Source organism: Camelus ferus, chromosome 31, assembly GCF_009834535.1.
Source record: "Camelus ferus isolate YT-003-E chromosome 31, BCGSAC_Cfer_1.0, whole genome shotgun sequence".
NCBI lineage: Eukaryota > Metazoa > Chordata > Mammalia > Artiodactyla > Camelidae > Camelus > Camelus ferus.
In genome coordinates, this window is record NC_045726.1 from 6,571,993 (window position 1) to 6,715,311 (window position 143,319).

Consider the following 143,319-nt stretch of genomic DNA (forward strand, 5'->3'; position numbering starts at 1 on the left):
GTATTGTCTGACGTCTGGGTGGAATAAGCCTCCAGCATCATTCTTTTTCTTCAGTATTGCTTTGGCAATTCTGGGTCTTTTGTGACTCAATATAAATGTTAGGATTATTTCTTCTAGTTCTGTGAAAAATGTCCTAGGTAATTTGATAGAGATCATACTAAATCTGTAGATTGCTTTGGGGAGTACGGCCATTTTTAACAATATTGATTCTTCCAATCCAAGACCATGGGATATCTTTCCATTTCTTTAAATCATCTTTAACTTTCTTAATCAATGTTTTATAGTTTTCAGCATAATAAGTCATCCCTAAGTAATTTTTTGATGCAATTTTAAAAGTTTTTTTTACTTTCCTTTTTCTGATGTTTCATTGTTAATGTAAAGAAATGTCAGAGATTAATTTGTTCATCATGTTTAGTAGTTTTTGTGTGGAGTCTTTAGGGTTTTCCATATAGAATATCATGTTATCTGCAAAAGTGACAATTTTACCTCTTCCCTTCCAATCTGGATCCCTTTTCTTTCTTTCTCTTGTCTGACTGCTATGGCTAGGACTTCCAAGACTATATTGAATGGAAGTGGGGACCGTGGGCATCCTTGCCTTCTTCCAGATTTTAGCAGGAAGGCTTTCGATTTGTCACTGTTGAGTATTATGCTGGCTGTGGGTTTGTCATAAAGAGCTTTTATTATGTTGAGCTATGTTCTCTTTATACCCACTTTGGTAAGAATTTTTAATCATTGATAGGTATTGAGTTTTATCAAATGCTTTTTCTGCATCTATTGAAATGATCATGTGGTTTTTGCGTTTTCTTTTGTGGATGTGGTATGTCACATTGATTATTTGCATGTGTCGAAGCACCCTTGCGTCCCAGGGATGAACCCAACGTGATTGTAGTGAATGATCTTTATGTGCTGTTGGATTTGGTTTGCTAATATTTTGTTAAGAAATTTTGCATCTATATTCACCAAAGATATTGGCTTGTAATTTTCTTTTTTGATATTTCTTTGTCTGGTTTTGATATCGGGGTGATGGTGGCTTCACAGAATGAGTTTGAGAGTGTTCCTTCCTCTTCAGTCTTTTGGAAGAGTTTGAGAAGGATCAGTATGAGTTCTTCTTTGTATGTTTGGTGGAATTCCCCAGTGAAGCCATCAGGCCCTGGACCTTCGTTTTCAGGGAGTTTTTTTTCAATTACTGATTCTATTTGACTTCTAGTACTTGGTCTGTTCAAATTCTCTGTTTCTTCTTGGTTCAGTTTTGGGGGACTGTATGTTTCTAGAAAATGGTTCATTTCTTCTAGATTGCCCAATTTGTTGGCACATAATTGTTCATAGTATTCTCTTATGGTTTTTTGTATTTCTGCAGCATTCGTTATAATTTATCCTATTTTATTTCTTATTTTATTTATTTGAGTCCTCTCTCCTTTCTTCTTGGTGAGCTTGGCCAGAGGTTTGTCAATTTTGTTTACTCTTTAAAAAAAACCGGCTCTTGGTTTCATTGATTTTTCTATTTTCTTAATCTCTATTTTATTTATTTCCTCCCTGGTCTTTATTATTTCTTCCCTTCTGTTCACTTTAGGTTCTGTTTGTTCTTTCTCTCATCCTTTTAGGTGGGAGGTTAGGTTGTTTGTGTTTGCCTTGCTTTCTGAGGAAGGCCTGTGTCCCTGTGCACCTCCCTCTTAGGACTCCTTGTGCCGCATCCCATAGATTTTGTGTGGTTGTTTTCACTGTCATTTGTCTCAAGATATTTTTTTAAATTTCCTTGTTGATCCATTGGTTAAGTAGCAAAACAATCTCCATGCAATCTTTTATTTTTTTCTCATTTCTTCTTCTGTAGTTGATTTCTAGTTTCATGCCACTGTGGTCAGAAAAGATGTTTGAAATAACTTCTGTCCTCTTACATTTGTTGAGGCTTGTTTTGTGTCATAGTATGTGGTCTATCTTAGGGAATGTTCCATGGGCACTCGTGAAGAATGTATATTCTGAGTTTTTTTGGCCGTAGTGTCCTGAGAACATCAAGTAACTGTTCTGTTGTGTCACTTGGGACCTCGGTTGCCTTGCTGATTTTCTGTCTGGAAGATCATACATGCTTTTGTCATTGAAATGGAACAATATCCCCAAGAAGAGTTGCTTAATCTTTTTAGTTCCCTGACCAGTTTAGCACATTAACTTATACAATTGATGAAAACAATTTTGCTATTTAAAAAGCTCAACTTTAGGCAATCTGGGAAAATAATTAAAATTTGAAATTTAGTTCAAATTATTAATAAGAAAAGTTTCTATGTGTGTTCTTTAATGTGCAGAAGTAACTTCCTATAGTGTCACTCTAGTTCTCTTTTGGTGACGTTTCCCTTACAGTGTTTTGTGGTGGGTATAATCACTCTGATGGGAACTTAACACACAATTAGTTCAAATTAGGGAAAATCTTGAGCAGATCACAAAAACTTTGAGGTATCTGAGGACATCATAAATGGCTTATTTAGCTTTCATACTGTGAGCATTTAGCTCTTTGGTTTTATGTCTCATTTCTTAACAAAATAAAAATTGTATCTTTTTCTCACAAAGGTGTAACAGTGATGCAAAGAGTTTACAGGGTTACAGTTCACTTGACTACAGATAGGTATCTCCATTTTGTGTCAACATGTCACTAAAAAGTGACAAATGTTATTAGCTACTGCTTCCACCAACCCACAGTCACCTCCTTAAAGCAAGCAATGCAGACTCTGGCTACGTCGGGCCAGGATGCGTATGACCGGTGCACAACATTGCTCTAAGGGGCAGCTGGTGTGGGGCTGGGCTTTGGGACCGGTGGTTATGCAAGGCCATGTTTATTGTGGATGGAGCCTAAAAACTGTGTGAAGCTGATCACAGAGTCACTCGCAAAGCAGACAAGCTGCCATGTAGAAACTGTCAGTCATCACCTATTCCTGCCAATTTTCCAGAGTTCCTATGCCAATCATCAGAGAGAAAATTACAGATACACTTTACGACTCCTGAGCCGACAGGAACTTGCTGCTGTGGAAATATTCACCGGGTTCTGTAACACATTGCGTAAGCCCAGAAGTAAAAGTATCTTTTAAAGGAAAAAAATGGCAAGTGATCAGTAAGGTGCCAACTTTGTGACCACCATTTTGACTTAATTTGGGGGCTGGGGGGGGTCTTGGGGCGTCCTTTCCACTATCCAAAGACTTCTCATTGCTAATTAGGAGGGTTTAGCCGTGAACTCAGAAGGCATAAGCTGGTTCAGAAAGATCCCTGTATGCTTGTCTTGAGTTTCATTCTGGTTGTTTTAATTGGTGGCTGGCTTCCCAGCAGTTTTCCAACGCAGTAATCTGTTTTCACTCCACTTAAGTTAAAAGACATCCATCCCTGTGTCTCTCACACACCTGCTGGATCTCTCTTCCTAACGCCCCTAAGGAGAAAGCACGGCGGGCCACTGCACCTCTGGCCTTAGTCCTCTGTGCTGTTACCTCTCTGCTCTTTCGTGCCATTGGCCCAGGCCTCATGAGAATCCCAAGAAGGCTGGATTTGGGAGACATTCGCTCCTTAAACCAGCATGTCCCACCCGTCTTTTATAGAAGCCTTGTCAGTGCTGATCCACCCTGGAACAATAATATTAGCCCCTTCTTCCCGCTGCCTTCCCCTCCACCACCCCTGCATCTTCTCCTGGGACCTAAGAGTGTGTTTCCCAATTGCTGTAACAATAATAGGCCATACTTACTGAGCTCTGTGAAGCACCTACCAGGAATTCAGGAACTTTACCCGAGCAGGCTGAGCTGCCAACACGTCTGCTGTCCCCTCTGGGCCGTCACTCCCGTGCTGCTGGGGACTGGGGCCCCAAGCTCCAAGTTCTCCTGGGGTAGAACTGCTAATGGCCAGATTTGGCCACTAGAAATAGAGAAATCCGAGTTACATTTGAATTTCAGATAGACAATGGGGAAAAAATTAGTACAAGCATGTCCCAGATATCACATGAGAGGTACTTACATAACCTTGCCTTCCCCAACCAGGTCGCTGGCTCCATCTACTTCTTGAGCTTTCTGTGAAAACTTGCACCCAAAACGTGGAGAAGTGGGTCTTCAAAAACCTCTCCTAGGAATAAATTATATAAAAATCCCTTGACTGCATAACTCCACGATCCTCAGTAAGCCCACGTGCAGGCTTCGGGTGGAGACAGCGTAATACTGCAGCAAGTGCGCAGGCTTCAGAGCAAAATGATCTGTGCTGAATGACAGCACCCCCCCCCACGGCCCCCGGCACTCTGTGTAAGGCCTTTCATCTTCCTAAACCTCAGGCCCTTCATTTATAAAGAGACTGACTTAGAATGGACTTATTAAAAAGTCCACAAAAGATAAATGCTGGAGAGGGTGTGGAGAACAGGGAGCCCTCCTACACTGCTGATGGGAATGTAGTTTGGTGCAGCCACTATGGAGGACAGTATGGAGGTTCCTTAAAAAATGGAAAATAGACTTACCATATGATCCGGCAATCCACTCCTGGGCATCCTCAGAGGGAACTCTAATTCGAAAAGATACATGGACCCCAATGTTCATAGCAGCACTATATGCAATAGTCAAGACATGGAAGCAATTTAAATGTCCATCGACAGATGACTGGATAAAGAAGTTGTGGTGTATATATACAATGGAATACTACTCAGCTATAAAAAAATAACAAAGCAATGCCATTTGCAGCAACATGGATGGACGTAGAGATCATCACTCTAAGTGAAGTAAGCCAGAAAGAGAAAGAAAAATATCATATGATATCACTCATATGTGGAATCTAAAAAAGAAAATGAAAAAAAGAGGACACTAATAAACTCATCTACAAAACAGAAACAGACTCACAGACATAGTAAAAATTCTTACGGTTACAAGGGGAAAAGGGGAATGAGAAACGATAAATTTGGGAGTTCGAGATTTGCAAATGATAGCCATTATATGTAAAAATAGATAAAGAACAAATTTATTCTCTATAGCACAGGGAACTATATTCAATATCCTGTAGTAACCTTTAATGAAAAAGAATGTAAAAACGAATATATGTGTGTATATGTCTGACTGAAACACGATGCTGAACACCAGAAATTGACACATTGTAACTGACTGTACTTCAATAAAAAGAGAGAGACTGACTTAAATTGTAAGTCTGTGCATTCATTTTCTAGAACTGCCATAACAAAGTACCGCGGACCGGGCGCCTTCAACAACAGAAATGTGTTGTCTCACCATCTGGAGGCTGGATGCTTGAGTTCAAGTTGTCAGCAGGGCTGGTTCCTTCTGAGGGCAGTGAGGGGAGGGTTTGCTCCAGGCCACTCCCCATGGATGGTAGATGGCTGTCTTTATAGTCACCTGGTATCTTTCCTGTTTGGGTCTCTGGGTCCAAATTTCCTCTTTTTATAAGGATACCAGACTGGATTAGGGTCCACCCTCCTACCCCACCTTAACCTAACCACCTCTGTAAAGACCTCTCCACACGAGGTCCCACCTTGAGGTACTGGGAGCTAGGACTCCAGTGTATCTTTTTACAGGGGGAACAGAATTCAACTCCTAACTGGTTGGTAAAAGAATTAAATATGGTAACTTGTATAAAGCACCTAACAGAAACCCTGGGTTATAAGAAATACTAAACAACAGTGGGTATGGTTACTATTGACAGTTTTGTGTTCTGTTCTTGTGTCATGGTCTTTTGAATACACAGTTACTCTCTGGGATGAATGGACACATAGACAGAGGATCTAAGTGGGGAACGGATGTGAATGTCTAGCCCACGTTAGACGTAAGAATCAATCACTGAGATTAAAAGGCTTCATGTTTCTCTATGTGTTCGGGGTGGAGAGGAGAGAAAGAACAGGGACCCAGGACAGATGGTGAACAGAGGTGGTAGAATTTAACTATCCAGACTGACTGGTGTTGAACGGATTAACACTCCATTTTACTTCACTTTGAAAACAGAGTTGAAGAGAGAGAATCAAAATTTCCCCTGGACAACATCATTTGTGCCAGACAGAATCATTGTGTACTTGAACAGCAAGGGTCATGAGAGAATCAGTCACTTGATTCTGACGCCAGAAAAACTCAGATTGTAATTACCCTACAAACAGCATTACTTGGAAAATGTTTACGAGAGCAACATTTCCAAGTCTCTGTGGGATTTAAAGTGGTACATTTTCTGTGGCACCTTTGGTTTCAGCATATTCTTTGAAGAGAAATTCTCACTGCTGGTAAAACTAGAAAGGAGAAAATTGTACTTGTTAGCTTATGAAGAGATCGCTCTTTTGATCTCGAGTGTTTCCCTTCAGGACATCCTCATGGTGCTGGGTGACTAAGACGATGCAGTGGAACGTGTGGCTGGGAGGGCGGGTCTCCAGTAACACACAGGGTGACTGTTCAAGAGTCTGGTCTCCATTAGGAGGAGAGTGACAGGAAATATGTTTGATTTGCAGAAGGAAGAATTTAGGCTAGATCCAAATACTCTCTGTATTGCTAATCAGTAAAGTAGATGCTCAAGAGAGGCTGCATAGTGCTGTTCCTAAGAAGATCTGTAAAATTACGATAGAAATTACATTGTTCATAGTTTTTGAAAATCGTAAGGCCTTGTGAATGTTGTGTTCAGCATAAGACTTCCATTACCCCACCCAGTTTTTCAGTATCACTCTTACTCTTTTCTAAATAATCCTCTGATAACTATTACTATTACTCAATTCAACAAAGTAGTATATATTTTTCAATGAATAGTTGAGTTTGATTAAATTGAAAGTCAATTTTGGTGTTATAAAGGCATGGTCTTATAATTTTCCCAGATAGTTCCATTAAAGTCAAGCTGTTAGAGCAGGCAGAGAGCTAGATGTGAGCAGAGAAGGGGGAGCACGGGGCAGGTGGCAGGAAACCACACATCTTGTGAACAGCCTCAGGCCCTTGGGCAGACAAAGAAAAGCAGGAACCTCTGGACTGTAAGAAACCGCACATTTTGGGATGACAAGTGTCCTGGAGGATGAAAAAGAAAGATGGGAAAAGGCAAGACTCTCCAGTGTCAGAATGTAACCTTTTGCTCATTATAATAAAATCAGCCTTGCAGATTAGAAGTACCCATCATGCACTGAGACTATGACACTTTAGATCCAGACTAAATAAGGACAAAAATCCCTCCTTCCTTTGGGAAGGTGGAGCTGGGATGAAAATCAGGGAATATGACCCCAAACCCCTGCCTCCCCCATGAATAATCCGCCCATTCATTTCTACACCCTGTGTAACCACCTTGCCAAAGAAACTCAGCGCAGCCGCTCACCTGAGTCTGCCCGCTCCCCCCTTGAGAACCTCCTATCACTCAATGAATGCTCACTTTACTTTTCTCTCACTTCTGAATTCTTTCTGCAATGAGACAAGAACTTACTCTCCAGGGGAAAAAAAAAAAGCCAAAGGGAAAATAGAAAAGGGAGAGCTTTAAACATCGCATTTGATGCCTACATCCTGATTTTCCCAGGGGAAGCCTAGATTTCTTTGAGGATGGGGCTGTTTTCTTTTCTTCTTTTTTTTCCATAGCTAATTCCAGGGACCTTGCTCAGAAGGAGGCATTCACATTCTGTTTAGTTTTGGAAAAGACCAGAAAACTTTTAAACTATGTGAAAGCTGAGTGGAAGGGGGCACTGGACCCTCCATGTCGATTGAAGCTGGCAGATACTTGCCCAGATCTTCTTTTCATGCTGCCTAAGAAGGTGTTTTCAGTGGAAGTCTATACGGGACCAAAAGGGGTTATCAAGCAAGTTCACTTTCAGAAGTGACTTTATACAAAGGAATCTTGACCAACTATAAGGGCAGAAGTGGGGGAGGGTACAGCTCAAGTGGCAGAGCGCATGCTTAGCATGCATGAGGTCCTGGGTTCAATCCCCAGTACCGCCATTAAAACATAAATAAATAAACCTAATTACCTACCACCTAGGGGAAAAAAATTAAAAAGGACAGAAGTGTTCAAAGTATAAATATATGGAAAAATAACACAGGACTTTTTATTTCTAGCGATATTGCTGGTTAGATAATCTGAAAGCCTCTTACTACAAATCACTCAGATACACTGGATAAAAATGTAACAAACACGGTTTTAAGTGCTAATAAGAAAGTAAAGGAAATAACCCAGACACTGACATTTTGACTGTTCTGGGTTTATTTATTCATTTATTTTGCCAGTCTGGTTAACAATAGGTTTGAGTTTTAAAGGCTATGAAAGTATAGGAGACACATTTTGGGGTCCACAAAGGGCAGGAATTTGGACCTAACACCCTGTAATAAAGAACACTTGAAGGACCACATCTGTGAAGCCATTTATCCCCTCCCTAAGGGAGACTTAGAAGAAACTCTTCTGGGTAGCCTGACCTGTCGGGGAGAGTCTATGCGAACTAAAACCCTGAGAATCTAAAAAGCCTGAGCGCTTCAGGCTGCCCTCCCTCAGCTTTAGGGTTTGAATTCCTACTGTCTGGAGGGCCTAGATTCTCCAACAAAATAGTTTAAAATTCAGTCTTAGGCTGAAAATAACACTGGAGCCTTCAATAAAAGTAATTAAAAGGCCTCTCTAGAAAGGCATACTTTCAGCTGTGCACAGGATTCCTAAGCATGAACTCACAATTCTAAATTACAAAACACGTGGAAAAAAAAAAAATCGAGAATCATCAGCAACAACCACCAGCATAATTAGAGCCTAAGAATTTCAGGGGAAATTATAAGGACATTCAAAACTGGAAAAGAGAAGAAGCAGACATTGTGGAAATATTTCCTGGGAGCAGGTTTTCAGGCCTCAGAGTAGCTCATTTGTATCCTATCTCGTGGGTGGCTTTACTTATGAAGTAACTCAGGGCCAGAGGACACTCCATGTTATCCTGAGACCACCCGTCCCACACACACTGGAGTTCGGTGAGCAGAACTAAGCCTGGGAATGGGAGAAGCTGCCGGCCGTCAGTGGTGGGCCACTGAGCAAAGGCAGATTTAAGTCTGTATTTCAGCTGAAGTCAAGTTTGGAAAGCAGACTGATTAATTCCAACAGGGTGGGAAGAGTGGGAACTAAACGAAAGGGAGGCAAGACAGAGCTAGCAAACTGAGGAGGTGAAGGAGGTGGTGTTCGTTCAGGCAAAAGGATACAGTGGGAGAAAGGTCACCTTGAGGTCACCATCAGAGGAGGCTGTGGTTGAGAGCTGGCTTGAGGAATATTCAGAAGTGTTGTTTTGACTGTGAAGTGAGCCAGACCCAGTGAAAGAAATCTAATTTCAGAAAGAGACTGTGTCTGCAAGGGTGTTAATGGGAGCTTTTCATCCCTGGAACTGTACACATTGGGCTGGGCTTGGTTCCTCCTGCCCCGGCCCCAGGAATGTGTGTCCTTTGCTCTGTGGGTGTTGGAGACAAAACTACCAGAGACTCTGTCTTGACCGATCAGCTTCCAGATGAATGGGACAGAAGTGGTTCTCAGAACTGCAATGGGGACTTTATGTTTTAATATGAACTTAGCGCCATGTCAACACATCATGACGGAAGGAAATAGGAAGTCATGTGATGGCTACTTTCAGCCACATTTAAGTGTTTAGAACTTTTTTGTACCTGTTTTTAGGGTGCAGAATAAACAAAATCAAACTCCTTTTGCTTAAGAAATTTTGAGGTTTTTGGAGAGGAAAGAGCTGTCTTCACAAACGAAAATCTAACTCAAAGGTAAAAGCCAGATTAGTGTAACTTGATGGAGATACTACTGTTAGTTAGAAACATTCTAGCTAAATAGGAATAACTCAGAGCTAGTTTCCAAGGGACCTAAAAAATCATCGAGCAGTTGTTTTTCCTTCCTTCTCCCCCTCCCCCTCCTCTCCCCCCTCCCCACGCCCTCCCAACTCCAGCACAGGGAACGATGGTCAGTACCTTGTAGTAACCTATAATGAAAAAGAAGGTGAAAAAGAACATATGTATATACACATAAAACTGAATCACTGTGCTGTACACCAGAAACTAACCCAACATTGTAAAGCAAATACACTTCAGTTTAAAAAATTTGGTTTTAAAATATAACTAAACAAGTCTAGTTCTCAAATATGGCTGGTCATTAGAATCATCTAGGGAAGCATCAAAATTACAGATTTGCTGAAATTGACCCCAGGGCCAGGACTCAGACTCTCCTGGCTTGGGACCCCAGAACTGGTATGTTTTGTGTGTGTGTGTGTGTGTGTACACATCTTTATCCAGGCATCTGTTGGCAGGCATTTAGGCTGCTTCCACGTCTTGGCCGTTGTAAATAGTGCTGCTATGAACACTGGGGTGCAGGCGTCTTTTCGAATTAGAGTTTTCCTCTTTTCTAGATCTATGCCCAGGAGTAGTTATGCTGGATCATATGGTAACTCTCTTCAGTTTTTTAAGGAACCTCAATACTGTTCTGCATACTCATTGCACCAAATTACATTCACACAAAACTAGTATTTTTTTTTAAACTTTATGTGATCGAGGGATTCTGATAATCAATAGCTTTAGGATCTATTATATAGAATTTTAAATTTTTCTAATTTTTAATACTTAGATTCAAAATCCAGTCTTTTGAGCTTTTTCCATTAGAAGTCTGAGCTTGGAGCCGCCCTGACATTTTCTGTCCTGGGAGGGCGGTGGGGAAACACGGGGCTGGAAGAGACAGGACACAAGGGAGCGCCCCCTGCAGACTGGCTTTTGAAGGGCTTTGATCATCCCTGCCCAGTGTCAGAGCCAGTCAGGGGGTCAGAGCCCAGGCAGCTGGGGCGGGCTCAGTTTCCATGGCGACACCGCCTCTGTCAGGAAGCAGGGATTCCCTCCTGTGGGCCTCTCCCCATCAGTGTGGAGCTTTTCCCAGCTGTGGGATCCTAAGGGTGACCAGGCACCTGGCTTCTTCAAGCAACAGCTGCCAGTGTCCACAGATCCTGCTGGGAGCTTATCAAGCGGATGGAAAAGGAAACGAATGAAAGAACACAGCCCGGGTCAGCAGCAAGAAACAGCCTCACTTACCTGTAGCTGGGTCAGTCTTCTTGCTTTGTGACTCCAGGACGTGTGGGCCCTCCTCTCTCCCTGCTGCCTCCTTGCCACCTGCCGCAAAGCTCACGGAGCGGAGAACCTCCTGCTCGCAGCCAGGGGAAAGATCTGTTAAAAGCAAGAAAAGTGAGATGATGTGAAGCTGAAAGTTGGAAAGAGCAGCTCCCTTTCCACGGTGGCCGTCCCAGACCAAGGGGAGGCAGAGAGGTGCGGCGGCCCTACCCCGGGCTCCCAGGGAAGGAGCCGAGCCACCAGTCCCGCTGACTGAACTGTATTAAAAATTTAAAAATTCAAACAAACAAAACAAACTCCTTTTAAAGGAGTGAAAAGGCTCCTTGTTTTCTGAGCCGGCCGGTGACCTGTGATGCCCAGTGCGGAGGAGCGGGTCCTGGATTCGGTCAGGAAATTGACCAGGCGTGTGGCTTCTCGGCGGCGGAATCTGTTGACACGAGCAATCCTCAGCATGCTGGGTGATTCGAGTGCACTCTCGTAATTCGCTCAATTTACCCCCTCGCCACTTCCAGGTGCCACAAGCCTGCCCCGCCCCCCGCTGAGTTATGTGCTGCGGAGGATGGATGCTCTCGTACCTCCCACTCGGGCAGGGCAGCTCCAGCTCCGGGAACTCACAGAACCTATTGTTCGTCCCTTTCTTCCCCGGCGCTGTCACTGCAGCCCTGAGCTCCAGCCCCGCAGGGAGGGCAGGAAACGACTCCCAGGAGAGCCATCCATCATGGTACTAAAGGCTCGGTGTTTTACTAAGTTCCATCAAAGTTCACGTACACACTGAGCAAAACAATCCTTCTTTATGAGTTCTTTTTTTCCCCCTCAGCATAGATGCTGCTCACAGACGTACATAAAATATTCGCATGTGTGTGATGGGTGTGCTTGAAGCTGTGTGCCTGCCTGTCCGTGCAATGCTGGGCGTGCTCATTGGGCCACATGCCAGGGCACGTGGGACCCCCAACCCTGGGCCTGGCCACCACCTTCACAGGCTGCAGTCGAGGCCGAGCCACTCCTTTGCTTGCATTTTCATGGATTTCTCCTCTCCACTCTTCTTCCCAGGATCCCGTTTGTTTTAATTGCCTCACTCACTTAAGCATCTCCAAAGACTAGTCATTAGTGAGCAGGCCCGGCCCACGGCTGGAGAGCCCTCCCCATTCTGCCCACACCCCCAGAGTCACCGGAAACGGCCTTGCTCAGTAATGAGGTCAGGACTCCTCTCTGTGGAGTCCAGGAAGACATAAAGGCAGCCTGTCTCTGTGTCAACAGCAGCTCGGGCTTTCAACCTCCTCTTTCTGCTATAAGCTCTCTGCGGATTTACTTTAGAAAAGAAGAACATTGTTAAGAACAAAAGTCCGTGTACCTGACACACAGTGAGGCCAAACAATACTGAAACGTGGGAGGTGGGAGCAGAGAAAGGTCTACTGCTGGGCCGAGCAAGGAAAACGTGAGGCTCGTATCAAAAAGATCCTGAACTCTTGGAAGGATCTGAGCATCTTTAAAGGCCACGTGAGGGAGGGCGTCTCCGGGTCTGTGATCAGCTGCACACAGTTCTGATTGGTTGATGATGATCAATCCTTAGGCCCCAGAAGGTCTGGGGGCCACGTGCTCATGATCATCAAGTAGTTAATTTCTTCCATTTGGTGGTGGATTTTTAGCATCTGAAAAACTCAGGAAATCTGCATGAGGTACTATCATCTGTGTCCTTCAGAGAGGGGCTGCAGCACAGGGTCTGGGGAGGGATCTGTCCTGGGAAGGACCCCCGGGTTCTGCTGGGTTATAATTCCCTCCTTTTCTTTGGTGCTCCTCAGTCTTCAGGAGAACAGGGGTTGGACAAGAAGGGGACTGTTTTGGACAGAAAGGTTGATCATAAACTCGCAGAGGAACTTGGTTTCATCCTCAAGCCCTGTCTTATCCCACCCCAGATCCTTCAGGGCCTGGGGTAACAGCTGCTCTGGCTGCTTCCTGCCGAAAAGGGCGTAGGGCTACCTCCTTCTGGGGAACGGACAGCAAGTTGGAAATATTCCCAAGTTCCAAGTCCTGGGTCCCAGTCTCGCATAATTAAAATCTCATTCCTTGAGGAATTCAGGAGAAGCAGCCTGAAAACCAGCCTGGACCTGGCTCTCTGGGGGAGGCCTGCAGCCAGATAGCCGGTCGTCTACTTTCACCTGAGTGGGTTTTAACATTTGATGTGGTGTTAACATGTGCACGACACGAGCTTCTGGCCACTTCACGTGTCCCCTTTTTTCTAGCATCTGATCTACAACAATTTTATTGTCTAAAAACTTAATAGTTATAAGAGGAGACCTTGAGGGCACAAGGTTGCAGCGGCCACCTGGCACTGCCTCAGGAGTGGCTGGTGGTCTCCCAAGTGTGACACAGCTCAGAAAGTTTGAGCTCTCAATGATTCAAGAGCGTGTCTAAAATCACACCCCCAGTAGCCACGAAGGTTTACCTTGGGTGTCTGAACCGCAGCTGCTCCACTCTGACTTTCAAATGCACTCCCCTCCTCAAGGCCAAGGCAGATGGACAGCACGTGTCCAACAGGCCATAAACAGGCTGCTTCGGTCAGTGAAGTGTAAGTCAAACCACGTATGAGCCAGAATGCCTTCCCCACACCTCAGTATGTGCAGATTTCCCCCTCATCTCCCCTTTTGATTGCAAGTGTTTCAATAGAAAACACTGATGATCAAAATTTCTGCCCCTGGTGCTGGGGTGGTGGCTCCTGCCCCAGGTTCCGACCACGCCCCTTGGTGCTGGGCCTCCTTTCTATTTGCCTCGTTAGCCACGTGGGGGAAACTTAATCAGATGTCATGAACAGGCGCAGAGCTGTGCTAGTGGGAAAACACATTATAGGCCATACATGTTATCACTTACACCCAATTGTTGCACAAGCGTCATATGTGTGCTTTTAACAAGAGACTTAGACCAAACATTGCTGTACATCACAAGCAGTTATCCTCTGTGACAACTCCGTTAGAGACTTCTCCTTCTACCCTAAACACCGGGGGCAACAGTGTGGTTGGAAGTAAAACAATAACTCTTCATATTGATAGGGAGACAAGCATCTGATAAACAATTCAATTGGAAAGTGTAGATTAGGGTTTTTAGGGCAATGAAGTTATTCTGTATGATACTATAGGGGTGACTACATGTCATTATGCATTTGTCAAAGCCCATAGAATTTACAACATCAAGAGTGACCCCCTAATGTAAACTAGGGACTTTGGTTGATAATGTGTCCATGATGGATCATCGATTGTACCAAATATGCCACACTGATGAGGGATGTTGAGGGTAGGGGAGCTTATATGTGTGGGTGGGGAAGGCTGTGTGCAAACTCTGTTATTTTCTGCTCAGTTCTGTTGTGAACCTGAAACAGCTCTGAAAGAATAAAGTCTATTAAAAAAAAAAGATAGTGTAGATTAAAAGCCAGTAATATTTCAGACAAACCAAAAAATTATAACCATATTCACCAGTTTACTCAATCCTAAGTAATTAATTCTTTTTACTAACAGTTTTACAAAATTTTTCATTAGACCTTTTGAACATCTTACCCAGTTCAGCAGTATGATTTAAGAGAAACCTGTACTTGTCACAAAGCCCTTTTAAGAGATGAAGCAGTTTTGCAAAGCATCGGCTTAACTGTCTATAAAAGACAAAAGACTTTCAAAAGGCAAGGTTAAAGATCTGGTCATAACGTTCTTGACAAAGAAGCTTCATCAAGCTGCCGTGGCAGACAGCATTTTAAGATAACAACTGGACCAGCAGTAGAGTTATGACTGATAGCATCATACCAGGACAAAGCTAAATTTTAGGAACCTTATGTAATTTCCAGAAATCATTCTATGTTAATAACATTTATCAGTATCATGTAATCTGAGGACGCTTATCACTCATCCAACAATGCCGTGTAATTTAACGTATCAGCCAATCCTAGCTAGTTTAATATTTGTCTCTGAGATGTCTCGGGGTCCTCTGAAGCCTCCCACAGTCAGATGAAATCAAAAGAACTTTGATTAGAATTTGATAAGAAGTTTGTCAGCAACATCAAAAAGTCTCACACAGTGTGTTATCAGAAGCAACTGTTATCACAACCAAGTAAACTTGTTCTCTTAGCAGAGAGGAAGCCAGTCTAGTCTGGCACCAGCCTTCTTTTAATAGCAAGATCCATTTACTTAATCTCATCTCAGCCCAACCATGCACAGAACTCCTTTCTTAAAGAGCTCTTTCTACAAATTTTGTCCTTTAACAAAATGCAATTCCATTCCTCATAGTTTTTACTCAAAACATACATCCTACTTTCCTACTTGTACACCAAAATGTTTCCTTTATTATTTTTAGTAGCTTTTATGACATTTAAATTAGAATCCTCAACTCTTAAAAACCTTAATTTCTAGTGAAAACCAGGAAGTAAGCAATTATGAGCTTTTACGTTAGCATTCTGTAGACTGGCAAACATTAATGCCAATAATAATTTAAAAACGTGTGCTTTTTATAGAAAATATCTCAGTGTGGCACCAAATGTATTTAATAATAGTCCCAAACACCTTTAGTTTGTCTGTAAAGTGCAGCCACTGGTCAGTAAATAATGTTCCAGGATCTTATTTTGTTTGGGAATGACCCAGCTATTCAACAGACTTCCATCATTTAAAACATTTAGTACAACTCTAAAATTTCAAGTTACCAAATATCTGGGGAAATCATTAAGCAGACATTCCTAAAACAGAATTATTTCAAAAGCGTTCACCCAAAAGCTCTTATGCTATTTGCATTTAATTTACTTATAAGAATTCTATCATATCAGATTAATTGAGTTTTTTTTTCTTCTTTCTGACGAACTCCGCAACAGACACAGTGTGAACCTACTGGCCTTCAGTAAACCTCGGTACAAGAAAAGACGTCTCTGTGTTGGTTATACCGACAAGCTTAAGATAGATTTAACATCAGATATCAACTTAATATTGAATGTTTCCTAGGTCACATGCACCTGGAATTTGTTGTTCTGTTTCTTTATCCTTAGGATTTAATTTGTAAGTGCCCGCTTTTAAGTCAATTAAATAGAGCTCTTTTACATGTTAATTTTACGTGAAGACAGAACCAGAGATATCAGTTTTTCTGCCCGAGTTTGAAAAAAAAAGCCTTTTCCTTGAGATCCCAGGTCACAATAACAGTGTGCTAGAAATAACACTAACAGACAGTAATGCATATGTCATTCACTCACAGTCAGATGGCTCACTTCCAGCAAAACTAGGAAGAGAGACTAGGATTTGGACTCAGGTACCGAGACACTCAAACACACACACACACACACACACACACACACACCAAGATAAAAGCCAAACTACGAAAGGCCCACTGTGACAACAGCAGAGCCATCAGGGCCACTGTTCTGCAGCTCTCAGGAAGCACTGAGCCCACACAGCGCTGCAATAAGAAAAATCATTTCCTTTCATTTACAGGAGCTTAGCTGAAGATCTCCCAGTTTTGCAAAAGTATACTCTGGGGGACTATGAGATGGAACAGAGCTCTGATCGTCCACATTTAATTGTTCACGGCTGGTGTTATCAAATATCAAGCAAACAATTCAAAATGGTCGCTTAAAACACTTCCCCAGCCCCTAAAAGGGGGGTTCCCAGCCAGCGCCCCATCAGAGATGAAGCTGAGTGAGTGACCAAGGCTGGGGAGAGAGTCCCAGCCAGGGCTCCGGCACAGGCGGAGCAGCGCAGCAGGAAGGACACTGGCGTCCTCACACTCGACCCCGCTGTTCACCAAAGACGTCCCAGCCGGCGCCTGCAAGTACTGATACTCACACACGAACGACTAACGTGGTCCCACATGCAGAGGATGACAAGAGGTGTGGTCCCCAAATTCCACTTCCTCTCCCAGATGGAGGCTTCCCGAGTGGCCTGGCTCCTGAAAGAGAACAGACCCGGAGGGGCTCCCACTGAGCCCAGAGTGGCTCACTTCCCACGAGGCGATGAGCCCCGGTGGAGCGGGTGGAATCTTCCATCCTGTGCAAACCGGAGAGGCTCGCCCCAAAACGATACAAACCAAGACCCAACAACAGATAAGCTGCGGCCGCACAATCAGAGGTGTCGTCTAAAATTTCCACCTCCACTCCCAGACGGAGGCCTCCCCGCAGGCGGGCCCAGCTCCCCAAGAGAACAGACGCAGAGCGGCTCCCTTCCTGGAGGGAAGGGGCCCAGATGGATGGAGAGGACACGCGGCCTGTGCGAGCTGGGGCCACTCACCACCAGCGACACCGACTGTGGATGCAGCTCTGGATGGTTCTCGGTTCCAAACAGCCTGGTGCTGGGGCAGCCACGCTGTCAGCAAGAGTCCCTCCTGGTTCCAGGAGCCAAGTGAGCTCCCGGCACTGCGGGGACCCAGGGGATGGGCTGGCCGGGCACAGCCTGCCACGGGCAAAGACTCCTAGGCTGGCTTCCCCCAAATTGTTGCAAGCTCGTGTGCCTGAGGCACAGCGAGGCCAAAAAATACCAAAATGTTGGAGGTTGGAGCAGAGAAAGGTTTACTGCTGGGCTGAGCGAGGATAACACGTGACTTGTGCCCAAAATCTCCAAACTCCTTCTTAGAAGGATTTGAGATGAGCATCTTCAAAGGCCACGTGAGGGAGGGGCGTCCTGGGGTCTGCGATCAGCTGCGCACAGTTCTGATTGGTTGATGGTGATTAATCCTTAGGCCCAGAAGGTCTGGGGGCCACATGCTCATGATCATCAAGTAGTTAATTTCTTCCATTTGCTGGTGGGTGTTTAGCATCTGGAAAACTCAGGAAATCTGCATGAGGTACTATCATCTGGGTCCTTCAGACAGGGGCTGCAGCACAGGGTCTGGGGAGGGGTCTGTCCCGGGAAGGCCCCCCAGGTCCTGCTCAGTTACAGCATTCCCTGAGCTTCCCTGTTATCGAATAACCTTCAAACAGTTTCCAGTGTAAGACACCCGGAGCGAGGCATCCACACGAGTGTGCGCATGCGCGCGCGGTACGTGCCAGAACCAAACACGTTGGCATCCTCTCCTTGTTTTCAATCTATGGCTTCTTCACCTAGATTCCATCTCAGGAAACTCATGAGAAATCTGAAGTCCTCACCTCAACCTCAGACTTGGTGACCTGAGGGGTCCTGTAGGGCAGATGGGACGGGAACTTGAAGGCCATTTCTCCACATTCTTGATCCTTTCAAGAAGACTTTTCCAGCCTGATGCTTGGTGCACATGTGAAGCGTCAGGTTAGGGAAGCACCTAAAAGCGGCAGTTTTGAGGAGAACCAGAAGATGCCACGATTCCTTTCTCACTTAGCCCAAGGGTTTTCTAATCTCCTTCAATGTAAATCCTCTTGACTGAAGTGAGGCTTCTAGTCTTCCGATGAGACATCCTAATAGTTGAGAGCAAGAGAGAATTACCACAGATCAGAAGAGACAGGACTTCTCTCAGCAAAGTTGGAGAACACGATAAAATTCCACATTTTTATCTAGAATCGGCCCTGGCACCCCTGGATGATTCTGGCTCAGGAGACATGTGGGAGGCCCGGGCAGGTCCCGTCACAGCCTGTGATGATGGCTCCCAGACCCAGCGACACGTGCTTCGCCGGGACCCAGGGAGGCGGGAGCGGACGGGTTGGTGGCGCATCCTCAGACATCTAGGGGAGAATTTTGTCCTTGGAAGTTGTCTTGCTTTGCGTTTGCTGGTGACTTTCCCCTCTGGACTCTCAGCCCTGGTAGCCTTCTTTGCATAGCTGGTACATTCCGAGAAGTGTGGTGATGCCCCATGAGCATCCTCTCTGCATTTCGAGGACAGAGAGCTTGTTTTTGGAGCTGCGCTGTCTGGAGCCTCACCGGGGGAGACCTGTCCTCATCTCTCTGCACTCAGGGTCAGCAAATATTTTCTGTCAAGGCCCAGGGTGTTTGGTTTGAATGTCTGCATCTCCCCCAAATTCAGATGTTGAAACCTGATGCCCGAGTGATGCTATTTGGAGATGAGGACTCTGGGAGGTGACTGGGTCTCGAGGCAGAGCCCTCACCAGTGGGCCTGGTGCCCTTGGACGAGAGGCCCCGGGAGGGCTCCCTTGCCCCTTCTGCCACGTGACGGAGGGAAAAGGTGGCCGTCTCTGAGCCAGGAAGTGGGTCCTCACTGGACACTGAGCCCACCAGCACCTTGATCTTGGACTTCTCAGCCCCCACAACTGTGAGAAGTGCCTGTCGTTAACCAGCCTCCCAGCTGATGGTATTTTGTTAAAGCAGCAAAACAGACTAAGACAGCCGGACAGGACACGTCTCAGGCTTCATGAGCCATGGGGTCTCTGCTGTAACAGCACTCCTCTGCGAGAAAGCAGCCAGAGACAAGCCACAGGTGAATGCGTGTGGCTGAGTTACAATAAAACTTTATTGACAAAACACGCTGGGGGCCAGATGTGGCCCTGGACCATAGTTTGAGGATTGCTGGTCTGAATAATGCTGGTCATCCCATTTCCCTGGTTAGTGGCCAGACCAGGCAGGCAGGCGTGTGTGTGTGACCTCCTCCTGGGCAGGTAGCAGGAGGGGACATCTGGTGCAGGCCTCTGGGAAAGGCTTCATTGATTCTAAGACTCTGTCCTGGTTTTCCTCTGGACCTTTCTGTCATCATGCTAGGGACCGTGATGGCTGAGGGCAGTCCAGCCCTGGCAGGAGGACCAGGCTGAGAGAATCTGAGAGGAGAGAGGCCCTGACACATCTTGCCCAGAGCCCACTCTGCTCCGGTTGCTGAACATTGCAAATTAATCAATGTCCATCTCCTGTTAGCTAGTCAGACCTTTTCCTGGCAAAGAGCAAACTAACTGATACCGTTATATTCTTGAAATGTTAAGATGATGTTAAACTGATGTAAGTTGAAATGGCTTCTCCTTGGGGAAAAATTATATACTTTACATTACATTTCTGATCAAGAACACAGTGCCCAACTTTTTACAGAAATGATAAAAAACGCCCTATTGAGTCAAACACACATGACGTATTTATGTAAAGGCATTTTGGCCATGCATGTAAACTGACGACTAGAACAGCGGAGGGTCAGTTGATCTGAATTCAAATTCACGTGAATATGTGTCACATGAAGTTCTTGTCTTACACTTCCGTAATTCCCACATGGTGCACACTCCTGCAGGTCACAGAATCCACTGGGAGTTTGAGGGGACACTTCATGAGACTCTTTGAGGAGACTTTCAAGGACACTTGGGCCCACTCAAGGTAAATTCTTGAGACATCACTCAAGCCTGCCTTCCCTTCCGGATTTTTTAATGGAGACACTTCTAGGCCCATTTATTTTTTCACTTTATTGACTAAAAAGTCATACAGGATTATTATTTTTTTAATGCTGAAGTAAAAATAATAGCCCTCCGTTCATGCCTCAGGGGACACAGGTGTTCATTCTCTTCTCTGTGTTACGCCATAGCCCATCTAAACACCGTATTTCAGAGGATCTGTGGGGCTCTGACAATGCCCAGACGTTGTCTGCCATTTTCACGGCTGACGCCAGGCACTGACAGTGAGCGGTCGTGGCGCTGTCCAATGCCACGCGCCCAGGGAACCAGAACAAAGCCCGTTTTCATGAGGCATGTTCCTGAGGAATTAGAGGAAATGATTACTTTTGTTCAGTTTCAACCCTGGGTCTGCATGCTTTTTAATATTCCATGAGACAAAGCGGGCCCCGCACATAAAGCACTCCGGCCGCAAGTGAAGTCCTCCTACAAGGGCCAGCGCGTGGGTCGTTGTCTGCGTTACAAGCTTAAGGAGCCTCCTTTTTCATTAAATGCTATTTTCACTTGAAAGACAGACTCTGGTTATTCAGACTGAGTTTTGGCAGACACTTTCTCTAAAATGACCCAAATGAGCCAGTTCCATGAAGGAATGTTGCCAGGGAAAAAAAGTGTGCTTTCAAGGGAAAATTTCAATTTTGAAAAATTTGTGTCTGCCACTGTGAACTTGATAGCTTCTAAATACTGGAGGCGTTTCTGATGAGTCGATGGTGTTACTAATCACTGTGAGTTTTAGGATAATGTACCATGAAATGGGTCTGCATTTGGGAGGAACAAAATCGTCCACTGCAGGGTTTTATTTATTTATTTATTTTTAACTGAAGTACAGTCAGTTACAATGTGTCAATTTCTGGTGTACAGCACAATGTCCCATATATTCATTTTCATATTCTTTTTCATTAAAGGTGATTACAAGATATTGAATATGGTTCCCTGTGCCATATAGCAGAAATTTATTAATTTATTTTTATATATAGTAGTTAATATTTACAAATCTCAAACTCCCAAATGTATCCCTTCCCACTACTTTCCCTCCTCCACCCCCCAGTAACCATAAAATTGTTTACTATGCGAGTCTGTTTCTGTTTTGTAGATGAGTTCATTAGTGTCTTTTTTCTTCTTTTAGATTCCACACAAGAGTGATATCATATGGTATTTTTCTTTCTCTTTCTGGCTTACTTAACTTAGAATGACAATCTCCTGGATCCATCCATGTTGCTGCAAATGAAATTATTTTATTCTTTTTTATGGCTGAGTAGTACTCCATTGTATAAATATACCACATCTTCTTTATCCAGTCATCTGTCATTGGACATTTAGGTTGTTTCCATGTCTTGACTATTGTAAACAGCGCTGCAGGGTTTTAGAATCACATGCCGTCACCTTGACGTGACGGCCACTTGTCTAGTCATGGCACAGAGCTGGAGTGGAAGACCTGCTGTGATCTGGGACAGCTGTCAAAATACTCCTCCCTTTTCTAAGGATATACCTAACTGAGGGTGGATTTTCTTCCCATATTTCACCCAAGTAACATATCATAATGGATTTATTGCACAAGAAGATATGAGAATCCAGCTGCCTTCCATGAAGTCAGGCATTAAGGAAATTTGCAAAAGTGTTAAAACAATACCACGCTTCTCTCTGATTTTTAAATATATATATAGTTATTTTTCATAAAGAATATTGTTAACATGAAGTGAATAGTAAGTATAGTTTTAAAATTTCTCCCTTTTAATTTCTAATATGGTTATTATCAGTAGATAAAACCAACATAAACAAAACCTCTTCTGATTACTCAGTAATTTTTGAGAATGTGAAGGGTTCCAGAACCACTGACTTGGAAGTATACACAGTAAAACATGAAAATACTGGAAATACAATGTCAAGGGGTAAAAAGCAGAATACTGAAATGGACACGCAGTGATTCCAACTATGGGAAAAATATATATACACAGAAAAAGAATGGGATGAAACACTACAAAGTAATAATAACTTATATAGTTCAAGTTTTATTTTCATAGAATCCCATGTCTTTTACAATAAGAGAGTTCTGCTTCTAAAATCAGGAAGAAGAAAATTTCAGTTCTGGCCACAGAGCATACATCTACCTTCTGAGCGGCGGTGGCCAGAGGAACGTCACGTTTTCCTTTTAATATCTGTGTGTGAGGATTTCATATGCCTGAGTGTAAGACAGTGAGATTTTTAAATAAAGAAACTTTTCAAAATCAAATGAATGTATTTCTTCCTGGTACTTCCCTTAGAAGGCTCTATGCTTAGTCGAAGGACATTCTTTGGGGTGCCCACTGAAGAACTGTCTACAAAGAGTCAGCCACAGAAGACATCAATCTCTTATCTCCCTAAAGATACAGCATTCTCTCTCCTCCCTCCTCTGCCAGCTGAAGCGAACAGTTTGTGTGGTTGTTGTCAGTGACCTTGAGAGCTGCTGGGGAGGGCGGTGGGGCCACCTGCATCTGGGAGCCCCGAGAGCTACCCCCTACCCACCATACCCCTGTCGCCATATAAAAGCAAGACTGTCTATGGATTGCAATATCCTTTAGGAACGGGCACAGATTTACTTGGCAAATTAAAAGAAAGTGAGGAATAAATTGCAGTTTCCTTTGTAGATCTACTCAGTGCCTAGCACAATGCTGAGTATGAAGCAAAGGTCCAGTTAACCGGTCTACGACATTCCACATCCTGTTGGTTGGGGACTGGATTGTCCATGTTGACTTATCATCCCACTAACGAGAAGCCGAGAATTACCAGCTTGTTTAGATTCATGGGTGATTCCGTTTTCCTAAACAGCCTAGAGCTCAGTCTCCTGCCAGGGTGACCAACTCATCCCATTTTGCCCAAGATGCTCCTCATTTTGGCACTAAAACTCACGCATCTCCGGAACCCCTGCAGACCCGGGCCAACTGGGGTGCTGTGTCACTGTCCACAAAGTAACCCAACTGTATAATAATGCAGCCCCCTTCGTTCTGGTTTGACCCGGCTTCTCCAGCCAAGCCGATCCACCCAAGGCCAAGCAAAGCTGGATGGATGCCTCTGTGGGCCCAGCCACCTGCCCTCGGCTGCGTGTTGTGGTCCTGCAGGTGAACAAGCCAGAACAAAGGGAATCACTGCACGGGGATGGGGCCCCGAACGCACAGCCCGGGGATGATTTTCCCTGTGAGCCTGGGTTGCCGGCTCACCCATCACTCCTCTCAAAGAGCAACTGCCTTTCACTTGAGTCATCACTTCTCTTTTGCCTACGACTTCTAGCAAGACAAACGGTCCAGCCCCACGTGACCCTCCACAGAACAAGGTTTCCCGCCAGGCTTTGACGTGCTGAGAAACTCATGTCCCTCAAAAAGAAACCTCAGCAAGCTGAAGACTTATTTTTATTGTTATTTATTTCTGCATCTGGAGAGGAAAGGCGATGTCATCTCTGTGCTGGACACATCTTAATTTATGGACTTTTTCTTACTTGGCTCTCTTAATTGGATGCAAGTAGGCTGGGGCTGATTTATGGATCTCTGGTGGTGCCTGGCATCCTTTCCAGCGTGCGCAGCTGCTCCGCGGTAGTTGGACTTGGCGGATAGCATGGAAGCCTGGGATTGTGTCATCTGTTTGTGCACGCATACAATAGCCTCCTTGTGCAGGGTCTTCAAAAATCCTTGCTGGCGGGTTGGGACTGGGCCTTTCAGGAATCCTCTGGAGTGATTTGTTACGTTGGAAGGCTTTCAGAGTTTCCAGAATTGAAGGATGAGATAGCATTTCGTGCCACTGATAAGTTCCCCCGGGAACCACGGTGACCGGCCGGAGCTGGGGGGGTAACAGAGCGAGAGGCCTCGAGCCCACGTCTGGGAGCGCATGTTTCCGGGATGGTTCGGGCGATGGAGGACAGGTCCCTGCTGACAACAGGCTCCCTCTCATTCTGACGAGTCACAGAGAAGAGGCAAAAAGAGGGGGCTGATTGAAGGCAAGTCACCACAGGCGTAAATAACTTGAGAAGCTCTGTCGACAATCGACAATGAAAATCTGGCAGCCGCAGAAGTTAACAAAGCTATCTTCGAATTCAAAGGGCCCTGAGCTGCGTCACTGCTGTCCCTTGTAGTCAAGGGTGACACTGCTGACACTGCGGTTATCCCTGGAGGCAAGCGTGGCTGGAAACACCCGAGGGGTAAGGCCTTCCTGCGGCGTGCACGTGGGGCGCCTGTGGCGGGGGTGTGTGTATGGGCCTCCCAGCTCACAGCTTGCCTTGCCACAAAGCCGTCGTGTCTCTGTCTTTAGCAGACCCAGCCCCCCAGGCTCCAGAGGTCCCCCAGCTGAAGGTTAGGAAGGATGGTGAAAGGGCCTCTTGATGGTGCCTTCACCTTAAAATCTCCTACAGGAGGAACTGCAAACTGTGTTGAACAGGGAAGCCTTGAGAATTTTATTGGCTACTTTACCGCTGAGTGACTCCTTATCAGATATTCTTGGAGAAGAGTCTGAACTGAGGGTGGCTGGTGCACAAGGAGGTTGTGGTGAGGAGGGCCGACAGATCAGTGCTGAGACCCACCGGGGTCCCTGGGCCTCCCCGGGAGGGAAAGACTTGACCCAGAACATCCATGAACGGGGAAGAGACACCAGGTGTCCAAGAAAGGGTACCAACGTGTGGACCACTGTTTGGGAACCACTGCACTTGGCAAAAGAGTGAGGCCCCTCTGGCCTGACTCAAATCCATCATTAAACTGTCCCCAGAAGTGAGCCTGGAAGTTTCCACAGCAGGGACCTGTGTCTGCCTTCAAGGAGAACTGAGGGCCAGTTGAGGGCTCACGCCGAGAGAAGCAGTCTGCCTCAAGTGAGAAAAGCCATCAAAGTGCCAAATTATTGATGGAAATGAGCACACCCGATGCCCCAGTGTGCTGTGTCTGACTGTGGGCACCGCACCTCAGGGCAGTATGAGCACCAGATGTGACACATCCCTGGAGGCGCAGTCAGACAAGTTGGTAAGGGGACAAAGGACCAGGATTCACATGGACAGGAGAAGAGAGCACGCTCGCTGTCCAAACACTCTGGAGGTTGTCGAAAGGAAGGTTTTCCGGGGGCAAGGGAGGCAGAAACCACAGGGAAAGGGTGCAGACCATGCAAACAGATTTAAGCTGAAAGGCGGTGGGGTGAGAAGGGAGTGCCTTCTAACATCTCCTAAGAAAGGACTGAGTTCTCTGTCACTGAGGACATTCCAGCCCTGACAGCGCAGCCGGGAAGAACACTGCAGGAAGACGCCAGCATCTGCGGACAGAAGCCTTTCGCCCGTAGGACTCTGTGATTCTGGGGATGCGGCTTTGATCCCAAAGCAGAGCATCCTCATAAACCTTCACAACTTCCGCTCACAACGTGCACTGAGCCGCAGCCTGCCTGGTGCTGGCGCTCACGTGGGTGAGCAGGTGACACCCCAAAGGACACATTTATAGACACACACTTACAGATACGTAGGTGGACCAGTTTAGTTTTGGTGAATCTGGAGGTCTGATTTGGCCTCAAAAAAATCACAGCACCCTCCGCGCTATCTCCCGGGAAGTGCCCCCTGCCAGCTGCCGTGCTCCGCTGGTCGTCTGCCTTTGCCTAGAACACACAGGCGTGTGCACACTCACGTGTAAATACTGCTGTCATTCACCTTGTGTGTTGCTTCATCACATTAAAGCAAACTCTTCGTGTTAACAGATGTCCACTCACTTGTAAGCTTCTCTCACGAAAGCTGCAGAGGTCACGGGTGGCAGCTCTGTGTCCCCAGGCCTAGCAGGTGTGTGTGAACAGCTAAGACTGCAGATGAAAGGAGACAGAAGGCAGAGGAAGTTGCTGTTGGGGATGCCCACTTCCCAGCGAGGTGTCCATCCTCCCACACGTGGGCCAGCAAGGCCTGCACTCAGGGCTATCAGATTGCCAGGAAGTCTCCAATTCCACATCCTTAACTCAGGTTTTACGGACAAGCCCTTGCCACGCACAGTATTTCAGACACACGTGCGATCAGAATCTTGCAGTTGCTAAGGACGCATGAGAGTCACACCTACACTACTGGACCGATCGATTCGTAGATCCTGCCCACCCTGTATTTGTGTCCCGCTGTCCCCCTGCTCCCCTTGCACCCCCCTCCAGGATCCGCTCCCTGTCTCCTTGGAAGAAACTTGTTCCCCAAGGGAAAGCGTTCCATTTGTATAGGTCTGTGTTTCTAAATCCAGGGGGCCGTGGGTGGCCCTGGCCGTGGAGTTACCTGCCAGGGCACAAGTGTCCTCTGCAGACAGGCCTTCACTGGGCTGAGAGTGGAATCCCCTCTGAGTTCTCTAAGTGGGAGCAGGGATTTCAGGGTCCCTCACTGCCCCGAGGACGGCCGGACTCACTGAGTTGACCTGAGCACAGAGTTGAAAGTGCACCTAGTAGGGCTATTAGGGGGCGGGGGTGTACGGGGGCGTGCGGCCCCCCGAGCCTGTTTCGGGGGAATTTAGGAGCATGACAGTCCAGTCAAGGGAAACAGAAGTTGGGTACTGTTTAGTCCTGTACTTGTCCCATGAAAATTTTAATGGAAGTCAGATATATAATTTTAAATGTCTTAGTAGCCTTAACAAAATTGTGAAAAAAAGGGTGAAATTAATTTTAATGTTATATTTAACCCAATATGCTGCTAACATTTCAGTATAACTGATACAAAATTATTCGTGAACTGTTTCCCATGTTCTGTGCTCATCTTCCCAGCGTGTGTGCGTTTTGCACGGGCAGCGTGTCTCAGCTCAGACAAACCACACTTCAAGTGCTCAGCAAGCTCAAGCTCACTATACGAGGCCAGTGGCTTCCACCCTAGACAGCAAGGGCTTAGTCCAAGACCCAGTCTGTCGGCTCTGTGGCCTCATCTCCTCAATAAAGTCGTAGTAATGATTTATGACCCCCTGCTGCCCAGGAGTCTGGACGTATTCCATCGCGAGTTGTCATCCAGCTAACACTGTTCCAGATCCTCGGCCCTCGGCCTCCCTGCCCTTCACGGACAAGGCCCCCCTCATGGGGAGTTTGCTCCGGTGTCTGCCCTGAGCAGTAGGTTTGTGGTCAAACAAGAACATGCAGTCACTGCTGCTGGTAAGAAGTGACACGAAGAGAAGAAAACAGGATGCTGAGTGGACGTGTCTGAATGCTGGGCAAGGCTGACCTTGCCCTTTGCCTTGACAGACTCTGCCCTCTGCTCCGAGGAAGGCGCGTGGACTAGCCCTGGGGTGCAAGGGCGGGCCGAGGCTCCTTCTGGAGCCTGAGAGTTCCCACAAACGTGTGCTCCTGGAACACAGCCTCCTACTGGCTGTGTCTGATGGCAATAATAGGGATGGTTTCATGCCCATGAACAGAGACACCTTGGACGAAAGGGAGCTGGTCTGAGACTCAGTGGACAGGACCGCACAGAATGACCTCCTGCTCATTAACTCCAAGCAAGCCCGTCAGCCTGTGTGGGCTTCCATTTCCTCCGCGCTCGCTAAGTTCTAACATTCTGTGATGCTGTGTTTACACTAATGGAGCTTTTTGGCTTGTCGACCCCGTGAGAGACCAGTGACAGTGGACCCTGAGGAGCCCAGAGAACAGGGAAGGGCGAGCCAAGTGGGCAGGGAGGACACGAGGTTAGCGTTTGACCAGCAGATTAAAAAAAAAAAAAAAGGCAAAAGAACAGAGCTGGTGGTATCGCACACAAGAGGCAGCAGGGCCAGAATTAAAAGGGCGGAGTGGAGAAAATGCTGACTCAGGCAACGTTTATGACCAGATTGTGGTCATAAATGTGGTCAAACAAATGGACAACTTTTTGAGAATCTTCCTTTTCGGTTGGGGGAAGGGGGCGCTGCTGGGGAATGGGGCTTCCAAGTGATCTTGTAATAATCGCAAACCTCTTCTCCATGCAGACTGCATCTGCACACACATCTAAACACTAGATGAGGAAAACTGAGCTGACCTGGATAATTAAACAAAAATCATCTGGGTCTCAACCATCTAGACGTTTTATGGAAAATATCTGAAGATGACCCAGTTCTCCTTCTATCATTAATATATATTTTACCATGATGTATATTTGTGTGTGTGATGTGTATGGTAGGTACACGTGGCACGTGTGTGCTGTGTGTGTGTGGTGTGAGTGCCTGGTACGTGAGTGCGATGTGTATGTGTGTGTGGGTGGGGGGGGTGGTGTCCGTGGTGTGCGTGTGTCATGTGTGGTGTGTGTGTTTGTAGTGTGTGTGTGCGGTTTATGCGTGGATGTGGGGGGGGAGGGGTCAGTGCGGTGTGAGTGTCGCGGTGTGTGTGTACACAGACAACACGCACAGCGCCCTGACCTTGCCTGCTGCGTGCGGGGTGAACTGTCTGTCCTCCTAGATGTGACAGGGGTGTGCTTTTCCTCAAGACCTCCTTTTGAACAGACAGGAAGGTCGGTGACAGGGGAGACCTGGCGCTAGCTTAGAGCCAGGCCCCTTTCCTCTTGTTTAAAGAACACTGATGGATGAAATTGCCAATCTGAAGTTAAAAAAAAAAGAGGTTGTGAGGAGACAGGTCAGAAAGAGAAGAGGAGGAGGAGGTGGAGGAGGAGGAGAAAACCTCGTGAAACTCAGCACGCCACGCTCGTGGTCAAACAGAACGGATTTCCTTTCACTTGGTGCGTGAACTAGCCCTACATGCTGTGCTCAGAGGGAACTTCCCAGGCAGCAGGGCTAAGCTGGGAGTCATTTATCAAGTTAATCATGGTCTATTTGCCTGCCTTGAACAGCGTCAGCTGGAATACATTACATTCCATCCTAGGAAGGGAATCCAAGGAGCATTTCCCAGCAACCGTGCAGTCCGGCAGAGAGAGGAACCTCCAAGCCCTTTCATTACTGTGCACGTTTTTCTGTGATCTTCCAGGTGGGGAGACAGAGTCAGATGGGGAACCAAGGATCGGAACTGTATACAGTTTCGGGAGCAGCTCAGAGCTGGTGTGAGGGCGGCCAGGACTCCAACCGGAAGGCAACGCGAGGTCTGGTGCAAGACACTCACTGAGGGAGAACGGAAAAAACCAATAAAGCAGGACAAGTGCTTAACTCAGTCCCCTCCCCCAGTACCTGAAATAGGGAATTCGTCTAGAAAGAAAATTTTAGCATTCATCCATGTAATATTTGACAAAATAATGGAATTAATATGCAAAACTATACAAATGTAGCAAATAGTATGCTGTGAATTATAAAAGTGAGTATCAATTTGACAACTACAGTAGATTTAAAATGTAGATTTTTATAATTCTGAAATGTTATTATGTTCATTTACTTCATTTAAGGCAAAATATGCCAATATTCTATTTGATTCACAAACTTGACATAGCCACCTTCACCACGAAGGTCACAGGAAAGAAAATGAACTTGGCTCTAAACTAGTTTCTCTAGTTTCTGAATGATATCAGCTATGAGTTCTCCCCCTTCTTCCAAGTCTGGGCCTGATATTAATACAACAGAGGACATACGTATCTATACATGAAAAGTAGAAAGCTGGGAATTTTCCAGATCGTTTGGATTAACAAAAAATGTCTCGTGGAATATACAATGAATTGAAGCAATATTTTTAAAGAAAATGCATCTTTCTTAATTATAATTTATCAAGTTAATTTCCTCCGTTCTCCTTTGTCTGGATGAGAGTAAATAGTCTCCTGACGAAAGATATTTTCCTATTGTACTAAGGAAACGCATCATCCAGTTTCGGGCATCGGTCGAGAATCTAGACATTTTTCTATTGTGCAAATAAAATCACGAGAATTCAAGCTAAATGACTACTTCAGACACAAGATTAACAGTCAGTGAATCCACCCTGGAGACAAGCGGGCCAGGTGCACAGCCGTGACCTTTGACTCGCCAACTGCTGCCTTTTGGGTTCGTGTGAATGTTGGGGGTGGGGGGTGGAAAAGACCAAATTTGTTGACAAAAATGGCTAGTCACCCAAGGCCAGATTGTTTGTCTTGGATTCTTTTGGGAGGACTTTGCCAACAATTTAGGAAAGATGATAACTTGGACATTTGCCCATAATTCTTGTAACCCCTCCAGGCTGGAGCTAAGTATCAGTATTCAAACATGCATATTAAAATGGTCCTCCAAGGTTCAGGATCTCTAGGCTGACTTAATCTGCTCCCTATTCCATTCCATCTGAATTCTAAAAGCTACACGTGTTCATCTGTTCCAGTGAAGCTGGGTCACATCAATTCGGCCAAGCCGGTAGGCCTTGGGAGTTCTTGGATGAGAACATTCTGAAAGCATCTAAAAAAGAACATGCTCTTTAATTATGAGTGTGGGGAGTGAAGAGATTTCTCACCGAGTAATTGGACCTAAAGACAAACAAGGCTTTGCAGAAATAGAATTATTGTAAAATAATAGTACAATGATGTCTAGATGGTAAATCAAAGTGTCTCCCTACATATTTTAGGTCAAAAGGCCCATAAAACCCACCCATTTATCCATGCACTGATGAAAGCCTTTACTGCACGTTTACTATGTGCCAAACACATGGCTGGGTGTGGACAACACCAGATGCTTGAGGGAGGTGAGAAGGGCCCCTGCCCTGCCTGAAGAGCTGGTCCCAGAGCTAGCTCCCACCAGAGGCGACAACTGCCTGGAGCCCTCTGGTCTCCCTGCAGCTGACGTCCTCACCACCCAAAAGGAGGCAGCATCTCAGGTCCTCAGAAGTATTTCAAGGCTCTGCCTTTTTCAATGGACAGGCATCAGGAAGAGATCTTGACAGTGGGCAGCCGAGCTCACCAATGACACAAAGCACGGCTTGTAAGTGAATGCCTCCGTGTTTTGAAGCCTACCGATGACCACAAACTTTTTGCAGATAAAATAATAGAGAAAGAACAGGAGGTAGTTGCCAGGGGTTCCTGGGTGGGATGGGGGGCCCACAGAGGGCAGTAGAGGCAGCTTTTGGATGGTTTGTTCTGTGTCCTGACTCTGCGCATTTCTCAAAATGTACACAAAGGCGCGCGCACAAGAAGCGAATGGCACAGTGTGCATGTTAACAGCAAACCCAGAAGTCACACGCACGGCACTGTCCTGCGTCAGGTGTGGGAACAGAGACCGTCCAACGGCCCTTCGGGAATATACAGCACTTTCCAGTTTAAAACTCCTCCATGCTGCGTCAAACTCTGACCTTTAAACGGTACCCCTCCACTTGTCTTGATTTTAAAAGATTAGGGAACACACTGATAGGAAGACAGACGCATCGGACAAGAACCAAACCCTGTCTCCTGAAACACAGCCACAACAGGAGGGCTCTGTGCCCCTGAGGCAGAGGGGGCAGGAGCCCCACAGTTCAGACCCCACTCCAACGAGGACCACTGGCGCGGGCACTGAGCCTGACCCACCTTTGGGTTTTCAGCCCCGTGTTTTGCTGAGAGTAGGTGCTCAAAATACCTTGCTTTATCCAAAGTGAAGCAAGCAGACGCCCCCCGTGTGGGTGCACACGCAGCAGAGGCTCGGACGTGTCCCCAGTGTGGTGATCCATGTAACTTGAAGTTACTCTTGCCACTGTGTGTACACAACGACGGCCCAAAGTATTTTCATTTCATTTACTTTGGAAGTCACTCAAGGCCAAGTTCAGAATTAAGAAACTGGATACTGTCTCGGATATTGGTGATGGGCCATGAAAAATAAATTAGGTCCTTTAAATAGTAAGCATTAAAAGACCCAGGAGTTAGCCAGAGAAAGAAAACAGCAAAGCAAATTTTAAAATAAACTTTTTTGTAATCAACTAAATCTTTTTAGAACTCAGACAATATAATGGACTCAGAATTGGTCATAAAAATAAATCTGCCAAAATAATAATATAAAATAAATGCAGAACACTTCATTTTTATGAATATGCTTTTTCAAAAGAAAATAGAGACTGCCAATTTATCCCTCAATAACCTTCCAACTGGGTGAAGCATTAAAATAATATGTGCTATTTAAAAATTATAAGGAATCCATTACGCTGGCAAGACCTCAGATTTCATGTATTGAGGATCTTGTTTTGATGGGAAGCAAATGCAATAAACTCCCTGCTGGAATTAGGTATTTTTAGATGTGAGCAGCAGTTGCCTTCTAACTGGAGGGAGAATGCTGTATAAATGAGAGTGAAGAATAACTTTTTATCTGTTGAATTGCTCTCTCAGCATCAGACACCCACGAGGCAAACCTGCAGGAAGGAGGGAAAAGTGGCCTCCCCTCCTGGATCCTCCGTTTTGGGGTTTACATGTACCGAGGGGAAGAGCAGCCCTCCAGCTCCCTCCGAGTTCACGGCTGCTGAGGTGGGCACGGGGGCTTGCATGGCTGCCTTTATTGTCTAAACAAGGCCACTGAGCAGATGAGTGGCAGATACTGTCACTCACGCTGCTTTGTTAAGTCACCCCAGGCTCTGTGCCTGCGTGCACGTCCCCAGCACACGAATGACAGGCGAGCCTGTGCCCCGGCCCAGGCAGAGAATCAGAGAGTTCAGAACAAAGGGTGCTGCTCATGTCAGTGGTCTGCCCCTTTCCTGTCTCTTCTTTTTCCCCTTTTTTGGAATAAATGTTTACCAGCTGGTATAAGCTGTCATAAGAGCAGAAGGTAACAAGGCTTTTAATTGGTACAGAAACGTACACTGAGCATCTCTCACGAGCATTCCACGATACAAGTCACGGGGAGATGCAAGGGCAGGGGGCCCAACCCCTCCCGCCCTCTTGGCGGTCACAGCCCAAAAGACTGAGGTCAACTCACAGGTGATTTGGTGTTTGAGTCATAATGATTTGTCAGGTAGACTCTGGTTGCTGAGTAAGTGATCAGACTGTAGAAAAAAGAAACAAACAAAAAGTAAAACAAAAAACAAATTACCTTTCCATCGAAATAAATTAAAAAACAAAGATCCAAACTGGATCACTTACTATTTTCTGTTTTAAATATGCTTCACATGAACAGTCACTTACTGAGATGAGGCTTTGTTTTACATTAAAGACGCTCTAGGACTCTTGTCTTTATTTCTTTTTAATAGATTTCAATGAAATTATCTGCAATTATCTGCATCTTGACTTGTCACTTTTTAGCATAGTGTGAACTTTTAGAAACAAACATAGCTTGTAACAATAGAATGCAAATTTTATTTAATAGTTTAAAAGTTAGATATGTTCTTGGTTTAGCACTAAAAGGTGACTAAAATGAACAAATCTCATGAAATATCGGTGGACTCTAGGAAATAAGACATTAGAAATAAATTCTCTGTGAACAAGACTTTAAACTCATTTTCCCTCAAAGATCAAAGGGCAAGATTAAGATAAAATAAAAAGTATCTGATAATTTTTAACCTTTGAAGGTTAAATACGTATGATGAAATAAAAGCTGAAAATGTGATACATATTTTGAAATTTAAAAGGAACACAGCGACTCGGTTCCTGTGATGAAATAATGCTGACTATGCCCAGGGCTCTTAAAGTCCACTCTTCCTGGGTGCCGAGGTTAGAAGCTCAGGAGAGATGGAGTCGCACAGTGTGTACACTGCACTGGGTGTTGTTAAGTCATTTGAGATGGTTTAAGGCATACTGGGGGTAGGTCATATGCAAAATGTGTAGGTTCTATGGCATTTTACATTCGGGACTTGAGAACTTGCGGATTTTGGTATCTGAAGAGGGCCCTAGAGCCAATCCCCTGGGAATAATGAGGAATGGCTATATACACCCATAAAACCATCACAAAAATCAAGATAACAAACATAAAACACATTTAAAAACCAAGATAATGAACATATACATCATCTCCAAAGTTCTCCCTGTATTCCTGTTGGCCCTTCTTTCTGGTCCCCCCATCTTCTCTGCCCATACAACTGATCCGCTTCCTAGTACAATAGATTTATCTGTGTTTTATAGTATTTTGTATAAATATTGCAAGAGTGGCTTAAAAAAAGAAATGCAGTATAGACTGAGTTAGAAAAAAGAAACCATCTGATTGATTTATGAGAATAAATTCCAAGTTTATTTGAAGGCAAAGAATTAAAATCACCCTCTATGATGTCAAACACATGGTAGGTTCTTAATAAACGTTGAATGCATCTGGGAGAAAACAGTGCATTTCCGGCTTGGAGGATTAGAATTCTTTTAGACTCTTCTCGAAGCCTCCTGGACTAGAGCCTCAGGGGGCGGAGGGACTTTGTTGGCAAGGGTCCCTGTGAGGAAGCTCTGGAATCAGCAGGCTAGGCCAGTGTCACCTATGACTCCACAGGGCATTGTTAGTCACTGTAAAAATTTTCTATTTTGCAAATTGAATTATTTTATAAATTCAACTCTTACATATTTTCTCGTAGACTAGTTGCTTGACTGTTGGGTTCGCTGCAATCCCCCGAGTGGGGAGGCATAGCTAATGCCTTTCCTCTCCATTGGAATGCAGCTTTTACTTTGTGTTTTTTCCTTTTAAGGGCATTATTTAATTAGTTACCACTTTTTAGGAATTGAAACTGCTGGGTAAGTCCAGAGATTTGTCAGGGAGGAGGCGGACTCAGAGAGGAAATCCCTTGGTTAGAACGTAGCCAGGTCTCTGACTTGAAAGCCTTTACCACTTAGGGGAGCAGACCATGTGGACATTAGAAAGTTTGGAAAATAAAACTTGAAAAGGTCCATAAAGTTTAAATGAAGAGGAACAGGAGTCAGAAATTCTTTACGTTTTCAGAACATCGAGCTTCTCCTCGTAATGATGTGTGAAGTCTCATGATTATTTACTGGTCACTGTCTACAATTACGCTGCCTTTAAGGGATGACACTTAATGATTATTTAACTGAAACCCCTTGGGGGCACCTGTGATTATAAGCCATCAAGAGAGTTGACAGGTCACAGCTGCATGTAGGCGACCTGTCTGTGGTTAGCTACAGCCACAAATGAGTCACTAGACCACTCTCACGCCCCAGAAAAGAGGCAGTGTGACATTGTGACTTATAAAAAGAAATACATATTTGGTCTTCCTTTACTATTCCTGGCACAAAGCTCCTAACACCCTTGTGGGTTTCTATGTAAGAGCCAGAGACACATCTTTTCTCCTGAGTTTCAGGCTTTCGTCATCAGTTCCTGAGAGAGCTCTCCAGCTTTTCTCCAGAAGATGAAATGGGTGTCTCGTTATCCAGAACAAGCCTCCTTCAACCCCACCTGAGTCTCTGTGATTGAGGCGACTCTAGGAACCACTCAGGATGTGGGCTGGTTGCTGGCGGGACCAACCTTAAGATTAGAAGTTTGGAACATTCAGTCCCGCCCCTGACCTCTGGGGAGGGGAGAGGGGCTGGAGGTCAAATTACCAGCGGTCAACGAATGATTTAATCAATCGTGCCTCTATAGTGAGGCCTCCATAAAACCCAGGAAGAGGGTATTGGGAGAGCTGTGGGGCGAGGGACACAGGGAGATGCGGTGAGTGGTTCTCCCTGAGCGGGATGGAGCCCCGCCCCTTTCCCTTCCCTTGGCCTGTGCGTCTCTTCCCTCTGGCTGTTCTGAGTTAAATTCTTCTATAACAAACCAGTGATCTAGTAAGTAAACTGTTTCTCTGAGTCCTGTGAGCCACTGTAGCAAATTAATTGAACTTAAGGAAGGGGTCGTGGGCACCTCCGATTTAAAGCTGGTTGGTCAGAAGCACAGGTGACAGACAACCTGGACTTACAACTGGCATCTGAAGTGGTGGGGGGCTGTCTTTAGGGAGGAGCCCTTGACCTGTGGGACTTGATGCTGTCTCCGGCTAGACAGCATCAGAACTGAGTTAAACTGTGGGGGCCCAGCCGGTATCGCAGAATTGCTTGCTGTGTGGAAAACCCAGCCATCTGGTGTCAGAAGTGACACAGGCAGTGCGACAGGGCGCGTGACAGTAAAGACGCCAGGAGTGCGTTTTCCTTTAGAGACAGGAGTGATATACATCACTGCATTCATTCTGTTAACACAGCTCATGGGCTTTTTTGAAGGACGTGTTGTACGCAAGCCGAAGTCTTCATATAAAAACATGATTTGGTCAAACAAGAAAATACAGATCACAAACACCTGTAGTTGCTCAAGAGCAGAAAGTGGACCAGATGAGGAATTCTTGTGCAGTGAGTCAATATTTTGAAATCTTAATCTCTCTCTCTCCCCTCCCTCCTCCTGCCCCTTCTGTTCAGTTAAACGAGGTCATTCTCTACTTACTGAATCAAGGAAAGGATGGGGCAGCAAGACAGGAAAGCCAGCCTCCTCCAGCATTCTGAGTTTCCAGAGACAAAGTGTGAAGGCATCAGACTGGGGGTTCTAACCCTGCAGCTTCTTCCCACCCGAGGGGCACACTGGAAGTGTGCTGTGTGCTCGTGTGGGGTGGGCCAGGTGTGTGTCACTACAACTGGGAACCATTATCCCATTATCTGCAAACCGCGGTGGGGGGGGGGGGGCAAAGATGCTCGACTTCCTCCCAGAGTGGGACAATCCTGCATAACAAGGAAGGGCAGAGCCCAAGGGCCACGAGCACCTCTGCTGGACTCACTGGCAGGCAAGGATCTGGAGAAACTGGGGCCCTTGTGCCTTCCTGGTGGAAAGATAAAGTGGTGCAGGTTCTGTGGGAAACAATATAGCAGATCCTCAAAAGTTAAACTCAGAATTGCCATACGACCCAGCAGTTGTACCTTTGGGTATATACCCTCTAACCAACTGAAAGCAGGGACCCTGGTACAACAGTGTTCACAGCAGAACTGTTCATGACAGCCAAAAAGTGGAAACAACCAAATGTCCATCTTCAGATGAATGCATAAACAAAATGTGGTCCAACCATACAATGTAATATTATTTAGCCTTAAAAAGGAAGGAAATTCTGACAAAAGCTCCAACAGATGGACCTTGGAGGCATCGTGTTAGGTGAAATAAGCCAGACACAAAAGGGCAAATACTGTACAATTCCACCTGTGCCAGGCACCTAGACTAGTCCAATTCAGAGACAGACGTAGAATGGGGGTTCCCAGGGGCGGAGAGGAGGGGAAATGGGGACGGCTGGTGTTTAATGGGGACAGAATTTCAGTTTCAGAAGATGAAAAAGTTCTGGAAGTGGACAATGGTGATGGTTGTAGAGCAATGAGAATGTACTTAATGCCACTTAAAACTGGTTCAAGCTGTCAACTTTATGTTCTGTATATTTTACCACAATTAAAACAAAACAAAACAAGTCACTCAGTGGCAGAGGAGACCTTGAAAGCAAGTCTTTTCTGCCCTTGGGGCTTAAAAAGGATTCTCAGGATGACACCTGCACCCCAATGTTCATAGCAGCACTATTTACAATAGCCAAAACATGGAAACAGCCTAAATGTCCATCAGCAGGTGACTGGATAAAGAAGATGTGGTATATTTATACAATGCAATACTACTCAGCCATAAAAACTGACAACATAACACCATTTGCAGCAACATGGATGCTCCTGGAGAATGTCATTCTAAGTGAAGTAAGCCAGAAAGAGAAAGAAAAATACCATATGAGATTGCTACTATGTGGAATCTAAAAAACAAAAACAAAAACAAAAACAAAAACAAACAAAAAACAAAGCGTAAATACAGGACAGAAATAGACTCATAGACATGGAATACAGACTTGTGGTTGCCAGGGGTGCAAAGGGTGGGAAGGGATAGACTGGGATTTCAAAACTGTAGAATAGATAAACAAGATTATACTGTATAGCACAGGGAAATATACACAAAATCTTACGGTAGCTCACAGAGAAAAAAATGTGACAATGAGTGTGTATATGTCCAGGTATGACTGAAAAATTGTGCTGAACACTGGAATTTGACACAACATTGTAAAATGATTATAAATCAATTAAAAAAAGTTAAAAAAAAAAAAAGGATTCTCAGGCAGGGAGGCCAGCACAGGAGGGAAGCCCGAGAGGCGGGCAGCGCAGGGCTCCTGAGAGAGGCCGCCCCCTGTCCCAGGGGGTGGACAAGACCTTCACTGCGCTGCAGACGGGGACGTGGACCTCACTTCCCGGTACAGCCGGACAACAGCAAGAACCGGGAAAGGGGCAAATGCGGCGACGTGTGTACCTTGGCGGCCCCAGGTCTTAGCCTCGCAAAGTCCCAGGCCCCAGTGGGCGCAGGAGCAGCGCAGGAAGTGCTGAGCGCCCGAGGGTGGCGGGGGCGCGGCGGGAAGAGGCCCGGCCCGCGGGTAGCGGGCAGAGCCGCCGCGGGCCCCCAGGGTTGAGCTGATGAGCCAGGACAGCCCAGGCCGGCGCGGGCCGGGGTGGGGGTACCCAGCGGGGTCTCCGGGCGCCCTGGCTCCGCGGAAACCTCCGCGGATTCGCATGTGACGCCAGAAACAGCGACGGGTCCTGAACGGACTGAACGGAGGCTGGAAACAGCTGTCGCGGCGGCCCGTCCGTCCGTCCGTCCGTCCCCGGCTCCCCGGGCGCGGCGCCCCGGGGCCGTCCTCTCCCCGCGTTGTGCGGGAGCTTCCGCCGTCAGTGACTTCAGTGACCGTCACTGGGTGATGCCTTCTCTGCCCACTTTATTTCACCTGGAACAGAGGGCGGGAACTGGCTGCTCAGCCTGTAAGAACCGAAGCTGAAAAGGGCAGCGTTGCCTGTCTGCTCAGTGAGCCGGGCGGGGGACAACGGGCGGCGGCGGCCTGGGTCCCCGCCCTGGGCTCCCCGGCCGCCCTCCCCAGCCGGAGGGGCGCTGCTGCCCCGTCTCGTCTGACCCGCCTTCTTGCTGCAGCTTCCGGGGTCAGAAGCGCCCTGCTGTCCCGGGCTGCTGAGCAAGTGCCAGCCGGGAACCCACGTGTGGCCTCAAAGTCGAGCTCTCTATAGTAACAGTGTGACACAGAGCTTTCTCAGAAAAAGGGGGACAGGACGTTCTGCTGCACGAGGAAAAGGAAGGCTCCCTCCCTACCATCTCTGCCCCTCAGGTAAGTGCTTCTCTTCTGTTGTTCACAAACCTTCCTGCACGGTGTCAGGTGGAGGTGCTTCGGTAGAGAGACTGAACTCCCGGCCTGAGATGTTCCCTGCATGGTCTTGTGTTTGTTTTTCTTCAAAGGAATGACGCTAAACCCCAGTGGCTCCCCCAAACACCTGCACTTCAGTGTCTGAAAATTTAAGCTAATTAGCAAAACGTAATCCCTACTTAACAGAACTTTCATCTGTGCACATCAGCTTAATATGATTATGCCCATAATTCCAGGTGTTACCTTCAAGTTCTATACCCAGTCTCCTGCAACAGGCGGCTCGCACAGACCCTGTCTCTTGGTCTCACTAATTCCACTGCAGATAAGTGTTCCCTTGGCTATTCAGGCAAATCCTTGTAATCCTGCGAATGTGCTCCTTAAGTAACGAACCTCTTTTTGGGGGAAAAAAAAACAGTCCTGGGCTTCATCACATTTCTATACTCTTCTGAGCCCAACTTTGGGCAGTTTCCAGTTTTCTTGTGTCTAGAGACTTCAGCTGCCCGTAAGACTTCTGAATTCTCTTGTTTTCCTGGCACGTCTGTTGCGGAGTGTCTCACAGTTTTAGTTTCTCTCTCTGCTTCCCTCTCTCACCCTTGGGAATTAAAGGTATGTGCTCCGCGTCTCAGTAACACGGGCTTTTAAGTGAGACCACAGTGCAAAATAATAAATGAGATTTTAAACAGTGTTTGAAGTGGGTGTGAGCCATGCCGTATGTTTCAAGACAGATTTTCTCGAAGAAGCCATCGTGGAAGATGACGAAAGGCAAATGAATCACAGATGAGGGTGAAACAAAAACAAAAGAAGAAAATGAACAGACACAGATTTTAGAAATGATTTTCTATTCCTAATTAGGCTTGATACCACCATGTTTGGTTACTGGTGTGTTTTCATTCACGTCTTTCGACCGTCTTAAAAAAGGAAACAAAGAAGTCACTTCAAGGGACCCACGTTTCAATCCCAGTGTGTGGCTCAATTTGTTTATGGCCAGAGTCTGGCGGGCATCGCACACCTGTGTAATGCCCGGCTTCTCGGTCACTGGGTGCTGCCTGGATCTCATTTCATTACTCGTGACAATGCGACATTCACAGCCACAGCATTCTAAGTGCCTCCACGTCTGAACGCGGGCTTGTAATAACCATAAAATAAAACGAAGGGACGAGGGGACTGCAACACACAGCTCTGGGGCCCCGCTTATGGCCAGTTTACAAGCCCAAGTATACACGAACGCAGAATGGCACCCACGATGACAAAGACAGGAGCGAGAGAATGAGTAACTACCTAATGGCTTAAATGCAGACATTGATTTGTTTTCATAATTTTAGGTTGAATACACCACCAGCTTGATGAAAGTTTTGAAAAACCAAGTATAACTCTATTAAAATAGAAAGCACAGTGAGTTATGCTTTTGAAAAAGACTAACTTTAGGGAACTGGTTATTTTCATGGTGCCAAGGTATCACCTTACTGATGACCTGATAACTGACAAAGGGGAAATGCATCTTACTAGTGAAGAGAGCTGGGGCTGCTGTCACCTTAACTTGGGGACCAAACCTGGCATCACAGAGCGGGGCAGCCAGGCCTGATGTACTGCTGGTGTCGTGCGCTGCCGGGCAGACGGTCCCCCTTGTGGAGTACTCTTCAAAATGTGTCACCAGAGTCTCACCGAGGGTATACAGAAGATGGAGGAACAAGTTAAACCGCCATTAAAAAAGACTCAGAAAAGTCCAGAATCTTCTAGGGCATTCTATAAAACAACACACATGGCCTCTTTGAAAAGTCAACAGCAGGGAAATGGTGTGTGTGCTTTTCTGGATCAAAAGAGACTGAAGATACAGTAACTGTATCATGTGCTCCTCAATTGGATTCTAAACTGGAAAAAAATCTATAAAACCAAGGTTATAATTTGAATATGGCCTGGGTGTTACATGACACCAGGGAATTAATTTATTGTGTGGGCTACACTGGAAACTGCTCATGTAAGAAGATGCCCTCATTTTCTGGAGATGTGTGCTGACATGCTTAGGGGTGACTGGCTTTTAAATGGTCCAACGACACCAACAAGAAACTACAGATAGACAGATGACACAAAGATGGCAAATGATAACAATTACGGATGAAAGGCATTGGGCTCTGGGTATTCATTGTAGTATTTTTTCTACTTCTCTTCATGTTTGAACATTTTTATGATTAAAAAGTTTAATAAAAACCTTGCCTTTATTAGTTAATAATTTCTAAAAATTGGATGTTTCAAAACTAATTAGTTTCTCTCCATCTACTTGGACCAGATCAACCTGCCAAATTCACCAAAAAATAAAATTAATGAATAAATATAATACTAATAATAAATAAAAATTTTAAGTAGAACCTGTAGCCTTCACATAAAAAGTCGTCCACTGGCAACAACAACAACAGCAAAAGAAGCAATAATTTAAACTAAACCACATCAACTTCCCTTTAATTGTCTTTATCTTATGAGGAAAAAAACAAAACCATGAACTGATAACAGTGCCTGGTTTTATGTAAATTAAAATCAATATAACTGTTAATTTGCTGTTCTTATTAATGAATGCATTTTAAGCAGATGGTTTAAAAATGAAAACAGTCTTGCAAATCATAAATTATATGGTGTAATCAACTTTTCAGCATGAGTTATTTGAAGCATAGAGTACCTGTCAGTAAAAAAAAAAAAAGTCAGACGTAGGGAACAGCCCGTAATTTGTAAATAGTTGTGCCAGTTTGCAATATTTTACCATACATATGTGAGTTAAATTGTTCCGATTTGGTAGTCAGATACTGACTTTTGAAATTGCTAAAATCTACTCTGCATAATAATGAGGTGAGCCTCAGGTGGGCCTAATGAAATCAGCAGTCAGTGACAGCCTGGACTTCCGTGCCTGTGTACTTAATCAATAGTGTTCAATGTCTTTGGACTTTAATTTTCTTATTTGAATAAGCCAATGGTTAGAACAGATTAAAGGCTTTAACTTGGGATGCAAGGGTCCGTGGATCCCCTGAAATTAAAGTAATTCATGTGCATCAGCATAGAAGCATTTCTCCGAGGACAGGTGTGGTCGGTTAGACCTAGGAGTTGTAACAACTTTCACCTAAGGGTGTCATCTGTCTCCCTGTCCCTTGATTGGGGGTGGCCTCGTGACTTGCCGTGACTAACAGGACAAGCAGAAGCGATGTCACGTGACTTCTGAGCCTTGACCTTGCAGCTTCTGCCCTCGTCCTCCTGGAGTGCTGCCCCACCACGGACACTAGGCCTGGTCCTCCTGCTGCGGGCCCGTGGCTCAGCTGGGCGCCAGCAACACCGCCAGACATGTGTCTGGGACCATCCAGCCTCAGTTAAGCCAAAGATGACTGAAGCCGCCCGAGTGATCTCAGACAAAACCAGCAGAGGAACCTCCCAACTGGCCCCAGGAAGACAAAGAATTGTGAACAAATTAATGGTAGCTGTTTTAAGCCACTAAGTTTTGGGGTGGCTTGTTACACTGTAGTATCTAACTATTCCAAGAATGCGTTTAGCTTTTATTGAATTCTCAAGGGCTATGAGCTTCTGAATTTGAATTCAGTTATTTAAAAGGTTATGACTCCTTATCTCTGCTCTCTTCATTAACCTACCTCATAGGTATAATTTAACTTGGCAAGTCTTGCATTCAAACTGCATTTTAAAGTAAATCCTAGACATTCTGAGCTGAAAAATCAGCAGGTTGAGTCTATAGTTCAAAGACTTTTTCTACTTTCCTCTTGGAAAATATGTGGAACGGTGCTTAGGCATATCTTACATTCTTCATATTTTTAAAGATGAAAGCAGTTTCATCTGAAAATTGTATTAATATTCTGGTTTGTTACTTCCAGACCAGTGTTTGGACTTATTTAGGACAGCCAGCATTTGCTCCTAAGTGGTCTTACTCAATTCCTTCTTACCAAACTTAGTCTCATCCTTTCTAGTCTAAAGTGTAAAACAGTCTGAGAGTGTGGTCGGTCACCCTCTATCTTCACCGCTGATGTGACATGAAACACCACCCTAGCCCTGCACGGATGCACACTTGTTTTTGTTTCAAACAGCCCCCTTCACCATCGAGAACGTTAGCCGCCTTCTGGATTTAGTCTTTCTGACTCTTTTCTCACATGTTCTTGGCAGACTTTTTTGTACACATGCTTGTTTTCTCTAAATGTGAAGATCATCTTTCACATTTTACATACACCATTGAAAACTATATCTGATCTCAACAGACAGCTTCCTGCACAAAGATAGTAAATCTTTCTGGCTACCTCCTTCCCTTTCCTTTCCTTCTTCTGTTTTCCCCCCATGCTTGGACCATTTTCAATCATAGCATCAGAATTTCATTCTGAGGACTCTCCTCTGCTTCTTTTTGGAATCTCAGACCAGGGGGTCAAAGTCAGGCTTTTATAATTCCTGAGATATTTTAAAACTCAAACTAACTGAGTGTGTGTCTGGCAGTGACCGCATCCCTCTGAAATTTTCTGATGGCCAGGTGGCCCTCTTCCAGGGTTTCTGTCACTTCTGACTTTACTTCTGACTTTCCATGCAGGCTTCTGAGTTGGCCGGAATTGGAAGCAGGGTGTTAATCCTCTTCATCACTTCCTTCCCTTTCTGAAGGATGAACTTATCATGTGGGTTAGTGATTCTTAACTTGGCTGCACATTTGAATCACTTGAGGGCACTTCAAACAAACAAACAAACAAACAAACAAACAAAAACAATGTCTGGGGCCTATCCTGAGAGGTTCTGCTTTAATTAGAATGGGTGGAGCCTGCCTATCCACTTTTAAAATTGTTTTTATTTTTTTTAATGGAGGTACTAGAGATTGCACTGAGGACCTTGGTCATGCTAAGCACGCACATTACTACTGAGCTACCCCCCGCTCCATTAAAAAAAAAAAAAATTCTCGGATTATTCTAACCTGTAGCCAGGGCTGAGAATACTAATTGAGGCACATCATGAATTTATCAGATGTTCTGAGTTTAGAAAATGGGACATCTGGCAGATGCCTGTATGGCCAAAGCCCCCGTCATTAGCGGTCTGAACGCCTCTCTTCCCGACTCCACCAGGTCTTCACACGGCAGTCTGGTTCTAGCATGGCTGGGCAGGATAATGACAACCAGAACCACAACAGCGCTTTCTGACTGTGGCTATTCGTCCCAACACAGCGCTAACATCTTTAAACAAGATGAAGCTAGGCTCTAAAAAGTCCTTCAAAAAGTTCAGAAGACAGCTGGGGACAGTGGCTTTGCTGTAATTCCAAATAAAGATGAACCACATTGCTCTTTATGCTTTTCCTCTGTTAAGAGAGTAATTTGACAAAGGAAGTATATTGAAAATGAAAAAATAAAACAAAAAGTTATTTTCTCCTTTGGTCTATTTTCAGGATGCTAATTCTGTGTCAGTCAAAATGCAATTGAGATGTCAAACACATTATGTTTTTTAAAAATTCTCTCACCATACATCACATACACCACATAGCTGGGCTTTAAATGTTTTAAAAATTCTAACTGTTAACTACCGTCACCAAGTGTGCAAATACAGCTTTCATGAGGCTATTATTCTCCCTTCATAATAGAAACAGCCTTGTTTCCAGTTAGTGGCAGAACTGAGTTTGGTGTCATTTGCAGAGGTCGCCAAGTGTCAGCCAGGCTGGGACCCTGAGGCGTAAGCAGCACATCAATGTTGAATGAGCATCTCTTCAAAGGACCTACTGGAGGCATGACGGCATCCTGGTGACCACAGCACACGCTGGGAACACACAAGTGTGGTCAGGTCATTTGATAGGTGGTGTTAGACAGCACAGACATGCAGGGCAGCCCAGCCTCCTGTGAAGTGGAGGTGACCACAGGGGAACCTGTGGCTGCGGTTTTGCTGAGTGCTTACTCAAGGAAGAGAAGGTGCAGAGTGTTCTAAAACTCTAGCTCTAATCTGTTCTGAGTTAGCTGTGTTGAAACTGCTATCTGGGGCCCACAGAAGTTCTGGGGTGTGCTCTGCAGGAATCTAAACACAGAAAGACAGCAGGAGGGATAGGCAACACTCTCATGCTGAAACACTGCAACTGCTTTCAATCAAGCAGCCCTTTTGGAATCATGTGAATTTTGTCGATAATTCAGTTTTGCAAATGTTTTGCAATATGGTGTCATCTGACACATTCTCAATAACATATTTTTCCTCTTTCTAAAGAAAGTACATGTAGAAAATGGTGTCAAATAACATGAAAGGGTGTGTTTTGAAACTGGGACACTGAGAAAACTAGAGTTGTTTTGACTCTAACTCATGCCATCTTGAGCTGGGATTACAGGAGGTGAACCCAATGCACAAGAAGACGGTGGAATGAAAAAGAAGGCTCGACAAAACAAGATGGAGCTAACAGCAGAGTGAAGACAAGTGACAGAGCATTTCCTAAAATTGGTGGACTGAACTCAGATGGAGAGTTATTTGAATGTCTCTTTCATTTTACTTAGATCTACCTGAATACACACAAATATTTCGTTATCCACCGCCAAATATCAACACTGGAAACAACATGTACTTTTGTTCTGTATCAGGGCAAGCGTTACAGATGCAAGCATAAGTGTTTACACAAGTGTTTTTAAAAAAAACAATCAACTGACATTTCTGCTCCTACCAAAACTGCACAGTCTTTCTAAACAGCTTTGTTGACCTCCCTGGAGAAAAGAGAAGCGTCTCACTGCTTCACACTAATGTCCACATACAAGCAAAGGAATTACTGGGTATGACCAGGGGAAGACAGATGAGGTGGAAGTTCCTTCAATTAGAAGTAAGTACATTCATTCTAGTTTGCCGTCGGAAAGCAGGCGCTGCAGATCTCAGGTGTGCATCTGTGGTTGCTTTTCCCACCTCTTTCCTTAGTACGACAGGAAAAACCTGCACTTAGTACCCTAATGTTTTGGTTTTGCAAGCAATACGATCAATTCTCCTGATCTCATCCTGAACCAGGAGGCATTCCTACTTTGGTACAGTTCAACCAGGACTGCACAAATGACTGGGATCAAAAGAAGGTATTCTGCCTCTTCACTTAAATGGAGTCAGTATGAATTAATTTAAAATGTCAAACTTGATTTCAATTAAATGGTCTTGAAAAACAATACTGTTTGGTTAAGAAAGAAGTTAACGAGGAAAATGTAATCCCCACTCGAATGCCGTTGGAATGCAAAGCCACATTTATTTGCATGTGTGGTATCTGTAAGAGGTCCAAGGAATTTTGTTTTTAGTGTTCTGAATTGTTTATAATGTAGTTTCTTTTTATTCCATCTACTAACAATTCCCAGAAATGATGGAAATCAAAAGAAGGAAAAATATAAATGCATTTGGGTTCTAAGAAAATTACCAGTTGCAACATCTGCTACAGCCACAGTTCATAAAGCAGGTGATTATGGAGACAGTAAAGAAAAATGTTATTAAGTCAGTAAAAAATCCCTCGAACCTTGCCAATTCTGTGATAGCGCCTAGAAGTCTGACACTCAAAATAGTCCATGCAAAATTTTCACTAATAATGATGGTCGTTTGCACAGATACTCTGGGCTGTGGGACAGGAAATGCACTGGGTAGTTTCTTTGACCTTGTTGTGTTTTATTAAATCATCTACCGAAGTGTCAAAGAAAACAAATATATTATTTAAAAATCAACCCTGGAGAGGTCACTGACATTTCAATAGACCAGTTTTTCATGGCACTTTTAGGTATTTTTCTGCACATTTCAGGGCCAGGAACTGCTTCATTAAGAGCCCTGAGTTTCAAAACAACCCCATTTCCCTGAGGACCTGGCAGCCAAAGCAGAGCACTGTGCTGGGAGCCACAGGCCATCAATTAACAAGAAGCCAGGCCCTCAGAGTGAGGGACGTCTTGGCAGAAAGTCCATCCTGTTAATATTCGGGCCACAGTCCATCTACTGTGGAGTTGCCGCTCTATTGGGTAGGATTACCGTCACTTAAAGTTTTATTTAATGCCTTGATCCATCACTTCAGTGGTCTCCCCAGGCTTTCAAATATGCAAGGAAAAAAATGAGACAAGAATTCACATTTTTATGGCCTCTTCTGATATTTCTATTTCTGGCGAATTCTTTCACATACGGAGACTGATACAATTCTACAGTAATGAATCCCTTTGGAAACCTTTTGTACCTCCCTACCCAAAGTCTTCAGGGGACAGGACCTGCCTTGGAGTAACTCCCTGAACCTCTTCCAGACCAACTGATCTGGTTGGTGCATTTGGAAGAAGCACCTGAGCAGCCCAGTCCGGCCCTTTTAGACCAAACCCCGGCTAGGGTGAGAGGTGCAATCTTTAGGCTTCTAAAATCCCAACCACTTCTCAGAAGTAAATTAACTAATACAGAATTAATATTTTTAAAAAGTTTTAGTCATTCCTGGGTTCCTGCAGCCGGCCCTGGTGGTGGTGTCACTTTGGGGCCACCTCCATCTGCATCGTTGCTGACATGTAGAGAGAGGGATTTAAGACCAAGGGCAGTCATTTCCACTCAGTGCTTAATTGGCTGGAGGCAGTCCACATGGTTCCACCTGAGCATGGCAGAATGGGGATGTCCCCTCCTGCGGGGAGGGGTACCACTAGCTTGGGGGCAGTGAGACAGTTACCAGAGCAACCAGGTCCTTTGGACAAAAATTAGTTAAGTGACATATACTCAGTCTTGTCTCTGTTCAGGAAGAACTGCTGAGCCAGACAGTCAGCTCCAGATGAACACCTGCAGGTTCACGGCAGTGAGGCGGGGCTTAGGCAGCAGCAGGGACTGAGGAGGCGGCCGTACTGTCCCCCTCTGCAGCCGGGATCGGCAGTGTCCGTCCGGCTCTCCGTTCACACTGAGCCAGGGCGACCTGCTCAAGTAACTTGTTGTTCAGCCCTAGGCTGGAAACTGAAAACTCACTATCTTCCCTTAATTAGGGTATAAACTCATTAGGGGGTAAATATCCAGAAATTAGAGCTCAGAACAGGACAATATTCAATCACGTATCAAAATGGGCAAGACAGTCACTGAGCCCTAGTGAAAATGTGCGCCTGAACCCTCCCCCAGACTGCTGGTTTTCTTGCTTTGCTGCGAACACCACAAAGGGAAGCCAGCGGAAGTGAGGTGAGAGGGGTGGAATGAGCTGGGGACGGTGTGCACACGCATCCCTCAAGCTCCTGACTTTCGGACAGCAGGCAAGCTCTTCCGGAAGCGCTCACCCCCGCCAAGAGTCCCCAGCCGAGGACAGTCATCTCACCCGCTGCAGGCTCTACACTACCCCATGTCCACGCTCCCCCGACCTCAGGCACCGAGCACTCAACAGCCCCTCCCCGTGTCAGTCAGGGTTCAATACAGGACACAGAAACCACTCTGGATCTCCCAAACGCAGAGGGATTTACTCCCAGTAACAAGTGGAGGCGCTGGAGGAGGAGCAGCCGTGAGAGCCCCACACCCTGCAGGCTGGGGACTCGGCAGCGGGCCGTGGGCCGCGGCCACTGCCCACGCTGGCGCCTCCAGAGCCTGCCTGTGCCCCTACACAGCTGAGGAAAGACAGCGTCCTCCTCTTTTCTGCCTTTCAAATCCTATATGACTGCATTTCGTTATCAGAACCTCCCCAATATCCTGACTCTGGCTGCAGAGGGGGCTGGGAAGCCTAGTTCTTGTCCCTCCAGGCCCCACGGGAGGAGGAGGGCTGCAGACAAGAGCATGCCCCTCCTACAGGGACCCTCCGGTCAGCCAGCCCTCAGTGGTGGGCTGAGAGTAGGCGCCCTGGAACCCAACTCCCCCTGAGTCCCCAGACTAGCCACTCAGCCCTGGGGTGACTGGGTCACCCTCCTCCGGACCCCATCCCCTGGCAGCCTTAAGTGTTGGGGACGGGCTTGGGGTAGGGAGCAGGGTTCATGGCCAAGACCTCCAGAGGGCTTTCATTCCCGCCAGTCACCTTCCCACCCCACACCCTTCTCAAGATCCTACAGAGACTGGTTCTCAAGGTCTGGTCTTGGGCCGGCAGCATCAGCACCACCTGGGAACTTGTTAGAAATGCACCCCAGCCCTGGAACATCAAAGGAGGGTGGAGCCCAGCAATCTGCCGCTCAGCAAGCCCTCCAGCCGAGTCCGCTGCACCTCAGAGTTTGAGGACCTCTGCTGCAGAGAATCGGACATTCCTGGAACAATTGAAAGTGGAAACAATGCCCACTTGATTGCTAGGGGTGAACATGGTGTACACCTCCGCAGAGCTCTGGTCAGCCCAAGACGGAGCCTGGGCCGGGTCCTTCTCCCCAAAGTCCAAATCTATGTTTCCTTTCCCTCTGGCTGACTGGGTGGGGCAGGGACAAAGCCACAACCAGCATGTTCTCAGGGGAAGAGAGAGAAGGAAGGGTCTGGCTCAGGTAACCAATCCTAGTACCTAGAGTGGGAAAAAGAGGCGCCTGGCTGACATCCCCGAGAGCAGGCTCCTAAAGCAGGAAACAGGAGAAAGAGCCAAAGGAAGACACTGACCTAACAGAGAAGACCTGCCCTCTCGTGAATATGGTTTAATCAGTGTCCTGAAGCTTCGACGATGATAGTGTCCGCTGCCCTTAGACACCCAGGCAGAGAGGAAGAGGGGGGACAGAAGCGTTCCTCATCCCCAGGGTCAACCCCTGAGCTCCTAAATTGGTTTAAGACTCTTCTACCTGCTCCTGCTGAGTAGGTTAAGCTGACGCCTCCCCGTTCCCAAGCTCGGGACCCCAGCCCCATGGCCCGCCCTCCCCCAGGCTGAATAAGCAGGCTGCTCTGGTCTTTGCTGCAGAGTTCCTGTTCCCAGCTTCCCACTGCCACCTTCCTCTCTGAGGCCTGAGGCTCCATGTCACTCTTTCGTGCCAGTCCTTTTCCAGGGGCCTGAGGCCTGACATGATCTCTTATCGAGTATTACTTTCATAACCAGGAAAGAACCTACTGTGTTGAGATTTTAAACACTGAATAACCACCTCGTGGTCTCATTTTCGCTGAGGGTCATGCTCAGTGTCAGGTCTGCAAGGGGGCACATAGGAGGGGGTCCCACAAGGGGGCACATACCCACTACAGCTCAGTGCAGAGCACCGGGGGCAGCAGGGGCCTCAGCCTAGCACCCCAAACCCCAAGAGCATAATGCTGATGGGAACTCTGCTGGAGAAACATGGATTTTTCCTACAACTATAGCTTTCAAATTTCTTTTTAGTGTAATCCATGATAGCAAATACACTTTGCACTGCAACTCAGTACACATGTATATACATGGGGACAAAGATTTGTAAAGGAACATTTATCTTTCCCATCCTTCTGATACTCTCTGTTCTTTTCTATGCCTTTCCAAAAAGCTAGTCCAATCCTGCATTATTAATTTCATGAGTTATTAGTGGTTGGCAGCCTTTGGCATGAAAAATACTACTCTGAAGCCCACACTACAATAAACACACCACCGGCACCACAGAAAAGCAGCCTTAACAGCACACTGTCATCATGACCAGCCCTGCTGAGAGCTCACTGTGTTTGTATATGTGTTACTGTCATTTCAATTAAAATCCTAAAATTGCTATAGGCCATTAATACCAACTCTGTGCTCCCAGGATTCCAGTGAATACAAAAAAATAATTTTATTGGATTCATCTTAACTTCAAATTTGGTGTTGATTTTAAACAGCACATGTTGGACGGCTCAGTTTTCATTCCTAGGTAAGTAGTTATTTTCTAAGTTTCAACAAACATTTTTGTTCAATGAAGTTTGGTTTAAATCAAGGAAATCGATATAACTGCATGATGGAGTTTCTCCTGTTAGTAACAGTAGTTCAAAGGCTGGAACCATTTCAAGGATAAAAAAAAAATGGGGTTTGAAAGCTGAAACGTGTGCCTTCCCTAATAGATCCAGACCCTCTGTTCTATGAGGGAAGCTCAAAGCCCTCCTTTCACAGCTGGGCGGCCTCCCGCCTCGTTACTCGGTGCACCTACCCCGTCGCTTAGGCGCAGGCAGGCCCTGCGCACGACCCCGGACTCGCTCCCGTGCCCGCGCGCACACCCAGGCCGCGCGGCATCTGCGGCGCAGACAGCGGACCCAGGATGCTGGAAGATTGCAGCCGGCCCGCGCCGCTCCCCGCTCTCCTTCCCCAAATCAAAACCCACCGTAAACACCGCGAAGAGCCAGGAAACCTCATGGCTTTAATCACTTCCATCCCCCAAGCTCCATGTGGCGCACAGGACACGTCGTTTCGTTTCCCCTTGGGCTCGCCATCGACCGACAGGGGTGCGGAGACTGCAGAGAAGGCACCAGCCCGGCCGCGGGGCGGACCCCAGCGCCTCCAGCTCGGCCGGGGCTGGGCGCTTGGCGCCACCTGGCTTTTTACAGCAGAACGAGTGGCGGGAGGTCAAGGAGGTGGGCGAGGGGCCGCGCACTCCCTTCCCTCTCGGGCTCCAAGGAGGGAGAGAAGCCCGGCAGCGCCTTCCACTTCAAAGTCCCAGGGGCAGCGGGCAGCTGGCAGCCGCGCGCGGCGGAAGGACAGGCAATTACCCTCCCGGGAATCGACCAGCCAGGAACCTCCCTCGCTACTGACGTTAGGAGAGCGGCTTCCACATGTAAGGCAAGTCCCAAGTGCAGAAGTGACTAGAAATAAGCACCGGTCAGTTTATGCACTGATCGGCCCTGGCTGGTTTTACCAGTCACTGTTCTGTGCAAACTTCCTACACCGATGTGGGAAAAGAAAGACGACAGGAGAAAGGGTACCCTAGGGCTCTGATCGCCACTCAGCTGCAGTTCTGGAAAGGGGACAGGTTGTTAAATGAACCCCTAGGCCTCGGTTTGTTCGCATGCAAAATGGGGAAATCGGGTTCAGTAACTGCTCCAAGCCACCGACGTGAAAACAAGAGGAAAGTAATTTCAACATTACCGCTTTAGTAGAAAAGATGCAATAGTCATGGTAAAAATTCTAATGGACTCTAATACCTGTTCGGCGCTCTATATAATGGGCACTGTTTGTGTTTGTGTGCATGGATGTAATGAGTTCACAGAAGGAGTGTTAACTGGACAACACTGCTACTAAAATGCTTTATTGAGAACCCAGACTAGTAACGGAAAGTAATTCTCTATCCACCTATTTCAGCAGGCCTTTTAAAGGGGAGGAGCTAAAGACAGGTATGTCTGGAAAGTGTTTTCCATGTAACCATGCAGGTGCACAAAGACTCAGATGCATGTAACATACACACGGCAGGTGCATGTATGGAAATGTGTACATGCACGGGAAACCCAGCTTTGCGTTATTGTAACAATGACTCACTACAGTTTACAGGAAATTCCTGCATTCACCTTTCACTTAATCCTCATGCCCTTAGGGGCTATCATCATTCCCCATTTTACAGCTGAGAAAACTGTGGCTCAGAAGAAATTACTTCCCTCAAATCTTGATGATAAGAAGTTATAAAACCAAAGCCATTTATTCTGATTCTGGGCCATTCTCATAGTCAGTAAACGTGTGATGGACACCCACTGTCTGCCAGGCCCTAAAGCACTGTGGCCAAGAGATTAAAGACGCATTCTACTGCCCTCAGGAACTCATACCTAGTGTGAAAGAGACAAATTACACTCTGGAAAATATAAACTCTGTAATCAGCCTGGGGCTTAGTGAAGGCTCCCCAAAAGGGGAGACATCCAGGCTGCATGTTGAAGCACAAGGAGAATGGCGTCTCCTTGGTGGAGGACGGAGGTGTGCACGCACAGATACACGAAGGCAAAAGCAGCGCAGGTGTTCAAAACAGTTCAGCAGAGCCGGGGGAGGGGGCTCAGCATGTGTGAAGGGAACGTGGTGAGAAAGATGTTACGCAAGGAGCGTTAAATGCTCAACATCTGGGTTCTCCTGAAGTCTATGGGGAGTGAATGAATCATGTAGAGTAAAAAATGACAGGATCCAACTGCATGACATGAAGACGACTCTGGCTGCTGTGAGGTCAGGCTGGAGAGCACACTGGACAAAATGGAAAGGACAGAATGATGCAGGCAAGCTCAATACCCGTCATTACTAAGGCAGGAGGTGGGGGCTGGAGAAGAGAAACTGCACTGGAAGGACATTCAGGAGGACCTGGTGACAGCTGCCCGGTTCCCGGCCCAGGCTCCTGGTTGGTGGTGGTGCCATGCACAGAGACCAGGGGAGCAGGCTGTGGGTGTGCAACACGGACTGGAAGTCAATTCCATTTTGAACATGGAGAGAGTTAAAAAGCTAAGCACATCTACTAAGGACGTGACAGTGCCCTCCAGCAGGGAGTTGGGTATTCAGGTCTAGTGCTCCAGGAAGAGGCCTGAGTTGTAGAGAAATGTCACCAGCCTCACCTGAAACCACAGAATGGTTAACAACAATAGCAGCAGCTAATGTGCATCTATATCCGGCACCGCAAAAAGTCGTTTTAGTAGAGTCTCTCCTTTAATTCTCATAACAAGCTCAGGAAGTAAGTATCATGATTAAGTACTGTTCAGAGAGAGGTTTCCATACAAGAAGAGAAAAGGTTTGGAACAGAGCCCTGAGGATAGGGTTAGGACTGGTAGGAGAGCGCTCTCTACTCTATGGCATGGCTGTAGTTGCAAAGAACAACTTACATAATCACCCAGACTCAAATGCAGAAGCTGAACATCCTTGCTCCAGTCCTGCCCAGGGGAGTGGCTGTCCTGGCTGGGCAGGCCAGTGCCACAGGCCCAAGGTCCCTGCTGAGGGAAACCCCTCAGGCCCCGTGCTATGTAGGGTGCTATAAGCCCCTAGGTTGTCCAGGAGCCTCAGCCTGCAGGTGATGGAGGAAAAGACTGGCTCAGTACAGAGAAACTGCCTTTTGCACTGCATACCATAGGAAACACATCGCAACTGTTCCTCCAAAAAACTCTGGATTCCAGCCAGGCAGCATCCATGAGGCTCACCAAGGTTGACCAGGGCCAGACAAGCAGGAGGGAGACAGTGCCCGGACTTCATGTCCAACATGGCAGACAGTTCCCCGAGTCACTCTCTCACATCAAGGAGGTGCTCCCAAAAAACACGCAAGAGCAGCTTTACTATCTTGTTACTAATAGTGGACAATTCCTTTGTTAGCTCTTCCACCCGCCTCCAATGTTAATAATTTGGGAGTTTGTTGTGCGAGGAGAATGGATCAGTTGAATATTATCCTGAACATTGACTTACAAATTTATTAATTTTTAGTTTGCCTCTTTATTAAGTTTGATCATGAATTTTTACTTCTCTTACATTGAATTCAAGACTCTAAAAACAAGTGAGATTTGCTGCTGTATCCTCACTAGAGGAAACATAACCTTGTCCCAAAGGTCCTTGTGGGCTCAGAGTCCACACAATAGGGTTGGTAGGTTTAAAGGAACACAGCACAGGTGACATGGTACTGACTTTGAGTTTTGCTTTAAATTTGCACTGCTGAACCCAAGAATATTATATTCTGGTCCAGTTACCAATATTTTGAATCAGAAAGTGGGGTGAGGGGTGCAGACGGTTGGGCAGCAGAAGGAGATATCCTAAAGACTCGATCCATGCTCACCTACACTCGATACAGAGACTGGTAGGTCCCATCTCTGCAGTTACAGTGGAGTACGGCACTGGGCAGGAAGCCATCCTGGGTTTTGCAGCTGGGCGACCTGGAGAGATCAGCTCTCTGGGCTCCAGTGTGCTCACCTGCAAGATGAAGAAAAGAAGGCAGCTCTAAAGCACTTTGCAAATTGTTTCACATTCTTTGAATACTTAATACAAGAGTAAGCAGGGTGCCAGAGTTGGCTCTGTTGCTTCTCCATCCAGTATGGGTAGGGGGCTCACTCCATGTGGATACATACAACAGCGTCAGAGAATGTAAGAAGAGACATTGGATTTATGAATGAACAGATCACCTAGGTTAAAAGTTAATAATATATCTACATGTGCATATATACACACAAATATAGAATACACACGTATAAATTAAGATTAAAATTTAAAAAATAGAGATATCCAGAGAAACTGGTCAAGATAGGCAGCAGACTGATGGCAAAGTCAGCTGTAAAGTCCGGATTTTCTAACCATCTGTCAGGTAATCTGCCCACTGATCTGAGTGTGTAAGTCACATAAGTCACCAGACACTGGAAAATTTGAGAAGATTCAGGTGTAACCAGCTCCAGGTGTGGTGTGTTTCCTTCCACCACCATCAATCGTGCATTAGGAAAAGCCAAGTTCTGGCGACAGCATGGACTTCTTTCACATGGGAGCCCCAAGACTGTACCACTGCCTTTAATACTAACCCTACATGTAAATCTGCTGAAGAAGACTATCCCAAGATCATGTCTCAGAGACAAACGATAGGAATGCATTTAATGGAAGCAGCTAAAAGAGAGGCAGTCACCCGGCTCATCCCTGCACGGAGGGTAGTGCTGTGCAGCACCAGCCTGGGACAGAGGGGGCTTCCCCAGCTCCACTGCCTTTTGGGGCCTCAGCTCGTCTTCAGGAAAACTCACAAGGTGAAACTCGTCTTCAGGGAAACTCACAAGGTGAAACTAGATCATGTTAATGACCCCTAACATTTTGGTGGGGGGAGGTAATTAGGTTCATTTATTTATTTATTCTTAGAGGAGGTACTGGGGATTGAACCCGGAACCTCATGCATGCTAAGCATGCCCTCTACCACTTGAACTATACTCTCCCCCCTCATCCCTAACATTTTGAGATTTTGTCTTGAGCAATTCCTCAAGAAAACTGCCTGAACTTTGGGCCAACTGTCTCCTGCTTCCCCCTGCTAGGTAATTTAAGAAACCGCGATAGTGGTCTAGATAATAATACAAATAGTAATAGAAAGAGTAATAATATAAATTAGCCATTAATGGGGAAGAGGCGCTTTGCATCTAAATCTTGTTTAGGCTTAAGTAACAAGCAAACTGAAGCCTAGCTTGCAGGACACTGCCTTCACTTCAGTTCAGTGTTCATTCTATGGATATTAAGGTACCCTGTATCTATGGAGCGATGCGCTAAGGCGTGGGGACTCCGCCAGTGCAACTCTACTACACCAAGGAAGCACCTACCAGCAGGAAAACGTGCTTTTGCAGGTAAACGCCAAAAGCGCCCTGGCGCCTCTGCTCTGGGTCCCCTTCCCAGGGGGCCTCGTGGATCCAACCCCGAAGCCGCCAACCGCCTCAAGCGGAGGCAGGACGTCTGGGTAACCCGAGCCCGCGACTCCCTCCCATTTAGGGAGAAAAAAAAAAAAAAAAAGAGGGGGGTAGGGAATGGGGGCGGGGATCGACAAAAAGGAGGAAAGTCCTGAGAAACGTGTTTTGGCAGGCCCGGGCCTCGGCGGCTGCCATATGTGCTCCACATTGCGCAGCCCCGGTCTTTGATGTTTCTCTCGAAAGTAAAGACATTATTCTTTCTCAAACTGCGCCGGAGCCAGCCCCGCAGTCAGGAAAACGGCGAGGCCAGGCGCGCCCGCCCCGACAGGCCGCCGAGCGCCACGTGGACGCCGGCGCTGCCCCGACGCCCGCGGCCCCGGGCCTCCGCGACGGCGGCGGTCAGGGGCGCGCGGAGCCGCCCCGCGCCTTGGCGGGGTTTCCGCGCTGACTGTTAAGTCCTCCTTCCCGCTGCCTCCCTCGAGGGCACGGCCGCCTTCCGAGGGCCCTCAGTCCACCCGGGCTCCTCCCGGGGATAGGGCGGCCCGGGCCGCCACCGGCCGCGGCCCCAGAGGCGGGAAAGTCCCCAGCGCGGACGCGGGCCCGGCTCTCGCGCGACGCGAGGCTTCGCCACCCTCGGCTCCTCTCAAGTGGGCGGGGCGGGCGCGCCCCCGAGAGCTGGGCCCCCGCGCTCCCGCCGCTTCCGGGTCTCGGCAAGCGCTTCCGGGGTGCGCGCCACGCGGACAGTGTCGGCGCCGGTGGATGGTTGCCAAGGGCTCGGGGAAGGTGAGCGCCCAAAGCGGCCGTCGCCACAGTAGCCGATGGTAACGCCCGGGCGGGCGACGCCAGGGCCCCTCCCGTTGGTCTTGACCAAGCCCTAGTGCTCAAGCACATGAATCTCTGCTCTCGGCTCCCCCAGAGAAGGGGGATCCGCGAAGCGGGGAACCCAGGCGCCGCCTCAGCGTCCCCGCCCCACCCGTGGTCGCGGGGACTCGGGCACAGTCTCTGCTGCTGGTTGTCTGGAGTGAGTCTGGCCTGAATGTGGAAGCAGTCGGGTGGGCTCAGCTCACCCTGACCCTCCAGGGTCGGCAGAGGACACAGTGATTCCCGATCTGTGTTAAGCGGGTCAGCTGGACGGGGCTCCCTCGTGTTTGCGCGTTGCGTTGAAAATGGGAAGCAGATCCGTCCCAGGCGACCTCCTATGTGAGCCTGAAATTAACTGAACGAGCACAGGATACACATACGTGCGCCTTTACTTAACAATTGCTCTCAAATAATGGCCCCCTTTCCTTTGGAGCATCCTTCTGTCAAGCAGGATCTATTGTCTCAGCGCCTACTTTGTGCTCAGATCTTGCCCCGGCCCTTTCGCGAGTACAAGGCCACAGAAGCCCAGGTTCCTGCCCCTGAACCTGGCTCAGGCCTGGGACTTGGTGCGTTAGGGGAAGAAAGGGAAGGCGCCCGTTAATAGTACTTCGTGTGCTGCACTTTTTCGTGCAGTGCTTTTCTCCCAAAGCACCGGGAGAAGGATATAGCATTGCACGCCCCGACTTCAGCTCGGCTTCCTTTTCCTGACTCTTCTTCAACCCGGCTTTCCCTCCTCAGGAGATTTGGAATTCCACCTACGTAGGGTGGGTGGGGAAAGCGCCAGTCCAGGTAAGTATGGGAGCCACATGGTTTCGAGAATGCAAAAAAGGAAATCATCTCCAAATGCAGCCAGGCAGGTGGGCGGAGATGGAAGCCAAAAGGGGATAGGAAATCTGAATAACCTCCAAGGCAGCCAGGGGACTCCGGACCCCGTAGTGAGGTGTGAGAAACAGTCAACATTTGGAGCCCTGGAGTCAGAAGATTTTTGGCAGCTGTTAGATAACTTCCTGATCTGCAATAAAGTTCATGTGACCAAGAGGATGTTTCTGCAACTCCGTTGCCTGGCTACCTTCCCCTCTCTCCGAGTCTGCAAGTTTAAGAGATTTTGCTGGGTCCCAGGTGAATGATGGTGCTGGCTGAATGTGGGCCCAGGAAGGAGTCCTAGAGTCAGACTGGAGCAGTCCCAGGATCACTGACCGCCCCAGGTCGCAACTGCAAGTCAACACAGAGGCTTCTGTTTTCAGACTGGGGGATCCAGATGGTCCCCCTTTCCAACTACCAGCTCATTGGTTCCAGACACTCCCCAAACGGCCCAAACTAAACATTTTTTCTATGTATGCATCGTTCAAAGGGGCACTCTCCTGCCACGTCAGCCGAGTATCTGGAACGAAAATTTCCAAAATTAGGGCCTGACCAGTATGGAAATATATGCAAGATGTTTACTTTCCTTCATGAAAAAAAAGTTACAAGGGCGCTGGCGTGCAATGCAGGATTCCCTGGGAAGCAGGGAGCAGCTAGAGCCCAGCACCCGCCAACTTTGAACCCTTCTCTGCCTGGTGAAGGCAGGGAGAGGGGTGAGGAACCCAGTCCTACGCGGCTCCCTATGGCCCAAATCCCTGGGTTCTTTGACCAGGGATCCCTGCATGGCCAGTGCAGGTGTCGCCTCTCGGTCCCCGTGGCCAGCTGCCCCTCGCATCGCTCCCACTCCCAGGGTCTCTAGTCATGCACATGCGGACTGGCCCGCCCGGCAGGTGGGCAGGAGACCATGCTCCACTGGCATCACCGGTCCGGGTTTTCGCGCCGGTTCTGGCCCGCTTTGAGGGAACATCCTCCAGGGCGGTGGAATTTGGGCTTCCCCGGGGTGCAGCGAGAGGATAATAGAACTGGCTGGAGAGCAAGTGAAAGAACGCGAGGATCCGGTCTCGCCCGCAGGGGCAGAGAATGAAAGCGGGGCAAGTTTGAGAAGGCGCTTTTGAGACCCAAGGTAAGGACTTGGCAACCCCAGAGTCACGGGTCGAAGGTCGGGGGAGGGAGGCGGTTGCTCAGGAAGCCACACCTCGCGGTGGGAAGCGGGGATGGCAGTTTCTAGTTAGAAAATGCGGGGATCTTCCCGAAGATGAATAAATACACAACGATGAGGATCTCCAGGGCTAGGAGCGGCACTTTCAAACCCTTACCGGGCATGTGTCCCCGTTTTTCAAATGCAAAGACAAACAGTGAAACCAAGATTCTGGCTCTAAATCGTGAAACCAGTAAATCCAGGAGCCAGGACGCAGCTCAGGTGTGCCTGGTCCTGAGATGCCCTGAGCACTTCATGGCTGAGCCTCTGGCGAGGAGCTCAAGCAAAATCGTGGCGATGCTCCTAATTCTACAAGAGTCGCCCATCTGTCCTAACTCTGGAAGGCTTTTGAGGGGAGTGTCATCCTTAGCAAAGGAGAGCCTTACCTTAAACCTGATGCTGGGAGGAAGCGGGGACGGGGTATATAAGTCCTTTTAAGTAGCCAAGAGTGTCTTCTATTTCCTCCCGCCATCAGCAGGGTGTAGTCTAATTGTTAAGTGCTTTCCAGCCCTGCACCACTGTGGACTCTGGAGCTCAGAGCCCACCCTCATGCACCACTTCGCTGGGCGCGGAGTGGGTGGTGAAGCCGCAGCCGTGGACCCTGTCAATCCTGCTGACCGCTGTGGCGAAGAGCCCAAGATGCACAGGTGGGCTCACATGGAGCCATTTCTTTTCGGTCTTGGCTAAAGACATCATCCTGGTCGTTAATAACTATAACATCACCCTGGCCAAGCCGTCCGGAATGGCGAGGAACCCAGAGGCTCCCCTGGGGTGGAGGGCGCAGCGCCCCTCGGATGCTGGGGAAGGGCCTGGACCGGACCTGTCCGCACCTCCGGGCCTTTCCCTCCAGCTTTGCTCCCACCACCAGTGAGTAGAGCCCTCCAGGAGACCAGCCTCGCTTCAAAGCAACCTTCCCACAGGAAGAACCCGAGATTCTGAGCAAGGAGACTGCGCTCCAGGGACCACTTGGACAAACCCAGTGAAGACAAACAAGCTTTAGCTTTAGCTTCCCTTGTTGGAAACAGGCAGAACTCCAAAGCCCTTCAAAATTCGGGCACGATTATTTTCCTTTTTTTCTTTCCCACTCTTCCTCCAGTTTCTTGTTCTTTTCATCTTCCTCTGGAATTTCTTGATGTTTAGCTTTCTTGATTTTTAGCATTTCCAGACGGCCGGAGTCCCTGAGAGGAGATTTCACTTCCGGTCGCAGCATCCCGATAGGAGGAGGGAAGGCCAAGTTCAGTTGAAATTGGCAACCAGATCCCAGTCACTTGTGCTCAATGTCTTGCACTTGGTGTTCCCAAAGCTGAGTGTGGCCCACCAGCCCCAAGTAGCGGTGGAAACTACGGCGGAGGATCATAGACGAGAGATACGGAGTGCACTGCGGCTTTCTAACCTGGTTTGTACTTGTCTGACAGCCGTGTTTGTCATCAGAGTCAGATAATCAATAATTGTTTGTAAAACAAAATGGCAGAGTAGAGGGGTTTACCAGTTGGCCTTCAGAAAATCACCATAGTCACTCCCTCCCCCACCACCCACCCCATGACCGTAAAATGAATTAATATACCCTGGTAGGGTTCAGAGATCCTATTAAAGGACCCCTCATTTAGCTGCCTCCAGGTTTGGAATAGTGCTCCAGGGGAAATTAGGGTCCAGAGTGCCTACATTAACCAGAAATCCAGGAACAGCCTGAGAACTTCCTGTCCATGCCCAAAGGGAAGAGACAGCTCCACAGGGATGACATGGCTTCAGGGACTCTTTAAAACACTTCGTCCTTAATGCCCACCTGGAGTCGGTACCCTGTGCAGCTGACTGCCTGAAAGAGAGGGACCTGGGCTCCTGCCCCCTAATTCTTGCCCAGGTGCAGCATCAGGAGAGTAAAGGAAAGAAGAAAAGAAACAGAGGGTGGAGAGGTTCTGGGCTGGGGCTGTCTTTGCAGGAGAGGAAGCAGAAAAAGTTTCCCTCAGCAACTTCGAAACCACAGCTGCCTCAGGCCTGCACCCTCCTTCCTTGCCCTCTGGCTTTGCCTGGTCTTCCTGCCCTCTCACCCTACCTTCTGCAAATGCCTCAAAGCCAAAGTCTAAGTCGTTTTCTGTAGCGTGGGCAGCAGACAGCTTCTCTGCTGTGAATCCTGTGAGGGTCCAGGACAGCATGAAGCAACTCCTGAACAAGCGCTGGGAGGCCGTGTCTGGGAGGAGGAGCGCCTGGGGCTTCCGCTGCCAAAAGTCAACACGAGGGCTTCCAGAGCCCTACACTCAGCCCGCCCCCAGCTTAGGGGTGGGTGGTCCCTCTTGCTCGCTGGACAGACTCTCAGCTCTGGCCCTGACAAGTGGAGAAAGGGATTGAAGTGGCCCTTGGGAGTTAGGAACCATGTCAGTCCCTTCCCGGGCCTCCTCAGGCTGAAAGGGAGCGCTCTGGGCTCAGGTTAGATGTTAGCCATAGAGCAGAAAGAAGTCCAGTGAATTTGAGTTTAAATCTTCTCAACCCAGGTGTGGTGGGGGCAAGAACAGTGACACGGAAGGACACATCTGGGGTGGACTCTGGGCTCCCCTGGGTGAGTAAGAGAGTCCGGTAACTGACTCTCATGGATATTTGAGGAACAGGTATAAAGGCACCACAGCTTGTGCAGTGCCCAAAGCTTCAAGTCCCTGCACCCAAATCGCCCATCACCTCAGTCACCCTTTAGGAGGGCATGTTTGAGGCTCATGGAAGGCAGCTCAACTCTCTCTCAAGGTCATCGGGAGACCCGGCCCAGGCTGCAGGACCCCTCAGTGTGTCGTCAATGCCAGGATGTTGCTATAGAGGCACAGAATGGTCGGGAGCTGTTGGCAGGCACAGATCCATGGCTCTGGCCCACTCCATCCTCTCTGCATCTGTTTCCTGGCAGGCGCACAGGGTTTGGAAATATTCCTCTTGAAATTTGTAAAGATTAAACATTATGCAGCCTGTGAAATGCTCCACACATAATAGGCTCTTTTACAAGTTAGTTTCCCTCACCATGCCTCCCATCCTGGAGGCAGGGGCAGGCAGATTTCATGAGTCCCCTTCTCTTGATGGAAGAACTGAGGTGGGGTCCTAGAGGAGCAGGAGGGAGAGGAGTGGGAGGGAAAGGATGGCCCTTAGCTTACCCTGACTTTTCAGATCAAAGCCACAGGGCCACCCGCCTCAGTCCTCTACAGTGGCAGACTAGGGTGGGGGGTGTCCCTCCCCACCCACCGCGGGCTCTAGGAGTGCAGGCCCATGCCCAGGGGACAGAGGGCCAGGACTTTGGTGACAACTGCTCCAGTCGCGGCTGGTGCATTGTAACTGGACTCTGAGAATCTGCCTGCTGCGTGTCTGAGGGGGAGTGACGCAAGTCCACGCAACCTCCAAAGAGCTAGCAGCTGGGTGAGAGCAGCGGTGGTTCCCTGCCAGCCTGACTGATGTCTCCTCTGCTCTTAAGCTCCCCCACCCAGACCCTTCCCCAGGTCCCTGGAGCAGCCCTGTTCTCAGAGCTGTGGGGCTCAGGCCACAAGGCAGGGCAGGGGCTTGCGCTCTGCTGCCTCCCAGTCCCTTAGTGCCCAGAGGCTCCCCCTTGAACCTGGTGTGCCTGGAGGGAAGGCAGGAGGCAGGCCTCACTGCACAGGCCAGGTCTGATACCTTGTCTTGCCCGAGGCCTGGAGCAAGGCCTTGTTCATTAAAAACTCACCCATCTAGCCGCACATAATTACCGAAAGCTGTAACAGTCCCCACAGCTTCCCCCTAACCCCCACCTCACAACCACCCCCTTCACCCTCAGGGCCAAGACCTCCACACCTGGACCCTCCACCCTGCGGCCACCTCCAGCACCACCTTCCGAGGGGCCAGAGATAGACCCTCTGAGAGGAGAGAAGGAAGCCGACCCGCCGCACGCCAAGAGAACCATCGTGTTCCCATCACCGGGAGAAGGCCGGCGAAGGCGGCGGTCGCGGCAGGACTGCCTCGGTGCATGGAAGTATTTAGCAGGTTCAGTGCTATTACTGCCTAACAGGGTGTGAAAAGTAGTATGAATGTGAAATACTGTGGGAAAATGGAGAGTTTCCAAAGCAGGCGGCAAGGCCCCTCCGCGGCCTGGCCTGCAAGGCCCTGAGTCTCCGCTGTCCCGTGAGTGGCGCCAGGAGGCGCTACTGTGGCCTGGGACCGCGGAGGGGACTGGCGGGGGAGGGACTAGGGACCGGAGAGGGGGTGGGGTGCTCTCCTGGCTGCCGAGGTTAACACCAGGCGGCTTAAGAACTTCACCACCTCTCTCCTAAATGTATAGAGAAAGACGCAGAGTTTAAAAAGAAAAAAAAGATAACCATCACGTGGTAGGTTAGGTTGAAAACAAGATTTTACTAATATTATGAGCCAACCTTTCGATCCACTGGGTAGAGACGACAGGAGGTATGCGGGTGCTTTCTGCAGGAGAGGGAAATGGGGGTGAAACGGCGAGGTTCTAGTTGATGCAAATTTCTGCAATCAATTCCAGATCAAAAACACACAAACCCGACAAGCATTCCCACACTGTGCCCTGCAGACAAGGACCCGGCCTCTCGATCTGACTATAAACCCCCCGACACGCAGAAGCCTTCGGATTCTCCCACCTCCTGGGCCTCCCTAATCCTGAAGTGTCAGACACAGGATCGACGACCGGCTTCAGGGGGAGCCAAGCCACAGGCCGCGGGCCCGCGCTGCGTTGGCTCCCAGGCCCCTTCTCCACGGACAAAGGCAGGGCCCTCCAGCAAGGCCTAGAGAAGGCCGGGGCCAGGGTCTCCCAGCACAGCGTAGAACTACCCTCCGCCCCAGACAGGTTACAGATCGTCGCCAGCTCTCTTCCGACGCGAACGCGCTCTGTAGCCACCAAGTGAGACGGGCAGCGGCTGGAGCAGCGCTCGCGACCCGGGAGGCGGGGGTGTGAAGGCCTCCCGTTGGATACGTGCCCTCGCCTCGTCGGGCGCTTCGTCAGGTTTGGAAACCTGTTCCACACGCTCACGTTTTCTGCTTTCGGAGCCTCGTGCTGGGCAGGACAGCCGGCCCCCCTCTGTAAACCCGGCTGCATCGGAACCGCGGGGCGACAGTGTGGTCGGTGGCAGATGGTACAGGTTTGGAAACAGACGCCGCAGCTTATTCTGAAGAACGAGTACTAAGCGTATTCCTGAGTGGGTGGCCGCGGTCACCCTGATTAGCTGATGCAAATAACAAGGTTTGGATCCTAAATCCGAGCCGCAGAACCTGGTGATTCCAGGGCAGCGGGTGCAAGCGGAGGGGAGGTCCGCGCGCGCGCGCAGGACAGCCCAGAGCGCGCTCCCGCGGCGGGAGGTGGGGCGACGCGGGCCCGGGCGCAGCGGCCGGAACCCGGCGCTCGCGAGCCCCCTGCCTCCGGTTTCCGTCCTCCAAGCCTGAGCCTCGCGGGTGGCGCCCGGCGCGCCTCCTACCGCGGCCGCGAGGAGCAGAGTGCGCGGCCGAGAGCGGCGAGTCGGGCCCCCTCGTGGGGGCGGGCGCGGGCGGCCGGCCGGGCTCGCGGCCCCTCCCCGGGCTCCGCCAGCCTCCGGGCGCCGTGGGCCTGCCTTCCCGGTGAGCTCACTTCCTCCCCGGCGTCCCCCGGAACCGCTCCCGGTAGGCGCGCGGGCCTGCCCCGCGCTCATGGGCCCTCCGCGGGCCGTCGTCCGCGGGCTGCGAGGCGTCCCGCCGGGAGGAGAGGGGAACCTCCTGCAAAGAGAGGGAACGGCTGCGCTCGCGGCCGGACTCCGAGCGCGGGCCGAGCGCCGGGAGCCCACCGCCCCGACTCGGCCCGGAGGCCTGTGTCTCTCCCCGTCCTGCTGCTCTTTTTCCTTCCTTTTCCCGCCACCCCGCCCCTGGTCCCCGCGTCTCTCCTTTAGTTTTAACTTATGTTTTAAAAATTCATATGTGAGCGCGTTTAAAACACAGTTTCAGATTTTGAAGTCGGCAACAGCGGAGGGAGAACTACAATTAGGCTCGAATTTAATCAGCTGGTAATTTTCCTCTCCTACCCTCTCAATTAAACAGAGATTCCAGAGGTGCTTCAGGGCCCACAAATGATTATTACTAGTATATTTCACATGTGCATCAAAATGCTGTCCCCGGGGTGTGATCCCGAGCCCGGGCTCCGTTGATTCGGATCTCAGACCTGAGAGCCCAGGCCAGAACCCGGCTCCCGCCCTGGGAGGATGGCCTGTGAGGGCTGTTCAGTTTCCTTGCTGATGTTGCATTTTGCCCGGTTCTGTTTCTAAGGAGTAAGGAAAGGCCAGCGATGGCTCCTGAGTCTCCTCTATCCGGACCAGACCGCCTTCAGCCTCAGAACCCACCGAGACCCGCGCCAAAATAATGAAAAAACTTTTTTTTAAGCGTGAATTTGTGCAAAACCAAGAGCCATTTCGATGGTTCCCCCACCCTACAGAGAGTGGCGCCCAAGCGGTGTCTTCAGCCCGGACAGTGGACCGTATCTGGCTGCCGGGCCGGTGGACTGTTTCCCAGTAGAGATTCAGAAGCCCCCTGTCGTGACCCCAGCATCTTTCTCCTCCCGCATTCTCTTCTCCCCCAGTGATCTACCAACCTCCCTCCCGCGATTCCCTGCAAATCGTCGCTAGTCCCCTGGCGGGGCCACCGCCTCTTAACGGACCAAGAAACGCAGCCGCCCCAGAACCCAGTCCCAAGCGCGCTCCCCTTGGGACCCCGCAGTCTGGTTGTCCCCAACCCGGCCTCCCCGCCGCCTGACATCTTCCAGGCTCTGAGCGAAGAGCGTGCCCGTGTTGTCACCAGGTCCACCAGGGCTTTTGATGAGAGCTGCTTCGCTTTTGGAAACACCATTCCTTCTTGCCAAGAGAGAAGAATCTGCTCTCCCCGCCTGGCTGAAACATGCACACGACAAAGTACCTGCGGTGTGAAAACAGCAGCCTCCAATAGCTGTCTTGGAGTCCAGTAAAGACTGTCAGGGAGTGTGAAGACAGGCCTCCAGGCACCCACCCCCAGATGATCAGTTCTCTGACTAGCTTTTCTCTTGCCTGGCCCTCAACATCATGTCTTTCTTCACAACTTTTCCTACCGCAGCCCCCTCATTCCTTATGCCTTCACCATCCTTAGACAAGAGACCCCTGGAAACAACTACCAAAGGAGAGGAGAGGAACCCATCACCTCCAGTTTCCCTCTTTAGTGGCCCGTGCTGGTCAGGTGCCCTGAGCATCTGTAAGCCTGCATCTTCTCATCTGTAAAGAAGGAGTTAGAACTCTGAAGACCCATTGCCACTCTTAAATTCTATACTGTTAAGATGAAGTTTTTTTCTCTGTATTTCTGAATGATTTAAGATACACACACACACACACACACACACACACACACATATATTCCAGTAACATTCTGTGCCAAGATGCAGATGAGGAGGACATTTTAAACTTCTGCTGGTGCTCTTTGGCTGGCTTCTCCCAGACCAGCCTTCCTCTCTAGGCACGAAAAGAGAGCCTCAGGGTGGAGAACATGAGGGGTAGGTCTCTTGAACACAGCTACCATCCAAGACCACTTATGGTCACATGATTCATTAGGACCCTTAATCCTCATCTGACCCTGCTGATTCAAGCACCGCCAGTGAAACCCCATAAAACCAACGCAGAGGCTGGCCAACATATGCACACATTAATTAGAGTTATGTGAGCCTTTGGCTCCCACTCTGATGAACAGCTCCAGGGCTGCAGGGAGCAGAGGGCTGGGGGTCCTTTTCACCTATTAATGCCCTTTGGTCCTATCAGGGCATCAGTTGAACTCAGTGGGTGATCTGAAGGCCTACCCCTTTTGGAAGGTGCTTAAGCACAGTAACTGAGGCTAAAACCTGGCGTGGGTCCCTAAGAGGCACAGGTAAGAATCTGGAGGAGGAAAAGATGGTCGTCAGTGAGCTTTAGTTGTTTTTATTGCATCTTACATGACTAAGAGAGGGGCAGGGAGGATCCCAAAGTGAAAGGACAGAAATTTTTGGCATTAATAGAAGGTATGGATACTTAGCAACTCTGTCCCCGAATACACACACACGGGCGCGCACACACACAGTAATTGCTATAGTCCATCAAGAAGGTGAAGATAACTCCAGCCCCACAGGCGTGGTGGATGAGGGGAGGGGTGGTTAGGAGGAGCATGGGCTTGAGTCAATTTTAGCAACTGCATTTCTGGCTGGGTACCAGGAAGTCACAGAACACCCTAGATAGCAGAACTGGCCCCATCCCTGGCAGGGGGCCCTGTGCTTGGCACTTTTCCTACAAGGCATGTCTTCTCCATCCACATCTGACTCCTAGATAGAGAAGGTCACTGTCAGGCAGCAAGACCCGCTAGCCTCTCTGAAGGCTGCAGGGATGTAACTGAAAGTGTCACCTGCTCTGTGCGGGGAGAGATCAGCTCTGGCTTTATTTTTGTCTCATGGAATTGTAAAGGAAAAACGCGCAAGGCCTATCAAGCCCACGTGGGCTAACTTACTACACTGCAGAATTTATTTCAGTTGTTTTAAAATTCATGCACATTTTTCAACCTGCCTCCCCTTCCACTTATAACCCATACAAACTATCTACAGGCTAGAACCTGGCAAAACCTCTGAGAGTAGAAGGAAGTTAATTTGTGATTTATCTGATGCATAGCAATTTAGTCCTTTTAAATTTCAGTATGGGGGGGGAGGGGCACACACCAAAAAACCGAAACAAAACAAAATCCAAAACAACAAAAACAAAAACTGAGGAGTCACATTTTCACAGTTCTAAATTTGACAACCTCACTCTTTCTGCTTGCTTTTCTTCCTTCCCTTCTTCCACCTTTCCTTCCTCTTTGAATCCAGCCACAGAGAAAAGGCAATCCAGTTTGGAGCCTTAGGGATCATTTGTTCCTCATGTGCCCTGTCTTCTCTTTCCCAGACATTAAAAAAAATTACAGTCAGGAGGCATCTCACACCGGGACCAGATTGTGTTTGGCATGAGTTCTTCAAAGCTTCCAGGGATCTGCCCCCATCCCCCAATCCCTCCTGATCAGCAGAACAGATACAAATGGAGTAACTTGTGCCCTTTTAGATCCCTAGAGATTATGTTCCTGTTTGCTTTTCTGTGCACTAGGAAGCTCTGGAGAACATGCAAGAAATGAATGATAATGGGAAAACAATTGGGCAGATATAGAAAGACATGCACATTTTGTATATTTTTGAACCATGACAATGTACTGCCTATTCATTAGAAAAAAACTTTTTGATGGGGGTACTGGGGATTGAACCCAGGAGCTCATGCATGTTAAGCACGTGCTCTACCACTAAGCTATACCCAACCCCAATAGGAGTTAATCTGATCAGGATATATACGAGATACTTGATGCAAAATATATTTAGACATAGTACCACATCTGGAGGAGGAGGGTCTAAAGGTCATCTACTGAGAACATGGGGTTGAAAAATATGTAATGGGGGAAGGGTATAAAAAACATGTAATAAACTTTCTGGTTTTGCTCAATGGGTAATAAGTTGGAAATCTGATGACAAAATAATATTTTATGCAGAAGCGTTAAACTCTAGGTGAGGCAAAATGTACACTACTCTTCTCAAATACCTTCCTGTTCCCAGATGGGAATATTTGCCAGCAGAAAGTCATTCACTCTTCCAGGTAAGTCAGGTCACTGGAAGCACTGCCTTGCAGGCCTGGCCGAACCCTCAGTCCTCGGTGGAAAGGCTAAGCTAGAACACAACTGAAAAAGGATTGACATTTTCTAATAGATGCTTGAAAATGGACAATTTCTTGTAGGAGGAGGACGAAACCCTACAAATGGCTGCCTTTCCATGCACTCCCCCTCTTACCCCTCAGGGTGGCTGAACACTTGGCCCTTGGACATCTGCCCCTTTCCCTAGGCTTTAACCAGCTTCCAAGTTTTTGTTAAGTGAATTCTACTTAGGAAGCCTAAATTAAAAAAAAAAAAAGAGAGAGAGAGTAGAAATTTCCTTGGTGATGTTAATTCAGAAACTCACAGATGGGTGAGTTGAATAATCATACCCACTCCACCCCCAGATCATTAAATGGCCCCTGGATGTCCAAAAGACCTTAAGTTACAACTGCTGCATGCTTTAAACAACACACAAATAAACAACTCCACCCCAGCCTGGGAGGCAGCCTGTCACTCACACTAGTTTACAGTGTCTGCAGCTTTCCCATGGCGTAGTCCCTGCTACCAAACAACTCAAATCATTCCCAGGGGAAAAGGCCAATCGCAAAATGAAAGGGACTTTTAAAAACTTTTATTAAAGATATGATATATAGAACACCACATGGGGACTTATCTCTGCTGTACCCACTGGTGTTAATAAACAATCCTCCCCAAAACGCAAAATCAGGTCCTCTGTTCACATGAAAACAGATGGTTAACTATGTGATTTCTAAAGAGAGACTCGGTTATATTGGAAACTGGGAGAAGGTTCAGAAGAGGGACCAGGAGAAAGACCAGCGCAGCATTTGTGAGACCCCCAAAGGCGGCACTGGGGGGAAACGGTCAGGCAGGAAGGAAGGGGAGGGAGTTGAAAGAACCCCTCGTTTCCTCAGCTGTTTGCAGCAGTTAGAACATATGGTGCCAGGGTTTTCCAAAGATGACAAAGGATAGAAAGTGCAATTCTTTTTTCCCCAAGGCACGCATTCCCCTCAATGAAGATACTACCTTCAGACTGGAGACCTTTCCTCCTTCCACAAGGAATGAGCAACGGCCACTTAGAACCAATTCTCATCATTTTGTAAAAATAACAGAGTGATTATGGAAGCAACAGAAGGCGTCAAGGTGTTTGGGCTAAAAATCTTCAAGATCAGTTCTGGTGGAGAGTGGGAATATCCAAACGAGTTCTTCATATTTCACATTTTATAGGCAGTCTTTTCCCTAAAGGATATATTTTCATTAGGTCATAAATGCACCAACAGATGAGAGAGGTGAAGAGAGAGTTTGTGTGTGTGTGTGTGTGTGCGCGCGCGCGGACGCGGGTAAGTGGGTCGTGATGGGAGGTGGGGTCCCAGCGCCAGGTATGTGGCGCCCACCCCCGCGGGCAGAGGTCAGGGACCTTGAGCGGAGGCCGCCCTCAGTGAGGCTTCCTTTCTTCTGCTTCGCTTTCTTAGTTCTTACGTTTCTGGTGGGTTCCACTTAAGCCCCTAACTACCCAAAGTCTAAGCTTTTACTTACCTAAAGGCCACGGGGGCGGGGTGGGTGGGTGGTGACGTGCTTTTTCAGGAGAGTTTGTTGAAATGTTAACTTGGAGAAGTTTACTTGCTGGGGCCTCAGTGCCAGAGCCTAGGAGGGAGGGGAAATGGGTTTTCTGGCGACTTTCGCTTCCCGCTGGACCCGGATCGGAGAGGTTTACCTCCCCCAGCACCCAAGCCCTGCTCCAGGCACGAGAGGACTCTGCAGACGGGAATCACCCGCCGCCAGCCACGCTGGCTGCTTTCAGCCCATTTCTCAAATTGAATCCGAGTTGTGCAACCAGCATTTATTCGCCGCCTACATCGAATCCCGGAGAACGTTTGAATCCGCAGCACTGATTTCACACTTAGACGTCGGTAGCAGTTCTAAAATTATTGTAAAATACCGCCCGGATGATATATTGTCTGTCTAGTCCAGATTAGCCAAGCCACGCGCGCATACTCTGTGTTTCAGTCACATCCCGAAACGCGGAGAAAGTTTCAACAGGGATCTACACTCAGCAGAGGAAAAGTGGAGCAAAAATGATTTCCCTCTTTTTTGATTTCCTGTTTCTAAAGAAAGCGTTAGTATCTAGCGCGAGCTAGGAAATGTGAACTCAAAGGCGAGCAGGTCGCTGTCGTTTAAGCCGAATCACAGTTCGTAGTTCAAGGAAAACTGCCTTTAATTGACACCGTGTATATATGCTTCTGCTCCTCTCGGGCTGCCCAGGCAGGGACGCCCCCAGAGTATTTATTTCTAGGGCTGGAAACAAAACAACTAACCCAGTCGGCTGCGTAAGAGAGCGTTCCAAGATGGACTGCCAGAGAGAGGCTTTTTGACCCCTGTGGAAATTAGTCATATTGACAGACGCCGGGGGAAGGTAAATTACCCCGCGCGCTGACGTTACGCAGAAGCGCGCCCGGTTGCGAATTCGCCGCGGCGCCCGCGGGGCCAGAGGCTCTCGGTTGGTTTCTCCAGGTTCCGACGAAGCCCCGCTGTGCTTCTCTGGGCCAGGGATTTCAACGTGGAGGAGACGGAGAGGGCGGCAGAAAGGTGCCAGAGAGGAAAAGTACGAGAGAAAACCAAAAAAGTGGAGAGGAGGAGAAACGCTGTGCGCCCTGGCGCGGGCAAGCTGGAGACCCGGAGGAGAGGAGCGGAGTCCGCAGGGGAGGGAGGGAGGGAGGGAGGAAAGGGGGAGGCGGGGAGGGAGAGGGCCGCGGCTCCCGGCTCCCAGGTCCGCCACTTGGGAGGTCCCGGCCCCTGCACAGGCCCGGCCAAACGTCCCCCCGGGAGGCTCGCGGCTCGGGCGGGGTCGCAATTACACCTCGGCTCCAGGCGAGGACTTAAAAACCTAGTGGCGGGGGCTGCAGTCTGGAAGCAAGGCCCTGCGGTCATCACGGGGGGCCGGGCCCGTGCACAGGAACCTTTTACAAGGCAAGTGGGTACAAGAAAAAAAAAATCAAAATAAACCACTTTCATCCAGCGTGGGTCGTGAAAATAAAAGCTGCCTTCTAGCGGGGACGAGCGGGAGTTTTCAAATTCAGTGTGTGTTTTGCTGTTCTATAAAGGGTTTTGTGATTTTACCTGATAACCAGGGGGAATTCGGGGAAGGGGGAGGATAACTGCTAGATTTTTTTCCAGGAGAGGGCTGTAACAGGGGTTCACAGTTTTCTCCCAGATCGTGTTGGATCCTGGTATGCAAGCAACTGCGTACATCCATATAGATCATTATACAAGGGGTGGGGGGTGAATACTGTTTGAGCGGATTATTGCTGACATAAAATAAGATCTAGTGGTCCTACCTCTTTTCTTTCCAAGACTGAGTCTGCGAAGAATGGAAAGTGTCCAGAAGCGGGGCATCTGATTTTACCCGATTGGACCAGAAGGCTTGGCTACAAAAGGACCGGGTCCAGATTCAAAGACGAGGCGAAATTCGCCCAGACTGCCTGGCGGGTGCCAGCTAAGCCCGGGCCGGTTGCCTCGAGAAGGCGGCCCTTCCAGGGCAGGATGCGGCCGGGGGAGGCCACTAGATCTCTCCCCCTAAACCCCGCACCTTGGGCCTCGTGTATGCGGTATTTTTAGCTCCTCGTTCGGTTCCCTAGAGTCTCCTTTGTAAGCCAAACGGAGGCTCTCCAACCTTCCCTCACTCTGAGGGGTGTGGGAGTAGGTGGAGGCAGCTGCACGGGTATTTCGAAGGAAAAAAAAAAAGTCTTGCCTTTAAATTAAAACAGAACAAATCTCGCTCTCTCCAGGTTTCTGTCCTTCCTTCCTTCCTTATTCCTTCCTTCCTTCTCTCGATTTCGCCCCCCGGCCCAGGCCCGTGGGAACACGCCGAGTGTCACAGTTATGAGGACGATGGGGTAGGAATGGGTGGGGTCTAGAAATCTGAGCAGAATCAGGGTGCCACGCGCCCTCCTCTCCGCCTTTCACCCCCTCTCCCGGGACCCGGCCTCGGCACCCTCGGAAGGGGTCAGGAGTGGGGCGGGGGAGGGTGCGGAAACTCCTTTGCCTCCGAGGAGGTAGCGACGGGGCTTTATATTTCTTAAAAAGGGTTTAAAAATAAGACCAAATGTTTCTGCAATGGAGTGTCCCACCCGATATGTGTCCAGCAATGCAACACTTGGGATCCCCACTGGCAGCTCTCACAAGTGGGCGAATGTTTATGGCGCGGAAAGCCGGATCTCGCTGAGCCCCCTCTCACCCGGGAGATGCCTCAGTCCAGTTTCCGCCGCCCCCTTCTCCCCATCCCGGATCGAGCTGGGGCCCCGCCGCTCCAAGGCCGCCTTCAAGCCCGTCCCGATCCCAGCAGACGACCCCCGCCCCGTTCCCGGGTCCAGCGGCCCCTCGAAATTGCCCGGGGTGGCGGGACGGCTCCGTTGGGGCAGACAGGGAAGGGAAGCGGGCGCCAGGCCGGATGCTCTCCGCTTCGCCCTAAGGTTCACTCCTCCCGCCAACCCCCCACTTCTCCCCGCAGGGACTGTTCGCCCGTGTCGTCCACCCAGCTGCCCGGGGTGCTCCGAGTTGCCCCCACGTCCCAGACGCCGCGCCCCTACCCACCGGATTGCCTTCGGGCCCCGCGGTGCTGAGTCGACGGCGCGGCGCTGCGGGCGGGCGAACAGGAACCACCAGGCCCGCCAGGTCTGCGCTCTTAGCAGCCGGGTAGCCCTGCGGGTCGAAGATGCTCAGAGTTGGAGGAAGTGCAGAGAAAAAAGAAGAGGAAGGGGAAAAAAACACACACACTCACGCAAAACCAACTTGGGTTGGACTTTTTCAGTTTTACACGACGCGACCTGGAGTATCTGGAGAAGGTTTTTGAAGACGTTTAGGAGGGAGGGTAAGTTTTCTGCTGAGAAACTCAATCTGCCATACAGTAGCGGCCCCATCTGGGATCTGTCACTGCTGACAGCACCACAGGGCACAGCCCTGATCTTCTGCACAGCCTGCACTCCCCGAAATACCCTCCTTAATCAAAGGATGTCTGCGCGCCCGGGCTCAGCTGACCGCGCTGGGAGCAGAGCGGCCGGTGAATTCCACCCCCACCCCGCCCCCTCCCCTCGGACACAGCTCCGGCCCCTCTGGTCTTCCCAGCACATTAATTAAAAGCGGAAAAGAGACAGAGGCTGATGTCATTGCTCTCAGAAGATCATAAACGTAAAAGAGTCATCCTGTGAGAATCCCTGAAAATGACTTTAATGAATAATTTCAGAGACAGTTATAGCTTTGGGTGATTACTGAGCGAGAATATGAAAACCAGATTTGCAAAGCGAAGGCGATGGTCAGGCGGCTTGGCGGCCACTTTCTTCCAGTAAAACCCCACCAGGTTTCCTTCATCGCCAAGTTCTAGTTATAGACTTAGCTTGTGTTTTCCTCTTCAAGAAGAAAAGCAACACACACACACAGTTTTTGTTTCCTGCGTTTCTGTCTTACCCTAAAGACAAAATGTCAGCCCAAGGCAACAATAACCTATTTTAAATAGTGCACGGGCCCAGGAGCCACTGGCTTCCATCTCTCCAGAAGGAGGTATTTACTGCCATCTTAATTTAGAATGATACCTTTTTTGGCTTCTCCTCTAGGCAATGTACTTGATGAAGGTTGGAAACTCTCTCTGCCTGAGAAAGTGCACTGTTTGTTCTAAGTCCTTTCGGGGGAGGCGGGGCAAGCCAGCCGGCGGCAAGCGACCCCACACCTGACAGAAAACTCTGCAGGTCTCTCTGAGTCTTTAGACCTTGTTCACCAATGAATTGAAAGATGATTTGGTGCGACAACATGGAATGGCATTTTGAAACCCTCCATCTGGTCACAGGGAAACATCGGCTTAGGTCTGGTTGTTCAGGATTAGTTGTGCACTCAATGCACTATTGGACAAAACCGGGTTGTTAGTTGGGAAGGGGCTGGTAAGTACCCTGAGATCCTCTATATAAACGGATTAGCTGCCTGTAAGCCTGTCTCTTTTGCTTAGAAATAGACGCTGGGATTCTCTGGGCCTGTGGGCCTCGCTGACTCATTCCATTTAGTTCAAGTGAAGGTTCATTAATGCTAAGTTCAAGAAAGTACCGTATGAAACAGCGGTTTTGTTGTTAGTTTGTTCATTTGTGAGTGGTCTCAGTGACTCCAAAAACTGCCTGTTCTCCTGAGTGGACTCCACCAGTAAGGCAGATCCTGGTGAAGCCACTTACCAGCCCTGTGGGAAAGTACTCTGTGCAGCCATTACCTGCCCCTCCCCCACTAGACGCAAAGATAGGCCCCTCCCCCACTAGACGCAAAGATAGGCCCCTCCTCCTCCAGTTATGAAGGATTCAGTCTCTAAAAGCCTCATTCTCTATCCCTGCCCCCCCCACATTTCCTTCCCCTCTCTGCTGGGGATAGGGGTGGGTGGGAGGGTGCGCCATGCTCTCTTGGTGTGATGCTTTACTGACTTAGGAGGAAGTGATTCTGTTCCCTTTTAGACGACATGAAACTTTGGAGTTTGCTATATCGAGTTGCCTTAAAGAGCTGAGGAGGGGTGAACATTTGGGAAGTTTTCTCGACTGGATCTCTTGTTGATTTTATATACCCTTGCCTTCCCCCCTCCCCCCATGGATCTTCTCAACACTGCACTCAAATCATGGGCTAGGATTTCTCTCCCTTCTAGCTAAATTATCTGTAGCCTCCGAGGACACACCCAGCATGGCCTTTGCAGCCTGTGTTGAAATAAACAGCACCGTCTGGCTTTACTTCGAGTCCTTGCTGTTGCCCAGTTGCAAGGAGTGGGACTGGCCCATGATACGGCCGATTCTCTCCCAGCAAAGACTTTAAACAATCGCCCTCCCCCTTCCCCAAGAGAAGGCCACCCCCACGGGGACCGTGGAGTATTTCGCAAGGGCTGTTGGGAGTGCCAGGGGCAGGGACCCAAGGCAATGGGCGTGTGTGGCCTCTGGCAGTGATTCCTGAATTTCCTGGGGGAGTTCTGAAAACTGCACACTTCAGGTCTCATCCCCTGACTTGCTGAATCAGAACTTCTGGTGAAGGTTGGGGGTGAAATAGGGGCTGAATTGATAACTTTACCAGATCACTAGGTAAGTGCGGAGAGCTCCAACTTAAACGGTTCTGAAGTTGGAGTCATCCCAAAGACCAGGCCAGTGCCCTAGGGTGCCAGGGTCGGAGGTCAAGGGTGTTGCCCTCCCATCCAGGAATTATACAAATATACCCAGCCTCTGCCCTGGGCATTGAGACAGAGAAGGGGACTGCCAGGCCCCCTTGTCCTGGAGAAGAGTCAGGGTTTGCATCAAGGACAACTTCTGCGGAAAAGGGAGCAGAAGAGAGTACAGAACCTCTGCTTCTTAGGTCTTCCAGGCTGTAATAACAGGTGCAAAGACGGAGGCTTGCAGAGACGTCCTGGTCTGTAACCAGCATCTGTCTGGGCCGTCCCTCCTTTTGGCTCGAGGGCTGTAGGGGACAAGCCGGTGCAAGTACCGGGAGAGCAGCCCTAAGAGCACTCCGGACCCCTAAGAGGCACCCCTCCCCCAACTGGCCTTCATGGGCACGGCTGCCGGGGCTACAGCTATTGGTGTAGGAGCGCAGCACCCGGCGCAGGGATAGCAGAGGAGCACTGTCGGTCAGGGCCGGATGTGGGAGCCTTTCCAGGCGGAATGCACCGGACACGGTGAGTTGGCCAATTTAAAGTGGGGAGGGGGCCCGGAGAAACGTTCACCGGCCCCACCTCACCCCAAACAAGGAAAACAAAAAAGTCTTCTGGGCTAAAAATACATCCTGAGAAAGTCCCTGCGCTCGGGCGGGCGGCGCGCTGCAGCTGCCGGCCTGGCCCGGGAGGACTTGGCCGCGCGGCCGCCGATTACACCCAGCTCGGCTGGGATGGCTCCGAGCCGTCTGCCTTGACGTCAGCCCGGCTCCGGCCCCGCGGCGGCGAGATAGGCAGCGCGGCCGGGCGCGGGCGCGGCGCTAATCACTCCCAGATGGCCCTAATAGTGGAGATAAAGACGGACGGAGCGGCCGGGAATAAATTTGTAATCAGGGCTCTACCATCTGATCATCAAAGCGGCCCAAATGCCGGGAGAATTTGAAGGGAATGCGTGTGTAGGGGGGTCGTTCGGGGGAGAGGCGGGGGGCGCGCTCCTGAGGGGAGCTGCCGTGGGCAGGGTGGAGGGGACCGGGAGAGGAGGCCCGCTGGTGTGCGCCTGTGGGTCCGCACCCCGTGCACTGGGACCGTCCCCCGTCCCCCCGCCCCGCCGCCGAGCGGAGCGCGGCCCGGCGACCCCCGCGGACCGCGCTGCGGGCAGTGCGCGCTCCCAGCCGCCCGCCCCGGAAACGGTGGCCCGGCACCTCTCCGGGGGTTGCCCCTCTCCCCTCCTCTCTTTCAAAACTGCTGAAACCACACTTGGCCCCCCTTCCTCTGGCAGACGCAAACCCTACGGCGCGGATGAGCTTCCCGGGAAGAGGGCTGCTGGGGCCTCGGGGACGCGCGGGCTCCCGCAGGCCGTGGGCCGCTCGGCGCGCTCCCCTCGCGCAGGGATCTGGGCCCGAGGGGTCGGGCCTTGTCGAGAGAATTGAGTTCCCTCAGTCAACAGGTCCAGAAAAGACCGCAGGCGCCCTAGGTCCAGATGCAGCCCTCCACCAGGCAGACGCCCCAGGCCTCCTTTCCCGATCAGCCCCGCGTGGCACCTACCACCAGGCGCTTCTCCAGAGCCAGGCGCGGGGGTGGGAGTCGCGCGCAGGGAACCCGCGGGGCGGCCGTGCAGGGGCGGCCGGGGGGCTGCACGCACGCGCCTCAGAAGGCGCGCCGTTTCCGTAAAGCTACGGAAACGGCTGAGCGGTTTCCCGCGCTTTGTAGAGCCGGAGTGCAAAAGCACCAGCTGTTGTGGCATCCTGCATGCACACCTCAGGCCCTCGCGGCTGGCTTGGGCTCTCTCTGCAAAGCTTAGACTCAGGCCTCCTTCCGCTCCATGTGGCTTTGCATTCGAGCTCGCCCTCACCCTCCGCTCCCCTTCTTGCGAAATCCGCGTGCACACAACTCACTCCTCCCGCCACCGCAACAGCGGGGTGAGGGATACCAGCCGCAGCAGAGGCCCGGGTGAGGGGCCAGGGATCCTGCCGCCCTCCACCCCCTTGCACGTGCTGTGCAAGGGGCCTGGAGGCTGCCCTCCCTGGCGCCACTGCGGCACCCACCTCACCACGGGGACGACCAGAACCGTCCGGTCTTGCCATCCCTGAGGAGGTCAGCCTAGGTGGGAGACCCATCTTCGCTAGGTGCCCAGACTTATTGGCTAACTCACTCGGAGGCTGGAGCTTCTGAGTCCCCAGAGGGTGGCCCTAGGACCTGGAAGGCAAGAAGAACTCCAAGTGATCTTGCTGTCATCTTCTCGGCGTCTCGACCTGAAAAACTCTGAAAGCCGCTGTAAGTGTCCTGGTTAAGGGCGAGAAGTCCTGGAAAATTGCGACTGGGAGGAGGGAGTGTGCTTGGGTCCCACTTGTCCAGTTTCCCAAATAACTTACCAAGAAGTTGAGAATGGGTCTGTTGGAAAACACAGACACACAGACACACAGACACACACACAGACACACACACAGACACACACAGACACACACACACACACACACACACACACACACACACACACACACACACACACACACACACGGCGGCCAGCCGGCCCTCGCCCCGCCGGTGCTCCAGGGTTATCAGGCGCTCGCCCTGCGCGGCGGTCTGGGGCCGGGCCCTGACAACCAGATCTACCATCAATTTACCTTCCGCCGCCCCAGCTTCCCATTTAGCTTTTAACGTCAAATCCTGCATTTTTGTCGGCTCCGGCCTGTCTAGAGAGCTTGTGATTTCCCTGCAGGAGTGATTGCTTTTAACAAAATGGCAGCAACCACATTATCCGAGCAATTAAAACAGAGGCCTTTTAGCCAGTCCCACCAGGCAGGAGCTTGGAAACTCTTTTTTTTTTTTTAAAGCAAAGAAGAAAGGGAGTTAAAAGAGAAAGAAATGTGTAGAAGAGGAAAGCATGGAAGTGCAGAAGAAATGCCTGCCTAGCACACCACTCAGTACCCTAGGACTTGACCATGTGGGCCGGGATGTTGGGTGGCTGAGAGCCCTGGGACCTTCGGGATGTGGGGCTGGCGGAGGTGGTGGACAATCTCGGGTGTCTTGCGGCTTGAAGTGTCCGGCCACTTGGGTGTCTATTCTTTTTGGGGGTTCGGCCCCCTGGGGTGTGGGTCTGCTGATTGGCCGGTTGAGGATGATGGCAGGTTGGAACATCCAGGTGGTCGAGGTGTCGGGGGCCCTGGTGCTGAGGAGCCGGAGGAAGCGGCACGGCGGGCGGGCAGGAGAGCAGGCAGGCAGCGCCTGGCCCAGACAAAGAGGACAGGTTTCTGGAGCGCGGGTTTTAAACATGTGTAGCAGCAAGCGGCCTCATGGTGATGGTGCTGCCAGGGTCTTCTGGTTCCCTTCTGCTGGTGTTTAACAAACCAGAAAAAGTGTTAAACCAGCATAAATGTGGTGAGGCCCAGATGGCAAGGAAGACCAGCCACCCGAGGCCAGCACAGGCACTCATGCACGGTGAGGATAACTCCTCTCTGGTTCCTGTTTTGGAAACCTCACTGCCTCCAGCACCATTCACTCCACCACTTCGGGGCTCTCTTTCCCTCCACCCCTACGAACTGGCTCCTTTCTCTTGAACGGATTAAAGTAAAGACGCCCAAGGCGGCTGGAGGCAGGAGAGGGAGGGAGCCGCTCGGTCAAACGGACAGGGATCCCGAGAGCGACAGAAAATCAGGGCGCGCCTCTCTCCGCCCCCCTGCCCCCCCAAGCGCTATAAACAAAGGCAAGTGTCTGTAAACACAGCCCCGCGCCCACCACGGCGGCCCAGCGCCAGCTGACCCGAGGGGAGAAAGTTCAGATCGCTTTGGCCGAGTTGTTCTAACCCCGCGCCCTCGCGTTGTCAGCCGCCCGCAGGAGAACCCCGCAGCGCCACTCTCCCGGCTCCCGTCCGGCACGGGCGAATTCCCTGGCTGCCGGCGGCGGGGCTCCGAGTGGGCACCGGCCAGCGTGGGACCCCTGAGATGGCGGGGCAGAGGCTATGCCCGAGGCCGAGGTGCGAACATTACCCCAGGATGGGTTCCAAGGTGGAAACCCTCTGGCAAACCTCCCTAACACCAGCTTTGCGCACGAGGCATTTCATGAAACAAACCGCTTTTTAATACGTTTCACCTTTCTTCTCTCCCTCCCCTCTCCCGGAGCCCCAATCCCTCCCTCCGCTCCCCCTCCCCGGCCTGCAGTGTCCTTTATGGCACTCGAGTCTCTCCGGTTCCTAGAGCTGGGAATTTGCTCTAGTCAAGCCCACGGGCAAAGGAGGCACCGGGGACTTCTTCCAGGATGTCCTGGGACTCCCGGAGCCCGAACCCCCGACGCGGGGAGGCCGGGCGGCTGGCAGCGGGGGCAGGGCCTGGCTGGCCTGCGGCCGGGAAGACTTCAGACACCGCACAGTTAATATTGAGTTCCCTATAGCTCCTTGTAAATCTAGCCACTATTTCACCCCCCTTTAAATCCTCGATCGAATTCACGATTTCTTACTTGACAGTAGAATTCCTTGTTACCTAATCATGGACTTTTTTCGAAGGCCCTCCCCCTCCCCCGGCCTGCTCAGAAGAGTCCCACCACCATCAACTCACCCCCATCAAGAAGACCAGCAAAACCCACCTCTTTTCCTTTCTTTTTGCCCATTTGCTTGGATGAAAGCTTTATCTTTTGAATGAAAAACTCTAGGCTGGCTCCAGCGACTGTAATGAGGCCTGGGTTTCTCCCCGAACCTCCTCCACCGAAAAAACGGCCTCTCGAGCAAAAACCGAGGCCCCACCAAGTGGCATCTGGTTGATTTCAGGAAGACAAGGACATCTTTCCACCTTGGGAGAGAGCTGCCCAGGCCTTTCTCTGGCCCAGACCCTCCTTTCCCAGCCCACTCAGGGCTCTCCTGGGGTCAGGGGCACAAAGAAGGTGGCAGGACCTCATGGAAGCCAGGCCTTTTGGCAGGATTTTCACCAAGAACACGTCCCTTTGAGGAGCCTCCACGCCCTGCATGAGGCTGGCAGCTCGTGGCCATGACTGGTCGGACCCACTGACTCTTTCAAATAAAGTTAGAGGCAATCATGATAATTTAGTTTACTTCTGAATATTTTAAATATAATGAAAACAAGTATAACAGTTTTGTTTTCAAAACTCTTTTGAGGTATCAACCATTAAAAGATTGGGGTTTTGTAAAAAAAAACACACAGTGGTTTATTGAATACTTACAACGTTTACACCTTCAATATTAATTAAATTCCACTTAGTTTTAGAGGACGGAAGTGCACAAAACAAGTAGCTGTTGGAAATATCTTCAAATAGGGAACCAGCACAGATGAGAGGCAGCACTAGACCTCGACCCCAGCGGAAATGTGAGCGGCCCCGTTTTCTGCTTTGAAATAAAACTTTATAATCCCCAGGAATATTTATATCCAAAGGCCAAGTATTAAAGATACACTTCACATACACACTATTGTCCGCTGTCTTTAACTGGAAGGGGTAGGGCAGGTGGGGAGGGGGCAACGCTGGTGTCTACACAGCCAGGAGGAAACATTCACAAACAGAGACTCTGAGACGACAAGATCCCTTACCACGCGGGAGTGTCCTCTTCATATTAAAATATGGAATGCTTTTCTTCAAATATGCACTTTGTTTTGGAGGGGGAGGTGGGGAGCGGATGCCTCGAAGGGGGGCAAAGAGAAGGGGGCAAATTGCACATAAATAAACCGGATGATCCAAATGCAGGAAGTCCTCAGAGCGGAGCGCGCAGAGCTTGCCCGGAGTCCTGGGTCTGCATCCGGCTCCGGGCCCGGCTCGCGCTGCCCTCCTCCACCTCCTCCTCCATCTCCTCCACCTCCTCCTCCTCCTCCTTCTCACTGCTTGAGCTCCAGGGCCCACACGTGCTGCGGCCAGCCCGTCCGGCCTTTGGTTTTCTTGTCGTTGCTGCTCACTGTGCTTTTCAAGATTTCGTTCTGGGCAGAGGAGAGGCGAGGGGGAGAGAAGTAGAAAGAGAAAAATCAGAGAGGAGACCCGGTTCCACGCCCCCACCCCCACCCCCCCGCACCTCCCGTCCGCGCCTTCCCGGCCAGAGCAGAGCGTGGGAGAGCGAGCCAGGGATGGCGGGCGGAACGGATGTAAGTCCCAGCCCCGGCAGACGAGCTGCGAAGGCTGGCGCTGCCCTAGCTACCGCCCGGGCCTCCGCACGCCCGCAGCGCTCGACTCCCGGATCGGCAAGTTTATAAACAATCACCCGTTTTCAAGTCGTTTATGGAGGAGCTGGGGGCCTTTTCTCTGACTCCAGATGTAGGGGCGCGAGCGGGGGGTCGGCTCTCAATCTGGTTTCCCTGCTTTCAATCGAGGCCTCAAACCCTCGCCCAGGAGAAGATGGGGCGAGGTGCCTCTGCCTTGGCCTGGGCCTGTGCGCCGGCGGCTCGGCCCGGCAGTGCCTCTCCTCCGAGGCCTCTGGAATCCCCGGTTACTCGGGGATCACTCGACTACGCAGCTAGTAAGGCGCTACAGGCCCCAGAGAAGAAAAACTCGACAAATGGGATTCTTCTCCAGGCCCTTGGTGGCAGTAGCCCTGCTCTGAACACCACGACACTGTGGGCACCTGGTAGGAATTTGAGGAAACTAATTTTCACTTGTAATTTCGTGTTACTGTTAACAACAATAACGATGACTATGGCAATATTTACTGTTTGTCTTAAAATGTCCAGGCTCTTGCAAACAAAATAAATACCATGCAGGATATTCGTCTGGGAAGTTACATTTTAACCTCACTGCCAGAGAGAAGCGAGCTGCATTTTGAAGTTAAAAGTACTTATTTTATGTTTACCTTTACGTCTTCAGGGCACAGTAATCAGAACAACTACAAAACTCAGAACCAGCGGCAGCCTTGTTCTCAAGAGGGGGAAATGCGATCAACAGTGAAATAATTGAAATCAAGTGCTTCCGAGCAACTTATTTTAGAAATGTCTGGAAGCAAGATCAAATTGGAGGCCAAATGAAGGCCTAAAGGACAAGGAATAAGGGGTCCGGGCCAGTGCGATCGGAAGATGCATCCGGACCCCGAGGCCGCGAGGCCCGCCCTGAGTGCCTGGAGGAGAAGCGACAACCTGTGAGGAAGATCACCGGCACGAAGCATCCCTCAGCCTCCTCCGCGTGCTGCCACCCTCCCCCACCTCCTCTGCTTCTGCGGGAAGCCGTCCCGACCACAACCTGGTTGCGAACAACCGTGGCTCAGGACGCGGCCAAAGCACCCGGCCTGCCCTGGCTCAGCCCAACTGCAAAGGAACCCGGAGCATCAGTTCCCTGCACCCTGCTGCCCGCTGCCCCCTGGTACTGACCAGCTCCTTCTTCCTTTTCTCTTCTTTCACATCTGTCTTCTTAATCTCCGCCTTGAAGGCCTCCGCCTCGCCGTTCTGGTCGTCCTTGGCCAGCAGGTCCATGAGGTAGGCGATGTAGCTGGTGGCCAGGCGCAGCGTCTTGATCTTGGAGAGTTTGGTGTCGGCGGGCACGTTGGGGATGCACTCCCGAAGTTCGGCGAAAGCGCTGTTGATGCTCTGAGTCCTGCGCCGCTCCTTGCGGTTGGCGGTGCCCCGGCGCTTCACCGGGCGCGGCCCCCCCAGGCCCGGGGGCCCGGCGCCCGGCGGCACCCCCCCGTAATGGGAGTGGTCCAGGCCCGCGGCGCCGCTGGCGTACTCGGGGCTGTAGGACAGGGCCATGCTGTAGTCGGGGGGCGACATCTCGGGGTGGCCGATGAGCCAGCCATGGAAGTAGGGGTTCTCCTCGTGGCTACAGCGGCTGGCCGCGGCGGCGGCAGCGGCGGCGGCAGCGGCGGCGAACGGATAGCCCTCATGGTGGACCACCGGGTGGTGGGGGAAGCCCCCCACCAGACTCATCTCGCCCTCCGCGCCCCTCCACGCGCCCCAGCGTGCGCGCACCCCCGCCGCGCCCTGGGCCCGGGCCCCCGCTTCGGCGCTCCGCGGCCTCCCCCACCCCCCGCCCCCCAGCCCCGGGGCGCCCGGGCCGGCCCGGCAGCCGCAGAGGGGGCTGCTGCAGCCCAGGCCCCGGCCCCCAGCCTGGCCCGCCGGGCCCGCCTCAGCAGCCCCGCGGCCGCCGGCTCCCCATAGGGCGCGGCGAGCTGGTCCCGGCACCGTGCGCCCCTGGCCGCCGCCGCCGCCGCCGGCTCCCGCCTTGCTCCACGGCCCGCGCGCAGGCTCCTGCTCCCCGGGCTGCTGCGGGCAGGCACAGTCCTCTCGTGCTCATGCAAAGGTGCGCGGGCTCCCGCGGGGCTGCTCGGCGGAGTCGCCGGGCTCCACGCCCGCGCCGCGCTCCCCGCGCCGCCGCTAACTCGGAGTCCCGGGGCGAGTCCGAGCCGAGGCTGGAGGAGCCGGCCCGGCTCTGCAGGGAGGCGGCGGGGTCGACTGCTCACTGGGAAGCCACCTCCATGCGACCCTCCCCTTCCCGCCCCTTCCCCTCCCCCCACCAGCCTGATCTAGGTTCTTGGGCTCTTATTGTTTTAATGAAATTTTTGGTTGTAGTTGTTTTGGTCCTTGAATGTGATTTTAGCTGCGAGTAACGTGTCCCGCGCTCCTCTCAGGCTCCCTCGGAGGGTTTTTCAGAGAGGTCTCAATGCATCCATTTTCTCAGATCCTCTCCTTCGTTCGGGGAAGGATCTGGGCCCTGCAGGCGCCCTGGAACGCGAAGGCGGTGGCTGGGGCTCGGAGGGCTCTGCGCGGCGGCCGTGGGAGCTCCCGGGTGGCGGCGGCGGCGGTTCTCCGGGGCTGGACACCGGGAGGGGAGCAAGCCGATTTTCCCAGCAAGATCTCCATGTACAGCTACATCTTTAGGGCCGCTCGGGTTAATATATGTCGTCAGAGGCTCCCCACGCCAATCCCGGGGCGGCGGGGGCGGCGCCTCGCGCTCTCTGCAATAAAACTTTTTGATGTTCCCGTTGCTAATTGCTGAGGTCCTCTTCCAGGATTGGCTGCCCCTTCATAACCATAAGATAATTAAAACGAGGGGGGGTCGGGTTAAAAAAACTTTTTTATCAGCCAGAGGTTAATGCAAGTGTTTAACAGATGCTTCACTATTAAAATATTTACCCCCCAAGTCTCAAATGTTGAAGAATCTTAAACCAGGTACAGTATCACTCCGCTTTCTTTTTTGGTTAAAAAAAAAAAAAAAAAAAGGAAGGCAGATATTGCTTTTTGAAGTCTTTCGTAGGTAAGCGAGGCAGGAAAACCAGCGGGAAGCGAGCGCAGTTCTGAGCAGGGCCGGGAGCGGCGGCGGAGGGCGGCCGGGCCCCCACCAAAGCGCGGCCGCGGCACCGGGTGCGGGGCGCCGGGCGCGGCGGGGCCAGGCTGCGGCTTTGACCTGGGCGCAGGCTGGGACCCGCCCGCCTCGGCGTCGGAATTGCTGGACTTACCCGGCGCGCTACCCAGGCCAGGGCCATCTTGGGTAGCTTGTGTTTTTGTGGTTGGTTTTGGAGATCGTGGTTGAGACCAAGGGAGGAATGGTCACGCTGATTGTAAATCCTCTTACTTCCATATTCTTTAGGGACTGCAGCCCCAGCGAGGACCTTGGGCGAGTTCGAAGCGCGGTCACCCCGATTCCCCGAATTCGTTGTGTGGCCGGTCTGGTGTTCCCCTGGTTTAACTAGCCTGCTTGGTAAGTAACTGAATATTTTTTACAGCGTGTTCAGAGCTTATTTTCCAGTTTTTATGAACAAACATATAAATACATCTCTGCATTCCTGCCTCTCCCATAAAAGCGGGCATCTGTGGAAAGCAGGTTTAGTTATCGGAGGGGAACCATTAAACACCCGTTTAAGAGGCAGGCCGGGAGGACGGCTCGTGGATGTTTAGACTGCTGGCCTTGGTGATCTTGAACGCATTATAACGGAAAATGGATCTCCACTTGTAAGTCACCGGCCGCAGGGCACCGGGGCCGCGGCGCCGAGTGGCGTGAACATCTTGAGAAGGCTCGCAGGGGGTTGGGGTGGGGGGGGGTGGGAGGACGGTGGCAGGAACTGAAATGATCCCCGGGGCTTGGCCGGAGCCTCGAGGGGAGGCTGATGTGTAGCGGAGGATTTCCACATGGGTCCGTGTGGAAAAGCGTGTGAAAAGGAGCCTGGGGGCTGTAAATTAGAAGGGGCCCACGCAGAGTGTGCAGAAGCCGAGGCGGCCTGCACAGCCTGGGACTGACCGCTAGGCCTGGCCGGGTCACCCAGGGGAGACCAGCTACTCCACCCTAGGCATCATCCCCTGGAGGCAGGCAGAGGGAGTCCCAACCCCAAGGAGTCAGTGAGGACAGTCCTTTCCTGCTGTGCGCTTTTTGCGGGGCACACTGTAGGTTGGGTAGGTTCGGGGGTGGAAGGCAAGGTCGAATAGAGGTTGGATTTGCAGGGCACCCAATGCCTGTTCTGCCATGGATTCCAGGCGGCTGCCAGCCACTAACCCCAGAGCCTTGGGCAACAGCGTTGAGAAACATTTTTTAGGTTTAGGGGGCCGGGCTGTACCAGAGGGAAAGGAACTCAGTGAGTCAGCGAGGGTCGTAGAAACCCAGGCTGGGAGCTCATTCTGTCCCTTCTGCAAGGGGTCAGTCTCCTGGGATGCCCCCAGCAGAGAGAGCTCTTAAGGCAGAGAACAGGGGTGGGGAGTAGCAGAAACCAGATTTCTTGGTAAGTGTCCTTTGGGCTCAGAACAAAACTGCCACCGAGAGCTCCTCACCCCCACCTTGGGTAGGTCTGTCTGCAGTTTTGAGCACAAGGAGAGTCTTTTAAAGACCTTGCTCTTCAAGGGAAGAATATAGGTAGTGTGGTCAGGTTCTGTTTACATTTTCACTGGGGAGGCAAACCCTGAATGTATAAATACTGGTAGTCCAATCCTCTGATATTTGATACAGTAAAGAAAAAAGTCTGTTTATAAGAACACATCTAGGCCTTGGGAGCAGGTAGACAGAGTGAGATGCTTGCAGCCACATCGGGAACAGCTGAAAATGCAGGGAGAGTAGTTGCCGGCTGTTTTCAGACCCAGAGGGAGTTTTGGGCATTGAAAGGAGGAGGAAGAGGTGAGACGGAGGGCTGAGCTGGGGACTGGGATGCTGTGTCCACCAGAGGTGAGTGGCCTCGTGGCAAAGGCCTCAGAAGTTGCTACTCTCAGCCTTTCTCATGCTCTTTTAATTGAAACCAAAAAAATGGACGAGCCCCTTCATGATCCCAGATAGGCTGGTGGGTGATAAAAGAGATGGACAACACGGGACAGAAACAGTCGTAAAAGATGCTAATCTGAACATCAGTCCTCACTGACAGTGTCATTATCAGTTAATTAATGTGATCCAAGGGCCTGGGGCTTCGTGAATCTCAGAAAGCCAAAAATACAGAGGCTACAACCCTAGAAATGTGGCTTGGAGGCAGGGGACACATGGGAGAGCTCTAGGGCCCTTAACTGGCTGAGTCACTCTGAATGCAAAGCCAAAGGAGCCCACATTCTCTCGTGCCCTCTTTGGGACATTTTGCTCCGGGTCTAGTGCTGGTGCAGTCTGTGCCTTTGGAAAGCTGTGAGGCCAAGCTGCCATCTCAGGTTTGCCCCCAGTTTAGGTGACTTGTGCCTTCTGAGGGGCTAGAGATGGAGGTGATGATAGTGGTGGTGATGGAGGGGGAGTGTGAAGAGAAAAGGAGGATGAAGGTCCCGGCTTAGTTGTCAGCTTGGGGACCCCACCCTGGGCTGTCCTGGCAAAGCCTTCCTTCACGGATCCCCGAAGGGCATGTGTACTCCAGGATCCCAAGCATTTGAGAAGATGTGGTCTGGGGGCTGCTTGGGGTGCCTGCGGGAGGAATCCTGCCAGGAGGAGGGCGTGCTAACCCCTTCCCCTTTTCTGAGGTCCTGGACTGAGCTGCATCCAGTCCTGCTCAGGTGGGGTGACTGCTCCAGGGGAATGGGGCAGGGGGCAGCCCCAGTTTGGGGGAGCGTTTGTGACCCCTGTGGCTGATGATGGTCCCACTGTGCTGCCCATGACATCTGTCTTCAGCTAAGCAGACAGTGCTGGGTTCAAACATTTATTTTGGGCCCATGTCTCTGTCTCTTTTCCTTCCCTCCCACCCCTTCCCCTGGAAAAGATTCAAAGAGCACGGCAGAGCTGCACCCTCCCCTGCAAACATTCTGGGTTTGTGAGATATTACTTTAAAAATCAATCTGGTTTAAACTAAATATTTTCTTAAAAACTTCAGTCTGTTTTTAGGGAAAATACAGATCTTTTAGAGGTATTTATTATTTCAAAGACAAGGGCAGTTTGTATCTTGTGTTTTGCTCATGAGAACTCAAAATAAACTGGACCTGAAAAGAACCAGGCCAGGAGGCCAGAAACACACATTTTATGTCTACGGGAATTGTGGTTCAGTTCCCCTCAGTGTTTGTTAAGTCTCGTTTTACCTTATTTTCCTAACCAACATAATAGAACTGAATCTGGGCATTGCTTTAACTATGTATAAGGTGCCTTTATAAGGTGAATCCTAAAATATGCTAAGGACCCCAGAAGGAACATCAAAGCCAAAAGTGGCAGAAAAAGCAATGTGTTCTTGAAGATGTCACCGCAGCCCCACCTGCTCCAAGGACATCCTGGGTGCTTGGCAGTTCTGTCTGTCATGGGAAGGGGTTGAGTCATTGCATCCTCTGGCCACTTCGCCCCAGAACCTTTAGGACGTGTAGAACAAGCTGGGTTGTCTGAGTGGCGGCAAGAGTCTCCCTGTCACTGGAGTTTTGAGGTCTCTCTCTTTCTTGTTTTCCTTCTGGGGCGTAGTTGGCTGCAGGCCTGGCCAGGGGCAGTGGTTCCAGAAATGAGGAGGTGCCCCAAGTACCCGTCTACAAAGCAGAATCAAGCTTGATCAAACTCACCTCTGCTTCTGAAATAAAGGGCAGAAAGAGCTGCCCTTGGCTCTGGTGGGGGCGCCTCTCTTCAGAGCATTTTCTTTTTGGACGTTGGGCTGGAGATGGGGGATTTGGTGAGTGAGTCCTCTCACCCCCTCTTTCCCATCCTGGCAGATCTGCGGATGTAGTGTGGGGAGGGCTTCCAGCTGCAGGGGTGACTGTAGGGGCTGGTTGCTCCGTGTTGATTAGGAAATATTGAAGTCGGTGGAGAAAACTGTAATTTGCTGAGTGCTTGTACCCCCCCCAACAAATAAGGCTTTCTCTCTGTCCTTCTGTCTCTACCTCGCTTTCCCTCTCTGTTCCCTTCTCTCTCCTTCCCTCTCTTCTAATTTGGCTTCCAGCAATGTTTGGATTTACTAGGTTTTAAATGTCATAGAACCTGAAAAATTTGAGGAATACGACACTGGTTCATCCTTAAGTCAGATCCTTTAAGAAAAAAAATTTTAAAAAACCTGAAATGTAATTGACAGATAACACTGTGTAAGTTTCAGGTGTATGATGTGCAAGAACCATCTGAATGTCTACAATTATAGGCAAGGGGAAATTGCATTTTCTCCAGTCAGTGACTGGATAGTCACAATAACTGGTAGATGGATGCCGCTCTGGGGCAGCCTTTGTTGATAAGGGAGAACTAGAGACTTGGCCAGGTGTCTACGTCTGTCTGTAAAGCTAACATACTCAGACCGAAGCGAACAAAAGGTGACGCACATGAGTGGGCCTCACTGCAGGCAGCAGGATGTATACACGGGAAGTGTTATTAATGTAATTGTGCTGTAGTGACGTGCGGTACATAAAAGGTACGGTCAATCTGTTCTTTGCTACTTTCTGGTGAAATAAAGATGGCGTTCAGATCAACATAAGAAAATACACCCCAGGATTTATGTTAACTACTCTTCTGTGTTCTTTTGAAAATTATTTTTAATTTTTATATATATTTTTATTGAAGTATAGGCAGTTTACAACATTGTGTCAATTTCTGGTGCACAGCACAGTGCTTCAGTCATACGTGAACATACACATATTCATTTTTGTATTGTCTTTCACCATAAGTTACTACAAGACATTAAATATAGTTCCCTGTGCTACACAATATACTCTTCCGTGTTCTTGTTTCAATCAACTTACCCACACACACTAGCATTGTTTTCTTCCAAGCCAGGAGGAAAGCAGTAACATTCAGATGAGGACCACCTAATTATAATTTTGCATACATGCCCTATGGAAATGGTGAGTGATAGACTTCAGCTACCTGACTGCAGGACACTCTGGGGTTCCGAATAAAATATGAAAGCAAATGGCAGCTTAAAAATGTGGGCCTTTGGACAAACTGCTCATGTGACTGAAGGGCTTGTTTGTGGCTTGAGGCCCCAGTGTATTCCCAGTTCTAACTGTGTCCTGAAGCCTCCTTTGGAAATTCACAAGAGCTAGATTTCTCTCACCCTGGCAGTTTCTTCCAAACATTTCCTACTTTCTTCCAGGGCCTTTGCCTCTAGACAAGGGCTAACTACGATGGTTAGGTTTCACGTTAACAAAAAGAAACCATTTTATTGTCTATATTAACGGCAAACCTCTATTTTTACAAGGCTTGGGTTTAGCAGATCAAAAGCAGCTTGGCTTGATTTCTCAATATTCTCTGGAGCTTAGACAATTAACTGCAATTTTGCTCCTAATGAAACAATGCAAAACAGTTAGTTACAGAAACGTTGAAGTTATTCTTTCAGCAGAGGGTTTTTTTTTTTTAAACCTGTGTTCATGTCAGAATCTAATAAATTTGTCCAGTGAACCTGAGCTCAGTTTTGAAGGAAACCTCCTTAAGAAAATGTGTGGGTAGAGGGTCTTCATTTGCCAGGAGCCTGCTCAGCTTGCATTCCACGATCACCTCTCTGGATCCGGCAGACTGAGGTCTCCCTGGTAATTTGGGTACACCGAGTCTCCAGTTAATGACAGATAATCAGCCTTTGGGTCATTCGGTCATTCTCTTATTACAAACCCCTCCTGCACTCTCTGATCTCCTTTCAAACTAAATTTCACACAAACAAATAAAGCAAGACAGGGACAAGTTCTTAAAAAAAAAGAGAGAGAGAGAGAGAATGAGGGAGAAATATCAGAAACTCCTGATACAGAATGCTGCACAAGGAAAGGCAAGCTAAAAGAGGATAGGAAAGAACATCTTATCAAAATGAACATGTTGTGTACAAAACATTAAAGGAAAAGGCTCTGGTTTCTGTTAAAGTGACAGAAAATTAAAATAAAAATAATTGCAGGCAGAAAAGTTATAACATAAACAGAGGAGGCAGGATGCTTGCTGGAAATGCGCAGCACCACGAGGTTAATTTGTTGTTACAGATTATATATCTGTAGCGTGATTGGAGAGGCGCAACTTTGTTCCACTTTCCCAAAGAGAATGGTTTTCTTTTTAATGCTTGTGTGAGTGCCCACTTAAGTTAACACAGGCCAAAACCTCGAGGAACAAAAAATGGAATTGCATTCTGCTTGCAAAGCATCCAGCTTCAAACGAAGGAGTTGGTGGCACACAGAAAAAGCAGAATTCCATTCAGGACACATTGAGAGGCTCCCCTAGCTCCGCAGGATGGATGCTTTTTTGTTTTGCTGACAGAAGACGCAGATCCTTCTTGGGGAAGTACCAAACCAGTCCCCCCACCCCCAACCCTGACCCCTGTCTTCATTTTCCCAGTCCACCTCTGCCTATGACTCTAGAAAGACAAATTTCTGATTGGCCAAGGTACATCTCTGACCAAATCCCTCTGGAAAAGCTGGGGAATGTGTGGCTCTAATAGGAGCCCTGGTGAGAGTGCCCCAGTCCCATTTACCTGCCCCTGCCTGCCCTTAACAGTCCCTTTGGCTCAAGTCCAGGGCTCCTAAAGGGTCAAATTCTAGGCAATGGTGTCTGCACGCCCAAGGTTTTCAGTCCTAAGAGAGACTGGAACTTGGGCTCAGGGCTTGACCAACTCACAGTTCTTCAAGTTAGAGGGGTAGCTGGAGGATCAGCAGGTGGCAAAAGTGTGACCTCCACACTGTCCCTGCTATGGGTCTGGCACCCCTTGACTTGCCAGCGGAGCTGCCAGACGACCCATGTCGCTCCCCTGTTAAAGAATCTATATACTTCTTGGTTTCTTCTATGCCCAACCTAAATGCCACCTCCTCCAGGAAGCCTTTCCAGGTACGGCTTCCTTTCTTTCTGCTCCCCCCAGATCAAGTCTCGCTTCTTCCGACCTCTAGATCTCTGGGCACACATCTTTCCCCTCCTGTGACTGTGGGTTCCCTGAGAGCTTATATATAAGGGATGACGGAGAAATGAGGCTGAATCCCGCATATCCCAAGCGCAGTTGGAGTGCAATTTTCTTTATTTTGAACGTCGTGCCTCAGGGAACAAGCCTTCATGGACAAACCCTCGGGGGAGCCAGGGGAGGTTCCTGGGCTGGACCGCGCGCCCACGCGAGGGTTCCGCGTCGCCGGCGAGGGTTGGGTGGAGAGGGGGAGACCCAGCCCGACCTGTCCTCCTCGTGGCCCCTCAGCCTCCAGAGTCCCAGGCCAGAGCTAGCCGGGCGGGCTTCCAGTTCCCTGCGGACTGGTCTCTCTAAGCCTTGGTTTCTCCATCTGAGCAATGGGGTAGCGCCGCCCGCCGCGAGGGTGCGCACGGAAGATGGAATGAGATCAAGGCGCAAGCGGGGCAAGATGCCCAACACACAGGCTGCGCGCGATAAATCTGTGTATGGTATTTTCTCTTCCTGCCTCTTGAGTTTCTCGCCTTTCCTTGTTGCCGCCGGGACCCCCAGCCCGACAGCAGTGGGCCGGGTCACGTCGGAGGCTCCGCCCGGCCTCGGGACACAGACCGCGCGGGCCGCGGGCGCGGGCGAGGTTCAGGCCGCGGCCTGCGGGGAGGTCACCGCGCGGGGCGGGACGGACCCGGCTCCTCCGCCCCCGCCCCCGCTCGGCTCCCGGGCTTTTCGCCGGAGGCGGGCAGGAAGGGGTTAACGGCGCCCCTCCCCGGCCCGCGCCCCCCGCCCCCCCGCACTTCCCTCCCGAGGTCTCATTAGGGAACCCTCACCGCTATTTTCAACATTTCCTCAATCAAGGGCCTTTAAATAGAGCTGCACAAACAAATTGGCGGCAAAAGCGTAGATCTTGTCACGATTGAGACCGATCCAGTATTTCAGCCTTGTTTGCTTTGCAATTACGGGCTGGCTCGCGGCTGCGGTGCCACCGGGGCAAATCCGCCGCCGCCCGCTTTCTCCCCGCTCTGGGCGGTGCGGGAAGCCCCGGCGGAGCCGGCGCGGGGAGGGAGCCGGGGTGCGGGATGTGGAGAGGGTGCGAGGAGGGCAGGGGGCGAGGAGGGGCCGGGGGGTGGGGTGGGGTGGGGGGGCCGGGGCGGCGGACCCCTTGCTGCTCCCGGGGCCCAGGCGCGCGGAGCCGCGTCAACGGGCTTCTCGTTCCCCGCCGAGCCGCCGAGCCGCCGAGCCGCACACAGTGGTGCCACACCGTGCACCGCGCGCGTGGAGTCAGCGGCGCGCCCTCACCCAGCTTCCCTCCTCCCCTCGGCCCGCTCCCCTCTCTCCCCTTGCGTCCCGTTTGCCTCCAGTGTTGGTTAGCGGTTCCTGGATTTCCCTTTGTCCCTCGCTCTTAAACCTGCCAGCCTGCTCTGTTCTTGTTTCTATTGCTGCTCATTCTTGTCCGATTTTTTGTACAAAGTGACTTTAAATCGGCTGCAGGAGGAGCAAAGCTCCAAGCGGTCCTTTAACCCGCGGGCCCGCTCCGTGCGTGGCGGCGCCCAGAGGGGTCGGCCTGCGCCGGGCAGCCTGGCTGGGCTCGGCAGCACGGTGGTTAACTCGCACAGGGTCCTAAGCCTTCTGTTTCACAGACAATTACATCTTGACTGCTGTTTAGGCAAATTGTAACATTTACTCTGCTCTATACCGAGGACCACTTTTAAAGTCAAAAACAAACACTACATTTCAAGAAGAAAATATGATAATAAATCTCTTTTTATGGATTCTCTCTGCGTAAGTGGAAACCACATGATTTAAATCCTCGACACCCCCGCCCCCTTTTCTGGCCCAGCTGAAGTTAGACGCATACCGTCTTTTAATACACATTCTCCGTGCCTCGGGGGAGGCACCCGCGTTTGTCACGTTCAGTAAAGGTTCCAAGATTTCACAGCCTACCCTGACCCCCGGAGCTGAACGCAGCAAGGATTTTGATATAATTAGGTCTGGGATGTGAGGTCCATTTTCACACGGATTCAAGAAAGATGGGCATGATGTGCAATGAATTCATAGCTTCATATTCCCTTCTAAATGACTACCCATCTTCCTCTCATGTCTACGTGGGACAGTTGAGGCAGAGAAATATTTTTACGAGACTCTAGGGTACATACTAAAATATGCTTCTTTATTTAAAAATGTATTAGCTAGCGACCTACATGTGTTTGCTGGTGGTCATGAAATAAAGCCATAGCTGTTCTTGCCGCTTAGCAATCTCTTGCATGCTTGTTTTTTCTTTTCTTTTCTTTTTTTTTTTTTGGTTTATAATCCCATCTTCATTCTTCCGGATCACCTTCCGATTGTCATGTTTTGGTTCTCAATTTTATTTAAGCAACCCTCAGAGATGGCAGTTTCCTGAAATTGTGCGATGACAAAGTCACAGGATAAAACTTCCATGAGTCACACACATCCATGTGTGTCTCTCATGCAGTTTTCCAGCTGATTGCTTTAGTATTTCTGTAAGAAATGGGAAACAGTAGTGAGAAGTGGTACCACTTTATAAGAATTCTCTCGTCACCGGAAAAAAAAAAAAAAAGGTCTGGCATATTATTCAATGCACAAATTACATTATTTTTGTGTGTGTTAATCTGTTTAGTATTAAAACTACTAGAGCGTTTTAACCATTAACATGTTTTTACCACACCTTTTTCAAGTGCATGATCTCAGATAATTATGAAGATTTTGATGCTAATCCCATGTTAAGTGAACAACTATGAACATACCCTGAAAGCATTATCATGTTTATAGAAATGCCAACAAATATGATTGTACAGGGAACATGATGACTTTTTATCTGACTTCATCCTATAAGGATATACATCCATTTCTTTTAAAGTCAGGGCAGTTTTCAATTACTTTTTAACAGATTTGTTTTTCCAGCTTCACGTTTCTCAATGCCTATAAAGCACAGCAACTTCGTACTGACAGATACATATTTTCCCTTTATTGTTATTCATCAGCTTCTCTGAAAATTCACTAAAATAAAATAATATACAAAAATATCAAAATACAGAGAACAATTATTAGAGTCTACATATTTATTTAGGTAAGCCAATGTTATTAAAATTAAAAACATGTGCCTGGGATATAAATGTTTCTTTAAGAATTCTTTTTGGGATACATAGTTATTATTTTTTAAACCAACTCAGGTTTTCAAGTACTGACTTTTCCCCTCTAAACAGGCACTGCTTTGTCTTAAACAGTAGCTCCTGGAACAGTCCCACTCTTAGTATTTTAGACTTTTAAACAACAATTGGAATTGGATAAATACTTTCAGCTGGGAGCACTTTCCTAATATCTTTGAAGGTTATAGGAGTCCCTGTTTGTGCTGGGTGACAAACAGACAGTGCACCGGACAGTCAGCTTCTACTCTCTGCAGGAATCTACCAGAAAATGGGAGTTTCCCTAAGAGATTGCTGTGGTCCATCTAAAAAAAATTCTGGAAAGATGTGAAATCAGAGAAAATGAGTGAGTGCTTTTTCTCATTACAGTTATGAAATGATGGCTTAAAGAGGGATGCCAAATATGAGCCTGGAGGAAAGCAGAGACAGAACATCTAAAAAAGAAAGCTTCGTTAGTCAAAAGCTGGCTCTTTGTCTATAAACAGGAGAGGGATGAGCTGGAGCTGCATAACCAAATAGATTGGCTTTGGGTTTGTTTTTTCCAATTCATTGATTTTTAAAATATTATTTTCCCATTGGGTGAAGAAGCGTAATCAAGGAAATATATGTAAATTCTCACATATGGAAAAATACTAGCTTCCTTGATTTTAAATAATGGGTTAAAATATAAGGACCTTGAACCCACTATACCATTGTTCTTTCTAAATGAATGCATGTTGTCACAACTGGGGTCAAAAAGCATTGATTCTTTTTCAACTTGGTGTTAAGCCAGAGGAATAAAGTACGCTGCTCAGATGATTTCCATAAACTCCAACTTGCTGAGAAAAAGATGAAAAAAGCCCCAAACTTTTTCTGGAAGAAGTCAGGCAACTTTACCTGTCATTAATCTGGGATAAATAAAGCAGAAAACTGCCAACTTATTTCCCTAATAATTCTTTCTGCTTTTCCAGACAGTGTTAAGTTCTCTGTATCTTGTGCTATTCAGGTAAAGATCAGGTCAGCAATGGAATTGCAGAATCTAATCAAGTAACTATGGTTGCTTTATCACAAGTAAAAATTATATATGGGCTGTTGAAGTGCTTTGTCCTTTGAGTGCTGAATTTTCCCTTTTTCAGATAGAGTGATATTTAATGAAGTGTTTATCAGGATAAATATGACGGTTCGGCAAAGATAAAACAGCTATGTTAAGAAAGTGGCATTTGAGTTCATGTGGTGTGGGCTCAGGCTGTGCTTTGTGAATTACAGAGCTTTTAAAATCACAGCCTAGGTATTTGTAATGAAAACATCTGAGAAGAGGACTCCAGTGTCCTCAACGCTCACCAAGAACCGTCTGAATGTGTGGAAGTTACTGGATCAGGCCTGGAATTCTTCTCATTGCCTTGGATGCTAGGAGTTTTGACTCATAACCTCAGAGACTTCTGAGCAAATAGTAAGCCAAATACATTTTATTATGTTATTGTGTCCTGCTTCATGTCAGAAATAATTTAAAGCAGTTTTTTTCCCCCAAGGATTGGTAAGATACATTTTTCAAAATCTGTTTGTAAAACTAATTCCTGTGAATAGAATTGTAATTTATTTTATTACCAGATCAGCGATGCTCTCTGGTAACTATTTGGTCCCAAGATGAAGCGAAATCACATTTAGAATGAGACAAATTGTAGAAATTAATTTTGAGTACATTGTAAAGAAACCTTGGTACATAGAAATAAAGCTATTATTATGCATGTAAAGTAACACCACGTAACAAGTAAGAGCCAGGCTCTGGAGGCAGAGGCACAATGTTGAATCTTGACCAGAGCAACTGTAAGTGTGTGATCTTGGGAAAACTACTCAACGATGCTGAACTTCAGTCACCACATCTGAACAGTGCGCATAATAATTGTAGAATCTGTCACAGTGTCATGATGAACATTTGGTGGGATGATTCACATGAGGCTCTTCACTGAAGTTCTGGCATACAGTAAGTCCTTAATAAACAGTAGCGCTTCTCTTTGGCATAGCTGTCTGGCATTAAGATTGCCGTGCCAGGTGTCTTCCTGAGAGCCACCAAGTAGTGAGTGTTGACAGTCCATGGACTGCACAGAGAGTCGTACCAGGAGTCGACATTGGCTTCCAGACCTCAGTGTTGGCAGAGTGAAGGCAAAGGCTTCTGCATGTTTTTAGAGACTCAGAAAGGTATGGGGCAATGGTCTGAGTGAGAGCAACTGCCAGACAGGCAGAGGAGCTCTACCTTCACGGCTCCATCTTGGCCCCATGTAGTAAGTCGTCTGTTGGTGTTTAACACAAAGAGCAAACTGGGGCAAATGACACCTTAAACACATAAAATCCCCTCAGTCATGTCTTCCCACTATTTGCATTGCATGCCCCCACAGTAAAACAAAGGCTATTTATTGGCAAATTATGTATCTGCACTACTTCACTGATACATACATTACAAACCCACGTAAAAAAGGGCAAGATAAAGACAAATTAAACAATAGGTTTAAATATTTCAGGGTGAGATTTGGCTTATTCAGCTGTGGGTGCAAATCCACATTTTGCACAGTCTTGGTCATTTGAGGGTGCTTTGGCTGATTTACTGTCGGATTCCTGTTGTCTGTGTCTCTGCCTTGTTTTGTGGCTTTAGGACTAAAGTGCTCAATATGGAGGGAGGGCTGGTATTACTTCCGTCATCCTCTTGTTGGTTTATGCCTGTATTCTTTGAATTATCTTCCACCGAAGGTTCTTTGCAGGAATCTTTAAAAGCCCTTTGTCCGTTTGGTGAAGGTTGTTTTCAGTACACCTGGATTATATGACCTGCTTCCACCTAACTGAGCCAGATAAATGGTAACGCATCTCAATCCATGTGAGCCTGTGGTGGATGCTATGGAGTTCAAGCTTATACTGCTTGCCGCAAGACTGGCCAACAAATTGAAAGACAAGTTGTTGGGGCATGGTATAGCGACTTACTTTGGAAAGCCAGCAGACAGAAAAGACGGTTCCCAAAGAACCATCCTGCCTAAGGTAGAATTCAGGTTTCTTTTATGTGAAAAGGGAAGAGGGTGTGGTTGGTTGTTGCAGACTTCTTTGTGTTAGAATCCTCTGTTCTTGGGCCATCCATGGAGGTCTGGTCATAGTGTTCCTATAAGGCTCCAACAAGACAAAGTTATTCTCTGTGCTGAAACGTTTTATCTGTATTTGAATGGAAAAGTATTATACGTTTAAAGGTTAGAGCCTTGAGGATGGGCTATTTTGTATATTTCCAGGCTACAGGCAACATTCTTTTAGTGATTAACTTGTAGCCAAAACAGTAGAACACAAAGGTTAGAGTAAAAGAAACAGATCCAATATGGAGTCAGACTTGTTCTCCCCTGTCTCAGTGGGGGTGCGCTCAGCCCCTCTGTCCTTGAGGTCTCCCCCTCCCCTGTGTGCCTGGGGCAACTGTTGATGGGGACCCAGTGAGGGCATGGGTGAACTCGTTCCTGACTGTTTACATAAACAACAAATACAAAGAGAATTTCTACCACGGGCTTCTGACACCCCCTGTCCTGCAGACCATTGTCCTAGACTCAGAAGTAACTGTAGTTCCTGCTGTTTCTCTGCCTTGGAGTTCTGTGGCAGAATGAATGAGCCTCTTTGGGGCCCTGGACTTTAATTTCTACAGTGTGCCTTGATCCACTAGCCACGGAGTTGTGCAGCTCTTCACTGCTTACAGGTCACTTCCACAACTTTCTTTCATTTGACCTCAGCATCTCTGGAGGGTGAGTGAAATAGGTCTGATTCTGTTCATTCCAAAGGTGGAAGAGATGAACCATCAGTGGCATTGGCCTGAGATGCAACATAATGGCCCACGTTCCTACAAGTGGTAGGCGGTGGGGCAGGGTTTGAGCTTGTTTTCTGAAAGCAGTGTCATGCTGTTTCTATTTCATCTCCTTTATGGGTTTTTAAACTATATTCATATTTGCCTGAACTGAAGGGAGACCGAACTACAAAACTGAGGAGAAACAGTGGTTCTAAGTGGTGCTGGGAACAGACTGAGAGAAAGCATGCAGATTAGGGTCAGTGAGGATCGAATGGGTGATGTGGAGGAAAGAAATTCACATGCATTGTGCACAATTTATCCCATGATTTTTATACACATTACACCTTTAATATAGTTCTTTACTTGGAGGGGTAGTTTTTACATATCAGGAAATTGAGGTTCAGAGATGTTAAGTAATTCATCTAAAGTGCACAGCTTTTAACTTACAGAGTTTAAACCAGAGAAGGCTGACCTTAAAATATTTATATATATATTTCAGTTTCGGGGTAATGTTAAAAATAACTGAATATGTTAAACTTGAAAGCCTTGCTAGCAGTTTTTGTACCAAACTGAATCTCTAGCTTTGGCTAAAAATCAACCTTGACAACATCACATGCCAACAAGGATTCAGAGAAATTGAATCAGTAGTACACAGCTGGTGGGAGGGAAAAATGGGACAACCAGTCCAGAGGACAGATTGGCAGTTTCTCAAAAAGCAAACACGCAACTACCATATTACTAGGCAATTGCACTCCTGAGCATTTGCCCCAGATCAGTGAAGACTTAGGTTCACACAGAAACCTGTCCACGAATGTTTATAGCAGCTTTCTCCACAATAGCTCCCAACTGGAAATAACCCAGATGTCCTTGAAAAGACATACGAAATCTTAGCCATTCTGCTAATAGTTAAACATGTGCTGTTAACCATAGTACATCCTTACCATGGAATACTACTTGGCAATGAAAAGGAATAAATTATTGATAAGCACAACAACCCAAATGAGTCTCCTGAGAATTATGCTGGATGGAAAAGCCAACCCCAAATGGTCATGCACTGTGTGGTTCCGTGCATGTAACATCCTTAAATGACAAAATCCTAGAAATAGAGAAAAGATTAGTGGTGACCTGGGGTTAAGTATTGGAGGGGGTAGAGGGAAAGTGGACATAGCTATAAAAAGGTAACAAGGGAGATTCTGGTGACGGAAAAGTCCTGTATCATGACTGTATTGACGTCAACATCCTGAGATATTGCACTGTAATTTTGCAAGACAGCACTATTAGGAGAAATTGAGTAAAGCGTGCATGGGGTCCCCATCATTTCTTACAAACTGCAGGAGGATTGTCTACTACCTCAGAATAAAAAGCTTAACAAGAAAGCGTGCTGTCCTTCAGTGAGTTCAATTCGATGCCTCACAGAACACCTGCCAGCAGAGGCTGGGTGAGCACCGAGGAGGCGTGAGCTTTGAGAGTGATTTTCAGCACACCCCACAAACTCTTCTGAATTTATTCCCTCTGATTTTTGGTACTGGTTGTAGTGCATTCTTACTGCTACTTTAGGGAGGGAAAAAAATGTCACCTCTCTTGTCATAGGACTTCCGCTTTGCAAACTGGGGTGATTTTTTAATCCCTCGGCTGACAGATTTACACATTAGAAGATGAAACTAGACTATTTCAGACATGATTGTCTCAATCTATTTTTAAGTCAATCAGAGAAGAGTACTTTTTAAAACTTACCCTTCCTTTTTCTTTTTTACTTGATTTTCTTCTTTTTTCCTTCTTCTATTTGAACCAAAATTTGTTCTGTGTAATCTGAAAAACAACATACACGTGCTGTAGATGGAATTAGTAATATCCTTCTTAAAATGAGAAACAGAAAGATACACTGAGTTTCCGACAGTACCATGCACTTGCGGTACGCTTGGACATTCTTATTTTCGGAGAGAGTAGTGGAGATTACAAGTGTAGCTAAAAAAAAAAAATCTATTGGTGGTTTGTTGGGAAGATAAAGTCATAGCAGTTGTTGCAGGGGGCTGGTCTCACTTTGCCAGGCCACCAGCGCAGCCCCGGGCCTCTGCTAACACCTGACAGTGCGGGAGAGTGATTTAGTCACTGCAGAGGAGCTGCCTTCATGACAAATAGGGGTTAAATTGTGAGAATTTCAGGACACATTTTGGGGAAGGATTAAATAAATCAGGGGACTTGCTGACAGCAAATAGTATCTTTGAGTGGCTGATTTGAAACACAGAATCAGAGAATTGAGATGAATCCCAGGTGGTCATTGGGAGCTGGAAAAAGTCCCAGTGAGTTGGCTGACTTCAACCTCGTTTCATCTCAGCATCATTACATAGTCTTTAAACAATGCCTTATTAATTATCACCCCAAGAAAAGATTATGCAAAATACAGTGGCAGAATTAAGATATGTTAATCCAGGGAACATTATTCATAGTTCATTTAAATGATTTCTCTCACCATGGGTTTACAATGCCCTAGAACTGTCTTTTTATAATCTTTCCAGTTCTATCCCTGTTTGTGTTACCGTAACACATCTTTTTCAAGGAACTTAAAAGTGCATTAAATTTTTAACTATCAGAATGTAAAGAATTTTTGATTCTTACAGTGCATAAGTGCCTCTTTCTTCTCTTATAGTGGTGAATGATAAACTTTATTCAGAGATGCTATTACCGGATGTTGAAAAATGAAGTCTTTTAACTCAACTAGCTGGGAGAGGAATGAGAGATGCTAAGAAAGGCGATTGGTATCACATAGCTTGAAAAAATAATCGGGCATTTCCAGCTGCTGACCAGGAGGAAGTGGAGGTGGGGTGGGGAGGGGCCATGAGACAGGTGAGCCCCCGGAACAGAAATTCCTAGCTCCACATCGATTCAGGAGAATTGAGAACGGCTGGGCCATCTCACTTCATAATTTTCTCAGACCAAATAGACAAAGAAAAAAACAAAACCCAGCAAAAATCCTGAAACAACAACACAACGAAAACTTTAATACGAGCCAAAACAAAAACTGGGCTTTTATGAGGTTGACTTGAGGTCAGGAAAAGAGTGATAAACTTTGGAGAGGAAGAAAGAAATCATCAAAGCCTAGAGAAGCTCAAAGTGGAGTTTAATAGCAGCTATCGTGTTGCGCCCAAGCCTGAACCACTTCTGATGCAGCTGTTTCGTTTTAAGATGCTCCCGGTCCTGACCCACTTACACAGGCCCGCGCAGTGACCCGGGCGCACACAGCCAGGCACTCGGGCCATCCCAGATAACCGGAAACCCCTCAGAGAATTACTGCAGACGCAGGGGGAGCCGGCACGATGAAACCCAATATAGCAGTTAGCTGAATCCCGCCTGAGGTTAAGCCCGGGGAGCAATTAGCAACAGCGGGAGTCTCCTTGTACCTGTCAAAATTGCCCTGATGGCGTTTTGTGAAAATTATACATGTGCAGGGAGTTATGTTTTCTGTTGAATATTAATGGACATTGGGTAGTAACTTGGCTACAATTTTTTTTTTAATTAAATACTTAAGGTCGAGAGTGGTGATAAGTTTGTCACTCTGGAGGATTTTTAAATTATTATTATTGAAATATAGTTGCTTTACAATGTTGTGTTAGTTTCTGGGGTGCAGCATAGTGATTCAGTTATACATATTTATGTATATATATTTTTTTCATATTTTTTTCCATTATAGATTGTTATAAGATATTGAATGTAATTCCCTGTGCTATACAGTAGGACTTTGGGTATCTATTTTACATGTAGTAGTTTGTATCTGCTAATCCCAAACTCCTAATTTATCCATTCCCACCTCCTTTCCGCTTTGACAACCACAAGTTTGTTTTCTATGTCTGTGAGTCTCTTTCTGTTTTTTCAGTAAGTTTATTTGTGTCATTTTTTTTAAGATTCCACATATAAGTGATATCATGTGATATTTATCTTTCTTTATTTACTTGCTTCACTTAGTATGATCATCTCTAGGTCCACTCATCTTGCTGCAAATGCCATTATTTCATTCTTTTTATGGCTGAGTAATATTCCATTAATATACACCGCATCTTTATCCAGTCATCTGTCAATGGACATTTGGGTTGTTTCCACGTCTTGGCTATTGTAAATAGTGCTGCTATGAACACTGAGGAGCATGTATCTTTTCAAATTTGAGTTTTCTCCAGATATATGCCCAGGTGGGGTCACTGGATCGTATGGTAACTCTATTTTTAGCTTTTTAAGGAACCTCTAAACTGTTTTCCATAGTGGCTGCACCAATTTATATTCCCACCCACAGCGTAGAAGGGTTCCCTTTTCTCCACGCTGGAGGATCTTTGTAAACATTGCAAGACGTTAAGCCTTTTGGCGATTTCACTTTATTGAGTGGCGAGCTTTGTCTTCCTCTGCACAAAAGCAGGATGATTTATTTTAGGTGTGAATGTCCCCACATGCAGTGAAGGGCTTGGGGCCCTAGAGGTTGGGCAAAGCCCTGCTCCGCCCCAAGCCAGGAATTAGAGGTTGGAATAATAATGATAACAATAGAAAAAGTAACACAGCCAGGCTGTGTTCCAAGTGCTTTCCCCATATTAACCCATTCATTTTTCACAGTTACCAACTAAGAGACAGTTATTATCCCATTTTACAGATGAGAAGCTGTAGCAATAAGGAGGTCACACAGCTGGGGAAACACAGGCAGGAGTGAAACCCACTCTTGTCCGCACCCCCGCCTCGGGTGCCGGGTATTTGCCGAGCACCTGGCGCAGGGCAGGCACTGGGCTCTCTGCAGGCCGGCTTCAGGGAACTCAGACGGACATCTCCGCCTCCTTTGGGCACAAAGTCCGAGGACTTACTATATATGGAACGTGGTGTTGTGAGAAGGATGGCATGCTGACTTTGACATAAGCTCTTTCATAAAAATAGGGAGCGCAGCTCCTTCCCACGGCCTTCGGTTGTCTTCTGCCTCCGCCCCCCCGGAGGTCGGCTCCCTTAAATGTGAACGGTCCGTGCCAGCCTCCTTCCCTGTGCTCTGGGTGTGTCTCGGGTCCCAGGCTAGGTGGGCGGGCTCCCTACCTGGATGGGACTGTGCCGGGAACAGTGGCAGGAGGGGTGGGACGTGCTGGTGGGGCGATCTTAGAACGCACTGCTGCTAACCTATTTTTGCTTTGTTTTGACGGATAGCTGTACTACCCTGGAACGTGACTCTGGGATCCTCAACTCAGAGAGGGCTTCCAGAAGGGGGTTTAGAGAAACTCCAAGAGCTCTCTTTCACACAAAGGAAGGTCCGAGCTACTTCTTCTGAAGATACAGTCACTGCTGTTATCTTTGACCTCTGCCTTTTTCTGTCTGGATCTCTTGGAAACCTTCAGACTATTTCTTCCCGGGATTCAGATTCAGAATTAAGTAGAATCAATGACATGAGGTAGCTCTGAACCTAGTTTTTGAGACTTGGGTCTTGAATCCCATCTGAAATCTCCTCTAAGGTGTTCGCCTTACTGGTTATGAGTTGGATTCCCAAGTTCTGGTGCTTGGGACTCATTGATTCATTCTGCATCAAATGTTTATTGAGTGCCTACTGTATGCAAGACTTAACACCAAAACTTGAGGTCCTAGAGTTCATTGGTTTTCTTAAAAATTCTAAAAACAAAAACGCTAACTTTAGAGCCACAAGAGTATTGAGGATAAAAAGGAAATAAGTTAAGTCATGGATTGTTCAGAAAACAATGATTCACCAGCTTTGGAGGCAAATATTCAACTATAAAAGCTACTAGTATGTATCAACAGATTTGGTAATGAGACACTATAATTTTTACAGGAACATATCTAATCACTAACACTGAGACCCAGCCTCTTTTGAATGAGTAAAATAAGAGAGTTTTATTCAAGCTACTGATAATGGAAGTGACACATGTGCGTGCAGTGGACCTGTGGTTGAAGGCCCAGCTGATCAGGAGCTGTGTTCTGTGGTTTTAGCCACTTGTGTGTGATTAAACCCTGCAGCATAGAGTCTGTCCCCCTGCATTTGGTTTATGAAGAAAACTAGTAATGTGATATTGCATTAATGATCTAGTTTCTCCAAAGGAGAGAGTATTGGCCTAACACCTTCCTAAGTTGTAGCTGTCAACATGTTTAGTTTGCTTCTAATGGGAGCGAGGCTGGAGAAAGGAAAAGTTTCATAGAAAAGGTTATGTGATATTAATAAGAACCATGTTCTGTTTGATGTTCTCTCAAATTATGTGTGCTTTATCTTACTAAAAATTGAACCATTCAAAAATAATAAATCCTCCTTTTCTATGGCCCCCAAATGATCAACATTTCGGATGATCAAAAAATTTTTGTCCTCAGGATAGCCCCACTTCTAGCCCAGCTTTATTTGCTGGTGCTGATTTACAGCTGAAAGCACCACTTCATATTTTTTCCAAGCATAAAAGTCACAATGCGTTTTACAAATACAAGAGCTTAAAATCCATGAACCTCTGTATTCCTATTTTTTTAAAAATTCTTTTGTAAGACTGTATTCAAATTGGTTAAACAGATGGCTTTCTATTTTCGAAAAAAAAAAAACTGCTAAAAATATTTACCTCAAGATGGAGAACTGGTAGGTTAAATTTCATTCTGGAGTGCACTTTTACAGCCAAGTAATTAACCTTTGAAAATGAGGGTATTTGAAAGAAACAAGGAAAATCTTAGTACGAGGATCTCACTAACCAGCTCCGAGATGCTCCAGTCGGTGGTTAATAATGAAAGACTTTAAAATATTTTACAAACATAGTTTAATTTTCCAAGTTTTCCTGTTTTCTCTCTTTATTACAAGAGCCTTAAGACATAAATACTTCCAGGAGTGTTTTTTGTAACAATTAGCAATTGGCACAAAATTCTTGGCAGAGGATGGAGGTGTGGACATTAGTCAGTCAATTATTTATTTATTTATTTATTTATTTATTTATTTATTTATTTTAGTTGAAGTATAGTCAATTTACAGCATTGTGTTAATTTCTGGTGAACAGCATCATATTTCAGTCATACGTACACATACATATATTCCTTTTCATATTCTGTTTCACTATAAATTACTATAAGATATTGAATACAGTTCCCTGTGCCATACAGTACAAACTTGTTTATTTTATATATAGCAGTTTGTATCTGCAAATCTCAAAATCCCAATTTATCCCTTTCCGCCCTTTTCCCCCACTGGTAACTGTAAGCTTGTTTTCTATGTCGGTGAATCTGTTTCTGTTTTGTAAATAAGTTCATTTGTGTCTTTTTTTTTAGATTCCACATCTAAGTGATATCATACGGTATTTTTGTTTCTCTTTCTGGCTTACTTGACTTAGAATGACATTCTCCAGGACCATCCATGTTGCTGCAAATGGCATTATTTTATTCTTTTTTATGGCTGAGTAGTATTCCATTGTATATATACCACAACTTCTTTACCCAGTCATCTGTCGATGGACACTTAGGTTGCTCCCATGTCTTGGCTATTGTAAATAATGCTGCTGTGAACACTGGGGCGCAGGTGTCTTTTTGAATTAGAGCTCCCTCCTAGCCAGTCAGTTTTAGTCCCTCACCTTTGCTGGGTGCCGACCACATGTGGACGTGTCTTGCATGCTTGTGAAGGGATGCAGCAAGTGACAGTAGGTGGAACCTGCTCTTGAGCTTACAGTTTAGTTAGGCTGAGAGGAAACAGGTTAAAGAAAAGTTAAAAGGAAAAATAGAAAGGAATAGTAGGTGGAGGGTTGAGGTCATCCCTAGTTGTTATCTGAGACAGACCAATTTTGGGAAAGCGGAATATGGGCACATGGTGGGGGAAGAATACCCTAGAAGGGAGGAGAGTTTCATTTTGGAGCCAGAGAGATCTGAGTTCCAATCTTGGTCCCACTGCTCTCCAGCTGCCAAACCTTGGGAAGTTACTGCATTTTTCTGAGCATCTGGTGGAAAATGGTGTAAGAGTGACTACTTAATTTTGTTACAGAGTTAAATGAGATCACATATACAAAGAGGTACGTAAGCAGCCCTCAGTAAAGGCTAATGCCCTTAGTTGGAGAGAGAGTCCTGAGTGAGCGTGAGTAAGGAGAGGGCTGGTCATGTCCGTGGGGGCAGTGAGAGGACGGTTATGAGTCCTGGAGGGAAGAAGTGAGTAAGAGAAGTGACATGAGACAAAGGGAAAGGTAACTTAAGATCAGAGTCATTGATTTATCTCCTCATTGGGCCCCTTTTAGGTGTGAAGCCCTCTGCTAGGCAATGGGGAAGCAAAGACAAAAAGCCTGAGCCTTGAATTCTCTTGGGTGTCAGTCTAAGGAGTTGGAACTTTATCCCAAGGGGAACGATATCTTTCAAGAGGAGGGGAGCCTGAAAGTGTTATTTTTGGATGGTTAACTGGAATACGTTTCTGGAGACCCAAGATATAATTTCAGTTGTCGTCTCCCAGTGGTTGGGGGTCAATGAGCCTGCCATCCACAGACCAGGATCCTGTAGTAGCTCATTCCTACGATGGAGGGCCCATTCTAATGGATGAGGAGGAAGGGCTAACGGGTGGAACTTCATCTCACCCCTTAAAATAAAACCGGGGGCCCTGCAACTGCTCACACTGCACTGGCGGTGAAATTCCTCACCTCGTCTGGGATCTTCCACACTCAGCGATCATGGCATGGGGCCCACAGGCGCGGTGGCCCTTAGAAGTTGGCACCAGCGTCACTGCTATCCAGGGCAAGGACAAGGTGAGAATGAAGTCCCTAGTGACTTTATGATGGCGTGTTCCGTGAGGACAGTTCCCTCCCTGTGGGATGATCTCTGTGACCAGAGGCCCCATGACACACAAAACACATGGACCCTCAGCCAGATGTGTAGAGTGACTGAGCATGGACGTTTTCTCACGAGCCTTTGCCTGGATGAACAGCGTCCATATCTCCTGCTCACAAGCTCTTGGCCTTTATTCTCACCTCTGCCTCCATCAATGACTGTTCTTGTCTCTACTTCCCCTTTTAAAGCCCAAGGCTCAGGAGAATGCTGACCAGATGAGATGTAGAATCTGTTGCTCTCTGGGACTTCCTGATAGTTAACTACTATTTCAGTGGCCATTGTCTTCATGTCAGGATTGGTACCCTACCGAATTGTGGTATCGAGCTGAAATACAGTTCTTTTTAAGGTGAACACGTTTTGGTTCTCAGCTTGGAAAATGCCACTGGAGCATGGGATACGAGAGATATAACTTCTAGGAGGACCAAACACCCTCCTCTAACACCTAAACACCGGCGTTATGTCCAGTGTTATGTATTATTTTATCCCCGGCTTTGACACCCCCACCCCTCAAGCAAGACATCTATCTACCCAGCGTTCAGTCTACACTTTTTTTTTTGTGGCTGTTGAATTCAGGTGGTCAGGGCATTGAGCTAATGAGAACAAGGTCACAGGTTCAACCTTTGTGTGGGCCAGCAAGGTTTGCTTTGTTCAGTGGCCACAGAGCTGGTCCAGCCAGCTGTCTAGCATATGTCTGCCCCAGGTCATAAGAGGACATGGCAGGAGTGTGTGGATGGACAATAGCAAATCCATCACCACCGCTAGAGGAGGCCAAGCCACTGCATGTGTCCTACTAATGGGGGTCAATAACGTCTCATTCAAATGAGGCTGACAGTTTAATATCTCTTTCACTGAGACGGCTTTTTGAACATCAACTTTAAACATTTTTTTTTTTGGTGTGAATTCATTTGTCAAATAAATGGAAGGCTATGTAAGACCTCAGATGATTATAGGTTTCCAAATATAGATTAATTGACTTAAATATTTAGAAAGTTGATTTCGTATTAAAATTCAGTTACCTTCCCTTTTTCTTAAAATCTGTGTAAGTTTAGTGAAATTTAAAAAAAAAAATCAAAATTAGTTCTTCAGAGAGTGGTTGATAGTGACTTCCCTCATTTAAGAATGAAAACATTTTAATTAAACTTTCCCATAATTAGGCTGTTAAAATGTTAGCAAGGAGGAGGCACCATTAATTCTGTATTATTCAACTTCTTGGCTTTCACCCAGACCACACAGCCCATCTTTCATTTCTATGCAAATATGTTCCCCAAATTACTTCATTATTTAGCATCGTGTTCTGTTCGATTCCAGACTGGATCAAAACCAAGTCCATTCCAAAGTGCTCTGGCCCGGCTGCTTCCCGCAGCTGGGTCTTTGTGAGCGTTGAAAAGGCATTTGATATAGAAGACAGGAAGGCAAAGAACAAAACAGAAGTTTGGCAAGAGATGGACGGAAAGTGACATATTGGGAATTGTTTTAAAATCCGTTTATTAAACAAACACTAGACCGATGATAATGGACATATATGTTACATTTTTTTTGAATAGGTAATACAGTCACAAAATTAAAAATGAAAAAACATAAAGTGATACATTGTGAAGTTTTGCCCCCTCCCATTGAGAGGTCCGTGTCCTCATGTCCTCAAGTCTACCTTCCTTGTGTGGCCATTTTCAGTAGTTTCCTGTGTCCTCATCTGGCATTTCTTTATGCAAACATATCTGAAAACCTCCTCTTCTTTAATGCAAACATGAACACACTGCAAACATTGTTCTTAATCTTGCTTTTGTCCCTTGACAATGTATTTCAGATATCTCTCCGTGTATTCAGGGTGGCCTCATTTTTTTCACAGATGTGTGCTGTTCCACTGAATGGATGTACTAGGACTTGTTCATCCGGTCACCTAGTGATGGACCTTGACAGAGTTTCTTGTAGTTTCTATTATACATAACAATGTTATAAATTACTTTGGAATGCATCATATAGAAAGCATTCTCATTCTTTTTTTTTTTTTTTTAACATTTGCTTATCAGTCCATTGAATGGATGTATCATAATTGATTTACTTAATAATGTATTGGTGGACATTGAGTTTCCAATCTTTTATTTTTATGGACAGTGTTGTCCTGAGGCACCTTCTATAGGTCTGACCTTTTATGTGTAAGTAAGTATGTAGAATTAATACCCAGAAGTTGGATTTTTAGTAAAAATGGAAATGTTAATGAAGTGAAAGTTATAAACAAATATATGATCACATTATACAATGAAATATGTTCCTTTGCCAAGTTCCCTCTATGCCTAAATCATTGTTGCCTGGCCGTTGAATATAAATTATTTTGCTTCTTCCACTTGATATAATAATACTTGAAGGATGTAGATTCTTAAGCCATATTAACAATTTAAAAAGTAGAGGGTAATCCAACAAAGCAGAAGCTTTAGTGGAACGTGGAGTGTTGTTACCACCCTTCGGGCAGCGTGAGAGCCGCACCGCAAATCAGATTAGAAAAGTCCGTGCAGCCTACTTAAGATTATAGCGAACGACCGGCAGGGCAAGCACGAGCCCGTTCCTGAGTCCCTCACAGATGACACGAAGCGCTCGGGCAGTTCCAAAGAGGAAGACCTTGCTTTCAACAGGCAAGAAATGAAGGTGTTTGTCCTGGAGCCCAAGACAATTGGAGTAACAATTGCGATAGATCTTCCTGATGATCAGTGACGTTCAAAGCCTGTATTGACTGGATACGTTGTCAGGAGCTGATGAACAGACTTCCCAGCTGCCCCCCTTCCTGATGCTTCACACGCTTGCCTGACCTGGTTCCATGCTGTGCACTGGGGCCGCTGGGCTGCTGGCTGGAGGCTTCGGGCACTTTCCAGGATGCACAAGAGGGCACTGCCTCATCTGTTGCTCATGACCCAGTGGCTCTTTCTTTCCAGGCTGATTGCCTTCCCTCATTTTTAGCATGTATTTTGGTGAGCTTAGCTACCATCTTCCCAGAAAGCCCCAGCCTCAGCAAACACACCAAAAACAGCTGTAGTGTATTTGATGGATACCAGCTGAGACCAGCAGTGCGGGACCAGGCTGCCTAGGCATTACCCATATGCAGCGTCTCTAAACCGTCCGTTCTGACCCCTATTGCTAAGCCACATTGGCTGCATCTGGAACAATCCTTCCCAGTGTTGCCACAGAATAACCATGGAAAGGACCTTGATGAATTTGGATTTAGGATGGAACAGGGGAGGAAAGAAATCACTGGAAGAAACAGGACAAAGGGTGGTAATAAAATGTTGCATATCTGTGTTGTCTGGTACAGTTGCTGCCAGTCACACGTGGCTATTGAGCACTGGAACAGGGCGACTGCAGATGAGGAACTGAACTTTTTACTGGGTTTGATTTTAGTTCATTAAATTTGAATTCAAGTGGCCACATGTGAACTAAATATTGGACAGCACAGCTCTAAACAATTCTTAGGCATTCTGAACATGCAGAACCATAGCACGTAAGAGCTGGAACAGACCTTAAAGTTTACCGAGTCTGGGTGTTTTGATTTTACAAATGAGGGGTTTTGCTAATGGGGAAATGGAAGCCCAGAAGGTGCAATGCCTCATCCAGGGGCACCTAGGTGCTGATGAGCAGAGTTGAAGCCTGGCCTTCTGATGCCCTGACTCCCAGTTTGGTGGACTTCTGACCCCACCATGCTGCCTCCCCAGTTACGGGAGCAGGATTGTAGCCACACCCAGGTCAAGATCGTCGATTGGTAGGTTGGAAAAGGGAAGTCTGGCTTTGTCCTTCAAATCAACCGGCCAAGGGATACATGCTGGACTTGGTGCCAGCCACTGAGATCAGGAGGAGGGAGGTATAAAATGGCATAAAGAATCCACAGTCGGGGGGAGGGTATAGCTCAAGTGGTAGAGTGCACGCTTAGCATGCATGAGGTCCTGGGTTCAATCCCCAGAGCCTCCTCCAAAAATAAATAAATAAACCTAATTCCTCCCCCACCAAAAAAAGAAACTATCTCTCTAAATTTGAAATAAAATAATAATAATAAAAAAGAATCCACAATCAATTTGGGAAAACAGAAATTTTCTTAGAGAGATATATATGTATATGTATATGTATATGTATATTAAAAAATACATACGTATATGTGTGAAATATGTATTTCAATAGACTTGTCCTGTATGAAAGTCTCTAACACAGGAGGTAAAGTCATGTCATTCAAACGTAACGGGGGTTGATATGAAGCAAACTTCTGATCCACAGTAGATGTTATGTTCTTACATTCCGGATTCATTACACACGCTCAGCCATCACCACCACCAGTCATACTGTTTCTGGAGTTTTAACATGTGAAAGCGAAGTGGTTTGTTTCAGGATTATTTTCCTGTAGAACAGTAATTATAGAGAATTAATTAGTATTAAAGCTGTGGTGTTAGATGAGAGAAAGGTAACTAGTCATGAGAGGCTGTATATTTAAATTGGGGGCAAAGTGTGGGTTATTATCTTTCAGGCGTAGCTGGGAAATCAAATCCTTACTTGGCTTCCTAATGTCTGAACCTAGTACGGCACGACAACATTGCCAGAGATTTTTTTTTTTTTCTGTTGGTAGGCAAAACAAATGAGACCCAAGTGCTCATAGAACATTCCAAAGAGTCAACAGAGAGAAACGGAAAGTATTAGAAACATGATTGTCTTTGGAAAAGGAGACACAAATGTAAGTAGAACAGGGAATGAAAAATCATCCGTTATCTAAAGTTTTAAGAAGTCCACATTATAGATGTTTCTTAACATTTTGTAATTCTCTGATTTTATAAGGGTAATGTGTGCTAAATGTATTCAGCTTGGAACATAAAGAAAAGATTAAAAAAAAAAAACAGCAACTAAGCATCATTCAATCTCACTCAGAGATAGCCAGTGCTAATTTCTTTTTTTTCCTTCTTTGCAGACACCTAGTTTTAAATATTTAGACACTTGATATCATAGAGAGTTTGTATCATAATTTTCCACTTAACCTTAATTGAGTTTTGACTGGGGAATTTTTTGGAGCGAAGAACTTTTGCTGGGGGAGCCCAAGCAAGTTGGGAAAGCCATGTAGTGTTTTCTGCCTCTGCAGGTCTTTAAGGATGTTAATAAATTCTGTCCTGTAATCAGTTGTTAATGACTTCCACAAGTTTTCTTTGTTGGCGTGCTTGGTTAGAGGGTAAAACAATCCGGCTTGGTGCCTTATTCATTGACTAGCTGTGGGTATGAACCAGCCAGCAATCTGCTCCAAGTGCTTCTTGCACTCACACTTGAGTCACCAGACCCTCCAGTTCAGAAAACACCATCATTAATCAGCAGGGGCTAGAAATTTCCAACTGTCTCCTTTGTGTGCAGAGATCCGATTTGGTCTACGAGGGCTTCCAGAGTGGACTTCGAGAGTCATCTTCTTTTTCCAATGAAACAAATTTACATAATCATGTTACATTTATTATATGGACTTTCCCTCTGCCAGGGAAATGACTTCACGTGCTGTTTACTTCAGTCCCCGGGAGGGATCCCTGATTTGGTAATTTGGTAATTTTTTAGGGTCTGTTCTTGCTACAGGCGATCTATTAGAAATATTGCTAAAAATGTTTGCTCCCACTTGGGTAACCTAAAATGACACTCGGTACTTTACTAATGTTGACCTTTATAAAATCAGTTTCTCATCCTCAGAGGAATTTTTTTTTAAAGATGTTTCCTGCACAATTATTACCTCCTTTGATCTTGCCCTACATTTGGTCTTTCAGATAAGAGAGCCCAATAATTCCTCAGCTATAACTTCAGCAACACAGATAACGATCACACATGGTGTGACATGCAGGTCATTATTGTGAATAATAATTCACAGTTGTGAATAACCAACCGTGGTCCTGCATGAAATGTTTCACAGCTCATACCTCAACGGCTCACTGAGTTAATATAACACATAGGACTATCTTTGTGTCCAGGAGGAAGAAAATAACTCTTTATAAAATGCGTATGGTATTTAAATGGAAACACAGTAAGGCATCTTAGAAGAAGAAAATGTTACAGTGAAGTAAATCCCCATATGTAGCTTAGTTGTTTTATTTTATTCTATCCAATAAAGGGGCCTCCTTTCTTTGATGTGTCTAGTAATTCTCATTATTGCCTTCTGGATAAACTAGATGAATAGGTGGGAGCAATATGAACTCTCACGTTCACCATTAACTGTTGCTCCCTCATCTTTCTTTAGCCGTTTTACAATGTACCGTCGAGTTATTTCCAGGGCATAAAGACCTCTTTGGAATGTAATCGAAAACAAAAGATGGGTTCAAGATCTGATCACACACTTAAGGACAATCTTCCTACAGTTTTCAGTTCGCCAAATAAAGAGTTGGCAGGCTGGAGGCTGGAAGAGCGGTTTCCTAATTTTGAGTCTTTGGCAAGCTGGAATTCCACCTGCTAAAATGCAACAGTGTGGAGATTGTTATCCAGCGGGGACATTTGTGACTTTCTGTTTGGTGCTCAATAAAGCAGATTGTATTACGGTGCTGGAAAAATTTAACTTGCTGCTCATTTGAGTATTAATCTATCAAAATATTTCCTGGACTTATTTTACCCACTAACAAGAGAGCTATTATACATCTACCATCAGAAAGTTCTTAGTTCGTTCTGATATTTTTAATTCCTTAATTGAGTGGTTTTACTTCCTAGCTTAATGTAGACATTATTTTCTGATTATTAGCGAACTAAGAGGAGGTTAATTTGTAAGTTGAATTGGATTTTTGTTACAATCTGAAAAGCCTTTTTGTAACCCAAGGATATTTTTCCCCTGGACTCCGATACTCCCTACCGCACTCCCCCTGCTCCCTTCTGCCCTGAAATGAGACCCCACTATGTCCTTAGTTTCCACTTCTCTTCAGCAAAGTGGCTCCTCTGTCAGATAGTATATACTCACTTTTTAGGGCCAAGTGGTGCCCAAACATTTTAGGGGAGATGCTGATGTTAATATGATAGCAAAGGGGGAAAAAGGATAAGAACATAAGGTTTTCTGGCGTAGATACCAGGATAAAAGTCGGGTTGTTTTACAACACAAATTTCAACTCTAGCTCAAAAGCACTTGTATATTACTTTTTTCTGAAGAATCATTTGAGATGATAAAATATATAGTTAAGTTTTTTTTTCTAACTTAGCATAAAAATTCAGAGAAAAGCTTACAAAAAATATTTTGTTTCCTGAATCATGTCTGGGGTTGTATTTTTTGTTGTTGTTTTTGCACATAGGGTTTGTGTATATGCATGAACAATTAAAAACAAAATTTTAATTGAAGAAATTGCCACAGTGAATAAGACTTTGCACAAGCAAAACAGAGGGTTATTTACTAGTTATCAGGTAAATTTGAAGCATTAAAAAATGACACAATGGTTGATCTCAGTAACAAATTCCAATTCCTTCAATAATAATTTTAAAAATATGAAGCGAAGACTATACTTCCTCTAGGTGGATCTAATTTAAAGTGTCTAGGCACTGGGCATGACCACATCAGCAGCCTGAACCTACCTTGGCAAGGTAAAAAAAAAAAACCTATATTTAATTATGACCTTTTCCTAAGCCCCTTCTTTGCAACTGACCAAGTGGACTGTTTGCTTCGCTGAGCTGTCAGCGTGGAGAGGTGAAAAGAGCAAGAGTTTTCAGATCAAAAGACCCCACTTCTGAATCTTATTATGGCTGTGGGACTTTGCAGAAGTTCACACAGTTGTTTCTTCTCCAAACGGGATTGAGAATATCACCTCCCTTACAGGGCAGTTGTGAGGAACAGAATTAAATGTGTGAAAATACCTAATAGTGTCTGTTGTATATCATCAGTGCTCAGTACCTTTTATGTTCCCACAATATGAAGCATTACTTACTACTGATGAAGCATTTAGCTGTTTTTTGCAACATGGCATCAGTCTTAAAGCATTGTGGGGTTATCCCATTAATCGTCGATGTATTGGCTGGATACCAGCTATCCATATCATTGTCTATTTGTGTCATCTGATTATCCTCAAACGAGGAGAGACACAGTATACCTCTTTGAAAACTTGGTGGAGAGGTGCCTGGCTGCCCTGAGCATTTTCTTTCTGGAGATCTTTTTTATTTTTAATTAAAATTTTTTTCCAATTGAATTATAGTTGATTTGTAATGTTGTGTTAGTTTCTGGTGTACAGCAAAGTGATTCAGTTATACATATACATACATATATTTTTTTTCAGATTCTTTTCCATTATATGTTGTTATAAGAAATTGAATATAGTTCCCTGTGCTGTACAGTGGGTTATTATTGTTTACCTATTTTATATGTAGTAATATGTATTTGTTAATCCAAAATTCCTAATTTATCCCTCCCTGCCCTTTCCCCTTGGGTTAACCATAGCTTGTTTTCTATACCTTTGTTTTTTTGGTTTGTAAATAAGATTTGTATTATTATTATTTTTTAGAATCCACGTATATGTGATCTCATGTGATGTTCATCTTTCTGTGTCTGACTTACTTCATTTAATATGATAATCTCTAGGTCTATCCATGTTACTGAAAATGGCATTATTTCATCCTTCTTTATAGCTGAGTAGTATTCCATTGTATATATGTACCACGTCTTTATCTGGTCATCTGTTGATGGACATTTAGGTTGTTTCCATGTCTTGGCTATTGTGTATAGTGCTGCTATGAACATTGGGGTGCATGTATCTTTTTAAAATCTTTTTTGGGGGTGGGTAATTAGTTTTGTTTGTTTGTTTGTTTGTTGACAGAGGCACTGGGGGTTGAACCCAGGACCTTGTGCGTGCTAAGCATGCACTCTAGCAGTGAGCTACACCCTCCCCACCCCATGCATCTTTTCAAATTGGAGTTTTCTCTGGATCTATGCCCAGGAGTGGGATTGCTGGATCATATGGTAACTCTATTTTTAGCTTTTTAAGAAATCTCTGGATATCTTTTCTTTTTTTTAATTTTAAAAATTTATTTTTTTTTAAATTGAAGTATAGTCAGTTTACAATGTTGTCTCAGTTTCTTGTGTCCAGCAACTTTTCTTTCTTCCTTTTTTTTTTTTTTTTAAAATAGATGGAGGCACTGGGGATGGAACCCAGGACCTTGTGCATGTGAAGCACATGCTCTACACCTGAGCTACAGCCGCCGCTTCTGCAGATCTTAGTTTGTGTTTCATTCCTTGCCTGGCAGTGGCTGTTTGCTCGGATGTTTTACTTTGTCCCCTCTGGGGCCTCACGGAGCCCTCCCCCACCCACACTCCTCAGCACAACCAGAAGCTCGTTTCTTTTCTAAAATGACAGTTCCTCCCAGAGACCTGGGGCATGGGAAGTGCTGAGTGGGAAAGCGGCTCTTCCCTTTGTGGGGCTGGCCTGCGGGGCCCACCACGCCCCTCGGAGCAGCTCAGGGGGCCCAGTGCAGTCTCCACAGCCTCCTCTGACATCCCCTGTGTCCTCTGACCCAGGAAAGCCTCCCCTTTTATTCAAAAATCACTCCTGTGGGACGTCCTAGCTCTGAAGAGGAAAGAACCGTCAGGGCCAGGCTCTGTTCTCACGCGAAGATGACCCAACACCGAGTACGACCACACCGCCCCGAACGCGCCCCATCTCATCTGGCCTCGGAAGATGGTCCGGCGTCCTGAATGGCTGGCTCCTCCTGGTCTGGGCGTCTGAGGGGAGGCTGAGGCCTCGCAGACCACGGCTCCTAGCGCTGTGTCACCCTCTGTCCCCGGTGGACATTACTTTAAGGGATGAAAGTCTGTGGCCGTGAGATCTTTGGGCCTTTTCCCTCTTTGCAAACAACCCCACTTACACGACTGTCGAGAGGGAGGTGCCTGGAGTCAGCCAAGCCTTGCCCTGTTTTGTGACGTTGAGTGCCACCATCCTTAGGGCCTGACTCACCCGTGAGCCTCAGGTGCGCCCAGAGGCTGCGTCTATCGCGCTTGGCACACGGTAGGTGCTCGAACACATTGGCTTTACTTCAGATAGTAACGCGATTAAGTTCTAAGTGGGATGAGAAGAGCTTCAGTGTCACGCGCCTTCTGGCGAGAGGAGCTGGTGCTGGTGGGGACGCGGGCTGGGCGCCTCCGCCGGGTTCTGGCGGCCTCGGGCTGGCGGGGTCCCGGCCTGGCCGCGCGGCTCTGAGCCGCTGCCGGTTTGCTCCACTGCGGGGAGCCTGGCCGGGGGCAGGGCCGTGATGGCAGCGCTTTCTCTGCTGGTTTCTCAAGGAGCCATAACTCTTCCAGATTCACGGCGCACATGTGGCCTCCGAGCAGGTCTGGCAGCTCCCATCCGTGGTGCAGGCTGGGAAAGGAAGGGTCTGGAAAACTCATAAACGCAACCTGAGTGGCAAAGGAAAATCAATCTTCTCCTGCTTTGGACCAGGTTGATGAGAATCACTCTTCCTGATTCTCCATAAATTGGAACAAGGCTTAGGACACTAATCCTACTGTAATACCACTTGAAGACGAACACTGACTTTGGTGACATTTAAATCGCAGTTCAGGTCTGCTATTAAACCAGGGCCTCCGACTGTTTAACCTCTGCCCTTGTGTCCTATTACCCGGGCCCGGTGCGCGCGAATGCGCGAATGCACGAATGCACTCAGCTTCCCGGCGACACGGGGGACCTCCCTGGGCCGGCCACGCTGCTCCACGTGAACGCACTGCCCCAGGTACCAGGTTTATTTTCAGACTTTTCACTGTGGTACACTCCAAGGCTCTCTCTTTGGCCATTTTGATAGAGTGAAAGTGAAGTAGAAGTGGAGGCAATTACCTGGACATCTTCCTGTGGCTGGAAGAAAGTGTATTTTTGGAACTCAGATTATCTAGGGAAACCCAAAGGCATTCATTCATTCAATGCTATTTTGCAAGTGCTGTTTATGTACCACGAACGGCGTTAGATCCAATACGAAGGAGACACAGGCAGCGTAGCTGTGTGATTTTATGGCCCTGCTCAGGCAGTTCTACACCTCAGCTTAGATGCATCTCACCTGAGTCTTTGCTTAATTGCACTGACAAACCCTTGACTGGTTTCCAAAGAGCAGATTCTTACTTGGTTCAAGTTGTGTTAACTATTGAATTAGACATTGGGGGATGTGAATCTTTTCCACTCAGATACGGTATTTTTAAAAAAAGACAGTGTTGGTCTTAAAAGACAGGAATCACCTTCTCTTCGTTCTTGGATATTTTCCTCCACAGGAGAAAACACTTTGTGCTGTCTTCTTTCTCATCACACCCCCATCCCCTGAGCAGTGACACACCTGCTCCATGTTCTTGGGAAATGGATCTGGGTCACTTTACCACCAGGGTCACTTCGAAGCCTGAGATTCTAATGTGGCTTTATGGGAAGTTCGTCCCAGCCTGGTCAGCACCCGAGAGACTCTGCCTTGATGACTGCTGCCGCCAGTTTCTAGATGTGCGGAATTCAGCAAGATGCTTAAAGGCACGAGCCTCAGTTTCCTCATCCGTACAATGGGTTAACTGCACTTCCCTGGCTGACGTGTCAGGAGGATCAAAGGAAGTAATTCTGGGGAGACAGCCCACTTCAGCCCCTGTTCTGGCCCCGAGGCTCTGGCAAGCCCCCCAACCTGACTTTGTCCCTGCTCTATCTCTGCCACTGCTCACAGCACCAGCCTTTCCCTTCCAGGCTGGTGGTTCTGAACTGGGAGTGATTTTGTCCCCAAGGAGATATTTGACAAGGTCAGGAGACAGTTTCGGTTGTTACAATTTGAGGGGGGAAATGCTACTTGCATCTAGTAAGTAGGGGCCAGACATGCTGCTAAACATCCCAACACACAGGAAATCCTCCTCCTGCCCCCGCAACAAAAACTCATCCCGCACAAAGTGGCCGTGGTCCTGGGGTTGAGAAACCTGGCTCTATGTCCCTGGGATCCTGACATTCTCTCCCCAAACAGCCCATTTGCATGGTCTGTGTGTCTCATGCCCAGGCACAGCGGGTGGCTACTTGAGAGGGACGTGGGGTGGGGTGTCCCCAGGCTTCTGTGAGGCCCCTCCCAGGTGCCTGGGGTGGGAGAGGACACAGTGGCTTCAGGCCAGCTCCCTCATGTCCCCGTGTCCCAATACGGATCTCACAGGAGTCTAAGAATTCTACACTGGAATCTGGTCTTCCAAGTCGTTGTGAAGGGACATTTGTCAAGGTCAAGGTCTAAAACATATTCAACAGTCTGTAAGCTTGATTAATTACTAAATATTTAGACACATGACATGTGGACCTCTGCCTTCTTGCTCTGGGCTGCGCCAAAGTTGAGGTCGGGTGTGGGGGCAGAGGTAGGGGACCCTGGGCCCTGCCCCCTGCACAGCCAGGCTTCGTGGGGCCACCTTCCAGCTTGGCTGTGAGGACGCCCCTGGCCTTGAGGCAGACGGTGGGTGACTGGCTTGGTTGCCACAGGCTCAACCCCAGGGTCTCGGGTGCTAGTTGCTTCCAGAGTGTGACCTTTTTCACAGTTGACATATTTATAGTCACCATCCTCACTGCGACCTCCTGAGAACGTCCCTTCAGCTCAGGCCTGGGCCTCGGGCAGCCGTGTTTTTAGTGCCATCTGACCCAGGCTAGGGCCTTTAGGCTCTCTTCCAGGGACTCCATTCCTAGGGGAGCTGACCCCAGGGCTGTCCCCTCAGGAGCTGCCGTGGGATAGTTGTCTCTCACCACGAGGAAAGGAGGTAGGGAGAGACAGGCAGGGAGACAGGGAGACCCTGGCCTGCCTGCTTCTGGATGGCTTTCCAGCCCTGGAACGATCTCTGGGTTCCATTAGCCGCTTCAGTTCCTTCCAAGAAATTCTTTTATTTGCGGGAGCTGGATGGAGCTGGATGCGTAACCACAGTAAGCCCCCACCTTTCAAGTCCCTCCATCCCTCAGATCCCAGAGGCCTCCTTGAATCTGGCCTGGCTTTGTTCAGCCAGGGTGCTGGCGGGCGGTGCTGGGGATGGAGACCGCGGCTGGCTGTCCCGCTTTGTGGGGACGGACTCACGGGAGCTGTCCAGCATCAGTGGGTAGGTTTGGCGGTGGACCCTACCTCCGAGTTGTGAGCAGCAGGACCCTTCGGGCCGTGTCCTTCAATGTCAGGTGCCCTCTTCTCTAGAAACTTGCTGTGTCTACCTGCTTCTAAACATCCAGGTAAAACTCCCAAATAAAGAGACGATTGCACTTGGGAAAACTTTGAATAATAGATAAGGAATGAAATGTTCACCTGGACATGTACAGTTTATGTGACGTAATCTTAAAAAAAATTTTTAACATTTTTTATTGAGTTATAGTCATTTTACAATGTTGTGTCAAATTCCAGTGTAGAGCACAATTCTTCAGTTATACATGAACATGCATATATTCATTGTGACATTTCTTTTTGCTGTGAGCCACCACAAGATCTTGTATATATTTCCCTGTGTTGTACTTATTTGATGTAACCTTGAATTCATATCATTGCAGAAAAACAGGAAGGAGGGCATACAAATGAGTTTGGCTGCGGGGAGGACGTAGCTCAGTGGTAGAGCGCATGCTTACCCTGCATGGGGTCCTGGGTTCAATCCCCAGTGCCTCCATTAAAAAAAATTAAAAAAAATCTAATTACCTCCCCCCTCAAAATAAACAAACAAACAAAAAATAAGCAGGTGGGTCTTATGAGGCTAGAACAGGGACCTAGCTCAAAGGACACAGGTGGGGCTGTGAATCAGGCTGTGTGGGTTCGTGAGTGAGTGTGGGCACCTGCTACTTTCCAAGACCTTTATGTCTGTCTCCTCAGTGAATCCTCACTGTAACCACTCGCAGTAAGGCTTATTATTTCCATTTTTACAGTTAAGAAAACTGGAGCCCCTTGTTAGTGGTGAAGGTGGAGTTTGAATTCAGGTATGAGGGTAGGAGTAAGGAACTCAAGTTGGGAGCTGTAGAAATCGGTGGTCTTAGAGAAGAGGAATGTTGGGCACGTCTGTTTTTCTAATCTTTGTGTCGTGCAAAAAGTTAGGTTCTAAGAAATCAGTTAGAAACTGTTATGTTGCTTAACAGCTGTGGCCCTCAGGCTCACCCGGGACACTTCTTTTTATTTCTCTCTGTCTATTTACCTGAGGATGTAAGCCTGACTCCAAGAGATCTTGTCGATTCTTTAATACAGTCAAATTTTTGTTACGGGTGAAAAAGTCCAAATGGCTTTGAGACATCGTACAGTTAAGACAATTGACTGACCGAGTTGCTTCCTGTCTTTCCTGATATGTTTTTTAATTCCCGCCCTGTGGTCTGTCCTTCTTTTTCCTCTCATTTTTATCTGGGTTACTTAATCAATGTCTATCAGTTTATCTGAATGGGTTTGTCTGAGGTTTTCTTACGTATAGACTCAGGAGGGCTGTCTGGCTAATCTGACCATCTCTGCTTAATATTATTATTAAGACGACTAGGAAAAAAAAACAAAAGACAAACTATTTCCAAAAGTCAATTCCTTAACCTCTGACCATTCTATTTATGTTTCCAGTCTTAGCCTGGCTATAACTTTAAATTCAAGAATGGAACCTAATTATAAATGTATGTAGAAACAAGATATTTAGAATAAGTTTGTTATAGTACAGAGAATTCTATGCCAACGGTTTTATTACTTAATTTTTTTATTTCTAAAAGGTCCAGTCTAATGGACATATCCAGGATCATTTAAAGAGGGAAGTCTTACGAGGTTGTTGACAGATTTGATCTTTTCCCCCCAAAATTACTTTGCCATGTGTTTTAATCAATAACTAGCATGATTTAAAGTCTTACAAATTCTACTACTTATGGGGGAAAAGTAAAGGGCTCAGTAAAGACCCGTGTCCACAGTAGAAAAAAATGATGAATCTTTTCATCACTCAGCATCATGGGATTCTCCAAATGTATTGTGCTTTTTCCCCTCTTGGAGTTATTTATTGGCAGAGGGGAGGGTGGACAGAACTTCTTTTGAAGTTAAACATCTTGCTTGGACGAGCAGATAGGTTGCATCAAATCATAGCAATAAAAAGACAAAATGCTTTATTAAGTCTTCTTTATCACTATATCGTGCTCCAGTAGAACGATCTAATTAAAGACACAGTGGGCCCTCTTTTCATCTGAGGAGGAGTTCAGAGGCTTTCGTTATTAAAAGGTTTGCACAGAAACTCACACGTTGCTGTCTCGCTTCCAGGTTTCTCGGCGGTGCCTCCTTCCTGTTTTGCTCTGATAGTTATGAATGTCTTGGCCACCACTTCGTGGCTTGATCCTAACTCGGCCTTTTCATCTTCAAAGTACCTGCAAGGCATTTCCATGATTAATATTCATAATACCACTCTGAGGTAGGCACTGGAAGTGCTGTCTAGGGTCTTTTCTCGGACATGGAAACAAAAGAAAAGAATTTATAGTGGTGTTTATTTGAATGCTGCGGGGGAACACTGTGCTTCCCGGTTCTGAGCTTCCAAGTTGGTGCCTTTCCCCGAACCTCTCTGTCGGGTGCTGGCAATCGACGCCGCGGCACGTGAGGCCTCCTCCAGCAGCTGCCACTGGTCACCGTCACCACCACGGGACAAACGGACACAAACTAGGGAGAACGTGATTTGGGGCTGCTCCCCACTTGGAGTCACTCTGGGTCCCCTTGGCCTAACGAGCTTTCAGGAGGTCCTGAATCGTGTTTCAGTTTCATTCCTGAATAATATCCCTCTTGCACAGAAACTTCATTCAGGTTAGACTAAACTAGGGGTCAATGACTGGCAGCTGCCTAAAGATTTCAGTGGCCGGCCACCTGCTTTTGTGATGTTCTTTTTGGATTTGCAATTCTCGTGATGAGCTTCGAGCTTCTTGGATCACGCAGACCCTGCTACGCTCTGCTTCTTCACGCAGAGTTGAATCTGTGGGGCTGAAGGCATCTGAGTTTGCTGATTAAACAGAGAAGGAAGGATTGTCTTATTTCTCCAAACCAGGGCAAATTTGGTCAATTGGCAAAACTGGGAAATTGCTGAATTTCTTTGACATCATGTCCCCCTGCCCCAAAACGATCTCTTCCCTTTCGCTGCCAAGTTCTTAGGTGTTTATTTCACTTAGCGTTCTGAGAGGAAGGCAGCCTAAGAAAGGAGTCCACACGAAGCTGTGAATGGCTGTCGCCGGCGTGAAGTTTTATTCCTCTAGAGCTACAGGGAGTTTAAAAGAGAACAGTAGCCACACCTTCATCTCCGGTATCTGCCAAGCCAATGGGATATTTTTTTGGGGGGATGGTGGTGGGAGCTAAAGGCATGATTGGACACTCTCAGTTCACATTATATAGTTGTGATTACTGGCTTTTACACAGTGTACATATAAGGTAAGTCCTACCCTGAAGCCTGTTTTCCTATATTCAGGTTCCTATATCAGAATCTAGAAAATTGGAAGAAATCAACAAGTAAATGTTAAAAAAAAAAAAGTATAAGACTCTGAAAAGAAAAAAAATATATGTATGTATGTGTACAACTGAATCACTTTGCTGTACACCTGAAACTAACATTGTAAATCAACTACAGTTCAGTAATAATGTAAAAAAATTAGTCTAAAACATTGCTTATTTACATAGTTTTTTTTGCGGGGGGTGATAATTAGGTTGGTTTATTTATTTTCAACGGAGGTACTGGGGATTGAACCCAGGACCTCGTGCGTGCCAAGCATATGCTCTACCACTGAGCTACACCTTCCGTGTTTACTTAGGCTTCTGTCTGCATTAAAGAGAGCACAGGAAGAGGATGTTCTGTGGGTAACAGCACGAAGAAAGCTAGGCACACCTCCTTACGTTTTTATCTCCATTCTGAATTTGATGCCGACCTGCCTGGCCCTGGGGGTGTCAGATGCAGATAGCGTGGAGATTTCCAGCCATGATGAATGATCTGGGACGGAGGCGCTGGTCGGGTAGCAGCAACTATTAGTAAGAAAAGTGAAGCATTCCAGTTGTGACCTGTTCCAGAAGGGAAGCGGAGGCAGGAGAGGGGCGATCCTGCAGCAGCACGTGACTGCCCGCTCTCCCGAGCTCCCTAAACCTTCGCTCTCCACTTCAGCTTGTCCTTAATTGAATGAACTCAGCAGCTGTCCCGGGAGACCCGGGCAGTGCAAAAACAGGTCACTTTCTGAGCCTTGCGCCTCTTGGTTAATTCCTTTGGCCTTCCATTTTTAATTTTTACAGGTTTTCAGCTTTAGCTTAACAGTAATTTGTGATCAAGTTTCAATTAAAGTTTATTTTACTTTTGGTGACATTTTCACAACTAATTTGAACTTCGGTCCCTTGCTGGAGAAATATTTACAAAGAAATAACATCAAATTGCACAGAATAAATGCCGTGCCATTCAACTATGTAAATAGCAGCTGAGATGTTTAATTGAAAATAAAACACTGGTCAAATGTAAACATCATTTTGTTCCAGTTACTCCGCGTGGAGGCTTCAGGGGCACAAATGAGCGCAGTAACGGAGGCTGGAGGTTAGACTTTGAGACACGGCTTGTGTCTGGAAATCTTTTTAGTAGTCGCTGCATTCTTCAAGGCTGTTCAGTCTACCTCTTAAAGCACACTCATTTGTTTTTTTTTTTGAAAAAAGATACATGCACCCCAATGTTCACAGCAGCACTATTTACAATAGTCAAGACATAGATGCAACCTATGTGTCCATCAACAGATGGCTGGATAAAGAAGATGTGGGGTGTGTGTGTGTGTATATATATATATATATCTGAATCACTTTGCTGTACACCTGAAACTAACATTGTAAATCAACTATAGTTCAATAATAATTAAAAAAAATATATATATGGAATACTATTCGGCCAAAAAAGAATGAAACAATGCCATTTGCAGCAACATGGATGGACTTGGAGGGCACTATGCTAAATGAAATAAGTCAGAGAAGGAAAGACAAATACTGTATGATATCACTTACATGTGGAATCTAAAAAAATACAACAAACTAGTGGATAAAACAACAACAAAAAAAGAAGCAGATTCACAGATAGAGAGTAAACTAGTGGTTACCAGTAGGGAGAGGGGCAACATAGGGGTGAGGAAAACGGGTGATTATGGGATTATATGAAATTATGTGTGTGATGCTTTTGAAAATCATAAAGCACTCTAGAATTTAAAGAATTTTTCACTAAAAAATTTACTCGCAGATAAATAAGATGCAATGAAACAAAATCTTGCTTCCTGAAAAAAAGACTCCAAAGACCCCCCCCCCCCCGCCCCACTCATTTGTTGTCATAGAGATTGGCGGTTTGAGACCCTGCTTACCCTGGCGTTCTAATGTACAATTCAGTGCACCATCGGGCATTTGGTTCTTTTGCTCAGCTCCTCCATGGCTGTAAATTAGGTATCTCTCCAGATGCTTCCTTCTCTTAGACCGTGAGGAGAACACCTGGCCTTCCAAAGCATCAAATGACCAGTGTTTTGATTGGCTGGTCTATTTATGGAGCTGTAACTCTGTGTTGAATGGAGTAACCTCTGCACCCCAAGCAAAACCCTCCCAGGTCATATCTCGACCAGAGGAACAGTGGAGAAAACACACATCCTTGGTTGTGGGATAAGGAACATGCAATTACCTTGGGGAGGGTTGTCTAAATAGACCTACGTTTGGGAAGCAGGGTCCTCTATTCCAGATTTATAGGCTTTAGTATGTGAGGATGAAATTGCAACATCTTTTGATTTAAAATTTGGTAGAGGTGGGAGATTATTTCAGTGATCCCAACCGATTGTGTATTTATCTTTAACTTTACATTCATTGGAGAACTTCCATGATCTTCCTTGAAAAACTCATCCAGGGAGGTATTATAACTATTAAGAGCATAGACTCTGAGGGAAGACTTACTGGATTAGCTGGGAACCGCCCCCCAGGCAATTTAACTGTTCTGTGCCTCAGCTTTCATATCTGTCAAATAGACATAAAAATAATACTTAGTTCATTGGGCCATCGCCACGGTTACATGAGGTGACACATGTGGAGGAAACAGAGCAGTGCCTGGCACAGACAGTGCTATGTAAGTGTAGTTATTATTCACTTAAGAGATTTTACTATTCAGCATTCATTCATCTGCATTAACTTTCTACATTATTACTATCTTTTATGGGAAACAAATTTTTACCGATTGATTTCATTGTTTTTTTCCAGCTTTACTGAGGTATGATTGACAAACATTGTATATAGTTCGGTTGTACACTGTGACTTTTGAAACACATGTACAAGGCGGGAGGGTAGAGCTCCGTGGCGGAGGGTAGAGCTCCATGGTGGAGCGCGTGCTTGGCCTGCGTGAGGCCCTGAGTCCAATTCCCACTACCTCCATCAAAATCAGTAATAATACGTAAGTAAACCTAATTACTGCCCCCTGAGAAAAAAAAAGAATAAAAAAGATACACAAGGTGAAGATTTAATAGACGCATATATTATGAAGTGATTAGGACAATTGAGTTAATTACCATATCTAGTACCTCACGTGGTTACCATATTTTTGTGTTTGTGTGGTGAGATAATTTAAGATCCACTACTCTCTTAGCAACTTTTAAGTACACAGTACTGTTAAGTATACAGTACTGTTAACTGTAATCACCATGCTGTGTGTTTGATCTCCAGAACTTTCTCCTCTTACTGCTGAAAGCTTGTACCCTTTGACCAACACCTCCCCATGACCCGCCTCCCCGCCCCCAACCAGGGAAACAATTCTTTAAAAAAGTAAATCTGATTCCAAATTCTCACTGCTTCATTCTCCACAAGGAGGGTCAGGTTTTGTTTTTGTTTTTGTTTTTTTTGGGGGGGTGGAAGTAATTAGCTTGCTTGCTTTATTTATTTATTTATTTATTTATTTATTTATTTTCCAAAAGGACCTCGTGCATGCTAAGCACACACTTTAGCACTGAGCTATACCCTCCCTCCTGTGGGGGTCAGGTTTTAAAGAGTTAAAATCTGATGAAAATGTGCTCATATCTGGTAAAATTCTTAGTATGAACACTTTTTAAAAAAAATTTAAAGGGTAGTACCTGGACTTTAGTAAGCAAATATGCAATAAAGTATCATTTTGACCTTTTAAAAAGTTGATCTTTATTTTATTGAAATGCTAAAAATATCCCAAAGAGTTCCATGTTGAACTGCATTTTGGCCATCATTGAACGAAATATTTATGTGCAAACAATGCTTTTACATTTCATATTTTGTACTAAGAAAATTAGACTATAAGCTGAGAGAATCATCTAAAGTGAAAAATGAGAAGGATCAGATTTGAGCTCACCGAATGTTGGAACCCAATCTGAAAATGCCCAGTTTTAGTTGAGAAAGGTCTGAGTCCGGTGTTCTCACACCAGGGCCAAGGACAGACCCTCTTGCTCCCTGTTCCAGCCGTGTCTCTGTGCGACCAGAGTCCGGCGGAACCCGGGAGTACCTGACAGCCATACTCACGGCAGCTCAGACACCGGTGTGAGGGCACATCTGTCTGGTTTCCCATTCAGGACTTGAATTTCTGAAGCTCCAAGTGGACTTTGCCAGAAAGAGAAAACTGTTCCCCCAGTTCAAAGTCTTTTAAAAAACAAATGAAACAAACACATTTAGAGTAAAGGTTTGCCATTTGTGTGTGTGTGTGTGTGTGTGTGTGCATATGAGAGAGACAGATTCCATCATCCAGCTTCCCTTTTATTAGTCCCCGGTCCCCCTTCCATGAAGCCTCTCTGTGTGGAGTCCCAGGCAATGGCTCAGCTGGCTAAAGGGACCAGGCCCCCCTCTCCCCCTGGAGGTGGTCGTGTGATTGAGAATGGGGCTATCACTTGTCTTCCGGGACTTTGGATCTTAAGCAAGCAGTGCGGGGGGCAAGGGATGGATGGACGGCTTCCTGGCAGCGGCGGCAGCAGCAGAGGGCTTGGAGCAGTCTACTCGCCAGTCCCTGACCCTGGTTCTGGCTGCCCAGCTCGGTCGGGCCTCTGGGTTCCCGACCCTTTTCCTCAGCCTGGTCTTCCAGCTTCCCACCCAACTCTGCAAGCCTCTATATACTTCCGTTCAATCCCCTGCCACCGCCACCCCCCAACCCTCGCTTTTTTTCTCCCCTTCCTATATGATAATCAGAGTAGGTTTCCATTTCTTGCAAACAAGAACTTTTCCTTGATGCAACATTTTTCAAAGCCTGGATAGAAATAAATGTCAACGTTTTACACTGAATTATCAATGCAGCCAATGGTAACTTACCTTTAAATAATTATTTCATGGCAGCTCTTAGCTGTTGTGAAATTGTATTTTCATCCTACTTTTGCAGGACAACATAGTGAGATTTTACCCAAATGGGTTGGCAGTTGTTTTTCTTTTTCTTTCTTTCTTTTCTCTTAACATTTAAAAAAACTGAATGTTGATTTACAATGTTGTTTTAATTTCTGGTGTACAGCATAGTGATTCGGTTATGCACATCTATATATATATTTTCTTCTCCATGTTCTTTTTCCTTACAGGTTACTACAAGCTACTGAATATAGTTCCCTGTGCACACAGTAGGACCTTGTTGTTTCTCTATTCAGTACATAGTAGTTTGTATCAAGTTGACAGTTATTTCTGATCAGCCAGTGAGGGTATGCATTTTAACTTGGTTCCGTAGTTCAGCCTTTTTTCTGCTATTTTGGAATTAAAATTTTGACATTATTGGAATGAACTACACTAATAATGTCTTGAGGGGTCAGTGATGTGGGGGAGGGTCAGTCAACAGACACCTGATTGGTTTCAACATTGCACTTTCCGGAAGTGAAGTGTCTGCCTTGGTGTTATTGGCTGAGATACCATAGATAGTTTTACATGTCAGGAACACTTAAGACGCATCCTGTGGGTCTGATTACCAGCGTTAAGAAAGTTCTGCTCTGCAAAAACCCCAAAGCAAAGCCTCCAGAAAAGTTAAAGTTCCCTGTTCTGCCATTAAAACGGGAGAGTCATGTGCCTTTTTTGATTGACTGTATAAACTTTGACTCATGGGACTTTGTCCTTAAAGGTGAAAACAAACGTGAATAGGGGACAAGTTGTTGTCCCCAAAATTGTTAAACCTTCCATTTAAACGATTGATCAGAAAGCGTCCCAAAATAAAATGAAATCGGCATTGCCTCATGGTTATCAACAGGAAAAAAAAAAGCAAGTTAAAAAAGCCAAAGTGGACACACTGCTTAAAATCCAGCACAAAGGAAATTTTATATGTTTAGGCCATTGCCCAGAAGAGTGATAAATGTGATATTTAATACCTGAGGCCGTTGTAGGAACAGCATAAGGAGTTGTATTTATAAAAGATGTTAGGAGTAATTAAATGATCGAAAGAGAATTTATGAGACATATCATAGATCCTTGAAACACACACGTGACGAGGTGAAATTCACATGCACACAGTGAATTAACGGCATGACTAGCAGTGTCCAGTAACGCGCAGATTCCCAAGTACACGCGGGTGGAGATTCGGTAGTCGAGTTGTAATCCTGGCCTTCTGCTCCCAGCCTCTTCGCAAACCAGGCAACTAACCGGAGGCCAAGTTACCGCCAATGTGAGGCTAAGAGCATGGACTCTGAGAGTGTAAGCTTCCCGTCAGCTCTGAAATTCCACGGTCCTTAAAGCCTAAGTTTAATCTTACTATTATTTTTAGTCACTGGATTATGTTTCTCTTCTCTCAGAAAGGAAGTGAAAAGAAATAGAAAGAAAGGCTGAGCCTCTGAGTGGGTTTAGGGTGCACAACCTGCCTCGCTCCTACCCTCCCAGCCAGAGACCCGGTGGTGGGGCAGGGCAGGGGGTAGGCACTTTCCTCTGGCGTCCACCACCCGGGACAAAGGACACGTCTCTTCACAACCCTGGGAGACGCTGGAGTTGCCGTGGATGGTGCTGGACTGAAGAGACGGTTTCTGCCTCTGTCACAAAGGGCCCCGAGGCTTGGCACAAATTCTGTAGCCTCTGTGGGCCTCTCTCTTCCAAAGAGGAGTGAGGACAGGCCTTCAGCTTTCTTTCCAGCTCTTATAACATTTGATTCGAAGAAAGCACTGTCTTGGGTAGCAGGTTAACAAGCTGCTTTGTCTCCTAATTTGCGTCAGGGCTTCCTTACTTGGCCTACAACAGTACCACTGCAAGTTGTGAAGCCAACTTAGCTCCCAAATCGAGAGGATCTCTGCCATTTAAAATTACAACAGGAGGATTTTGGACTTTTCCCTGAATAAAGGGAATAGGAGAGCAGGGCACGCTGTCAGGAGGAGTGTGGAGCTGCGGGAAGATGGAGACGAGACCTTTTTCTCTCAAAGGCAAGAACGTTGTAAGAAGAAAGTGAAAAAAAAAAAAAAGAGGGGGGGAGGAGGTGGGGAGCGAGCACAGGGGAAGCAGTGGGGGAGGAAGAAGGAAACAGAGTAAGTGCAGCCCCTCGCGGGCTGCGGGCTTTGAAGTGAGGCCAGGACCACAGCACAGGATTGTGGGACTGAAGGTCAAGAGCGAAGTAGACGGAGACCCTTTGTTCAAAGGTTAACAGTTCCGTGTCACGAGTGCTTTATCATGAAATGCCCTGTGCGTTTTCAGATGCCTTTCAGAGGAGCAAACCAGGTCTGTGGAACTTTCCCGAGGTCCTGGTGAGAGAAGGTTTCTACAGTTTAAAACCTTTAAAAGAGATGTTCTGTGACGGGAGGCTCTGTTTTAATTAGAAATAACGAGCTCAGAGAGGGCTGGTGTTTCCCATTTAAAACGAGCCCAAACAGACTGGCTTGACTTTTACTTTGGGCGAGGCGGGCGGGCGGTGGCTGGAGCAACTGATAGCCATCTCCACGAGCCTTTGAATTGCTCTCTGGGCTCTGCACTGTTTCTCCAAGCTCACTGCATGGAGCACGTAAATTATGAATGAGGAGAGGGATCTTTGCTCTCTGTAGGCATCCTGCTTCCTAAATGATTCCAGCCAAAGTTCGAAACCCAGGTAGATTCAAGTTTGCTTTGGCAAAACCGACTTTCCCACTCAGACAGCTGAGTAGGTAGGTGATTGTATAAACTTAGTAAAGGTTACAGTGGGATCGTCTGGAAAGTCCACTGCAAGTGGTGTTTCCTTGAATGACTTATCCAAGGTGCTTCTGATCACACAGTTCCAGAGATACATGTAATTATATATATACATATATGTATTTTATTTCTGGCATTTTTTTTTTTTAACGGAGGTACCGGGGATTGAACCCAGGACCTCATGCATGCTAAGCATGCACTCTACCACTGAGCTATTCCCACCCCGTCTACATATGTGTATTTTAAATAAGAAAGACAAACATTTTCCTCTACGTTTGGCAGGTTTCTTTGTGTAGAAGTGATGTGGTCAAGCTCTTATTTGCCCGGCTCTCCTCCGATGGGCAGTCGGGCAGCCTCTCAGATGATTAAGAGGGCTCACAGGGAACTTCCACCTCTGACTGTTTAACTTACCAGCACGTTTAAAAGCCAGGCTGATAAAATTCATAAATTTGTCACATCTTGAGCAGTGGATGACACTCATCAGGTCTGTTTCTAAAACTCATGGGTTCTGTACTTTCGAGAAGCCAGGTCACCAATGACAAATGTCATGCAAACGATCAAGTCAAAACTAACCTTTAAATGTTACCTTGAAGGTTAAGACCAGAGGATCTGAATAAAAAGTGGCAGGATCCTTGCTCTGATCTTTTTCTGACATTTCCCAAATCCCCGAAGCAGAGGGCACGGGGCGGGTTGGAGCATATAAACTGTTCCACACTCAGCCCTCCCTGCAGGCTCCCAGGCTAGTTGGTATCTGCAGGCAGGGAAAGGAATAAACAGATTCTGTGACTAACATTTGATTTGATTCTGGGTTTATTTTTAATAAGCTTATCAAAAACACTTATCTGCTAAGAAGACCTAAGAGCACTAATGTAATAAATTATCATATAATTGCAAAATACTGAGATGCAAATTTCTTTTGTTTGAATTTTTTAAATTTTATGGTTAATTTTGTATTTTTAAAATTTTTCATCGACATGTCATTGATTTACAGTTGTTAGTTTCAGGCGTACAGTGAAGTGATTCAGTTACGCACGTACAGACATATACACACGTTATTTGAAATTTTAAAAAATTCTCTCATCTTTCTAGGCTCTTGCAGGGCAGTTGTTATAAAACAACTCACTAACACCATCTCAGGATTATGAACATTGTGGAATCTGTGAAAAAGGCTGACATTTCCTCCTTTTAATTGTTGGTCAAAATTTCAAATAGATTGCAATATTTTACGCCCATGGTGACAAGCAGACTGCGTGTTTCTTCCAGGATGCGTGGTTAGTTGTCCTTGTGTAATAACCAAATATCATTCTCTGAAAGACCAGGTCGAGTAATATTAGACTCGATAATAGCCGTGGGTACCCTGAATCCGTCTCAAATCAATAATGACAGAGGCAGCCTGATAGCAATTTATGAACCACAATCCTCTTGGGGAGCATACTTCAGACCATAACTTCATCTAAACTGTTTATCGGCTCAGCTTGCTCAAATGTATGAAGTGTCAAACAGTTTCTTTGACATTAGGCTTGTTATTGTCCTTTGATTTATGTACCAAAGCAAAACGTAGTAAATAAAAAGATTGGTGGTTTTGGTATTTGAAGGAAATGATTAGAAACATTTGCCAATGCTATTCATTTGAGATATATATATATATATATATATATATATATATATATACACACACACACACACACATATATATATTTTTTTTTAACTTTCCAAAAAAGAAAAAAAAGTGTTTCCGTCCAGTGAATGACTTCACAGCAATGGAACCTTAAATGATCATTATAGTAAGCAGAAAAGGCAATGAAGTTGCTCTGAACTATTCAGAAAACTCTGAACTCAGTGTGTACTATTTATATAAAGCATTTGCCCCCTCCTTGAATTTTGCATGCCCAGCAGTACACAAAATGCCCTGTGTAGAACTTTAGGCACATTTATGGTGGTAATTCTTACTTATTAAAAGCAAGGTCATCATGTCTTAGTTGGTTTTTGTGGAAACTTCCACGTGGAAAATACAAAGGACTGTTCTCTTGAAAAGCATCCTTAAAGCAAATTCTTGAGCATTTTTATTTGCTTCAGAATGGAAATACTGTCTTTCTAGTTTTTTTGATGATGGAATATTATAGAGGCATAAAATGCATCAAGAGACAAACTATAAGACAAATCCTTTGAACAATATTTCACTTAACTATTTTAGTCGAGTATTTTACACTTTATTTCAACTTGAGTCTTTCCATTCCTAGAATTACTTAACCAGATTTTCATATGAGGCAATTCAACAGGCAGAACGTCTATAAAAACTTAAGTAAAAGATGATAAAAGTTGACCAAGGATTCCTAAGGATTGCATTGTGAGTTTAAAAAAAAAAACTGGTATAAATGGAATTCACTCACACATTGAAGGGGAATGAGAAACGTAGTGCTGATGGACAATTTTAATGCAAGGGTTGCTTAAATGAGGCCTATTTCTGTTTCCAATATATCTTTTTCTGAGTAGTTAACTCCTAAGTGGATAAGCACCATAAAAAAAAATCACAAACGTGGAAGGACAAATGAGTGCCCAGATATCTAACCCAGCACTGTTAACTTGTTAGTGAATCTGTTTCCTTGAAAACAGGATACAGTGAATCTGCGTATATTTAATGGGAAGTGGCCACAGTTACTGGAGAACCAGGAGAAAACACTCCCTGATGGAGTCAGAAGTTCTGATCTGCTATCCTTCAAAGAAGGGCTGTTTCCCAGGCTGGCCAATATTCCCTCAGAGCAACCTATGCCTATTGATAAGCTATCGGATCCCTCTCCGGAATCAGCTGGTCAGGAAGGATGCAGAGGGGAGGGAGGGGGAGGGAACTTTGATAGTGGCTTTGTCTGATGGCCAAGGTAGGAAGGGGGTGGAGTATTGAGAAAGGAAGAATAAAAGAGGTAAAGATAGGAAGGCGAGCAGGGGGAGAAGGGGAAGGAATCTGGCAGAAACAAAGCAAAGCAAGCAGGGAGGGGATGGCTAGATAGAAAAAAAGCATCTTTGTAAATGGAATCTCATCCCAGACCTCCTGGCGCTTTGAAACAGGGATTCCTAGCCTGGATTTCACAGACTTCCCCGAATCTCTGAACCCTCTGAAATTGCATGCATCTTTTGTGAATGCATGTAGGTGCATTTTTTTTTTTTTTCCTGGGGAGAGTGTCCTTTTCTTTGATCTATTCCTCCAAGGAGTTCCAAGACTCAATAAAACTTAAGAACTACAACTTTAGTGGGATCACACACACACTGCAAAGACGTGTGTCTTTCGAGGAGTGTTTGAATGCTCGGGATTAACTGCAGATAGCCCAAGAATGTTAGTTCCTGGTAGTAAAAGGTGTGTAGTCTGGGCAGAGTATTCATTCTTTCAGAGCTCTAGAGTGCCAGCAGTTCTGCCAAATACCACTGATCAACTGTTAGCATTAAGCTAAGGCAGCATTTTTCAAATTGGGGTCTGGGAAAAGCGGAGAAAGAGTTTGGTTCTGAGAAAAGGAGGGATCATTTGGAGCCCAATGTTTCTGGGACACAGGGACTGGCTGGGATGCTAACGGACAGTGTTTAAACTGGACGGGTAGCATCTCCTCCTTAATTCTGTATTCTCCCCGATAAGTGATGCTGTTGATGACCTAACAGGGCTGTTGTTCAGATGAGCAGAAATGCAACACTGGCCTCTGTGACTGGGTGCTTACCATGCTCCATGCATCGTGATAAACATTTTATATGCTTTATGAAATTGAATCTTCCCAACGATTTTATGAGGTTGCCAATATGTTTCTTTCCATTTTGCAGATGGGGAAACTGAGGTATAGAAGTCGAGAAATTTGCTTAGGGTCATGAAAGTAAAAAACAAATAAAATAGTGGAGCCAGTGTGTGAACACAGGCTCGGTGACTCCCCAGCCCATGCTCGGGGCCAATGGTCGGACTGAGGCAGGCACGTGGGGGCTCAGCTTAGCCGTTGCTTGGCCGCTGCTACTGCTGCTAATGATGATGACGATGACGTTGGGAGATGCTGATGGTGGGAGAGGACACGGGTCCTTCCTCGAGTGGTTATCACGGCACAGCTTGCACTGTAAGCGGCTTGTACTTCTGAAACGTGTATTGTCTTATTTTCCTCCATGTTGAACGTCATCCTTTTCTGTTCTTACCCTTTTTCTTTTCCCCTTCCAGAGAGCTTCCTGGGTTCTTGTGGTTGTGTAATTCTATGGGAGAAAGGATGACAGGAACCTTGATGTGAGTTTCAGAGGAAAACTAATTTTCCTTTTTTTTTTTTTAAGATTCCACATATGAGTGGTATCATATCATACGGTATTTTTCTTTCCCTTTCTGGCTTACTTCGCTCAGAATGACGATCTCCAGGTCCATCCATGTTGCTGCAAATGGCATTATTGTATTCTTTTTTATGGCTGAGTAGTATTCCAGTGTATAAATATACCATAGCTTCTTTATCCAGTCATCTGTCGATGGACATTATTTACAGAACAGAAACAGACTCACAGACATAGAAAACAAACCTATGGTTACCAGGCAGGGAAGGGGGTGGGAAGGGATAAACTGGGAGTTTGGGATTAGCAGATACAAACTACTATGTACAGAATAGATAAACAACAAGATCCTACTGTACAGCACAGGGAACTACATTCACTATCTTGTAGGAACCTATAATGAAAAAGAATATGAAAAGAAATATATGTATGTGTATGTGTGACTGAAACACTATGCCGTACCCCAGAAATTGATAGAACATTGTAAACTGACAATGCTTCAATAACAAAAAATTAATTTTCCATTGCCTATTCAAAGTTGTGTCCTGGGAGCTTCATGAGAAATTGCATCTTCCCAGGTACTTAGTTTCCTATCAGGATGAGATCCTGATGCTTTGGATGTATTGTCTCAGCGAGGTTACTCTACACGCCCCCAAGACCCTGTAGGGGTGACAGCTTTCTTTTTTAGCTAGCCCACTTCCCGTGGACGGTTATGTAATATAAGTGGGTATTATATTATTTAGTACTTGACATTCAAAGGAAGTTCAGAATTTTTCCTCTTTTGGAACATTTTCCTCTTTTTCCATCCTTTCTCCCCTGGAATTACACAACCACAAGAACCCAGAGAGATTTGGGTATTCATTGATGTGTTTAGTGTACTTACATCCCAGAAAATCACATATAAAAATGTAAGTTTCTTTCTTTCTTTTTTTTTTAATAGTCAAACTTCCTCTCTTGTTTGTTTTCTCTCAGGGCCGTTAATTGATGAAAAAGCCAACGTTGGTCTTAAAAGAATCTTCTTATCCAGATTTTGGGAGATTTGAGAAGATGTGCCCCTGTTTTTTTTTTTTTTTTTTTTTCCCTTCTAGGAGGAAGGTTGTGTGGAAGGCCTTAGCTTATCTGCAGTGCCCGTGCACCCGTGCTGGGCTCCGCAGGGAGGCCAGGCAATGGGCTTAGGTCCTCGAGATAGCTTGTCAGTCATCACAAGGGACGTGCTAGTTCATCCTGTAAGTTTTCCCTTTGGGTCACGATGGGAGAAACAATTTATTGGCATTGATGAGTGTTATTAACAGTGAGATAGGATATGGTACCTGCCCTCCCCCTGCTATGGATGTGCTTAAAAATAGAAAAGCTATCTTTTCTCTTGAATGATTAAAATGAAGCTCTGGAGAGGAAAAGGTGGTTTGGCAAATATCTTAGTGGAATTTTCTATTTCTATGCTCTATTCTAAAGCTTAATTACTCAATTCCCTGTATTGTCCTTGTTGGATCAAACAATGATCTGAGTCACTTCATACTCACAAAAGCTCAGATTTCCAGCCACATTGATTAAAAAAAAAATCAAATACATCTTTTTTTTTTTTTTCCAACTGAATAACTAAACTGTTGAATTTTCAGCTCCATATCCTCACAGCCTAAGTATCAGATAAGTATTCTTGGGGTTTTGAAATAAACCCCTCCCTTTGCCTCTTTCTTTTTCCAAATGTAATGTTCTTCATTTCCAAACATCACCTTTAAAAATTAAAAAAATTTAATATAATTTTTAAAGGTTACTTTCCATTTACAGTTATTACAAGATATTGGTTGCATTCGCCGTGTTGTGCAATACATCCCTGGTCCTGTCTTACAGCCAATAGTCTGTGCTCCCACCCCCCCGACCCCTATATTGCCCTCCCCACCACATGTCACCTCTAAATCAAGGAGATAATGGTGCCTCTCTACCTTCCAAAGCTTTTGGGTCTTCAAGTGGGAAAGATAATTAATTTTAGGAAAGGAGTCCCCACACCACCTTACTCAATTTGGTGAGCGCTCTGTTGGGAGTAATGTTGTCATTGTAGGTACAGTAGGTTTTCCCATTGGAAACACAGCATTAAGAATCCTTCTAGGAGGCTCTGGAAAGGCTGGAGGGAGGTTCCTGACCTGGTCCTCCCTCGGCATCGTCTCCCAGTCTCCCGTCTCCTTCTCGGAAGCATCGTGCTGCAGAGGGCTGCCACACTGGTTTCCCTGGTGCCTGGTGGGACCTTAATTCCTCCCTGTCAGCACCTCCCGAGGCCACTCTGCTAGTTAGGATAAGCTCTGGATAAGGCAGTTGAACTTCTGGGTCATTTTCCAAAAGAAATTCAACCTCTAGACCTTTGAGGGTTTACCGAGTCGTCCTCACTCCATGAAGATGAGTTTGGAATGAGTTTTTACTTAATGGATTCTATTTGTGGGTTGGAGAGGTAACGATTGCATGGCTCAGTCGTGAGCATCACTTCAAATAAGGGAAATGAACCCGGCAGGAATTTGCAAAGAGATGTGAGCCCCGGCAGGTGCGACGGAGGAGGTGCGGGGAGATTCTCATCGCCTGTTGGATGGAGATACCGTATCTCGTGTGACAGAAGTCACCTCCTGACAGAGGAGTTGTGTCTGAGTGATGATTTGAAAAATAATATGGCTGATGAAGAAACAGGAAAGGCACTGCTTTGCAATATAGTGAGCGGAGTATGTAACGTTCAGGTTGAACTGCTGAGTACTGATGAGCTGGGGGAAGGCAGTAAAGCATGGAAGATAAAACTGGGAGGAACAGCGCCCCGAGTAAGTGGGACTCCGCCTCCTGCTGGTTTGTTTCCAGGAGTTTTCTTTGGGGGAAAATCCCACTGAATAATGCAATATGTGAATCTGCTTCTGGGACTGTCAATATAATAAAAATGGAAAGAGAACTATTTGAAATTACCAAGATGTCTTGAACAATGATCATTTTTAGTACACTATTCTCCATTTAAATACATCATTACATTTCTGTTTGTCCAGGTTACTGCTTTTGTACTGGGGCTAGAACAAGGGTGAAGCCACCGTGTGGCTAAGGCCTGGTTCTGTTTCACACCATGTGTTTTATTTGATAAATGATGAGGACCCCAGATATGTGTGCACACAGGCCACGTCTCCATATATTTATTTTGGTATTATTGTGAGTAATGGAGAGAATGCAGGAAAACGTGGTGATAACACTCCTTTGGACAAAGTCAAGTCTTCTTTGAAGATGACACTGGTTTCCCATAACGGAAAAATGTTGTCACCAATATCTTCTTCGACAACAAACCTTACACCTTCAGGACCATACCTTATACAATCAGTGGAATTACCCAGAGGTGTAAGATTCAGTCTTATCCTCAGGAAGGCTATGATCTAGTCAGGAATATGAGACAGGGAGATGGTGTGATGACTTGTTCAAGAGGGTAGCAGCATGTGTGATACTGATGAGCAGGAGGACCAGGCAGTATTTGAGGTAGATGGATGGATAAACATTGGGACTTGAACCAAGGTTGGAACAGGGGTGGACCTGTCAGTAGAGGTGGGGTAGAGGATTGAGGTAGTGGGTCGATTTAATTTTGTTTGCCATCATTAACCTGGTTTCTTCCCTGTAACAGAATGAAACACTCTTGCTAGTTGCAGTGTGGTTTGTAAATATCTACTTGCAGGTGAAGTATATTTTCTTGGTCCCTTGATGTTGGGCTTGCCTCTGTGACTGGCTTTGAACAATGAAATACGAGTGAATCCTGACATATGTTCCATCAGAGCAGTCATTTAAGCAGTACTGTATGTTTTCTTCTGTCCCCTTCAGGGAGCACAGCATGGCCCAGAGAGTGATAGCTTCTTGGCCGTGGGTAGCAGGGTAAAGTGACATGTATTTGGATCCTGGAGCAGGGATGAAACTTACTAAAAACCTCCATGTCATGTGAATGAGAAACAAATATTTGTTGCTGTGATCCATTGAGAGTTTGGGGACTGTTTGTTACTGCAGCACAGCTGACCAATACGGGGAAGGAGCTCAACTTGAGTGAACATGTAGGGGCAGAAAGCTTCGTGTGTGAAGGGCAGTGAAAAAAACCTAATTTGATCTAGTCAAGGGATCTGTGTAGGAGGGAAATTAAAAAAAGAGGTGGGCCATGTTATGGAAGCCTTGAATAGCAGGTTAAGAACATTGAGGTTAAGAACCTTATTCTACAGGCTGTGGGAAAGCCTGAAGATTTGGAGTGCAGAGGGCCAGGAACAAAAGGAGAATTGGAGGAATATTTATCCACCAGCAGTGTTAGGATGAAGTGGAAAGTGGGAAAGAAACCAGTTAGTTCAGCAAGTTCTTAAGCATGTGCTTTAAAGAAAAAAAAATGATTAGTTCATTGGAAGAGGATGGAGTTTGTATTTCCACCTGTGAAACTGCAAAGAAAAAAATCCAATGGGCAAAACAACTTTAAAGTAAAAACAATTGATGCGACCAGGATAACACAAATGTTTTCCTGAACTGGGGAAGCAGACCCACCTGCCCGGACTTGTGGATGTCCGTCTTAAGCTGGACTTCCATGTAGCTGCACTGACCTCGAGGCCACAGCCTTCAAGACCTCCAGCATTTGACTTCGTCCCTTCTCTTTGTACGTATATTCTGGCTCACATGCAGTCTGTTCTTTTGTCTGCAGACCCATAAGCCTTGTTGAGCTCACTGTGGCATGCACCCTGTGAAATCAGGAGGTGGAAGTAAAGGAGTTAAGGCACCATAAACACGCAGACTTTTGGTTAGTCATGTGTAGACCTGTCAGACCTCAGCACAAGGGACCTTTAGTTCACACGGGGACTGGGATGGAAGCTGACAGTCAGGGTGGGCTGGCTGGCTGTCTGCTATTCAACTGCAATATGATGTTTCCCTGCTTTGGATTTTGCTCAACAATTCACCTGCTTTGGGGCCACCCATGAGTGTCTTGCATTTCTAAGCAGGACGATTTTGAAACGTGAATCCAGCGAACTCTCCTGCGTCTTCCTGGATGATGTGTCATCAGACAGATGGGTTTGTTGAGGGCAGATGCAGAGATTCATGCAAACAACACAGAGCCAAGAAGGCATCTAAACATGATGGTCCTCACCTGAGTCCAGACGGGAACCTGTTCCATTTCTGATTCCTCACTTGGACTTTCTTCAGTGCATGGAACTGCTTTTCTCACCCTGATCTCAGTGTTTGCCTCAAATCTCATAAAGCCTGGTGTGTTCCTGCTGTTCTGAAAGTCTCTTGCTTTGTGGGACTCTCTGTGCATGTTGTATTCACTTAAAAAAGGGAAAACCCCTTTAAACAGCTCCAGCCATAGAAACTCAATTTAGTTTATTTAGGAGGAAATGAGAAACTTGAATTGTAGGTGTGGGGTCTGACAGTCGTTCAGATTGATAAAAGTCTGCTTCGGGGGATGGCTGGAACAGCGCCAACATCATTTTTGCCAGCACATTTCCAAACTCACGATCATGTTTTGATAAGAAAAATCCCTCTTCTCCGCAAGTTCTCAGGGCCCACTCACAGGCCCCCTGACTCCCAATTCTGGAACCTCTGTCAGGCTGTTCTGTGGCTCAGTCCTCGGTGATGTGTTTTCAATTTGAGTCAACTTGATGAGAGAAAAATTACTAAAAAGTGGGAATGAGCTGTGAGGTGAATAGGGTTTTCCTATCAAAGTGGAGGTATTTTGAAAAGCATTTATTATTTCAAACTAAAACATTTATAGCAAGCCGTGAGTGCGAAGTGTATGGTTACCAGTTGCGGCTTGCCGTTCTGAAAAATTCAAGTTCCAAGGAAATATTTACTGGGGCCCTGGCTCGCAAGAAGTTTAATTAGGAGAATCACTGGGTCCAGGAGGCGTGTGAGTTTAAAACAATAGTTTACTGACTTGGCGGGAACAGGCAATTAGGATTCACAAAGGCGGTCCTGACTGAGATGTCATTTTGGGTCTTAGATGGAAACAATTCTGTTATTAATAGAACAGAATTGAAAACCCGACTGTCTGTGTCTTACATGTGACGTGGATGTCAGAAGTGAGAAAACTCACTCCTCCATTTTTGATATTTTATGGGCTCTGTTATAGTATGATTAATTTTTTCTGTGTCGAAAATGATGACTATCGTTTTCAGCACATTTGTTCCAGAGTCAAGAAGTATTTAGCTTTAGAAGTGAAAAAAAAAAAAATTCTGGCTTTGACTGTGGGTTGAAGGGATGTACTTGCTAAGTTCTCCTTCTCAGGGAAGATCAGGTTAGTGTGACAGCCTCTGGAAATATGTGTGGAACTTAATGAAGTTCTCTTGTCATGTGGGTTCTGCTGTCTTTGTTTTTATTTTGGGGAGGAGGGGTAATTAGGTTTATTTATTTATTTTTTAATGGGGGTACTAGGGATTGAACCCAGGACCTCGTGCATGCTGAGCACGCGCTCAACCACTGAGCTGTGCCTTCCCGCCTTTGTGAGGATTCTGGAGATCTGAGAGAAGGGTGTTTAATCGCCTTGGGTAAGAACATTCCCTTTTGTGTGAGTTCTTAGCTCACAAGGTTTTTTCTCACTCAGTTACGTGCTGTGGGGTTGATTCTGCAGCCATGCCTACGATGTGCTGTTGAGTAAGGAGCTGGCTGCAAACAGTATTTATAGTGTATGATTTTCCACCTACATAAACCTTTATGCACGTGTGTGTCTGCATGTGTGTAAAAAGGAAGATGACTTGAAGGTTGTTAATGCTTAACTCTGGGTGGCGAGTTTTGTTGTTTTCTTTGTATAGTTTTTAGAATGCTCCATTTAAAAATTGTTAAAAATTTTTTGTATTTTTTGGGGGGGGGAGGGAGGTAATTAGGTTTGTGTATGTGTGTGTCTATATATATATATATACATATATATATATATATATATATATATATATATATGTATAGTGTGTGTGTGTGTGTGTATATATATACACACACATATAGTTATTTAATGGGGAGCACTGGGGATTGAACCCAGGACCTCGTGCATGCTAAGCACATGCTCTACCACTGAGCTATACCCTCCCCACTCCATTTTCTTTTGTTATTATAAAATGTGCCATTCATTTGAAGGAGGGGATACATCCAGTTTAAAGAAAAATAATTGAATGAATCCCCACTGCCTAGTGGAAAAATAGAATATTGCTTTATCTTGGAAGCTAAGCCTTGCTT

At 47.1% G+C, this 143,319-nt stretch overlaps 2 protein-coding genes and 1 non-coding gene across 11 annotated transcripts; 1 reads left to right on the top strand and 2 right to left on the bottom strand.

Moving 5' to 3' along the window:
• Nucleotides 1–1,480: 1,480 nt before the first annotated feature.
• LOC106730902 lies at nucleotides 1,481–75,326 on the bottom strand. Of its 9 annotated transcripts, none has more exons than XR_004316413.1 (9): nucleotides 73,688–75,326; nucleotides 73,490–73,597; nucleotides 54,750–54,883; nucleotides 17,267–18,402; nucleotides 16,826–16,928; nucleotides 10,989–11,120; nucleotides 3,979–4,083; nucleotides 3,734–3,879; nucleotides 1,481–2,063 (listed from the first exon to the last, which is right to left on the bottom strand). XR_004316413.1 is itself a non-coding variant. In XM_032470958.1 (3 exons), exons 1-3 carry the CDS (start codon nucleotides 73,813–73,815, stop codon nucleotides 64,063–64,065), a joined length of 1,134 nt encoding a protein of 377 aa, XP_032326849.1. In that variant the 5' UTR covers nucleotides 73,816–75,326; the 3' UTR covers nucleotides 63,585–64,062. The 9 variants fall into 9 exon arrangements, 1 of the variants encoding a protein (XP_032326849.1); XR_004316410.1 differs by having other exon boundaries at nucleotides 73,677–75,326; XR_004316414.1 differs by lacking the exon at nucleotides 73,490–73,597 and having other exon boundaries at nucleotides 73,677–75,326.
• Nucleotides 75,327–81,177: 5,851 nt separating this feature from the next.
• On the bottom strand, nucleotides 81,178–83,966 carry HAND2 (heart and neural crest derivatives expressed 2). The gene is made up of 2 exons (XM_032470959.1): nucleotides 83,336–83,966; nucleotides 81,178–81,961 (listed from the first exon to the last, which is right to left on the bottom strand). The coding sequence occupies exons 1-2, from the start codon at nucleotides 83,888–83,890 to the stop codon at nucleotides 81,863–81,865; spliced, it is 654 nt and encodes a 217-aa protein (XP_032326850.1). The 5' UTR covers nucleotides 83,891–83,966; the 3' UTR covers nucleotides 81,178–81,862.
• Nucleotides 83,967–121,374: 37,408 nt separating this feature from the next.
• Nucleotides 121,375–121,447, top strand: TRNAG-ACC. Its single transcript has one exon. It is a non-coding gene; the product is annotated as a tRNA-Gly (tRNA).
• The last annotated feature ends 21,872 nt before the right edge of the window (nucleotides 121,448–143,319 follow it).

Coding starts and splice junctions, on each gene's coding strand:
- LOC106730902 (XM_032470958.1), bottom strand. CDS start 73,815: ATGGGGCCGCTACTGTATGGCAGATTGAGTTTCTCAGCAGAAAACTTA. Junction 73,598..73,687: donor ACTGAAAAAGTCCAACCCAA/GTTGGTTTTGCG, acceptor TTCGACCCGCAG/GGCTACCCGGCTGCTAAGAG. Junction 64,961..73,489: donor CGGGGCCCGAAGGCAATCCG/GTGGGTAGGGGC, acceptor CTCTCTTTGCAG/GAGGTTCCCCTCTCCTCCCG.
- HAND2 (XM_032470959.1), bottom strand. CDS start 83,890: ATGAGTCTGGTGGGGGGCTTCCCCCACCACCCGGTGGTCCACCATGAG. Junction 81,962..83,335: donor AGAAAAGGAAGAAGGAGCTG/GTCAGTACCAGG, acceptor TCCTCTGCCCAG/AACGAAATCTTGAAAAGCAC.